Source organism: Xenopus laevis, chromosome 6L (assembly GCF_017654675.1).
Source record: "Xenopus laevis strain J_2021 chromosome 6L, Xenopus_laevis_v10.1, whole genome shotgun sequence".
In the NCBI taxonomy this organism is placed as follows: domain Eukaryota; kingdom Metazoa; phylum Chordata; class Amphibia; order Anura; family Pipidae; genus Xenopus; species Xenopus laevis.
In genome coordinates this window covers 119,351,566-119,474,986 of record NC_054381.1, presented here as the reverse complement: position 1 = coordinate 119,474,986, position 123,421 = coordinate 119,351,566, and the positions used below count along the sequence as shown (strand labels likewise).

General features: G+C 39.1%; 1 protein-coding gene across 2 annotated transcripts; it reads left to right on the top strand.

Annotated features, from left to right (window-relative positions):
- The first annotated feature begins 6,656 nt into the window (after nt 1–6,656).
- Nucleotides 6,657–75,467, top strand: garem1.L (GRB2 associated regulator of MAPK1 subtype 1 L homeolog). Of its 2 annotated transcripts, none has more exons than XM_018267965.2 (6): nt 6,657–7,148; nt 25,506–25,646; nt 49,963–50,093; nt 60,659–61,834; nt 69,050–69,216; nt 73,621–75,467. In XM_018267965.2, the coding sequence occupies exons 1-6, from the start codon at nt 7,037–7,039 to the stop codon at nt 74,528–74,530; spliced, it is 2,637 nt and encodes an 878-aa protein (XP_018123454.1). In that variant the 5' UTR covers nt 6,657–7,036; the 3' UTR covers nt 74,531–75,467. The 2 variants fall into 2 exon arrangements, with proteins under 2 accessions (XP_018123454.1, XP_018123453.1); XM_018267964.2 differs by having other exon boundaries at nt 25,503–25,646.
- The last annotated feature ends 47,954 nt before the right edge of the window (nt 75,468–123,421 follow it).

The window sequence follows — 123,421 nt, the reverse complement described above, 5'->3', positions numbered from 1 at the left end:
CCAAATGCTATGTAAGGCTACCAATTTATTGGTATGGCTAATTTTTATTACTTCTATTCATGCCCTCTCCTATTCATATTCCAGTCTCTCATTCAAATCAATGCATGGTTGCTCGGATAATTTGGACCCTAGCAACCAGATTGTTGAAACTGAAGAGCTGCTGAATAAAAAGCTAAATAACTAAAAAAATGAAAACCAATTGCAAATTGTCTCAGTATATCACTCTCTACGTAATACTAAAAGTTAATTTAAAAGTGAACAACTCCTTTAATAAATCTGTTTTACAAATAACTTTAAAATCATTACTGCACCAGCCAAGCAAGGGACACTTGGAAATAAGGTAAGATGATGCCATGGTGCTCAGTTGGTTATTTTCCTGGGCTGGTGCAGTTTTTCCTGATTACAGATCGAGGGACACACCATAGCGATTGGGGGAAGGGGCTAACATTTTGGCCCCAGTGAATCCACCATTGCTTGTTCTATAATATTTTTCTTGCAGTTGTTCATAGAACATTCACAAACATTCCGTATAATTTCATTATCTTTATAATATTTATAATTTCGCTTTAGCACTGTGGCTTGTAATGTGCCGTGCCACAAGTCTATACTTGCAACTCCTGTTTTTTTATGTCATGACCCAATGCCAACCCATTACAGATTTTCCAACAGGCTTGACCACAACAAAGCGTGAGGTAGCAGGCAGACAAGGATCACGGGAACCCCCTAGATAACATTCCACCCATAGTGTGCCATTATTTATGTTAGGGTGCCTAGGGTACTCGTATTGATATTCATTTCCCCCCTAACAAAGATGGAATGGCCTTGGAACTAAAAATTGTTACTAAAAGGCCGGATGGCTGTTGCCGACATAAATCTATACAACTGGACATGGTAGAAAGAGAGCTGGTACCACACCTGTTTATAGCAGCAGAGCTTTTATAGCAACCCTTCAATGCTGCAAAACATTTTAATTGGAGCCTTTCCCAGAGACACACTCCCCTGTGCCTGCTGAATTACAACCAGTTATATGTTTTTTTATACCCCTGGATATCAAGTGCTTTTAGTGTATGGTCCCCATTTTTAACATTCCTTAAGTCCTATTGACTAAAACAACAGTAAACCCCTCAATGTTAATTTACCCCCACCCCTATGCACAATGATCAGTAAACTAGTAATGTACGGGTTGGCCTGAATTTCACTGTGACCCATGGGTTGACTACAGGTTGGGTGGGTTTTGGATTAAATTTGGCCAACCATTGCTGGATAGGGGTGGGTGCGGATCAAGCTAAACTTGCTTTATTTCCCAGAATTCCTGCTTCCCAGTGCTCAGTAATTTACTATAACAAAAACAAGGTCACAGGCAGAGTTAATTAAATCAGCCCCCAGCACTTCAGGACACACAATAATATAATACAGTAAAGATTTATGTACGCTGCTAAAATCATGGAAATTGCAGTTGTCAATTGTTCCCTTATTGTCTGTTTGGCATATTTATTAAGGACACTGCTGCTGCCAATTGACATCCAAGCTGTATGCTTGCGCACTAGAACACAAATTATGATAACCCTCAATAAATTGTATATGTAAAATGTATTTGCAAACACATAATAAATCTCATGCTTGTACTAAATTATGTGGAAAGCTTAGCATGTGGCCTTTTCCAGATAATGGGACTTCCATAATTCCATAAGGTACAGTTACAAAAAAACATTGTTTTGATCTCAACATTCAATTACTTTATGCTCACTTCAAGCTCAAACAGTGTTTTATTATTATACAGAGAAACAAATCAGTTTTCTGGGTGATTGGATTCTGGATAACAGATCTTATAAATGTGTCCGTTCAGACCAGCCCGTCATTCTGCCAACAAGGGGGGGGGGGGTTGGCGGACGTTGGCTATGCCTAACTTGCTTCACAAGTATCCCCCCCCGGAAATAAATGGTTGAGTTCAGGGGTTGTTCACCTTTTATTTTACTGTTAGTATTATGTATAGTTGTACCCCAAAACAATTTGCAATTGGTTTGAATTTTTTATTACTTGTGGTTTTTGAGTTATTTAGCTTTTTATTCAGCAGCTCTCAATTTCAGTAATCTGGTTGCTGGGGTACAAATTACCTTAGCAACCATGCATTGATTTGAATAAGAGACCAGAATATGAAAAGCAGAGGCCCTGAATAGAAAGATGAGTAATAATATATTTTTTTTAATACGGGGCCAGTGGCCAACATTTGAAAGCTGGAGAGAATCAGAAGAAAGCAAATAATTAAAAAACTACAGAAAATAAATTGAAAAGTTGCTTGGAATTGGCAATTCTGGCTATTCTATAACCTTTAAGTAAACGTAACTATTACCACCCCTTTAACTAAGAATTTTCATTAGGACAACAGAAAATTAGACAATATGAATATGATATGATGCCTAAAATAAATCTTTGCTACATTTTTAATACAAATATAGATTCTGTTATCAATCAATCAAAATCAAAATGCTTGGGACTTCTAGGTTTTCTAAATAATGGGTCCTTCTGTAATTTGGATCACAATACCAACTATCTACTCAAACAATTATAAGTACTGGCGGTGGACATGTCTGTGAAAAATGCTAGTTCTGAGACCTTGACAATTCAGGTGCATTTAACTGAAAAGCTACCTGAGCTTTGCACTAAGGGAGAATGGAACTCTAGTTCTCCACTTTGTCTCCTGTGTGTCCATACTATTCCTCTTTCTTACAGTTCATACCTGTGCAAGTCCCCTATCAATGTGTTATATAAGTTAACTAACCTTGCTCAGGTACTCTCATCTAGGAATCTCACAAAGAACTGCCAGTCTCTTCAATACCAGATTCAGTGTCTGACAGGAGCACTTCTGTCATGTCTCAGGAATTCCAGACACTGGGAACTGATTTAAGGAAAAGTCTTTAGTAAAGTTTCATCATTTATCATCTTTTATGTAACTTTTTTTTGCTATATTACCAAACTCCAGCTGCTTTCAAGGCTAGAAACCCAATATATTGTGACTTCTCACCTTAGCTGGGCCCCTGCAGAAGTATTGGAGAATGCTAAACTATAAGGACATAATATCACATCACACCAAAGATGTCTGTCCCCAACACCTGCTGGTCACTCAATGATTCACAAGATTGGAGTTACAGAAGGCAGAAGAGTTATGTGCCCAGGGTCCTAGTGACCCCCCCCCCCAACCTTTGCATACTACCCCTGGTTCCAGCCTTGCTGTCCCCAATGTACCAGGATCCCCATAGTGTACTGCAAGGGACTTCAAAATCAAACCCTGAGCCCTACCAACTGCAGTCCCCATGTGAATTAATGGTGGAGAAACTTTGCTCTTCCAGCTTCTGCTCTTCCAGCTATGTCTGTGTAACACTTCTATTGCAGCTACTGTCTTATATGTACACTTCCTCACACTAGGGTTCAGGTTCAAAACCAGGGGTAAGACAAAAGAGACACTACCCTCTATTTACAACTGAGGTGTTGTAAATAGAGGGTGAGCAAGCAGAAAGCTTCAGTGGTGAGTGAACCAATCAGCACTTGAATCCCCTACGTTTGCTAGTAACATATTCTCATTGCATTGTCTATTGTTATAACCTGTCTGTGGTGTAGTGAGTTTAGAGGTCATTGCTGAGGTTGGTATACTAACACCATGTGCATGCACACTGGTGCAATGCAGTGCCTCCTCAGAACCAATCAGAGTGGCTTATTTTACTATATCCAAGTATACGTGGACTGGTAGGGGTCTCCCACACCCATGGATGGAGAGATCTGCTTGTATTAAAATCAGTCAACTTTATTGAAATTCTTAAACGCAATACAGTGGCTGATTTCCACACTGTACAAACAGCTCCATACCCCACTACATAGGGACCCCGAGCTCCTGGCTAGGGCGAGATGGGAGGAGGATGTAGGAGCTATCTCAGATGAGAAATGGGATTTGATCCTGAAAACCCCACTGCTGGTCTCTCTGTCGCAGAGACATAGATTAGTACAACTGTACTTCATCCACATGGCATATTTTACTAAACACAGGCTGTTTGTTATGAAAGCGGTGCCATCACCAATATGTGTTAGATGTGAGAAGGAGGTGGCCACCCTGGTACACACGATCTGGGCATGTACGGCTCTTCAACAGTACTGGCAGGAGGTGATAGCTTGGCTGAATGGTGCCATACCGGGGTGGAGTGCAGCCGGTGTAAGATCTTGTCTGTTATATCTGGACTTGGACGCTTGCTTGGACAAATACACCAGGATTTTTGTGCTAAAGGCTTTATTTCAAGCACGGAAAGTGATAACCTTGCATTGGAAGGACCCCAAACCACCATCCATTCAGGAATGGCATGTGGCTATGAACTATGTGGCCGCAATTGAAAGAGCTGCCCTGGATAAGAAAGGTCAACTGCTTAAATACATACAGATTTGGCGGCTGTGGACTGGTAGCTTGGACTGCACTGCACCCCTACAACCTGCACAAGTTTAGTAATCCTAATGTGGCACAACTACCTGGGGGTCTTCATGTTTCTTGTCCTGAGCGGGATGGGAGGCGGAGGTAACTACTGCCTATGTGATAAATGTTTTGATTGTGCCTTTTTTTCTGTTCCGTGACATGATGTTTCTAACCTTTGTCTGACACACTGTTACCATTTGATTTGCTTTCCAATAAAAACCTTTTCAAAGCAAAAAAAAAAGCAATACAGTGGGACAGGAATTTGGCTGGCTTAAAGTGTTTCATTGCAGACCTCGCCACTTCCTCAAGCTTCTAAGACCCGGGGTGCATGAGACCCCTACCAGTCAGCATATGCTTGGATGTAGTCAGGGGCGTAACTACAGAGGAAGCAGACACTGCCCAGGACTGTAGGGGACCCAGCAAGGCCTTACTTAAAGGGCATGTAAAGTCTTAAATAGAATAAGGCTAGAAATTATGTATTTTGTATACTAAATATAAACATGAACCTACTGTACCACAAGCCTAATCAAACAAATAATTTATGCTTTCAACTTTGGCCAGAGGGAGCTGTCATCTTGTAACTTTGTTAAACATCTTTGCAAGACTAAGACTGTGCACATGCTCAGTGTGGTCTGGGCTGCTTAGGGATCGTCATAAACAAAGCTGCTTGAGTTCTGCATGGCTGGGAAGTAAGGCGGGGGCTCCCCCTACTGTTCATAAGTATGATTGTTTCCCTGCTCAGCAGTTAGGGACCATCTGACAATTCCTATCCACAGCAGTAAATGAAGTGAGAATTTCACTGCCTACAGTCAGGTTTCTTATAAAAACGTAAGTAAGCCTGAATAAGGGAGCACCACCCCTAAATCAAAGAGAAACAGACAAATGGTGTGCAGGGTTATATGGATAAATAGTAGCACAAAAGAGAAAAAGATTAACCCTTAAAGTTGCACCACCCCATCTTTAAATCCGAGGACTCAAGGAACAATAAAACTTAACTTTTAATAAATAAATTAAAACCGTAAGTCCAGAGGAGCGTTTAAAATAAGGTTAGGGACAGGGAGGCAAAGAACCCGAATTCAAATGGGCAAAAAAGTACACAGCATACAGTGGGTGTTTGGGATGTCAAAGAGTAACCCACGAGCCTACAAATGTAAATACTGGTAAGTCACATACAATCATTTAACAGCCATAAGTCGGGGTAAACCTTGTATGATGGCTTTTAGGCCTTAAAATATACACATTTTTTTAATTAAAGTATATTGGAGATCGGTTTCTTTTTCATTTAAGAAAGTAAAAATGGGATTTAATTTTTTCGCCTTTACATGCCCTTTAATGAATAATTCCACTATTAGCTATTTCAGTCTTGGCATTTGACATTTACCAATATTTTGGGGCCCTAAATGAATGTTTCTGTGGGGCCCATTAACATGTAGTTATGTGAGTGGATGCAGTTATTATTATCTCCTGAGCAGGAAGGGATTGGGGTTCAATGAAGAGGTCCCAGTAGACACAAGGGTAATCTTGCAATTTGCCGTATTCATTTCTTATGACTTGACGTGTTTATTTTACTATATTAGCCACAGTAAACGAAACAAAGCTAAATTCCAGATTGGTTCCTGCGGTTTACTGCACCTCTTGTCTGTTGCTACCTATCGGGATAAATAAATGTATTTTTCCATAAGTGACACCTGTATTATAAGTAAATATGTCTGGGACTGTAGAAACCAGCTCCAATAAACAGCTCGACTTCATTAAATGTCGGGTAACAGAAGAAGTCGTGTAGCTTGTGAGCTGAGGCAATGGCAGCAGGCTGAATCATGGGGCAGATTTATTATGTGGTGTAAAAACTGGTGAATAATTTGTCACATTGCCAGGCATCGCTGTGTAAAAATTGAATAGTTTTTTATGCGCTTTTCCTTTGAGCAACTTCAGCCAGAACTTACAAAGGTCTGAGACAGTGTAAAATAAAGGCAGCAAATCTGACATTCACTTGGCATAAAATTAAACACATTTTTATAAATTCACCATTTATTTTCCACAGCTTTTTACACCGTTTTTTCTGGCGAAATTTCGTTTTATACAGCATAATAAATAGGCCCATAGAGTGTGTGTCTCGAGCTTTGCTGTCTGGCATGATACCGGCATGCGATAACTCTGTTCAGCCACACGGGGTCGCTGCAGCGCTAGACGAGCCTGTGTAACTTCTCATTCCCATGCTGGATAGCAGGAAGGCTTTTGCCCTTCCAGGCCGGTTTAGTCCGAGGAGGCGGGGTTTCCCGGGGCTGCGCAGGCGTCTCGTACACCCTGTTGATTAGTCAGAGGAGTAAGTGCTGCTATGGCGTTTTATAGTGTCGGCAGCAAGGCAGTAAGAGCGGCGAGAGAAACCCGAGCAGAAGGGAGAGAGACAAGGACCAGCGTTCCTCTGCTTCTAGCTGAGCCTTTCCCTGCGGCCGCCCTGGCTTAGGCACATGTGACCATGAGTGGCGGGGAGCGCGGGCTGCAGCAGGGAACGAGCCACACACTGGGCTGAACTCCTTCCCGGCGTTACCCGAACTGTGCAACAGCCCCCCCCGTGTGTAAAGGATGGAGCTTCCCGTCCCCTCTCTGAAGGATGTCAAGTGGAGCTCGGCCTCATTCCCATTGGACCTGCTGGTCAGCTCCTATCGGCTGCCACAGATTGCCAGGGTGGACTGCGGTAAGTTACTGGTTAGCGGCACAGCGTAGTGTTATGTCACACGACATGCCTATTGGCACAATCAATGTCAGCTGGGACACTGGCACCAAGAAGAGGCAGACTGGCAGTGAGTGAGGGTGAGTAGAGGCAGACTGGCAGTGAGTGAGGGTAGAGGCAGACTGGCAGTGAGTGAGGGTGAGTAGAGGCAGACTGGCAGTGAGTATAGAGGCAGACTGGCAGTGAGTGAGGGTGAGTAGAGGCAGACTGGCAGTGAGTGAGGGTAGAGGCAGACTGGCAGTGAGTGAGGGTGAGTAGAGGCAGACTGGCAGTGAGTGAGGGTAGAGGCAGACTGGCAGTGAGTGTAGAGGCAGACAGGCATTGAGTGAGTGTAGAGGCAGACTTGCAGTGAGTGAGGGTTGAAGCAGACTGGCAGTTAGTGAGGGTGAGTAGAGGCAGACTGGCAGTGAGTATAGAGGCAGACTGCAAGTGAGCGAGGGTAGAAGCAGACTGGCAGTGAGTGAGGGTAGAGGCAGACTGGCAGTGAGTGAGGGTAGAGGCAGACTGGCAGTGAGTGTAGAGGCAGACAGGCATTGAGTGAGTGTAGAGGCAGACAGGCATTGAGTGAGTGTAGAGGCAGACTTGCAGTGAGTGAGGGTTGAAGCAGACTGGCAGTTAGTGAGGGTGAGTAGAGGCAGATTGGCAGTGAGCGAGGGTAGAGGCAGACTGGCAGTGAGTGAGGGTAGAGGCAGACTGGCAGTGAGTGAGGTTGAGTAGAGGCAGATTGGCACACATTATGGGCAGAGGGCTGTAGCATATTTGGAATAAGGCGAGATTGAGTAGGTAGAGTGAGGGGCATTGTGACAGCAAGGGGGCATAACCAGGCAGCATTGGTCATATACTGGTTCTAGCTACTCTGCTACTGGGTATCACGAAACATGACACATAATTCATGGTGTTGGCACCAAGTGTAGAACTGGTACTCTCTCACTGACTCTGCCCTGGCAGACTGGCTGTGCAAAGCAACAGATGAAGGTGCCCTGACATAAGCCACTGATATGCACACAGACGATGCCTGTGAATTCCATCTAGGTAGCTGCCTTTTCTATTGGTCTGCCCATTGCCCTCTCCTGATCTTTGTGCCAGCTCTTAAGGTGTTTCTTTTAAGCGAGCAACCCTGTGTGAATTTGTCCAGCTTGGACTTTCCATGCTAGTATTCATGCTGATTTACTGCCTACTCCTCTTTAGCCATCAGATGAGCCAAGCCAATGTGAATGATGCTAAACAGAGCACGATTTGCCTTTGCAGTTGCCAGGGGTGCCCAACCAGCTAGCAACCAGCTGTCAAACAACAACTGCCAGCTCCTAGTGCCAGCTAGGTCTATGAGTTTTATTTCAACCACAGTTTGAGAGTTGCATATTGCTCTTCCCTGATGTTATAGCATTTTTGGAACAAAGGTGGATGCTGGGGGATGTGAGCAATCCTTTGCTTCTGGGTATCATATAACTAGTCCCATAAGGGTTTTTGTGAAGGTGACTCATGTGAGCTCAGTATGCAGATCTTTCCTACACTGCTGTGTGTATTGGCAGCACAGACCTCCTAGCTGCCATGTCTTCTCTATTAAAGGATATAGGAATACTTTTCATTTATCTGTTTTATTATATTTAAACCAGTGTTGGCCCTTGTTCTGTTGCCAAATATATCCACTTTTCATATTTTTTTTAAACTGCCATGAGTGTGTTTCCTTTAACTTGCTAAGCTTTCTTATCTCAATATCTTTACTATTTACTCCTGTCTGATCTAATTCACATGTTGGCGGAGAAAACTCATCCTTTAACATTAGCCTTAAAGGGGTTGTTGACCGTTAAATTTAATTTTTTGCATGATGTAGAAAGTCATATTTGAAATTTATTTTCATGGATTATTATTATTATTTGTGGGTTTTGAGTTATTCAGCAGCTCTCCAGTTTGCAGTTTCAGCAATCAGGTTGCTGCGGTCTAAATTATCCTAGCAACCATTTATTTATTTGAATAAGTAACTTGAATATGAATAGCAGAGGGCCTGAGTAGTAGTAAGTAGCAATAACAATAAAATGTGTAGCCTTATAGAGTATTTGTTTTTAAGATGGGGTCAGTCATCCCAATTTGAATGCTGGAAAAAGTTAGAAGAAAAAGGCAAATAATTCAGAAACTTTAAAAAAACAAATACTAATTAAAAGTTGCTTAGAAATGACTGTTCTATAACATACTAAAAGTTAACCTAAAGCTGAACCACTCTTTAAGATATCTGCAGTGACCAGAAGAATAGGTTTCATAAAGGATCTGATCACTGAAGAATGATGCTCTAGTATTTCAACTATAAAGCATAGCAGGACTGCTGCTATATAGGAAGGAAACCTAGCCATCTGAAATTCAATTAAGTATCAGTTACTGAAACTTCGTGTCCTCACAGAGCACATTTTTTGGCTGTCGGGATCAGTGACCCCCATTTGTAATCTGGAAAGAGGCAGAAGAACAGGAAAATAATTCAAAAATTATTTTTTTTTTAAAAATTTAAAACTAGTTGTAAAGTTGCAAATTAAATGTAAACTACCCCTTTATAGTGATACTGACACTAGAAGTTTTCTTTTCAAAATATTAACCTACATTAAAAGTTGCCTATAGGTCATGTTGATCATTTTTGCTGATTGTTCTGATTTTGTAAGTACTTGTTACTTGAAGTTCCTAAATCTGACAGTTTTGCCAACCTGACTGTCCCTTCTCAGCCTGTCAGTTATAGTTTCTAATACTAACGGACTCCTGCTGCACAAATGTCAGCCCCCTCATACAGGAACATAGGGGTAAGAAAGGTAAAAAGCTCCACACGTCACTGAAAGCAACCATACCTATAAATTAGGTCTAATCTCTCACTTTGTTTCTCTGAATGTAGTTATGCTTGATTCCCTCAGTATGACCTTGAGTATCTCACTTACGGCATTAGACAAGCTTTCATTATGGTATATTTCAGGGCGTTGCTAGTCATTTTTCTACAGCTAACTGAATCAGGGTTAAGTACATGTTGGGAATGGATGTATCGATTGGGTAGATAGATATTACTAGTGACTACTGAGTTGGCCTAAATTGATTTTTTCCTTTTCAGGCATTGTAGGTTGGATTGTGGAAAAAAATATAATGCCAGGAAATATAGCATTGATTAGTGGTTTCCTGTTCTTTGTATGTGCTGCAACAATTTATGGGATCAGTTTAAGCCCTTAAACTATGAAGAGGATCCTTATCCTCTGTTGCTTTTCCTACTTTGAAAAATGATATGCCCGTTCCCTGTACAGAACAAGCTGTCTTTTAATTGGGTGTAAGTAAAAGGCCGGCAACCCATCTTTTTTTTTTTCAGTATATATGCCTATAGTTGTGAAAGTAGGGAAACCATTAGGGACAAATGTAACATATGGGTCCCCTTCTAATTGCTGAACAGTGTTAATATTGTATTTCAGCTCCTCAGCAGAGAGAGGATTCCTGTTCCATCTGATGGCTGACCCATTTCTTGTTATTTTCCACTTGCACTGTTTTCCAGTCTTCACCAAAGGTGTGCTAGGCTCTGGTTATTGATTTAGTCTTGCATATGGCCATCCTCACATAAAGTTATTAGCACCATGATATGAAGTTGGAGTAGCCTAGCAAAAGACTATACGGAACGCATTTTAGGACATCCTGCGGCGAAATACCATTCCTTCCTGCGATGTCCTATGCCTTCTGAATGGCGCATTGGGTCCTTTTACCGTCACTCATCGTCCAAACCTGCAGTCACACCTCTGTCCTCTACCCTCCCTTCTCAGCCGTCAGTCATGCCAACTAGCCCTCAGCCTTCGGCCCTCAGCCCTCAGAGGGCAGCTGAAGGCCAAGGGCATAAGGCCGAGTGCATAAGGCCGAGTGCATAAGGCCGAGGGCTGAAGGCCGAGGGCTGAAGGCCGAGGGCTGAAGGCCGAGGGCTGAAGGCCGAGGGCTGAAGGCCGAGGGCGGAGTTAGCATGACTGACGGCTGAGAAGGGAGGGTAGAGGACAGAGGTATGACTGCAGGTTTGGACCATGAGTGACGGTTTTTTTATTTTTTTTAAAAAATAGGCTGATTATCCTCTAATGCTATCATCTGTAATAAGCACAATTCCGCACAAATATTTTCAAGTTTTGTGTCTGTTTAAAGTATGTTTAAAATATGTAATCTACAAAACAATTGCTACTGTGTTAAAGTGGTGCCTTGTTAACTGTAATAACACAATTACTGCTGTCAGACAGTTTGTGCATCAGTTTTATAGGTTAGTATTACTGTATTCCTAATGATATCTTTTCAGATAGATTTCTAGGAATTATTCTGCCCCTGAGACATGTTGCTATCTACTGTGCCTTCAGCCCTAATTACAATACCAGTTTGTTTATCTATCCCTTGGGTTCTGTACAAGGCGACTCCCATATGTTTTACTAGCTGCAATCTGAAGTGACACACAATTACATTGTTTTGCTCTGTATGCCTGCTTGCATTATTGACTGTGATACAGTAACCAGAAAAATTCAGCTGAGCAAAATGTTCTTGCAACAAAAATAGTTGCAATCATCACTTTTTCACCTTCAATTTGAGTGAAGATCTCTGTAAGATCACACTGTTATATTAGCCTATTAGAAGTAATATAAAACTATAGTCTGTTCTGAAAAGTGAGCATAGATTTTCCCAATAATCTTTCCTTTGATAGTATACTGTATAATCTTTTCCTAACCTGTTTGATACATACGTAGGCAATCATCAGTCAGATACCAGTTGGGAAGGAGACCTATAAGGCAGAATAAGCCTCCTGCTTGTATTTGGCCAGTTTTAAGTCACACAGACATTAGAAGTGTTAATGGACCATTTTAGTTACAAGTATTTTGTGTAAAGCAGTGTTTCTTAGCATTTGTTCTCAGGGGCCCCAAGTTATGTTGATCAGCTTTAAGATCCAACAGTTGATACATTTTATTTGCATTTCTTAATAACTGTTGAAAAGTACATGTTTTTTTTTTTTTAGTTTTTTTTTTACATTAGTTAGGGTAGAACTACACAAGCGTCTTCAACGCGATTCTGGCGGTTCCGACACGCTGCAACAAAACGCAGGCGTCAAATCGGATGCAACGGAAAATAAGGTAAGAAATTCTTTTTGCAGTGTTCATCCGACAAGTAAAGACTGTCGGATGCAGATGCAGCGTCTGCATCCGACAGTTGCGTCGTGTCTGATGAATGCTGCGACACCATCATACATTGCTATTGCTTACCTTATTTTCCGTCGCATCCGACTTGACGCCTGCGTTTTGACGCAGCGTGTCGGATTCGCCAGAATCGCATTGAAGACGCTCGTGTAGTTCTACCCTTAGGGTGATCATAGAGACCCTACCTAAACAGCATGGAGATCCATAGGTTCATAGGTTAAAGGTGGTGTCCACCAGCATGCACCATACTTCAATACTATTTGGATATTTATCTGCCGCAAACCCAATAAAAAGGTGACATCATGGAAGTATAACCATATGAATATTGGGTCCCTACAGTTATTAGCCATCCCTGGAATAAGCTGCGTAGGTGGAGCATATCTTAGACAAGTCAATTCAAGTGGGTCACGTTGTGTGGTGATAGCATGTTCTCAAAGGGGATGATTCGTGAGCAGATCAGATTACAGACAGGTGGAAATCTAGGCATGATCAGAACGTTGTACGAGGAAACTTTGCACCCAGCTGTACTGAAGTCTTGAAGGGGTTGATATCCCCCGAAACAGTATAGAACTGGACCGGGCAGTGAACAAATAGGGAACTTTGTAGTGGAAGATCTCTTTGAAAACTGTTCATTTGTATACATTGCATATGTGCTTTAAATTACATTGACTGTGCGACGGAAGGTGACGTAAAGATGGTGAACAACCTCGTTGACAATAAACAATAACAATGGGGCTCTCAACACCACTTACCTAGTTTGATTGTTCCTTGCTTAGTTCCATAGGTTAAGGTGTTGGGAGAAGGAATGGTTTTCCACAAACATAGCTGCTGCAGTGTCTCATAGCATGTACTGATAGAATAGGACTATGACCTCATAGGTGTTCTTGCAAAGCACAGTTCAGCAGGAACATCTGAGAGTATGTGGCCCTTTAAATAAAGTCCATGACTTAATCTTTTCCAGTGTGTAGCATGATGGAGTAGCTAGGATAACTGCATTTGGTATGACGGAGCTTATCTTTAAATTTGAAGCTATATAAAGGCACTTAGGAGGAAGTATCAGGCTATGCACCTGCAGTGTTGTAGAAGGTGATTGACAAAAGTGACCTAGAGCTGCTATTGAGTAACCACGTTTCAACTGAACTGGAAATCAATTACCTGTCTAGTCTACAGCCTACTGAAAATAGATGTCATGTTATTTGTAACATCAATGTTGTGGCTCAGTTTAGATATGTTTTTTAAAACCTAATAAAGCTATATCTAAATTCTGTCTAGTTTTGGTACCAGCATGGGCTTGTGCAGGTTACAGAGCATTGTATTATTACAGAGGGACACTGACTCAGCCATCAATAAAGAATGATTTATTCAAATGAAAAGCAAAGGGAAGTGGCATTGCTGGAGTTTGGAGTAGTTAGAAAGCTAGGGAGCTGCACAATTTCATAGAGACAAGCAGGCAACAGCCCTCTTCCAGGGATTAATACTAAATGGGGTCTAGAAATGTGGGGGTTTATTGAGAGGCAGTTTAGCAAAAGAATTTTCCATTGCTCTGATTCTGACCCATTGTTTGTCCCGTTTAGGATGATTATTGATCTGTATCCAGTTTTATTCACATTGGATTTCTCCAACTTACTGAAGGTTTAGAAGCACTAAGCACCATATTAAGGTGGCCATACACGGGCCGATAAAAGCTGCCGATAGACAGAGTATGGGGGCCCCCGACGGGCTTCCCCGATCGAGATCTGGCCAAAAGTCGGCCAGATCTCTATCGGATGGGGTTAAAAATCCCGTCGGATCGCGGCCGCATCTGTTCGTTGATGCGGTCCCGCGATCCGCCCGTTTGCGAACGTGAAGGATCCGATCGTTGGGCCCTAGGGCCCACGATCGGATCAGCCCGATATTGCCCACCTCAAGGTGGGCATATCGGAGGGAGATCCGCTCGTTTGGCGACATCGCCAAACGAGCGGATCTATCCGTGTATGGCCACCTTTAGTCTTGTTTTATCTTTAAGCTTCTCATAAGCTTTTAACAAACGGTTCTTTCTCAGTTTTCATTTTTCCCAGAGAATTTTATTCCTAAACGTTGTTGGTTTCTAAAACCCTTCTGGCCTTAAGACCTTTCTAAATGAATAAAGGTCCCCTCAATTGTAAGACGCTTGTTAGGGATTTACAGCTTACACCTTCAGATTAATTTCGTTGGTCCACTCGAAAATTCTTTGCCTGTTATTGATTTGTTGCAGCAATAGTAGAATGCAGCTACTTAACATTCCAGCATCCTGGTCTGACTGATAATAAGCATAACCATAAATAATGAAGTTGCACTTGTCTGTACAGAGCTGGATGTTTCACATTTCCTAATGACAGGGAAGCCCAAGCACACAATCGTTGGTTTCTATTTCACCATCCTCTATTTTCTTTTCTCTAAATACTTGCACCTCCAGCTCTGTACATTAGCCCATTGATTTTTAAATAGGCCTGTCAGTTCCCCCCTTAGATCATATGTTACAAGATGCATTAAGTTGTACCCCAGAACCTCATTAAACACTGTCAGCAGTGGAATAAGTGATGGTATTTATTTATTATATCAGCCTGAGCCTTTAGCAGACAGCAGGCTTGGAACTAGACATACAATGTAGTATAATCTATTTAAATTTGTATGCAGGGAAATAATAAGATGTGATGCAGGAACACTTGATTTTAACTTTATCACAAAGAAATTATGCAGGCACAAACCCCAGACTTGTATAATGACAATTCATAAAGAGAGATTGCAAGAGGTTGATCAAGCCAGATGAGTCTGGAAAATTTTTTTCTAAATGTAAATTATGTATCAGGAATGACATATACAGGTATAGGATCCGTTTTATGGAAACCCGTTATCCAGAAAGCTCTGAATAGACTCCCATTTTATCCAAATGATACAAAATTTTTATCCAAAGAGTATTCCCCCTTTCTCTGTAATAATAAAACAGTACCTTGTACTTGATCCTAACTAAGAGAGAATTAATCATTATTGGAGGCAAACCCAGCCTATTGGGTTTATTTAATGTTTATATGATTTTCTAAGTAGACTTACAGAGAGATCTGTTATATGGAAAACCCCAGGTCCCAAGTATTCTGGATAACCGGTCCATACCTATGCTTGTAATAGCAGTGGCGACAGTCACTTAAAAATACAAACAAACATATCTTTGATGTATCTTGTCAGTGTGGCTCACAGTCTGCATCCTTCTGCTTCAGTTCTAGACAAGTGAGCGTGTCGGCACGGTAGTGGTGTCACCCCTAGAAGACAGAGCTTTACTCCTTTGGCCAGTTTATATTTTTCCAAGGTGAAACTCTACATAATGTACTATAAATTAAAGCCTGTCATTTTATAAAAACATTCAGAAACATCAACAGGAAAAATTTTGTGATCAGCTGTTTGAAAACAAAAATTGGATTGATTGCTGTGGTTTGCGAGATTTGGAGCAAACTTTGCACATGTTACGGCATTACAAAGTCTGCGTCATTTGTATGCTGAATATCCACAAATTCCATCACAATCATAGTTGTTAATTTCCATTAACATTTTCTGAATAATGTGAGAAATATGAATGACCAGGTTTAATGTACTGTTAATGGTTATAAAGGTGTAGTGGTTGCTCACTTGTTCCAAAATGCTGCAAATGTTTTCATTTTTAAATGGCACGCTTGCCTTCCTGGTCTCAGAGCCTTTAAGTTAGCCAGATCTCTGATTGATTGCCTCCAAACCTTTACAAGGGGCAGCTGTCATAGCTGAGCTAAAAAAATTATATATGTTGAAATGTTCCATTTACTTCCTCTTTATTCTGATAACGTAAAGGATTTTAACATAACAATTCCACTTTTTTGTGTTGATGTTCCATTTTCTTCCCCTTTATCCTGATAACGTAAAGGAACATTAACACAAAAAAATTGAATTGTTAAAATATAATGTACTGTTTCCCTGCACTGGTACACCTGGTGTGTTTGCTTTTGAAACACTACTATAGTTTATATAAACAAGCTGCACTGTAGCCATGGGGGCAGCCATTCAAAGCGCATGTTATGCAGAAGATAACAGACGCACTCTGTAGAATCCCATTGTATTCTATTACAGAGCTTATCTGTTCTCTATTAAGTAGCCTGTGCCCTTTCTTCTTTTTTTAACTAGAATGGCTGTCCCCTTGGCTCCACAGCAGCCTATTTATATAGTAGTCTTTCTAAAGCAAATTCATACCTTATATTTGAATTACTTTAAAACTCTTTTTTTATTTTCGGTGTTATTGTTCCTTCAAGTAGACAGCCTATGAAACAAGCTATTGTTGTGTGGCTATGGTTTCTTAACCATGCCACTTGCTGAAGCAATTGTATTGACTTTATTACTGGAAGTATGTAGGTTGGTAATTATATTCTTGTGATATTGACTGAATTTAAAATAGATTTATGTGGTCAGTTAATTGTGCTGCAATCAGCGTTCTTTTTTCACTTGAAGTCACTTTGGGATGGTCATCGTTCTGCCACAAATCCCCTCTGCAACACACACACAACACACACACAACACACACACAACACACACACACACAACACACACACAACACACACACAACACACACACACAACACACACACAACACACACACAACACATATATATACAGGCACATACAAGAAGTGGTGTAAGGTCTATAGCTAGCATTAGATACAAAGCCATATTTTTGACTCCACTAAATGTTCTTTATATTTACCAAAATAAATGTGTTGCTAGGGACTGTTTTATTAATATTCCTTCTACTGTATATTTTACGGGAAGAATTACTCATTCCACTTGGAGTTTTTCTTCAAACTATGTGCAAAATGCTTCATGTAAGTGAATTTTTCTCAACCTCCTCCTCTAGAGTCTGGACCACAAAAACATTTCTTAATTGGAGATAAAGGTGGGTCAAATCATACCTTAAGCCTACAAAAAAAAATAATTTAAACATTCAATAATCCCAAAAGGATTGTTTTGCTTCCAATAAGGATGAATTATAGCCCAAGATCACTGTTTTATTACTACAGTGAAAAGGGAAATAGTTTTTCAAAATATGAATTACTTGATTAAAATGGAGCTTTTGGGAGATGGCTTTACTGTAATCCAGAACATTCTGGATAATGGGTATCCAGATAATGGACCTATCTATTATTTGCAGGCAAATAAATAACCAAACAGATCTATATGTACTACATAGTAAACACATGGTGCTTTGTTGTAAGAATATCCACTCCTCATAAGCACCTGATGATACAATTTTGCTGACAAAAAGGCAATTGCTACATATAACACATTTGAATTGCAGAATTGCACAAAAATGCAGGAGAATGCAAATTTGTAATTACCCTTGCTTGTTTACTTGTAGAGCTTTTTAACTTTTCCCTGTCAAACCCCATAGAAAAATGATTTCACACTGGATCTAACAGTTCCTTTAATTATGTGCATAGGTAAAAAGGCAAAGAAGTGCCTTATACAGTAGAAAATTATTATATTTCAAAAACCGCAAAAGGAAAATCCTGAATACTGCCATCTTCATCATGCAGAAATGGGACCTGTTATCCAGATCTTTCTGTAATTTGGAACTTCATAAGTCTACTAGAAAATCATGTAAACATTAAATAAACCCAGTAGGCTGGGTTTGCTTCCAATAAGGATTAATTATATCTTAGCTTGGATCAAGTACGGTACAAAGTACAGTTTTATTATTACAGAGAAAAAGAAAATTATTTAAAAAAAAAAATTGGATAAAATGGAGACTATGGGAGACAGCCTTTCTATTATTCTGAGCTTTTTGGATAACGGGTTTCCCGATAATGGATCCCATACATGTACTTAAATTTAGCATGTGCTACCCCCTTTAGTATAAATATATTATGTAAGGTGTAATAAAAGTTTAGTGCTAAAGGGCTGCCCATAATAGTTTAAAGGTGTACCTTCCGTGGTGCAGAAGTAACATTTAGCTTTATTATGAATCAAACTCTGAAATACAGAAGAATGACCAGTCAATTTTCCTGAATGTCAAGAATGTTTTCAATAAATTGACATGTTTATCGAAGCGGATACCTGCTTCCACTTTGAGCATTGGAATATGACTTTGCTCTGTGGTTTGGTAGCACACTGCTGGTATCACACATCCAAATCCTTACTCCTCAGTGCAAATGTGCCATCTGCCCCAACCTTTCTAAGGGTTGGGGCAGATGGGCAGATTTGGGGAGATTTAGTTGCCTGGTGATTAATCGCCTCTTCTGGGGGGCGACAATCTCCCCGAACTGCCTTCCATCTGCTTTCCGTCTGCAGGAATGAAGCATTCGCCTGTGCTAATGCACTCGCGGCGCTTAAATTTTTTGAAGTCGCGAGGCAGCTTCGGGCGACTTCGGAAATCGAAATGGTGCGAGTGCATTAGCGCAGGCGATTCTTCATTCAAGCAGACGGAAAGCAGTTCAGGGAGATTGTCGCCCTGCAAAAGATGTGATTAGTCGCCAGGCGACTAAATCTCCCTGAATCTGCCAGTCTGCCCCAACCCTTAAACTTTCACTGTGCACTTTAGAGGAAGCACCTTTCAGCACCTAGTCCAGATTTTCCTTTCTGAATTTGGACATTTGTAGAAAATGTCAAGTTTGGTGATTAAATTTTCTGCATTTTTTCAATGGGTAACATGGTACAACATCTTAAGACATTTGTAGAGAAATGAATTACATTTTAAAGTCATGTTTTTTAACTTATTAAAACCTCTTCGCCCTCTTTATCCAAGATACTCCTCTCCATCCTGTCTCCTGTTAGTATTTGCCTACTAATTGTATAGTTTCTTTAGCATTGACACATTCCGCAGTGTTTTACAGAGATGATACATCATTCATCTTTGTCTATGGTGCGTCCAATTTAAGTTCCTAACACATTTACACAGTTTCTGGTCAAGTTTAGCAGGAGACAGTTCTGCCTGTATGTTTTGGTGTGGGAGGAAATCTGAGTATCCGGAGAAAACCCACGCAGACACGTGGACAATGTACAAAAGAGGTTGAAACTGGAGAGTCATCATTTTAATCAACTCTTGATGTCTGCCTGTAGCAATGACTAATGCTACTAAAATTTCAATAAATTAGACTTGGAACATTGTATAGTTACTGAAAAGCAGAATCTTAAAGAGCTGTATACTCAGTTGCTCATTGGTACAGAGAGCGTGAATGTTTCGAGTTTTAATAGTGGCCTGATATTTTGGCCAATAAGACTGTAAAAATTTTAAATGTTTAGCAAGTACAAACTCAAGTAATGATTTTAAATGTCCCTCAATCTGTGGGCTCAGCCCTATGGTTTCTGTTATTCAGTGCTTGGCTCTCTGGCTGGCTTTCTGCATCTATTTTAGTGCTGCATTAGTGGCTTTGCTGTTAAATATATCACAGCGAAACACTTCCGCTTTAATTAGTTACCTAAATGATACATAATCATCACTATGGGAAAAAATAGATATCTGTGCTCGTGGCAAAGGCTGGATCTCCGTGTACTTGTTCCCGGTGGGACTGATGATGATAAGAGCTTGCAAGCTTGAATTGGAACACCATAATCTTGTATGTTTCTCTAAGCATTGCAATGCTGTTTCCTTGGCACTTTACAATATAACATTTAACTGTATGTCTGCGCCACTCCAGGGTTTTTTTTAACAACATAATCGCTTTCCCTGCAAAGTAGTTTCAGTTATTTAAAACACAAAAGAAACTAAACAGCAAAATGGCTCTAAAAGGCTATTTTCCTCATTGGAATACAAAGTTCTACACTGTACCTTTTGTCACACTGACAGTGATTATTGTGTAGGCTCTAACATTACATGTGATTACAATATTTCAGCAAGTGCTGCTGCTTAATAGCGTTGGCATTTTTGGTTATACTGACCACCAATGAGTTAAAGGAATTCATTGGCGGTCAAAAGTTTGCCCGTGTTTGTGCGATAATTAGCTCAAAATTAACAATTTACTATAATATGTTGCACACCAAAGGCCAAGGCCAACTGTTTCATGGGAGAGTTTGGATAATGGAGCATTGGGTATTTAACCCAACATTTAGTAACTTCACTGTTGGGCGGTAATGTTCCTGAAATAGTCAATTTCTCTTCATTTATGAATAAAAAAAAGAAATGAATTTGAGGGCAGAGATTGCAGGTGCTTTGTCATATATCAGTGGGCCTACTAAATGATCACCGGAAAAAAGTCCAGAATTGTTCATGTACCATTGCCCTATGAGCAACAATGGCTGCTCCCAGTAATATAAATGTGCAGATATATAAGGTTCTCTGTGTAGAAAAACATATGAATGTTATGTCTACTTTAAAGAATTACTGGTGGTTTGTTTCAGTATGGCTTATTAAAGGTCACAGACAAGGGCAAGTCATTGATTTTCTCTTGCTTCTGAGAAGGAATGGAGTAAGAAACAGGAGATGTAATTGATGGTTTGACTCTAGAGAGGGTTCAATAGCTCAGACACATGTTTTGCTGACTTCTATAGTATTTGCAGTCACATGTAACACAAGTAACACTTGCCTTACTAAGAGCCAGAACCTTTATTAAGATCCTGACAGAGGATATAGGGGAGCTGTTTTCCTCCTACAATCTCACTTAATATTTCTTTGTGTTGTTACTTTCCTTTTTTTACTTTTAGTCTATGGTAAATATTGATTCAACGCATAAGTTATTTCAGGCCATCATGTTTTCTGTTTTTACTGTCAACATGTTTATGTAAATACAGTATAAGAATAGTTTGAACCTGATTTTGCCCCAATAAGGATTAATTATATCCTAGTTGGGATGAAGTACAAGGTACTGTTTTATTATTACAGAGAGAAAATAATAAAAAATAAAAAAAAAAGGTTTAAATGGAGTCTAAGGGAGAAGGCCTTGTCATAATTTGGAGCTTTCCGGATAACGGGTCCCATAACTGTAGTAGCATCGCTGGCAGCTCACCACGAATAGGAATAAGCATACCACTTGCAATTTGGGCCAGAACCAGAACTTGGGCAAAACTCGTAAAACTGAATGTTGAGCAAGGAAAATATACCGTATGGCAAAAGTTAAAGCAAGCTTGACCAAACACCATGCCACTGGAACTTATGCATTTGGTACTATTAATTTAGCGAGTCCTTGCTAACAATATTGACCTGTAGATGTTTGCTCAGTACCTAACTGGATACTTCAGTGTGTATAATGCTATATGTAAGTTGTTGGAAATGCTTGACTGTATTCCTGTGGTCAATATGCAAAGATATTTCTACCATATAGGATAATGTGAAATATTTAACTCAAAACAGTAGCAGAAAAAAAAAATCTATAAAGTTGTGTATTTTCCTCAGAAAAGTGAAGAGGTTAGTTATATTGTAAATGAGCAGTTAATGATCTAGTACCCACCGCCCTTTATGCTTGCTTTAATTTGGTTATGTTTTAACCATCATTGCTAAGCACAAACAATTGTTACTTACAGTTAATGGCTTACCTTGACATGGCCAAAGGCATATCAGCAAGTGTCAAATTCCATTTTGTTAACGTATAAATGTTAGAAGGTGGTACAGCAGTTATGTAATATATCATGATAATAGTACCTGTACCCTCTATCCAGTTGTTACTCGTTTCAGAGCTCTTTTGTTAATAGTGTTGGTAAAAGATATATTCGTAATTTTTTATATTGGCAACAATTTTTTACTGTAGTTGCACAATTAAGTTTATTCCATAGTACCTCCTTCTGCCCATAGGATTCAAGTTATCTGTGTGTATGGATTGATTTATTATTGCAGTGAAAAATGAAATCATTTTTTTAAATTTGAATGATATGACTAAAATGGAGTCTATGGGATATGGCCTTCCCCTAATTCAGAGCTTTCTCGATAATGGCTCCTATACCTGTACTAAAATGTATTCTGGTAAAATAACGCTGCCCTGGTGGCATAAATAATTAGGTGAACTATGTGTATTTTTTATTGTTGCTTTGTTAATTAGCTCTGTGTCTGTAGCGTCCCTTGAATGTCATATTTTTAAGCTTTCTTACGCCCCGTCACCAGGCAGCATTTTCTGGAAGTATCACTAGCAAGAATGATTCATCTGCTTATTGATCCACCTTGGGCTCCTGCGAGGTTATGTGAAACGGATCTCTTTGCTTTGCACTGTTAGAATGAAATGGAGGTAGGGCCTGGAAACCGCGGTATTACGCTGACTGGCACAGAAGCAGCGTATGCTCAGAGCTAGCTGCAATTAGTCACGGAAGTCTACTTAATTATTCTCCTGTGGTACCCTGCGAATTACTTTGCTTTTAATAAATGCTAGCAATTTGGACAATTCTTTTTCTTAAATGTGCTGTCTGTAGTGTTCAAAGATTTTGTGTTGAACTCTCTTCCTGCAATGTAAAATTCCTCTTACACTGAACACCATTAAGAAATGTCAAAATAAAAAAAGTACATACAAATGAAATACCTGGGAACAGTAGGCAGTAGTGAATGGATAGTTTCTTAATGAGCAATTGAATATATTTGTTGCATACAACAAGTGAGATCAACTGAATTGGTTCAGACAAAACATAACCAAGTCCTTTGTATTAAAAAGCATAAGCAGTTGGTACGACACCTTAATGGAGGTGTGATAACCATAGTTTATATTAGACTATAACAAATACTATCATAGATTAAAATTTGAAACACCAAATTTGAGATTTGGTGTTTGGATGTAATTTCCAGTGCACGCACATTAAAATGCATTGGCACGCAATCCTTAGGACGCAAGTTTGCTACATCACTTAATACAGGCTACTGTGGGAACTCTGGTGCTACCACCTTTCTTGGGGGGTGGTAGCTCTATGGTCTTCTTGTGTCAGTAGATGCATTGTGCACAATTCCGCCTTAGAAGGTAAGGAGGATTGACGGCTGGGCTCCGAAACCCAAATGTTGTTCTGTTTAAAATCCATTTTGATATCAAATTACTCCTGTATTTTGAGATATTTTTATGTTTCATAACCAGCTTCTTTTAAGCATCATGAGACAGACTCCATTAACATTGCCCTGTGTCCTGTATTTCTTGTTACAATTTTAAATTCATTGTACCTATGATTGCAAACAGTCTAAGCCCTGAGACCACAAAGTGTCCCCAAGTCATGATGTTCTCTTTGTCATGAAGTTTTGGTGTTGGGTGTAGTGCTTTTTTTTCCTCCAAATGTAGTATTGCACATTTCTGCCATCATTCCAGAAACATTGTGGAATATCCAGGTGCTGTCCAACTTCTGTGGTACCGAGGGCCTACATAGTGGAGGCCAGTGTTGACCACTCCCTGTTTTTAAACCACACCCACTTTAAACCACACCCATGTTACCACAAGATCATGTCCACATTAATTGTGGTAACACACCAAAAAACCAAATGGTTGGTGCTCACTGCAGGGATATCACTTCTCAATCATATATGAAAAAAGTTGTCATATTTAGACATACCCTTAAATCCATATGCCTCCCCCATGGATAACACAGCACCCTCAGCACACGATTAAACACCTTAGGTGTCCCTAACAATCATTTATTTTCAAATGCTAACAAACCCCCAGAATAAATACGAGGCTTATGTTCCACAGGCAGAGCAGGGCACATGCAGACAGAGTATGTCACACACAGGCAGAGCAGGGCACACGCAGGCAGAGCAGGGCACACGCAGGCAGAGCAGGGCACACGCAGGCAGAGCAGGGCACACGCAGGCAGAGCAGGGCACACGCAGGCAGAGCAGGGCACACGCAGGCAGAGCAGGGCACACGCAGGCAGAGCAGGGCACACGCAGGCAGGGCACACGCAGGCAGAGCAGGGCACACGGAAGGCAGATCAGAGCTGAAGACAGGGAAACCTATCCGGACCTACTACAGAGATGTAGATGTACTACATACACAATGCTGGTGCCCCATTAGCATTTTGTATGTAAGGTGAACAGGTGAACAATGTGGGTAGTTTCAGACTGGGTCTCAGGTGTGAACAGTACAGGATTTTAGGGGTGTGAACAATGCAGGGAGATCACAGGTGTGAACAATACAGGGGATTAGTTTGAATTTGAGGTTTAAACAATGCAGGGGCCAGTTAATCTCTGTAGAGATACCATTTAAATTATACACATGGTAAGCAAACACAGCAGGTAGGTGGGGGCCACACAAGGGGGTTGTGGTCCGCCAGTTGGACAGCCCTGCTTTACATGTTCCTTTTTATTATTTCTATTTTCTATTAGTATTTTTACTTGTTCATTATGTTTCCTATAGAGGACTTATAAACAGTGTTGTATTCTTTTTACTTTTCAATGCATGCTGAGCACTTGAACACATGATCTTTCTAGTATGCCCTTTATAGGTGGGATAGTTGTAACCGTACTGAATTTTGTCCAGTTTTTCTTACTCTGGATTGATGAACTCAACTTTATATGTCTCTACAATTCTAGAAAAGAAAACTTTGTAATATTTTTGTATACGTTTTTTTCTAGGTCAGGATAAATTGAACCAGGAACTCCAATCTCACCTCATTTATTGAAACACCTGAAGTTATACGTATATATGTGTTTTTAAATTATTATGACCTAGCCAGTCAGACCACATTTTTATAAATAAGGGTTCACAAATACTTTCCAGCAGCGATATCTCTCTAATGTGTTGGTGATAAAACCAGATTTGTGTAAGACTTTTTGTGAATCTCTGTTGCTTATGCACCATTTATGGCATTCCCAGGCATTGACAGTTGGAGTCTACTGAAAATTGTAATGTTTGAGAGAGAGCAGAAGCGGTTAATGTTGCACATGTGCAAGGATAGGATTGATTTAGTTTAGTTCTCCCTTGTATCATGAAATATACAGATGTATATACTGCAAAGTCCCAAAGGAAAATGGATAGTCATGGAATGATTAATAAATGCTACACTTTAAGACTAGGTTCCTTACTTGAAATCTTCTCAGGTTCCATCTTGGTCTTTGCAAATATTTTTTTTTCCTACTTTTTTTTTTAAAAAAGCACTAAAAAAGGGACAAATGATAATTTAAGAATTTTGAAAGGTTTTTTTCTCTTAATATTGTACATGTGTTACTGTGGCTAAAGATCTATTAGCAAGATCTATTAGCAAGATCTATTAATGCTGTTTTTTTTTCTTCAGCAGGAGAAAACATTGAAGGCCTACGGGAGAATGACTGTCTCTTGATTCACTCCTGTCGGCAGTGGACAACCATCACTGCTCACAGTTTAGAAGAGGGACATTATGTCATTGGTCCAAAGATTGAGATTCCTGTGCATTACGGAGGTAGGATTCCATTTCTGATACTAGCATGGCATCCGATATCCCAAAGCCACTTTATGTCAAAATGCTGTTTTTGGAACATTTTTTGCACCATTCTAGGAAAGGAGTTGCACTTCAGTTGTAATCACTCTCATGAAACTTACACTTGGGCATTTGAATGTGCTCAGTCCTGTGGATTTGATCATTTGTGTACAGTCAGAATTTTTGGGCTGAAAAACACCAGTATCCTGCTGGAATATGCTAGTGAACAATGCACCCAGTGTGCAAAAAAGTGTTACTGCCCAATTGGAAGCTTTTTTGGTAGCCCCAGTACATAACCCATATGTTCACTTGTTTGTGCTGTCTGTAAAATAGCATTTGCACAAATGTACTCTGCTGTCTACTATTTCTGAATACTAATTCAAATATCTGGGACATGAATCTGTTCTGTTTAAAATACTGGAACAGCTGTGAGTCGATCTGTGGGTTGATTTGTGTGGGTTGTTAAATGCTTGTTAAGACTGGTTTGATTAGTTAATGTTGCTTAATAGGTGTTCCTTATTCAGCTGTATCCTGTTATTATATGGGAGAGGGTTGCTTAAATATGATTCTTGCAATATTTTTCCATTCATTCTACGTGTTGCGCAATATGTTTAAAGCAGAGGCGGACATTCTTAAATATTCTCCTCCAGACTGCCAACACCAGTGCTCTGAATGTCATTCTGGAAGTTATACATTGAGAAATGTGCTGTGACCATGATTTAGTCTTTGATGGGATTTGTTTATAATCAGTCCAAAACTTATTTACAAAGGTTTATTTTATTGACCTGAACTAGAGTAATTGTTGTTTCTTTGCTTTTGGGGTCAAGATTTTCGTCCTACATATCTATTCCTATATTTACAAAACAGTCCAGGAAGATTGCCACATTCAGTTAAACCAGTTTGCTCCTTTACAAACAAATTATGACAATCAGTCTGTTTGTGGGGCTCCAGAACAAGCTTATTAAATTTAAGGATGCACCAAATCCAGGATTTGGTTCAGGATTCGTCATAGATTTGTCCTTTTTAGAAGGATTTGTCCGAATCCAAGTGCCTGGCCGAACCGAATCCACAAAATTACATGGATTTTCGTCACACAATCAAGAAAGTCCAACATTTTAAGCCATGTGCTGCATGTTTGGTTCTCTTTCCCCCTAATTTACATATGCAAAATCGAGTTTGCATGTGGTTCGGTCAAATCTTTCACAAAGGATTCGGGATTCAGCCGAACAGTAGATTTGATGCATCCCTAATTAAAATAAGATCACTGTATGGTACAGTCCCATCAGAATTTATTTACCTGATCAGAAAACCAGCCTAGCTGATGCAACATTAACCAGAAAGCTCAGAATTACATGAAGGCCATCTCTCGTAGACTCAATTTTAACCAAATAATTTAAATTTGTAAACACGATTTCCTTTTTTCTCTGTAATTAAAAAAAAAAAACAGTACCTTGTACCTGATCCTAAGATCTAATTATACTTTAATGAGTTACTGGTTCCAAGTACAGTATGCCTTGAGCTCATCTGTTACTCTGCCTTTGTCCAATAAATGCTTATGTATCATGTAGAGAATAGTAGAAACAGGCACTTACAGATTAAACTGCCATCCGTTTATTCACACGACATGTTTCGCCCAAGTGATGGAAGTGATGAAAAAGGGTTTTTATGTTTCGCCCAAAAAACCCTTTTCAATTGATGAAAAAGGGTTTTTATAAGAAACATGTTGTGTGAATAAACAGATTGCAGTTTAATCTGCGAGTGCCTGTCTCTACTACTCTCTACATAAGATATAATTAAAACAATCCTACTGGGTTTAATGTTTAAATGATTTTTTAGCAGTTATAAGATCTGGTGATCCAAATTACGGAAATACCCCAGGTCCCGAGCATTCTGGATAATGGATCTTATAAGTGTATATCGAGATAGAAGTCATAAATCAGTCAGGAATAAGATGGGAAAATATCTATTTAGACTTATATCTGTAAAACACCAGTTTATTGTCCTGTAGGATAGTAGATTCGATATTAAAGAAAAGCTGAACAGTTTTTGCCATTGGATTGTCAGGGCCGGAAGGCTCCGTTTAGAGTTGCGGACCAAGGGGGAAGCTGTAGGCTCCAAAACACAGTTTGTGGTAACAAGGGATTAAGAAGAAGAGTAGTCAAATCCAGGCAAAAGGTCAGTTCAGGCAGCAAAGGTTCTTAGTTAGGATACAAGCCGAAGTCAAGATCAGGAATTACAAATAGTAGAATAACACATCCAGGAACACTATAGAGTTGAACCTATAATCGGGCAATGACTGCAGCACTCTGGCGTCCTTTTATAGGTGAGTTTTCACTGCAAAACGTGCTGACGTTGTACGTTGATGCTGCGTTTTAACGGCGGTGTCATGACACTGCGCCTGGTTTGAATCGCTGGCGTCAGACACCCACGTGGTTCCCCCTGGGCGCCGCCATCTTGGAGAGGACGCTGGCAAGGAAGGATGCGCCAGTGAGTGCTCCTTACATGGATATACTGAGAAAATTACTATGTTTTTTATTCATGAATTCAGTTGAATCAGGGCAAATTTTGTAAATATTTTGAATTGCTCAAATAATCTGAACATGCCTTTGAGCCACCATAGTCTCTCTAAAATGCCACTTTAAGCTGTTTAAAATCCTCCCTAATTCATGTTAGAAAGGAATGGCGTACAAATTTAAATGAAAAATAAAGGTGATCTTTGCTTCAAAGGATTAGTTCTCTTTCTGTAATGTATTTCTACCATGGGCATTTTCCAATAGTTTGCATAGCCCTGTTAGCAGTAGTATTTTTGCAGACAACCTCCTCTGGTCTCTAAATGCATCTACTGTGTGGATGTAAAGAACTTTTTTCACCTTAGAAGCATGACCTCGCTGTAATAAAGCTGTGCTGAGCTTAAAGATTCTCTTGCTTAGATAATGGGTAAGTGTATCTCTCCCAATTAGTCCGTAATTTCCATTTCCTGCTCTTAGAAGCCACTGTGCAGCAATAAAGTAATGACTAGTGTGGAAGAATGTATTCTTTGTGTCTAGCTATGGGCTTGAGAACACCAGAGCACATAGAATACTGGCCTAGCATAGCCATGAATTTCGTAGTGTCTACCAAAATGTAACATTACTTGTTTTAGTCAAAGTGGATGGAAAACTGCTGGGCTCTTAACAGTGGTGGAACTAGATGTTACTGGGCCCCACAGCAAATTCATTTTAGGGCCCCCAACATAAGCCAGAGGTTGTCCTTTTTTACCAATACTGTATATGTTAAAATTGCTCATTATTTAGGGCCTCATGGGCCCCATCCAGAATCCCATTATCCAAAATGCTCTGAGTTACGGGAAGGCCAACTCCCATAGACTCCATTATAAACGAATAAATACATTTTTATAATTGATTACTTTTTTCTCTGAAATAATAAAACAGTAGCATGCACTTGATCCCAACCAAGATATAAGTAAGGCGTACTGTATGCAAAACAATCCTATTTGGTTTCTTTAATATTTAAATGATTCAAATTATGAAAAGATCCCGTATCCGGAAAAAAACCCAGGTCCCGAGCATTCTGGATAACAGGTCCCATACCTGTACTGCTTTGGCTGTTGCTCCCAATGGGTCAGACTGGTGACACTCAGAAGGCCAATAATACCAGAAAATGAAATGCTATTGAGATTTTTACATTCAAATGTGCAATTGGTTTTAATTTTTCTTTATTATTTGTGGTTTTGGAATTATTAAGCATTTTATTCAGCAGCCCTACAGTTAGCAATCTGGTTTCTAGGGTCCAAATTATCCAAATTATCAACCATGCATTGAATTGAATAAAAGGCTGAAATATGAATAGGAGAGGACATGAGTAGAAAGGTAAGTAATAAAAAGTAGCAATAACAATGCATTTGTAGCCTTACAGAGCATTTGTTTTTTTAGATGGGGTCAGTTACCCCTGTTTGAAAGCTGGAAATAGTCAGAAGAAGAGGAAGGCAAATAATAAAAAAACTATAAAAATAAATTAAATAATGCAGACGAATTGAAATGTTGCTTAGAATGAGCGATTTCATAACATACTAAAAGTTAACTCAAAAGTGAACCACCCCATTAAATGGACTTTTAACCTGCTCTTTTAAAAATGTTTGTGTTTGAGACAGAAGTTGTAATAAAGTTTATATAAGCACCTTGTAGCAATGGAGACATGTCAAGCTCTAGTAGCTAAACAAATAAGCTATGTAGAATGCATTGGATTTAGTACACTTTGATATAATAGCATTCAAATGTTATTTTTGGCTCATTGCACAATATTGGATGAAAGATAAATAATTTGTGCCAAGAACATTTTGCTTGCAGATCTACAAACAATTGAAATATTATTACATTTTGATGTTACTGGCCCTTTGAAATGTTCTGCTTCCACCTACACATTCCTTTAATCCTTACATAGCCTAAAAATGAGGTTGCAAAGACGTGCCAGCCCCTATCCAGCTACTCAGTATTTACTGTATGTTTATGTGGAGCATTATTTTTGTATAGAAGCAAAGGAAGCCCTCAGAAAAATACAATTTTTATCTAGGAATGGAAAATTTGGGGCCTGAACAACCTCCAGGATTTACCTTTTGTTAATCTGCTGCTGTCTTAAATACAAAGCCAAGAATAAACAACAAGGTTTAATTTCCCTATTTAAATCTAGATCTATCTAAACAGCCATCTAGTCTTGTTTCAAACCCTCCAGTCTTAAATGCCTAAGAAACAAGAAATATGTAAATCAATTTAGAAGATGCATCAGAGTCAGTTATGTCTTTAATTCCATTCCATTCCAATTAATTTTATGGGTTTAAAACAAATGAAGTTTGACAGCAGAATATGACGAAAATGAACCCATGATGTACAAAAGCAAACTTTGTTTTCTAATTTGTTGTAAAACTGAAAACAAGCCTTTTGCTGTCATTTTTCTCAAGCAAGACATCTGCCTGTTAGTTACGTGTAAAATCCCAGCAGCCTCGGCTATGGCTTATGCTGTTTGTATCCAAATGTCAAAGATCACTGCAGCACAGCAGCTCTAAGCATGACACTGTAGAGAATGCAGTTGTGTGAAATAAGCTGTTAAAAAAACCCTGGAGAAGGAATTGGTAATGGAATTGGAATGCTTTTTGTGTTTGTTTAGCTCCTACTGCTTGGTATGGAATTTATTGAATTGCAATGATTTTCCTGAAACTGAGTGATAATTCTTTAAAATAAACCTACTGCCTAGGAAAGGATGCTGTGACTCACCACCAGGAACCCTGTAGGTAAAGCTTAGCTGTCCAGCAGAATAGCATAGTATTCATAAGGCCTATGGGACAAATAATGTATCTCTATTTGCATATTTCATCTGGTCATTAAACGTGGTTCTTCTCCTTGCCACCTGTGATTCACAAGGTCAGAACACACCTGTCACCTCATTCAACAGGTTTTATCATAAAAATGCACATTGGAGGGTTCTATTCATATCAGTGAGAGATGGCACAAAGCGGTATCAAGTATTTCTCCATGGCACAGAGCGGTATCAAGTATTTCTCCATGGCACAAAGCTGTATCAAGTATTTCTCCATGGCACAAAGCATTATCAAGTATTTCTCCATGGCGCAAAGCTGTATCAAGTATTTCTCCATATCACAAAGCTGTATCAAGTATTTGGCACAAAGCAGTATCAAGTATTTCTCCATGGCACAAAGCGGTATCAAGTATTTCTCCATGGCACAAAGCGGTATCAAGTATTTCTCCATGGCACAAAGCGGTATCAAGTATTTCTCCATGGCACAAAGCGGTATCAAGTATTTCTCCATGGCACAAAGCTGTATCAAGTATTTCTCCATGGCACAAAGCGGTATCAAGTATTTCTCCATGGCACAAAGCTGTATCAAGTATTTTTCCATGGCACAAAGCAGTTTCAATTATTTTTCCATGGCACAAAGCGGTATCAAGTATCCCACCATGGCACAAAGCAGTATCAAGTATCTCTCCATTTCACAAAGCAGTATCATGTATTTCTCCATGGCACAAAGCCCTATCAAATATCTCACCATGACACAAAGCAGTATCAAGTATCTCTCCATGGCACAAAGTGGTATCAAGTATTTATCGGACACAAAGTGGTATCAAGTATTTCTCCGCTGATGGAGAAAAGCTACTACATATGAGCTTTAGACTAATGTCACATGGCGTAGAATTTCTGCTGGGATTTTTCCACCAGAAGGGAAAACACCATGACCATAGGACAAAAATTAAAGCGTTAATCTGTTGTAAGAGATTATTTGTGACGCATTCAAGTTCTTTGGTAAAAAGCCTTCCATTAGTTTCCTCTTAAAACAAATTCCTCTCATTCATTCTACTGACTTCAATAAAAAATACTAGGCACCTGAACATCCTATTGAAGTCACAGAAAAAGCAAAAAAACAGTAGTTGGACAAGAACATTGTATTTCCAGGTAAATATGTTGTACTGTGTTAGCCAGTCACAGGGCAAAACAATAACAAAAAGGTAGTATAAAGGAAATTTGTTGGTCATTTGATCTATGGGCTGAATTTTGTAATTTTTGACAAGAACATTCTAATGGCAACAGGACTTGACAGGCGCAGTGTAACATAACAGCACTCTAGTGCCCATTCTTGGTTTCTGAGGCTGGGTTCTATCCAGCTTCCATGCAACACTAGCCAACTCTACATGCATCATTTATTATTCAGTAACAGCTGGCATCTATGGTAACCAAGCTAGGAAAAGGTTGTGCTCTGTCAGTTAATTTAAAGGATAAGGAAAGTATTTTTTTGCTTGTGGTGCCAACAGTTAGGTACCCCAAGTGATTGTACTTACCCGACACCCCAGGCCAGTGCTCCTATCAGCAGAAAACTGCACCGGCCAGGGGTTCTTCCAGCGAGTACCATGGAGCGATCCTCTTCCTTCTTCTTCTTCACTAATGGGCTTGTACATTCCATAAAACCAACATTTTTGCAGGGTTTTGTTGCACTTCAAATTTTGTAACAACATGAAAATCTTATACAAAAGTGAAAAAATATTTCTTTATGGGCCCAGCAAAGAACTGTTTTATACAGAATTTAATTTACATGTTCTTGAGCAGTAGGGCGGACTATAAACAGCCCTGTTTTCTTTATGAACAATCATTTTGGAATTTTGTTTTTGTTACATGAGTGGAATGCTGAATTCTTTGAATATTGTTGGTGATATTTAGCTAATCAAAAAGTAGGAGATTCTTAAGGTAAAACGTGTTTCCCATTTTAATATTTAAACGTTAGAATTTTACCAAACTACACTTTAATAAAGAAGCTAAATAAGAGTTGCCCAATATCTGAGCAGATGTATTTTATTAGGCTCAGGCATGTCTTGCTTCTGAACATGTATTTAATTATATTGTAAAAACATGTACAAACATATTACAATTTGCCAGATTTGAGTGTTTCTGGTAATGGTGACGTTTGATTAAAGTCGGATTAATAAGGTTCAGTATTGTTATCTTGTTAAATTTGTTCTTCAGGCCAAGTTTCAGTCTAATGAATCTGCCAGTGGTACAATAATTTGCCAATAATGTGCGTAATGACACTAAGGGAATCTTAATAAATAGCACTACAGGCCTTAATGAGTTTTTGAATTGGAAAATGATTTTGTGGGACTTGTTTTTCAAAGGAAACAAAAAAAAAAATAGAATCTGCCATTCTTTTCTGTTCAAAACACAGAGTAACTCTTTCACCGATTTTAAAGGAAATGTAACAATTGAGAATTGGTCCTATGCACGCTTGCTTAGTAATATAAACAAAACTGGAGAAGTTGCCTTTTTTCATCTGGATCTGCATTTCCTAAATATATACATAATTTCAAGAAAGCCATAAATTTCACACGATGGGGCTCTTTGCCTCAAGTTATGAATATGGGTAAAGCTGGCCATGTCCCAATGAGGGCAGGCAGTTTGGCTGATTTCGACCACACTGACGTGGTCTTATGAGGTATGCCAGGTCAAAGGTTGGTTTTGGTCACAGATGACCCATTCTTTTTAAAAATGTTATTTTGCATCATGTTGGTGTGTGCTGATGAGGAAATTGAAGAGGTAATTCACTTTTAGTATGATTTAGAAAGTGATGTTCTAAAACAATTTGCAATTCATCTTTATTTTGTGTGTTTGTGTTTTTTTAACTATTTAGCCGTTTGTTCACCAGCTATCCAGTTTTGAATTCCTGCAGCTATCTTGTTTCTAGGGGCCAATTTATCCTACTAACCAATCGGTAGTTTGAATGGAATACTCAAATAGAAGGTTAAGTATAAATATAGTATTTGGTTTTATGAGAATAAAACTCCTCCAGTTGGTAAGTTGCTAAGAGTAGGACATTCTGTTACATATTAAACTAAAAGTTTACCCGAAGGCCAAGTGCTTTTAAACAGGTCATGGAAATCCATGGTGATGTCTAATATCCTTATAAAAGTATAAGATACGTTATCCGGAAACCCGTTAGCCAGAAAGAGCTGAATTATGGGAAGGTCGTCTGCCATAGACTCCATTTTAATTAAATAATTAAAAATTTTAAAACCTATTTCCTTTTTCTTTGTAATAACAAAACAGTGCATTGTAATTTATCCCAACAAATACATAATCAATCCTTATTGGTGGGAAAACAATTATATCAGGTTTATTCAATATTTAAATGTTCTTTTAGCAGACTTAATATAGGGAGATCCAAGTTACAAAAAAGGCCCCTTATCTGTCCCAAGCATTCTGGATAACAGGTACTTTACAAGAAGGGGATACATTATTTGTTATAATACACAAGTTTCAGTAAATAATGTAACACAAATTACTAGGGAGGCACCGAATCCACTATTTTGGATTCAACTGAACCCCTGAATCCTTCGCTAAAGATTCGGCCGAATACCGAACCAAATCCTAATTTGCATATGCAAATTAAGAGTGGGAAGGGGAAAATGTTTTTACTTCTTTGTTTTGTGACCCAAAGTCATGCGCTTTCCCTCCCCGTCCCTAATTTGCATATGCAAATTAGGATCCGATTCGGGCAGTGCAGAGTGATTTGCCCGAATCCGAATCCTACTGAAAAAGGCCGAATTGCGAACCGTTTCCTGGATTCGGTGCATATCTACAAATTACACCACTGAATGTTGATTATAACACATCACAAAGCACCATTTATAAGCAAATATTTTACAGGATATTCATGGCTCTTGTGTATTATATTAAAGATCCTCAGAAGAGGGACCAGTGCTCCAAATTTGTCCAACTAAGCAACTGTATCAAATCTCACTGAGCTTGCATTGTTTTGCTCTACATCGGGACTCTTACATATTATATATCTGTATAAGCCTTCTGTAAATAATAGTCATTTTCAACGAATCATTTGATTGAAAGGCATAGTAAGTGAAAGTATTGATAGCTGGAAACTGCTATAAATAGTCACAGGACTTTCAAGGGAATGCACACAATAGAATGGCATGACATTGTTTTGATCTTTATTAGCATGTTAATTGTGTCAGTTTGTTAGCGGTATCTATAATATTTAAGACTACTAAAACTATATCACGGCCATTAATCACCACCTGGGCTATTAGAGTGGCAAAGAAGATATATATGTTGTTAAGACATCAAAAAGTGTTTTACAGAGTAAGTGAACTAAAGGTTATTTTTTTTTGCACTTTGCACATTTTATTGCATTTCCCACATAATGTACTGTGCATGCACATCTTCTGAGTTTACTGCCACCTCCAAAGCTGCTGGCCAGTGGAAGTCCAGTCAATTTGGTGTGATTGCAAAAGCATGCATTTGACCAGAGCAGAGATATTTATGTTAAAGCAAGCGATTTTAGTTGATTCAAGAAAGGATTTTGAGCAAGAACACATTTTACAAGTGTTAGTGTAGACATGGGGCCAATTTCTATTTTTGGGACTTAAAGCATTTGCAGCATTGTGTGCAACACCAGGTTGTAAATTGCATGTATACTATTGCTTTTTCTTCTCTCTGAATTTAAGAGCGAGCAGGTTTTCTTCGAAGAGCAAAATCAATAATAGGAGTTAAAGCCAAACTGGAATATGATATTAAATGCAAGTTCAGCTCGAGTAAATCTTTTCCAAGTAGCTTATAAATTGTTAATAAATTGCCGGATAAGCAACTTAATAGTTTCTTTCCTTTTTCTTTGGCTTGGTTATTTGCTTGGTTTTATAAGACCAACAATATTTAAAGAGAACTGGGTGGATTATTAAAGGGCAATGTGCAATTAGCCGAGTCTGTGGAGTGGAGTTGGAGCTAATAATGTTACCAGTCCTAGAGCAACCTCCAGAATGGTCAACTGTGTGTGTGTGTCAAACACCCAAACAGTGCAAGATAAAAGTGGTAGAAAGGATTATTGCAGAGCATTCACGCTTCTCTATTTTAATACCCAGCATTGACCTGGTGGCGATTCCAGATTTATATTTTAGGCATTCCCCATCCGGCCCAAGAGCCCCACTGGAATTATATTTAGTATCTTGTAATTAAAAAGTTGGTGTAGTGGAGAATGGACCTCTTCATAGAAAGTGATACAGAGCGCTGTTATATTGGTTTAAGGTTGAATAAAATATGTGGTGTTTTGTACCCATCTGTCCCCTTGGAAGCACTAGCAAAATATTACTCTGTTACTCGCATATTCCTTGTTCCCCTTCAGGGGAGTGCATGTGCGTGCACTTTGAATTTGTGAAAGGGATACCTGTATTTGGGGTTTCCCAAATGAACACTAATATGTTCAGTCTTTTAACAAACACAGTTTCACAAATAAAAGCATATTACACATTTTCCTATTAGAATAAGCAGGAATAGTTATTTGTTACTACTGAGGTATTGTGTATCTGTTATATGAAATTAAAGCAGGAGTAGTTATTAATCATTATGATAGCGGCATTGTGTATCTTTTATATGAAATAAATCATTATGAATTTTGCATATGGACATCTAGAAAGAAGAGTTATTGTCAGTTGCTTAATTCAGTGTATTTACTATTTTTTGGATGGGTAACTGTGGGTGGTGTTTATAATTGCATTCTTTTTCTTCAGTTTGTGAAAGGGTTTGTCCCACAAATATTTGCAGAGATCTTACAAAATAAAATGATCATGGATTTTGTAGATCTTCGTATACTGAACTAGTTATTTGCTGGGAGTGGGAGCTTGCAGTTTCCTAATCAAACTGTTGGCTATTAGTTGTACTTTACAACTCCTAGGAAGCTGAAGGTGCGACACCCAACTATTACCAGCTTTGCTAGAAGAAGAATCAAAAGGGTGCATGTAATAACCTGACTGTAGGTGAAATGAGTCACATGATTGATGGTACCTCAATTATCCATTCATTTTAGAAATTGGAGCTAATTGTTGGGTTGCCTGACAACCTTAAACCAAAATAAAGCCTGGAAAATCTTTATTTCTGCTGCAATTCCTTTGTGTAAGCTTGATTCAGAAAGAACTCTAATTAAACTAATGCCACAAATTGCTGAGCTTTGTAGTTCCGATGGGTTCTTCAACTTGGGAAGTCATTGGACTTTTGTTTTCATTGCTTTATGCTCGGCGCATACTGGATCATGAACTGCAGTGACTTCCAGTGAAGGGCCCCTTTTCTGTGCAATTACAGCAATACTGCCAAAAAAATTTGATTGTAATTTTTTTTTGAGAAAGTCATACATTTTGTTAGCCAATTTTTGAGAATGTATGTTTCCTGATACAAAATTCACTAATTTGCTTATAACACAAAAGGATAAATTACCATGTATTAAAAAGATTTATCTAAAACTCTCCTTTCTTTTTAGGGCAGTGCTAGCTGAAGATACCAGATTGCTCTGACCCCCTTTGTGAATTGTTTTTTCCGCTACCTGTAGTTTTGTTTTTAATGAATCACCTCCAAGTCCTATATCAGTTTGTTAAAAGTCTAGAATAGACCAGACTTTATAAGAGCCCTCATTTATGGAGTTACTGACTAATTATTTTACTACCTTTGACTCCCTAGTAGCATTATATGTTTTGGTTATTTTGAGTAAAGCTTTTTTTTATTTAAGTACTTTGTACTTTTTTACAAATATCCATGTTTGTTGATTGATCTTAAATCCACCCCTCATACATGTTATAGCACAAGTGACAAACACTATAAATTTCTTATAGAAATGCTGACTCTTGTTTGTTTTTGACACTACAACTGTGTTTCTATTTATTTTCCTGTTTTTTGCAAGTGTTTGTTAGAAATGAGTGATTAACACCTACAACTGTAATAGACGCAAACAGAGAAATCCTTGTTCTTCACTTCCTATGTCAATTGTTCATTGTGGAATCCCGCTGTAAGCCTTCTGTTCCTACGCTTGCTCTCCTCTCTGAGGAATTAATATTTCGCTCAAATTTCTTGTGTTGTTACTGAACCATTCTGTACATTTTATTTTCATTAATGAGCATTGCCTATGCCCAAGTGATAATGCCACCTGAAAATGACTAATATTTGGTGGACTTGATGTATTGACTCTGTATTATTGAGTTTCCTCTGGTGGTAAGTAACTTTCTGGTGTTAGCTTCTCTTATGGCCTCAGAGCCGCCATTATCCTCCATTCATGTTATTAATAGGACAAAGAAAGATAAAGATATGGTAAGGTTGGTAATTATTTACAGTGGCATCGCTACATCCCAAATTCACTTAAACATACTGTATGCCAGTGGTAGTGAGCTATGAGGCAGCACTCTGCTTAAAAATCTTCCATGAAATTAAACTGTACGAATGCTAAAGGAAAACAACAAACCCCAAAACCCACTGTGCACATCCTCTCTGAATATTTTATAAGTCTGTCTTCCTAACCGTTCAAACACTCAAGTTGGTTATGTGTGTATCTCCTTTAGGCAAGAGAAAGCTCTGCTCTCGGTTAGACATATCCATAGAAAACTGTTTTCAGCTGTTGCCTAAACTCTCCCTAAGCTCTTTTACAGGCTTGCTTTTGAAATGAATGAGTGGCAGTCCTCTGTGGCCTTTAAATTCTCTCCACCCACTAAAAAATTTCTTATGTTTTCAGAATCTTGGCTGCCGCATGCCAGCTGTATTTCCTATGTGCAGCCTCAAAGTCTGCAAAATAACTTACACCTTATTTCATTTCTCCTGTGCATCTGTAATCCTTAGCTCAGAAGCCCCAACTGCGTCACTTAATCGACTTCACAAAACATCCTTTAGCTCGACGAGATACCACGATTCATATTAGTTTTGATTAGGGATCTTAGCTAAATTCATGAAAGTGACATCTATTGGATGAATGGTGGCTTGCTTATGATATGGATTGAATTATTTTCCAATAAAAACATAAAAATTACAGGTATCTGCTCTGTTATCTAGAAACTCAGAATCACAGGGAAGGCCAACGCCAACTTCCAATTGACTCCATTTTCAAACCTCCCAACTGTCTCATTTTTCTCAGGACAGTCCCAGTTTCTTCCTGAAATGTCCAGAGCTTCTCTTTGATCTTCTGCACTGACGCCAGAAAAAGATACAACGTTTTGAAAACTTAATTAAATAAGAGGCTTTTGGCAGAGAGCCCAGAATACTCAGCACCTGCAGTTAGATACATTTGTAGCTATTTAAAGTAAGCAAAGATACAATTGTAACTATTTAAGATAAGCAATCTTTTGGGAGAACTGAGACTTAAAGTTGTTCACCTTTCAAACATTTTTTTCAATTCATTTTTTTTTAGATTGTTCACCAGAAATAAATACTTTTTTCAATTACTTTTCACTTTTTATTTTTAACTGTTTTTCTAAAATCTAAGTTTAAATTTGAATGTTCCTGTCTCTGATGTTTCAATCTGGCAGCTCAGTAATTCAGGTGCAGACTCTAAACCAGTGGCCCCCAACCTTTTTTTACCCGTGAGCCACATTCAAAAATAAAAAGAGTTGCGGAGCAACACAGGCATGCAAAATGTTCCAGGGGTACCAAATAAGGGCTGTGGTTGGCAATTTGGTGGCCCCTGTGTGTACTGGCAGACTACAAGATGCTCTGTTTGGCAGTACACCTGGTTTTCATGCAGCCAAAAGTTGACTCCAAGCCAGGAATTCAAAAATAATCACCTGCTTTGAGGCCACTGGGAGCAATATCCAAGGGGTTGGGGAGCAACATGTTGCTCAAGGGCTACTGCTTGGGTGATCACTGCTATAAACTGTTACAATTTTGCAACATTGAGTTGATACATTTCTAAGCAGCATCTCTGGAGTTTTAGCAACTATTGTATTAAGTCTAACAGCTGTCTAATGAAATCTAGAGATTCTGCTCAGCAGCGACAAAGATAAAAAATGTATCCGCTAAATGTATCCATTTAGAACAGTTTACAGGGTCGGCGACCCCCCTCCCCTCCCCCTCTAAGGTGAAATATAACACTTTATACTTCAATATTAGAAAAACTGTCACACATAGAAAATAGAAAAAGACGTTATTTCTGGTGATCTATCTGAAAACAACTAGTTGTTTGAAGGTGAACCACCCTTTTAAAGGGAAATTCACTTTCATTAGCAAAATGTAATAACACATAAAACATGACCCTAAACCCCCCAGAAATGTGTTCAGACTTTCCATGGCCTGCCAAATTTTGTCAAATTACTTTAGGTATTTAGGTGATATTGGCACAACATGGGCGTGGTCAAAAAATGTTGTCCCTCTTTCTGATTTTAAAATGTTGTAAGGTATGCATTTTATTTGATCAAATAATTCAAAAACATCTCCTTTTTCTCTGTAATATTAAAACAGTACCTGCTTTTAGTGCTTCTTGCAGAGGCAAATCTCAACAACAAAGATGGAATAACTGGTTCCCAATGGCATCTATGTGCTGAGCATAAGCTGCTCTACCTGTATAAAACCCAAAACACCTTTGAAGTATAATTTTGATTATGAAGTACGCATGTGTATTTGCCTTTTCCATAGACTTTCCTTCCAGATTATTCCTGGGGATTTGTAACCATGATTTGTCTTGGGGAAAGAAGTATTAACACATCTTTAAATGTAACATTAATAATTTTTCAGCATCCACCCTCCATAGCAAAAAAAAAAAACAATGAGGGAAATTTAATTTTAGGGGTCTTTTGGGACACAGAAAAAAATTATCTGGTCACACATTTTTTCAGCTTTTACCATACAAAAGGGAATTTGTTTTTGGTTGTGTGATTTTTTTTTTTTTATTTTTTTTTTATTTCCTCACTGTTCTGGCCATAAAGTTTCACCGCACACACCAACTTACTTAATACACATGAAACCATTCACTGATCCACTTCCTTATTGAGCATTATTTCTGTGGCCTTGACCATGTTCCATGTTAAACAGGCGGAGGTGCAAGTGTAGGATGTTGGAATCAAATGTTCCATTTGAATAAGCGCAGTTGTATAAACAGAAATTCCTCTGGAATTCACTATTGATGGAGTTAACAGAACTTTGGTTGTGCATTAGCGTCCACGAGGGATTGAAGAATGAAATTCTTTTCTGTAAAAGCTTTGCATATATAAATGGGAGCGTATCCATTTAACATCTTAAGTACATAAAATATGAATTACTTGCATCCCTGTATGGATTAATGTATAGAATTCAGTTATTCAATGCTATAGCTTAGTTTCTCCGCATATTTAATCCTTTATGTTTACTAAATAGTTTGTTATTCGCAGTTTCGTAGAAAAATGGAGAATATAGTCACGGCCTGAGAATGAACTGATGAAGAAGACTTCAGTATTTTAGCCTAGTTAAAGGAAGAGTAAAACCAGTTTTTGTTTTTTTTTACGGGAGAGCCCCTGTACAAAACAAGTGCATCGCCAAACTCCATAAAGAGACATCCACTCCCCACTTACCTGTGCGTGAAATACAGGGTTGCACAGCAGGGATGAATATTGTTAGAGTTACCACCTTTTCTGGAAAAAATACTGGCCTTCCTATATATTTATCTTTTTTACCTATTAATAACATTGGGATGAGCCATAATTTTTACCGGCCAGATGGCAACCCTGATTGTATCCTCTTTACTAGGCCTCAAGACTGTACTGTAATTAGGGTTGCCAACTTCTGTCGTGGAACTTCTTTCGGGGGTTGGGGGCGGCAGAGCCTCGATGGGCTGTTCATGACGTCTGAGGTGGAGCTGATGATGTGATGATTGGCTGATCACCATGTCAATCATAGGAAATCCTGCCCGGGTTTCCTAATATGGAAAAGGCAGGCAGTTTTTACCCAAACTGCTCTTCAAAAAACTTGGCTTTCCGGGTCAAAACCAGACAGGTGACAACCCAAAATAGACCCTGGCATTTTAATTGCCTAGAGGCCCAAACAGCCCCCCATCAGCCCACTAAATGTCTATGTCATCTTATAGCAGCCTATCTGGCATTTGCCAGATTTTTCAGATTGCCAGTCCGACCTGCTAGGCCTAATTAATCTAAGAAAAGGCTAGTACACCTTTTACACTACTGACCGTTTTCTTTTGAGTTGCTAAGGCATGACATTTTGCCAGTTTAATTGGGCACCTGCTGTGTTGTCCGGTATTATTAGACTGAAAAGCTTCCAACGTGAATTCATCACAAAACAAAAAATATACATGAATTAATGGGAAGGGAGGGCTAAGTGATCATAAATCATAGCCTAAGCTTGGGTTGACATCAGAGAATGTTAAAAATAGAAATTTAGGTAGGAGGAGTATTTTATCTGACTGTTTTCTGAAAGTGCACATAATGGATGCTGTTAAAGGCTATCTGATGTGCTTTTCTTGATGGCTTTTGCTGTGCATCCTGTGACATCATAATGTTCTTATTAGGTGAGATAAATATATATAAAAATAAATATATACGAAGGCCGGTATTTTTTTTTTCCAGAATAAAAAACCCTAGAAGTGCTGCCTAACTCTAACTTTGGTGATGGAATGCATGGTCTGGAAATTATTTGATTTTCTGCCGATGGTTCAGATAGTATTTCTGTAACAGCGAAAAATTCCCCACCCTTGTACAACACATGACAGCCGAACACCTGGAAATCAGGTTGAAAATGAGATCTTAAAGTTATTGTTTTGTTCTATTCCTCCGTACCCTTTTTTGGCAGGTCGCAACGGCGAGTGGGTGTTCATGTGTGGGTGTTCAGAGCAGTTCTGCCAGAGATCAGTTGTCAAGAGGCAATGATATCCAGCAGCGTAATGATTCTGTAATGCGTCTTACTCCAGTACTGTACGTCATTATGGCATTTATGTTTAGTATGGTATAATTGAAGGTTAGACATCCAGGAAAGAGTGTTAAGTTAGATTATGTTCTTTTCTAAACCAAAACAATAAACTGAATTGCCCCCCACCCAAATGCCGCTATTAAGTTTGTGATACTGATGGAAAAAAGCATTATGTGTTGCCTAGACTCTTACTGAAATGTTTTTTGCGATACAGGTACTTGGAATTCATTACAATACAACTGGCTAAATAGGACCATATGCACATTTAGGGTTTGGTCCAATTTTTAATTACAGATTCTGAAAAAGATGTTGGTGAAACAAAGAATCTCTCTTGAAAAAATTAATCTAAAAATGTTTTTGAACATATTCTGCCTTTTAAATAAAATGGCCAGTGGAGGAAACAGCACAATGGGATACCACACCATTTTAATTCTGTGGTCCTCTTAGGAACAACTGTGACAGTTAAAACACCCTTTTCCACTGGAAGCATCATAGGAAATCTATGGGATTTGTACAGTCCATTTCCATTCAGCAAGGATCAGTAAGAAATAAAAAAATCATGCTCCCTGAGAGGTCTGAAGTGATCAAAAACAACCATATGTCATGACCAAAGAGTCTACTGCTGAGATTAGATCATTTTCGTAGATATGGAGGTTCCCACATATCAATTTTTAGTTCAGAATAACCTTGTAGCAAAAATACACAATTACAAATAAATTGTCTTTACTTTACTCTAAAAATATTTGACTTCCTATTACTTAAAGAACATGAACAATTACAAGAACATGTGCACAGTCTCACATTTTTCATGCATTCTTTGCAATTAACAATAGTACAAGGAATGCATGAAATGTGCAAAGCGTTACATATGCGGTTCTTGAAATGATTCTAAATATCACGATGACTAAATCTCATTGATAAATGCTGTATTGCATTGTTCAGAGATAAAATGACCGAGCAATATTTAGCAACAGAATTGGTGTATTAATCAAGGTGTGCGTCTGAAATCTTTTCATACAACCCTGTTGTCCCAGTGCATATCACACCCTTTGGTGCCAAAGATCAGATTTAGCTTGTTAATATAACTATAACTAAGGAATATATGGGTGAGTGCCGATTTATACCTTTTGGTTAAAAAATATCTGTCAGGTTTAGCATATAACTTCTACCTAACTTGAAATCAGCAAATTTAAAACTTGAGTTGTCTCCAGTTTCCTTCAGAATTGAAAAAAAATAACTTTCAGATTTCAGAATAGCAGTTTGACCAGTCTCTGAATCAATATGCCACCAATTTCTTGAATTGAATGTATCTGCAAGTATACTTCCAAGAAAATGTAAAAAATAAATAAATCACTCAGCCTTAAATAGTTATATACACAATTTACATTGCAATTTGTCATACAACTGATTTACAGTATAGACCTATATATCTGTTTATTCATTCTGAATTACTTTTAAATATTTTACTATTTAAATAGTAGGAAGGGAGAAGGAAGCATAACATTTTAGAATGCTTTTGCAATGTATAATTTCGTATAGAAGGACCATAAGAAGGACAAAAATTATCAAAATGCAGTGGGGTGGAGTGATGGGGTGGTTGGGAATGAGGGTACTAGAGGTAAAGTGTAGTTTTAGGAAAGAACAGTGATTGGTGCCAGTGTATGGTACATGTTGAAAGTCTGTGCAAGGGTTTAAAGATTGTGTGTCTTCTCAATTGTTAGAACTATTCTTGTAGACTGTTGTATTGTAAGATTATGCAGCACATAGTTCACAAGCACACCTGGGCCCCTAATAAAGTACTTCTGCCTGGTGCATGGGCCTGAAGAAGGACGGAGCACCCCAAAACATTGTTGATTCTGGAGTGACTAAATAACCACAAGGGGCTTGTCCCCTGTTTGCATTGCCTTTGAGTATCAGTACCTGTTTCTTTGTAAGATTATGTACTCTGAACTCTGTCCGGGGTTGGACTGGCCCACCGAAAAATCCTGGTGCTAAACATAGGGTTACACACGGATATACAATTTTGGTAGTAGAGAAATTGTTGATGAGTTTAAAACTAACTACTGTACTTCTTGAAAGTCATTGGGCAGATTTACTAAAGGGCGAAGTAGCTAACGCTAGCGTAATTTTGCCAGAAATCCCATCTGCAGGGACATCACCAATTGACAAACAGGTGTAGACGACAAGTCGCTAGCATTCGTTCACACTCTATCATCAGGTAACTTTGCGCTCTGGCAAATCATTGTTACTCCGCAAATTCAGTAAAGTGCAAATGTTACCAGTTAACTTTGCCGCCTCAGACCAATCAAACTGCTAAAATGAAGCTACAGCTTCCTAAATCCTATGTCCGTTACATCATATCCTGTCTGCCGGAAATGCATTAAAGTTGTAAAAACGCTGGCGACTTGTCCTTTTTTTAAGTGGGATTGCCTGCAAAAGTCCTAACTATTAAACTTTTTTGGGTTAACATTTTCTCCAGACATTTGAGAGGTATGGAACATTTATTTTAGTGTGGGCTCATGTGTAGGGCATTAGTGGATCTCTTCAGTCGTTATTCAGGTTCCTTGGACATTTGTAATAAAAAGTGTCCACTTCAAGCATTTGCACCAACATCTCTAATAAAGACTTTAATGTACCTGTCCTGTTCTAAATTGACCTAAGAGTAAGAGGACTAACGAAGATTTAATAGCATAATTTCGCTCACACTGCTGAAATAACGCTAGCGAAAAATTGCCAGCGTTCGGCAACTTTGCACTTTACTGAATTAGCATAGTAGTAACGTATTTTCACCTGGTGAAGTGTGGCAAAGCGTTCGCTGGCAAAAATTCGCCCTTTAGTGAATCTGCACCATTGATTGTGGTATATGGTGTCAAAAGCAGTTGAGCAACCAAATAGTAATATCTTTATAAATATGCCCCAAAGTGCCTGTGCATGTGTGAAAGAAAAAAGAGAATCTTTCCATTGCAACTGAGGTCCCAGGCACCATCAAAACCCCTTTAGCGGTAGAATATAGAAGGTGTGCGAAACCTACCACAGGTCAATAAATTCAATCCTTTCTATTGATTTACTAGTCTACTGTATATTTATAAATATTCAACCACAGTTGCCTTGCTTTTTGTTTGCCTTGCATTCATTCTGTGAATAACAAGTTGTGTAACTCTAGGCCGTGTCAATCAGTGGCTACTAAAGCAAATAAAGTTCTGTCTTGCATAAAATAGGTCAGTAACTCAAGGGATAAAACATCATTTGCCTGTTTATAGGTCCCTGAAAAGGCCTCACCTTGAGTATGCAGTGCAGTTTTGGGCTCCAGTTTTTAAGAATGATATAAATGAGCTGGAGAGAGTGCAGATCCGTGCAACTAAACTGGTAAAAGGGGATGGGTCGATCTATGAGGGTAGACTGTCAAGTTTGGGGTTGTTTTCTCTTGAAAAAAAAATGTTCATTTTAGAGTGGTCCTAATAGGTTTCCCGGTCTCTGTTGTATTCTGCCATCCCTGTGTGTACCATACTCTGCCTGCCCTATGCTCCCTGTGTGTGCCATACTCTGCCTGCCCTATGCTCCCTGTGTGTGCCATACTCTGCCTTCCCTATGCTCCCTGTGTGTGCCATACTCTGCCTGCCCTATGCTCCCTGTGTGTGCCATACTCTGCCTGCCCTATGCTCCCTGTGTGTGCCATACTCTGCCTGCCCTATGCTCCCTGTGTGTGCCATACTCTGCCTTCCCTATGCTCCCTGTGTGTGCCATACTCTGCCTGCCCTATGCTCCCTGTGTGTGCCATACTCTGCCTTCCCTATGCTCCCTGTGTGTGCCATACTCTGCCTTCCCTATGCTCCCTGTGTGTGCCATACTCTGCCTGCCCTATGCTCCCTGTGTGTGCCATACTCTGCCTTCCCTATGCTCCCTGTGTGTGCCATACTCTGACTGCCCTATGCTCCCTGTGTGTGCCATACTCTGCCTGCCCTATGCTCCCTGTGTGTGCCATACTCTGCCTGCCCTATGCTCCCTGTGTGTACCATACTCTGCCTTATCTATGTTCCCTTGTGTGCCATACTCTGCCTTCCCTATGCTCCCTGTGTGTGCCAGTTATATATATATATATATATATATATGTGTGTGTGTGCACTGGGGTTCCTTTTGGAGGGGTTAATCTTGATGGACTTTGGTAATTTTTCAACCCAAATTAACGATGTGATTATACAACTTTACATCGGGAGTAGGCAATGGTTGTGCCTAACCCATCAATAGATATTTTAATCCATAATGCTGTTTGGTTTGCTTATTGTTAGTTGGGGTTATTTTATACATCCTCTGTTGTGGTACAATAAAATGTGATCTATATAGTGCCCCCAGTGTCCAGATTAGCATGTAAAAATACTAAAATCCTTGCTTGGATTTAGCAAGTAATAACATTTCAACAAAATTGCAATTAATTTACTGATAGTGACAAAGCTGCACAGTCCTATTTGTCTTGCTTGATGTTCTGCATTAGTTATTATCAGCAATCCTCTTGTCTGTACATTGTGCACTTGCATTAACAGCAGTTTTCTTACCTTATTGTATAAAACTGATCTTATGTATATATTCTTATGTATATATTCTTTCTACCCTATAGCTGCTTTTTGCATTTCTGCCCTGTGAAAGCACCGCATAAAGGTCTCTACCCTTTTTTGGAATAGTCTTGAGCAGGAATTTTTCATCGCATCTGAGGAAAATGTGCATTCCTTAGAGAAAGCGTTTCCCGCATGTGCTCACTGACTAACAGTTGTGAGATTTCACTAACCGGCCAGCTGCTTAATGACAATACAGCTTCCTCCCACTCAAACCCTTCCACAGTAACACATCAGAACAGATGCTGTCAGACGTTACCATGTCAGAGCTCTGGCAAGCCATCCAGCTACTTGTCTCTTATTCCTCCTCTTCATGCATTCCCATCACTTATTTTCAGACTGACATAAGGGAGTCTCTCCAGTTTGGGATTTTAAAGATACAGGAATGGTTCAAAATCTTAACTTCAGTTAGGGTTAACTCTAATAAATAAATAGAATTATCACTTTATTTTTCTACACACTGAATAGAGAGCTACAGCACATTTGGCCCCTAAATCTTGATAGTAATTAACTTTTGTACAGGTATGGGACCTGCTATCCAGAATGCTCAGGGCCTGGGTTTTTCCAGATAATGGATCTCCATACCTTGTCTACTAAAAAAATCATTTAAACATTAAATAAACACAGTAGGATTGTTTTCCCTTTTCTGGAACCCTCCTCAGCCTCTTGGAAGCCTACATCAGCAACAGACTTATTATTACAGAGAAAAAGGAAATAACTTTTACCAATTTGAATTATTTGATTAAAATAGAGTTTATGGGAAACAGCCTTCTCGTAATTCATAGTTTTCTGGTTAAGGGTTTTGCAGATAATGGATCCCATACCTGTAGTTATAAACAGAGGAAGAATGAAGGGCCCTCACAAGTAGCTGGGAAAAACCATTCCTTTATTTAATTTACACATGGAACAAAAACTTAAACAAGCTTAAACAAGAATATGAGGGACAGATAATTTTGCTGTCTGCATATGCTTTCCGGCGCAATAGAGCATTTTTAATTTTCATAATAGTGAGTACTTATAAGCAGCAGTTAGGCTATTTTGTTCTCTTAACACCAACACCGTAACTGTATTTTATCTCATTGTACTTCCAGGGCCAATCACTCGGAACACTGTTACCTTCATTAACGCAAAACTTATGTGTCTCATTTTGCTAGTTGACCATGAGTCTAGAGAAGGAGATAAGTGGAACCATTTATTATTAATGCATATATATATATATATATATATATATATATATATATATATATATAGGATCTCACCTGTGGGCTCCCGCAATTAGATCAGGCGGCACTCTGGATAAAATTAGACGTTTATTGCAAAAATAGGGTTAACAGCATCGCTTTATGCGTCTTTTAACATATGTTGCCAGGATTAGATTAGATCCAAATGAAAGCTGGGTGGATGCACAGTCTTGAGCAAAATATGTTCTTGCAGAATTTTAATTAAACCCAAATGTGGAAAAAAATTGTGTTCACAGGCCCACAGAATTGGTTAGATTTAAATGTGTTTTATATTCCTCAGTGCTTGCTGACCGTACATCCAGAAGTCCTTACTAATGTTCTGCATGGTTGACAGCCTAATACTGCAGGGATCTCTTCTGGAACCCTCCTCAGTCATCTTCTTGGAAGCCTACATAAGCAAAAATCCTCATACCTTAAGTCTACTAGAAAATCAAGTAAACATTAAATAAACCCAATAGGCTGGTTTTACTTCCAATAAGGATTAATCATATTGCAGTGGGGATCATGTACAAGGTACTGTTTTATTATTACAGAGAAAAAGTAAATCATTTTTTAAAATTTGGATTTTTTTCAGGAGTCTATGAGTCTATGGGTTACTATATAGAGATAGATAGATAGATAGATATACATACACATACCATGCACAATAAATGATTTTTTGATACACGCTGGATGGCGACTGCTGTGAGTGCTTTCGTGGACTGCTATAACATTTTTTGGTTATATATATATATATATATATATATATATATATATATATATATATATATATATATATATATATATATATATATATATATATATATATATATAAAAAGCCAATATGGTAAACCAGTGATTAGTACTGAGATCCTAGGTTCCGTTTCAGACAGGGCGCTGGCTTTGTATGTTCTCTTCCTGATTTCTAGGCATGTTAATTGGCTCCTGATTAAATTGACATGTAGATTGTAAGCTCCATTGGGGCAGGGACTGATGTGAACAATGAATAATCTTTGTAAAGTGCTGCGGAATATGTCAGCACCAAATAAAAAAAAGATAACTGGATCTGCTTTCATGGCAGCTTCATCAAATGTGTTTGTGATACTCTAAATTAATTTGGCTGTGGTTTCTGAAAATATGTTTATGCCACTTGAATTTAGGCAATTCTTGATTCAGTGGAAATAATTAACCAAGTGAAGAGACTTTTGAACAGTGACAGATGTCCTGCATGCCTGTCTTACTCAACTTCTGTTTATCTTCTGTTTTCAGGGCAGTTTAAGCTGCTGGAACAGGACCGGGATATAAAGGAACCAGTACAGTATTTTAACAGCGTGGAGGAGGTGGCAAAAGCATTTCCTGAGAGGGTTTACGTCATGGAGGAAATAACATTTAATGTTAAGGTAGCCCAAAGAGCAAATATTTATCTCCATTGCAATAATTATCTGTACATTTTTATTGGAACCTTTACACAGACTGCTGCCATTTTTAACATTAATGCTCACTGAAATAATTGCCTATAGCATTCTCCAGCTGCCGGGCATATTGTGAACAGCTTCCTGGTTACGTTTTTTTATGTTCATCTTGCAAAAATTATCTTTTCCCCAAAAATGTTGTATTTTAAACAAATTACAATTGACATTTTTTACTCTTTTTATCTCAGATCTCCTTTTTATCTCGGGTCTCCTGTACTGGCCTGGAGGTTTAATAATCCTCAGCCGGAGAAGGCCGCTGTTATAAAGTTGTCCTTAAAGGGATCCTGTCATCGGAAAACATGTTTTTTTCAAAACGCATCAGTTAATAGTGCTACTCCAGCAGAATTCTGCACTGATATCCATTTCTGAAAAGAGCAAACAGATTTTTTATATTCAATTTTGAAATCTGACATGGGGCTAGACATTATTCAATTTCCCAGCTGCTCCCAGCATGTGACTTGTGCCTGCACTTTAGGAGAGAAATGCTTTCTGGCAGGCTGCTGTTTTTCCTTCTCAATGTAATTGAATGTGTCTCAGTGGGACATGGGTTTTTACTATTGAGTGCTGTTCTTAGATCTACCAGGCAGCTGTTATCATGTGTTAGGGAGCTGCTATCTGGTTACCTTCCCATTGTTCTTTTGTTTGGCTGCTGGGGGGGGAAAGGGAGGGGGGTGATATCACTCTAACTTGCAGTACAGCAGTAAAGAGTGATTGAAGTTTATCAGAGCACAAGTCACATGACTTGGGGCAGCTGGGAAATTGACAATATATCTAGTCCCATGTCAGATTTCAAAATTAAATATAAAAAAATCTATTTGCTCTTTTGAGAAATGGATTCAGTGCAGAATTCTGCTGGAGCAGCACTATTAACTGATTCATTTTGAAAAATTTTTTTTTCCCATGACAGTATCCCTTTAAAGTGAAATATATTAATGGCACTTGTGTCCAGGACACATTTAGCCAAAATGCTTGGCCAGCAATTCATGTGAGGGGTCCACACAGGAGGCAATTTCCACAAACCAGTATGGGATCACTGCAAATCCTATTATGTCTGTCTGGGGAGGCAGACATTGTATAAACCTTTTGTTACCCAAGTGTTAAAGCAGAAACTGGACTCTTTTATATTGAGAAATATTAAAATACTTCTATGCAGATGGCCAGTTTTAAAGGAGAAGGAAAGGTTAAAACTAAGTAAGCCTTATGAGAAAGGTCCACCTAAATATACCAGTAAACCCTCAAATTAATGCTGATCTGAGTCCTCTGTCAAAAGAAACACAGCATTTCTTTCCTTCTGTTGTGTACACATGGGCTTCTGTATCAGACTTCCTGTTTTCAGTTTAAACCTCCTTGTCCAGGGCGTGAGCATGCTCAGTTTGCTACTCTTCCCCCACTCCCTTCTCTGCTGTAATCTGAGCCCAGAGCTTTAAAGGACCAGTAACATCAAATTTTTTTTTTCAAAAATTCGTTACACAACGAAAAAATAACACCAACACAAATTAAAATTTAAAATAACAAAGCCTTTCTTAAGAAATAACTTACAGAAACTCCACTTCCTGTCCTCTGCAGAAACGGCGAAAGGGCGACCATCCTTCCTGCAGCGCTCGATTTGTCCTCCCTGGTTAGCTCCAATATTCTACTGACAGCGTGTGAAGCGAGGTGAAGCGAGTTGAAGCTGCGGATCAAGACCCTGCGGGACCAACACATGAAGCCCTTGCTGCTGTAGGAGTGTAGGAGTAGACTGGCCGTAAGTCTTCCCCTGTCCTTTGCCTCGCACTGAGCTGTGGAGATACCGAGCCTCAGCTGCCTGTGGAGGGAGAACCGCTTGCTCCCAGGAAACTGCCTGCATCTTAGGCTGCCTGCACCAGTTGATTTCCCACACTCCTACAGCAGCAAGGGCTTCATGTGTCGGTCCCGCAGGGTCTTGATCCGCAGCTTCAACTCGCTTCACCGCGCTTCACACGCTGTCAGTAGAATGTTGGAGCTAACCAGGGAGGACAAATCGAGCGCTGCAGGAAGAATGGTCGCCCTTTCGCCGTTTCTGCAGAGGACAGGAAGTGGAGTTTCTGTAAGTTATTTCTTAATAAAGGCTTTGTTATTTTAAATTTTAATTTGTGTTGGTGTTATTTTTTCGTTGTGTACTAACGAATTTTCGAGAAAAAAAAATTGATGTTACTGGTCCTTTAAGTGAGCAGGGAGATACTCAGGCAGGAAGTGATGTCACACCAAGCTAATACTGCAGCTGCTAACGTAAACAAAGAGAGAGCTTCAAAGGCTTTTTACTCGGGTATGGTAAAACATTCTACAGAATAAATATAGCATTCTAGCTTGCAGCTAATCTATGGGCAATAAAATGCCTCCGTAGCTTTCCTTCTCCTTTAAAAACCCTGTGTTAATTCAAGGGATAAAGATTATTAGATTAAATGCATAACATTTTGAACCATCCCAGTATGTTTGGGACAGTGGCGGCTATGTTTAAATTAAGCTACTGGTATATATTAAAATATAATATAAAACATTGTTCAAAACCTAAAACCAACATGTCTTTGTGTCTTTATTATGTCTAATCTTGATGGGGGCCTCAAGCTGCTTCTTCAGTGTTTTCTTTTAATGTTTTCTGCATTTCTTTTGAACTGAAACATCCGTACATTCATTATGTAAAACATCAAAAATTCATGTGGGTAGGCAGAAGCTGATATTTTTATTAACTTGTGCGTGGGAAGTAGTTAGAGACACAGATGTACAGGTAACTTTGCGACTGCAGGAATTTGGCCACAAAAATGTTATGCTAAATGAATACTGCTTTTACATTTCTCTGTAGCTTAAGAGACTTCAGTTTCTCTGGCACAGACTTTCCAATAGGAAAGGGTAGGGTAGGAAATGTTGGCTGTACAGCTCTAGTGGCCAGTGGGAGTTGCAGTTTGGCAGCTACTAGGCTGCTAAGAAATAATGTCCTTATAATAATATCCTTATAAGGGATTTTTTTATTCAATATATATTTATTTATTTCAAATATATTATTATAATAGTATAACCGTTATAATAACCATAAAATAAGCACTATTAGAATATTGTTGACCCGTCCAATCAGGTTTTTGCATGCATGAACTTAACCTACAAACATTGCATAAAGTGTGTACACAGGTATGGGATCTGTTATCTGGAAACCCCATAGAGTCCATTTTAATCAAGTATTCAGAAATGTTATACTTTTTCTCTGCAATCATGAAATAGTACCTTGTTATTGATTCTAACTAAGATATAATTAATCCTTATTGGGGGCAAAACAATCCTATTGGGGTTTATTTAACATTTACATGTTTATTACAGATCCCTTATCTGTATACAGTGTAACAAATCTAATTGTATCCAATTCACATCTCTTTTCATTGTATAAGTGAAAAGATCCAAAAACCTATTATTAAAGGCCAGAGAACATCATTAAAGGAGAAGGTGCCCTTAGTTTAGAGGGAGTTGTTGAATTCCTATTCATCTCTGGGCAATAATCTGTGCAAGAAAATGATCTCACAAGCACATTCCCTGTCCAGTATATTTTTGACCTCTGCATATTTAAAAATGAGTTTTAGGTTACAAATGTGTGTAAACACCTACAGGGAATAAAATGATTGATAACACATGGGGCTGGGGAATGCACATTGCTCATTTGTGTGGGTGTTGAGGGTTCATGTAGCATTTTGTGTTCCGAGAATAAAACAATGAACGCTGTTAATTATTCTTCAAATTTGATCAAGACATAGGGGAAAATGGTTAATATGCTTAGCCTGTTAATATTTTACACTATTCGGTACAAATAGCAAGGGGCACATAACCAGCCACCAGGAGGAATGCTTGAATTGAATAATTGACCAGATTTATGTTTAGCCGTAGTGAATGGCTTGGCAAATGGCTCCAACTCTTACAGAACTACATTTATGTTCCATAATTTTGCCTGTCCACCCCCCCTTTTTTTTTTTTAAAAAAAAAAAAAAAGTGGAATTTCATAGTTATTGCCTTATATTGTTCTTGTCTACAAACGTTGTATGTTCTCCTTACCCTTCAATGCTGACCTTCATATGGTCTTGCTCATTGATATCTTTCATTTACTATTGATTTCGGAGACCCATTTGTGTGGGCTGTAGTGTGATCAGAGCAAACTGAAAACTAGCTGCTAGATGTTTTTGGGTCACCAGACAATGTGCAAAATGCCAGACGATTATTTATACATAGCTTACCAATATATGAATTAGCAAAGTTTATAGTTAGACATGGGGACCCCTTGTTTTGCCAGGAGACAAATTTCCCCTGCAATTCAGTAGTGCCACATGCAGCTGTTTTTTTAATCTGAATGGTTTTGGAAGCTATAGGGTAGAACTTTTGATATGAAGCATAACAAAAGTGGTGTAAAGGTGATGGTTTTGAAACAAAAAATGTTCCAGAAATGGAGATCCAAGGAGACAAGGAAAGGTCCAATCAGTGGGGGTGCCAAATGTTAGTGAACCCCCGAAGGATTGTAATCACTTACCTGATACCATTGTCCAGTGCTCCTGTTAGCAGAAAACTGGAGTGGACCAGTGTAAATGTGAGCAAGTGATCCTCTTCCTGCTTCTGTCATCACACTGCTTGTACATGTACGGGCAATACAGTGTAAAGCTGAACTGTAATGAAGAAGCCTTTTCAATCTACTGTGCATGTGTCGGCCTCGGGATTTTGAAGACAGTAAGAGGACTGCTCTCTCGCAAGTACCTCAAGGTCAGTACAGTTTTCTGCTAATAGGATCACTGGCTTGGGGTATCAGGTAAGTTATTACAATTCTTGGGGGGGGGGGACATTTGGCACCCACATCAATTTTCCTTCTACTTTAAAATGGATAAAACAATCCCATTAATCTTAGAGATTTTGTTGTATAGGAGCAGCCCAGGTGGTTTTAATCAGACTGTAATAAAATTAACGATTTCAAGTCTATTTATTATGTTTAGTTTTTTTTTTAATTCTTTTATTACCGATGTATTTGCTCCCTTCATTGTAATAAGTGATTCCTTAGGCGTTGGTGATTAGTGAGTAGTACTATGTGTCTTCTTGGGAGGGTCTCCAAGCTTTTACTTTAAAAGGGTTGTTCACCTTTGAGTTAACTTTTTTTATGATGTAGAGCAGAGGTCCCCAACCAGTAGCTCGTGAGCAACATGTTGCTCTCCTACCCCTTGGATGTTGCTCCCAGTGGCCTCAAAGCAGGGGCTTATTTTTTAAATCTCAGGCTTGGAGGCAGGTTTTGGCTGTATAAAACCAGGTGTACTGCCAAGCAGAGCCTCAATGTAGGATGGTAATCCACATAGAGGCTCCAAATTGGCCAATCACAGTACTTATTTGGCACCCCAAAAACATTTTTCATGTTAGTGTTGCTCCCAAACTCCTTTTACTTCTGAATGTTTCTCATGGATTCAAAAGGTTTCGATCCCTGATGTAGAGAGTGATAGTCTGAGACAATTTGCAATTGGTTTTCATTTTTTATTTGTGGTCTTTTTATTCAGCAGATCTCGAGTTTGCAATTTTGGCCATTTGTTTTCTAGGCTCCAAATTACCCTAGCAACCATGCATTGACTTGAATAAGAGACTAGAATATGAATAGAAGAGGTCTGAATAGAAATATGGGAAATAAAATGTAGCAGCAGCAATACATTTGTAGCCTTACAGAGGATTTCTTTTTAGATGGGGTCAGTGACCCCCCTCCCATTTGAAAGCTGAAAAGAGTCAGAAGAAGAAGGCAAATAATTTAAAAAAATGTCAACAAATAAATAATAAAGACCAATTGAAAGGTTTCTTCAAATTAGACATTCTAGGGCATACTAAAAGTTAACACACACAGATTGTGTGGCAGTGTCAGCCAAGATGGGCGCAAAAGTGCTGGAAGACCAGGAGAGGTTTTATAGTATACAGAGTTGCTCCTGTAAGGCGCATTTAAACACAGGTTTGAGCGCAAATGAAAGCATTTTCTAATTGATTCCATTATAATCTGCCTGGTTGTACTCATGAGCGTTCTTAGTTGAGTTTTACTCAATTTGCATTTTATTGCGTTTGTTGCATTTTCTGCAGTAGACGGGCGTTCTCTATCATTAGAACAGAAGATTATGTTTGGAACAAAAACAAAAAACATTTAAATGCAATATATGCATTTTAATGCTAAACATTTTAATGACCGTACGTTACTCTGAAAGAGTGGCTGAAGACTAAGTAAGTAGGGCACCCCCATATCACTAGACTACTAAGAGCTGAGCATTTATTGTGTGTGTGCATTGTGACTGTAGCTTTGTTTGTGGCTGGTTTCCTTGTATGGACTGTAATGTAATAAGTACACTGCACACCCCATCCTTGTATGGACTGCCACTGTAGAACTCATTCATGTCAACTAAAAACTATCATCGCACACATGTGACTGTTGAAAACATACTGCAGACGTGCCTCTGGTTTCATTGGGTGTGAATTACTTTGCACTGATCTGTACAGCTGTAAAATATTTGCTGCCGGACTGAGCTGAGACCACCAGATTAGGATCCACTTCAACTAGTCCAAAACGAAATCACTGAGCATGTTATGACCAGTGGGGTGCAGGTGGTTCAGTAATGAATTCATTGTAACCATTCAGCAGTTGCCTTCCTGGTCTAATTCAGTTACAAAAATGAAAGCAAACATGTTATTGGTTACTGTACATTGCTGCACTGCTGTATATGTTGTCCCATTTATTTCATGGCTATAAAGGTTTTTGAGAAGGCCAAATTGGCCTATATCTGAATTATTAATTGTTGAGTTTCTCCATACAATATTCCAAGGTAAAGTCTCCTAATTCCTCGAGCAGCTGTTTTTAGACACTTTTTACTGAGTATTGGCATTGTTTGTGGCTCAAAGCAGTAGCCAAGCAAGCACTAGGAAAGAAGCAATATTGATTTATTGATGTAGCCAATTAGCCAAGCTGAATAAAATCTTGGATGAGAATAAAGCACCTCCAATACATTTCTAATGATTAAAGCAGCTCCATTCATTTTATTAGTTTAAGACAAAATAAAAAGGTTAAATGTCACCAGATTTTCCTCTGACGTCAAGCAGGATCGCTCCCATGGAAACTGACTTTCGGTAAACTTTCTCATTCATAACAAGGTAATCGGAGTAGAAAACATCCTTGTTAATTCTTGCCAGAGTGAAATTGCATCCACAATATGCATACTGGTTGTCACAGATACCATAAACAATTATTAGTAAGATTCTGCGTGTAATTTCTGGTTTGGGAGAAAAAAAAGATAATTAGAATGTACTACATTTATTTCTTAACGACTCGTTTCTCGCTATGTGCAAAAATAACACTATCATTAATAGGAGCTTCTGGAAGGGAAGAACATGGGTTGCATTCAGTCCCCTTAATCCCAGACAGTGCCCTTTCATAAATATATTAAAGCATAGTGGGAAAGTCTATTAGGAAAAAAACAGATACGGTGAAGGATATGGAGCATTATGCATAAAAAGTTGCCTTATTTCACACAGCCCACAACCCTACAGCTGGCGCTTGTCAAATCCGACAGTCACCACCTACCACATAATTGACCCCTTCTTCTGACATCAGACCACCTTTATTATCATGACTCCTCCCACTAACATCATCCCTCTGCTCCCTTCAGTTTTATGTGCCCACCACCTGTCCAGTTTCTCAAACAGCAAAACGTGGCTTCCATACCCTCTTCAGACCCCTCAATATTACTATACTATGCTATGCATCAATAATTTAACTAAAAACTAACTTCAATAATTGCACCATACTTAGTTATAGGATGCCAAAATTGTAATTTCCTATTTACTAACTGTAAATTGAATAAAATATTCAATTTACTAACTGTAAATTGAATATTTTATTGGCCAGTTTTTTTGCCAATAAAATAAGGGAAAGGTTAATGTAACAAACCATCAAGAGGTGAGGCTACCGCATCTGAATTGTAAGAATGCAAATCCCCTAATCAACTTTGCAAGAAAAATATTTAATGTTGAAAGAGCCGTGGGACTCTTTAGACTTTTGATATGTGAGTTTACAAAATATGCAAGAACTGGTTAAGAAATGTGTCTAATTATTTAGGGACAGCTAAATTAAAATTAGTTCCTGGCAGGTCCAGACTGGGTTTCAAAATAGGCCCTGGTATTTCGAATATACGATGCCTCACCAGCCCACTAAATAGTGTCATCTTACAGCAGCCCCTCTGGCATTTGCCCAGTCTGGGCCTGGTTGCCAGTGGGGCATAGGGAGAAGGCACAAGTAACAAATAACTAGGCTATAAAAGCTTAAATGTTGTGCAATCCAAAACTGTCACCTGAGGGTCCTACATATAGAAGGTCGTTAAGTGGAAAAATCCTTGAAAAGCATAGAACTTTTTTTTTTTTTCCACTAAAGAACACAATTCCCCATATGTAATAAAAGGGACTATGTTTGCCCAGGTTCAGTAACCCATAAAAAAAACAAAAAGGTGTTTGTTTTAAACATGTGACCAGTAAATGCCACCTGCTGATTGGTTGGCTTATGTATTGTTCCCAGGAAGTAGGTATAGTGCTGACATTATTTTCTATTAATACTGCCTGTCTGTTTTTTTTTTTCAAGAAACTGATTTATTATGCCAAAAAGCCATAGTAAAAGAGCCATTGTTTCCTCTATTAGATTTGCTTTTAACACTGCCAGGCCAATAGGTGCTAATCTGCTAGGCTAATGTTGTTCATAAAATGTTGATTGTTTCCTGGATTCATGTGAAGGAAGTGATTAGTGCTATTAAGATATCACAGAATGTGTGAAGTTTCCTTTCAGGAAACAAGAAAACACTAATCAAACTGCCAGTGTTTGGAAATACTAGCACTGAGTTCTGTTCCCTCCAAGTCTCTTGTTAGTTAGCAGCCATTGAGTTGGAAAGAATAGGGCGTTCTGCAATATACTAACCCATGTATGTGCTAAAAGGCACAAAGTATGCCCAAGTGCAATAACCAATAGATGTTTTCATTTACTAGGAAATGCAGTCTGATCTTTGGCTGATGTAGGAAATAAGAATTTACCCAACTTTGGTCCATTTGTTACATAATCCCCTAAGGGCAGTGGAACACGGCAAGATTTCTCACCCATCCATTTTTTCCTCTGGAGGAAACTTCGGGCAATTTAGCGATCTATTACCGGCAATGGAGAGGCATTTTCGGGAGATTTGTCGCCTGCTATCGTGTCCAAAAAAATTGCAGTTGACAAATCTTCCCATGTGCCACTGCCCGAAAAGTCAATTTATAGGTCAACTTCCTCTTTGCAAATAAAAAGATAATGGCCTTAATAAACTGGGCCCAACATCTATGTACACTAAAATGAGTAGTGCTGTGTTGTCTTTTGTTTTGTGTACACTACTTTCCTGGCATTGACACTGATAAAGTTTGCTAGGCTTCTGGTTTTGCTCTTGAGTTTTAATACCTAGTTCTGCAGAAAGTTTTTTTCCATTCTTAACGTCTTTTTAAAGCTTATATCACTAGCAGGTACTCATCTGTTCCAGAAAATATGCATTGCCGTCTGTGCATTTCACTCGTGGCATAAATATAGAATTAACTGACAAGAGCAACTTCTGATTAAAGGGCCAGCAACACCAATCACTGAAAGTACTTAATAGATTATTTCTGTAACTCCAGCTTTATACAAGAAAGTAGGGATGTGTCAAATCCATCATTTTTTGATTTGGTTGGATGCCCAGTCTGAATGCATGTGAACTTTATTTTTTATTGCCGCACCAATACATCACGACCTGTCGTTTCAAGGAGATCAAAATAATTTAATTCTGAAAACATCCACTGAGATTCGAATAAAGCTAAATTCACAGATCATAGGTTTCTGTGTCTATGTAAATACTGTAGCACTCTCTGTGGTACAATGCCAGACTCAATAGCTAAATACATTTCTCACAAGGTCACAGATATTTTCCTTTTTCTATGTGTAATGATTTTGGTACAACAATGCAAAGCCTCTCAGCCTTCTTGATGAGTGTTGTTGCCTCTATCCTACCCAGATTTCTTTCTTTAATCGTATATAATGGTGGCTGCTTCTTAACCTTGAGGTCTGTACAGAGTAAACATTGCATGGCTGCCGATTTATACATGGCATTAAACTTTGCAACCTTGTGTTTGTATTGAATAATAATATGCTATCGTAATGGAAGTCGCATATGAATAGATGCTCAGTGTTATGAATAGATAATGAGTGTTTGTAAGATTATTGAAGGGGAAATGATTGTAAATCACAGAGTGTGCACTTTTCATGTAGTAATTCTTTTGTTATGTGACTATTACCATCAGTGTGTGATTTATCTTTACCGATGAAACACATAGATAGCATTACCCGCATTGTAATGCTCTGTTACTGTGATGCTAATGATGGTTCTACTTGCTTTCATTAACCAGCACACTGGGAAAGGCGATTATCTAAATATCAAGATGTTTTCTTTCTGTTCCAGGTGGCATCAGGAGAGAGCAATGAAGATACTGAAGTGTACAATATCACACTCTGCACTGGGGATGAACTAACATTAATGGGGCAGGCGGAAATTCTTTATGCAAAAACATCCAAGGAAAAGTCGCGCCTCAATACCATTTTTAAGAAGATCGGAAAGCTGAACTCAATCGGCAAACTCGGCAAAGGCAAAATGCCCTGCCTCATATGCATGAACCATAGAACTAACGAAAGCATCAGCCTTCCATTCCAGTGCAAGGGGAGGTTCAGCACCCGCAGCCCTCTGGAGATTCAGATGCAAGAAGGAGAACACACAATACGCAATATCGTGGAGAAAACGAGATTGCCCGTAAATGTAACTGTGCCTAGCCCACCTCCTAGAAATCCCTACGACGTTCATTTCATACGCGAAGGGCATCGATACAAATTCGTCAACATCCAGACCAAGACCGTTGTTGTCTGCTGCGTGTTACAAGCTAATAAAATTATTCCCATGCATTTTCCATTGCATCTATCAGTCCCTAAGTTTAGCCTTCCAGAAAATCTGGTAAAGGGAGAAATGTGGCAGGACTCTGCAGTGCAGCACTGGTACAATAAATGCCAGGAACAATTTGATATAGAAGAATACTCTCGGGGAGTAAGGGATGTAAAAGCAGACTGGAACGAAGAATGCAAAAGCCCCAAAAAGAGTTGGTGTTCTGGTCACAGCCATATACCAAACTCCCTCAGTCACGCCCGGGATGAACTGACACAATCATTCCACAGACTTTCAGTTTGTGTCTATGGAAACAATCTTCATGGGAACAGTGAGGTGAACCTGCACGGTTGCAGAGATCTTTGCGGGGACTGGGCTGTTTTTCCTCAAGATTCTCCACAGTATCAGGACTCATGTGACAGTGGAAGTGATTACCTTTTCCCTGAAACCAGTGAAGAACTGACAAGTCTACCAGCCAAGCCAGAACTTCCTTATGAGGAATTATGGTTGGAACAAGGATCAAGTAAAAGGAGCGGGCAGCCTCTCACACGATCACAAAGTGAGAAGAACAAATGTGATTCATTCAGAGGTTCACTTCCCTCTCGATGTGGCACGTCATCTCTTCCCTCTCCCGGATCTCTACTGACAACTAAGAGTTTGGATGTCTCCTTACCTCCACCTCCTGTGCCTCCAAAATCTGAAGCTGTAAGTCCATTTTTATTTGTTTCTTTACAATCTGCATAAACATATTTATATATTAAAGTCATAATGACTTTGTTCATTCATTTAAAAAAATCCCTTCTACTGCTCATATGCCCCTGTTCCAGCATATATTATATCAGGCTCTTCAATTTTAAGCAGTAACTGTGCAGCCATTATTTTGAACTATTGATGCAAAGTCACAATAGGATGGAACAGCTGTTTAAACAGTACCTTCAATATACTGTATCAGCTCTTTGCAGCAATAGAAAAAGAGATTCCAGTGTGGGAAGGTACATGGAGCCAAGGGAGGAAAAGAGATTAAAAACATATGCTAAGATCTTCTAAAATGTTAAAGCAATTCTGTTGTGATTTTTATGGTGTAGTTTTATTTTTAAATTACACTGTTTGCATTACAAATAATTCACTCTACCATATAAAATTGTATTCCTAAACCAACATATATATTTATAGCTCTAATATTGGTGTGTAGGCACCCATCTCAGGACTTTGTGACTGATCCTGTGCTTTTAGAAAGAGTTTCTCCTACTCGCGGTGGGACTTGATTTGCTATTATCTAAACCTAGTAACGCCCGGTGTCAGGAAGTTGTTATCATCCTGTTACTCTCCCATTGTTTTGATAGGCTATTAGGGGGGAAAGGGAGAGGGGTTATATCGCTCCAACTTGCAGCAAAACAGTAAAGAGTGATTGAAGCTTATCAGAGAACAAGTCGCATGACAGAGGGTGCCTTATAAATTAGCAATATGTCTACCCCATGTTAATTTCAAAATGAAATATAACAAAAATCTGTTTGCTCCTTTGTAAAATGGATTTCAGCGCAGAATTCTGCTTCAGCAGCCCCATTAACTAATGCGCTTTGAAAAAATGGGTTTCCGTGACAGATATGGGATGGTATAATTTAACTTCATACTTTTAGTATGATGCATATTGTGAGACACTTTGCAATTGGTCTTGATTTTATTTTTATTATGGTTTTTTGAATTATTTAGCTTTTTGTTCAGCTGTTCTCTAGTTTGGCATTTCAGCAGCGATCTGGTTTCTTGAAGTCAATTTAACCTAGCAACCAGGTATTTGATTGAACGAGAGATTGGGAAATGAAAAGCAGGGGGGCTGAATATTAATCTAAGTAATACAAAGTTTCAATAACAATAAAATTGTAGCCTCATAGAGCAATATGCTTGTGGCTGAAGGGGCCAGTGACCCCCCATGTGAAAGCTGAAAAGTGTTAGAAGACAAAAGCAAATAATTCAAAAACTATAAAGGATAACAAATGAAAACATGCTAGGTGAATTACCTCTTTAAAAGTTTTTTATGTTGTTTAAGGCTTCCTGAACATTGTTCAAGGCTGCTATGGTGCTGTCTACAGAAAAATAGCAACACAGAGTACAGACAGCTTCTTAATTTGTAGTGATCAGGCATATGCAAAACAAGATACCAATTCTGCTTGTGACATTTTTAAAGGGGTTCCAAAAATGTATTTAAAGTTTAAGGTTCAAACAGAAGAATACCATTATTGGTGCAAAGTCAGTGTGTATTCTTTAGTACCGTTTGAGCTGTTTGCAGCAGTGCAAAGCTTGATACCTTTAAAACCATATGTTTCATCGAGTTAAAGGGGCAGTATAACTGTCAGTGGCGTAACTAGAGTGCACCAGGCCTCCTGGAAAATAATCTTCAGAGGGGCCTGGCGCATTCTGATCCCCATCCTCTGCCCCACAGGTCATGCCTCCAGCCCACCCTTATCACACCCTGAATCCACCCACCCCACCCACTCCCACCCCACTTGCTTCCCCCTTCCTCGCCAGAGAGAGTGGCTGTGGAGGAGGGTTTTTTTAAAATTAGCTATAGAGGAAACAGACCCTTCCTCTATAGTTACGCCACTGATACCTGTATATACTTGTCCTTAACAGAAGCAAAATCAAATGAATAAATAGGACTTGTGTTAAAACTCTATTCTCCCTATCCTTTGAATATGTTCAGTGCTAGCCCTACTCATTGAGCTAGTGTTTTAAAAGGGTGTGTGCTGCCCCTGCAGACCTGCTATAATAACTCACTTTCTGGAATGTATAATTTGATTGACTTATGCAAGGCTTTCCTGGTAACACATATTTGACCCATTTTTCTTAAAGTAAACCTGTTCTTCTGGTGCAGAATGCAGAAAGAGTAGCCTGATGAATTATGAAAGCTTTTTAAGTTTTTTAGCCTGACAAATTATGACTGCTTTTTTAGTCTTGAAGCTGTTTTCCTGGAGAGCTTAGGTGGAGGCTCAGAAAATGATATTTTCTATGGGGGTCTGTTTGTTGCACTAACCCAACACCTGTAACTCCTCGTTGTCTCATGCCTAATCCTATTCTCCCAGTGAGAGCTTTGTACTCCTTTAAAGGAGAACTATCGCAAAAATGAAATTTAAAATAAGTTTCGTCATACTGAAATAAGAAACTTTTTAAATACAATCAGTGAAATATTCTGTATCATTTCTGAAATAATCAAGTTTATCTTCTCTAGCCCTCTCTCAGCATCTGTTTCTCTTCATTTTCTTCAAGCAGTAGTTGGGTGTCAGATAATCATTGACAGTTAGATCCAATTGGGGGGCTCCTTTTGCCTAAAAGATATATTAGAGCTCACTCTATTAAAATCACCAGAAATCCTGTCTCTCTACATGCAAAATTTGTGCAAAAGGCCGTTATTTTGTTTGTACTGCAATCAGTTATTTGAGTGAGCTCTAATAAATCTGCTAGGAAAGGAAGCCCCCCTATAAGATATATTGGACCTAACTGTCAATGAATATCTGACACACAACTCCTGCATGATGACAGAAGGAGAAGAAACAGATGCAGAGAGAGCAATAGTGAAGATAAACCTAATTATATCAGAAATTATGCAGAATTGTTAATTGATTGTATTTAGAAACTTTCTTATTTCAGTATGATGAAGCTTATATAAAATGTTTCATTTTCGTGATAGTTCCCCTTTAAGCACAGTTGTATTTAAACATCCTCAGACATGAGAACACAAGCTACTCTGTACAGCCCATTTAATAACACATGCTAAAGCTGTTGCACTTTTGATAGCAAAAATACCATGTCCCTAATGGGTGAGGAGTTGAGACTTGCTTTCCTAACATTAAATGGGGAGTGGATGAGGAATGATGTGACTGCTATACTGGCAGTGTAGTGGTGTAATTAAAATTCTAGCAAACTTTGGTATAGCACGGGTGGATCAGCTTGGATACAGGAATGCACCAGTTCGAAATGATCCTCGAAAGGATAACTGATGAGCTGTATGGGCTTGTTTGCTGTTGAGCTGTTTTAAAGGACCAAAGTTACATCAATTTTTAAAAATGTCAGTCTGCTTGCAGTTTCACTCTTGCTTAAGTATCCATTCTTTACTGGCTGCCAAACAATAACCTTCAAATTAATGTGGATACTATCTTCTTTACTCTGGTCCAAAGTGCTCAGATTTGCTCTGGCACTTTGACCTATTTCAACCTAACTCCAGACCATCTGGACATGTTTGTCACCTTAAAGGGGAACTATCGGGAACATGAAAATGTAATATTAACTTCAGTGTACTGAAATAAGAAACTTTCTAAATGCAACCAATTAAAAATTCTTTACCGTTTCTGAAATATCAATCAAGTTTATCTTCACTATTCCTCTCTCAGCATTCTCTTCATTCTGTCTTCATGCAGGAGTTTGGTGTCAGACATTCATTGACAGTTAGATCCAATATATCTTATAGGGGGGCTCCTTTTGCCTAGAAGATGTATTAGAGCTCACTCTATTAAAATCTCCAGACATCATGTCTCTCTACATGCAGGATTTGTGCAAAAGGCAGTTATTTTGTTATATTTTGTTTGTACTGGAATCAGTTATTTGAGTGAGCTCTAATTCATCTGCTGGGAAAGGGAGCCCTTTATAAGTTATATATGTTATAAAATGTCCTATTCCTAGCAATTGTTTATTTTATTTATTTATTCATGATTTTTTAACGATTTACCTCTCTTGAGCTTTCAAAGGAGGTCACTGACCCCATCAGCTAAAAACTATTGCTTTGTAAGGTGGCAAATTGTATCGTTATTGTTGCTTTTTATTACTTATCTGTCTATGCAGGCCCTCCTCTCTTTCCATCTCCTTTTCTACTGCATGGTTGCTAGGGCAAACTGCACCGTAGCAACCAGATAGCTGCTAAAATACCAAACTGGAGAGCTGCTGAACAAAAAGCTAAATAACTGAAAAAATATATAAAAATATATAAATATAAATATAAATTAAATATAAATTATAAAATTAAGTTGCCGATAGTCTTACAATATCAGCATCTACATCATACTAAAAGTTAATTGAAAGGTAACTTTAACTCTTATGTTTGCAGCCTCTTTTATAAGACAAACAGATTTCTGGATGTTGTACGTTCTAACCATTTAGAGTGAGAGATTGGCAATGTGTTGACTGAGTACATTGAGATAATTCTGTTCCAGGACCTGCAGTGGAAGGACAAATATTTTATCACCTATAGACGCAATGAATTCAGTCTTTTCATTACGAGTAGGATACATTTCTGTGGAGTGTAGGAAATATAAGAATTTGATTACAGGGGATTTTAATACTGCGTTCTGCGCCCACCTCCTACACACGTCAAGCATAATCGGCAAAACACCCACACCTGCTTATGGAGCATGTCTTGGAGACGGGTAAAGAGCCATATCGGCACTGTTGTCAGACGCACGATCCTTCTGTTGATAACGTCTGTCTGATCCAGACTAATAATGTCAGTCTCGAATCGCGTGCGGAGTGTCAAACAAGGCAATTCACAGGGTATTTCTTTGTTGTTGTTGTGAGTAGATCTGTATTTTTTAAGCAAAGCTTATATTTTCCTTTGAAAGGAGAACTAAAGCTTAAATAATAATTTTTTTTCAGAAAGAACCAGCACTTTAGGATGGAACTACTTTCTGGAAGGCTGTTGTTTCTCCTACTCAATGTAACTTAATGTGTCACAGTGGGACCTGGATTTTACTATTGAGTGCTGTTCTTAGATCTACCAGGCAGCTGTTATCTTGTGTTAGGGAGATGCTGTCTGGTTACCTTCCCATTGTTCTGTTCTTAGGCTACTGGGGGGGGGAGGAAGGGAGTGATATGACTCCAACTTGCAGTACAGCAGTAAAGAGTGACTGAAGTTTATCAGAGCACAAGTCACATGACCGGGGGCTCCTGGGAAACTGGCAATATGTCTAGCCCCATGTCAGATTTCAAAATGAAATATAAAAAAAATCAATTTGTTCTTTTGAGAATTGCACTATTGACGTTGTGAAAAAATAATTTTTAACTAAAGAAGTAACTTGAAATGCTGTTCATTGTGTTTTGGGCTTCTATACCAGCCCAAGGCAACCACAGCCCTTTAGCAGTAAAGATCTGTCTCTCCAAAGATGCCCCAGTAGCTCCCCATCTTCTTTTCTGCTAATTCACTGCACATGATCTGTGCTGCTGTCACTTACTGAGCTTAGGGACCTACTCACAATATACAGTACACATAGAATAGAAATGTTGTAATATAGAGTTGATTAGTAATTAATACAGATAATTACTACATGGCAACACAAAAACCAGTACATGTAGCACCAGAATTTAATAATCTGCCCTGTAGCATCATCTTATATTACAGACCAACCTCATTTTCTGCTGGATAATTAGTGACAAGCTTAGCTTCTCAACTGCTGCTCAGAGCCCACTGAGCATGTGAGTGTCGCAGACACTTTCCAAGATGGTGACTCCCCTGTGACAAGTTTGAAGTTCTGGATCATTGCTGCTATTGACAAGCTGAAACTTTAGGCTGGTGCAATAAGTTCTGTATATGAAATATGGCATTTAGTTTAGTATTCAGCAGCTCTCCAGCAGTCTGGTTGCTAGGGTTGAAGTTACCCTAGCAACCATGCATTGATTTGACTGGAATTTGAATAGGGGAGGGCCCCTTTGAATAGGGGAGGGCAATTACTATTGCTGTAATAAAAGGCAGCAATAACAATAAATAACAAAGTAACAAAATCAGTGGTATAACGAGATGCAAATTATTTTGGGGCCCCCAACATATCCAGAGGTTGTCCTGTTTTACAAATATATGTTGAAATTGCTTTTAACATAGTCCCTCCTGGGACCCCTGCAGCCGCAGGGTCTGCTTCCTCTGTAGTTACACCCCCCAAACAAAATAAGTTATGGCTGAGTAGCAAAAGTATTCCAATAGGCAGCAGCGAGAGCATTAACAGCAAGAAAACATTAGTTTGACCCCCCTACCATTCTGCAACCCTAGCAAAGCTGCTTGTGTCTTATTTGTGCCGTCAGCACTAGATGCATTAAAGTGTGTATTATTTTACTTCCAGTGTGGGGTTCTTGTATTACCAAACACAGAGGTCACACATCTGACTTGCTTAGTGACAGAGGAAGAAATAGACAATATATGTAATGTAGAGAAACCTGTCTGGTGTCTATGTCTCTGCCGCTCTACTACTCCTACTAAATTACATTTCATACACTTGCACCTGCTCATTATTGACTACTAATGGTGTAAAATAGGTTCAGTATTTTATTGTAGAAAGCATATCCTTTATCCCCTGCTTCGGTTTTGCTGTTTCTTATCTCTCTCCTGCTTGTGTATCGTGCCGTCCTACGTAATGCTCCCTTTGCTCTGCCAGCCATACAATACAGGACAATTTATTGGACCTAAAACACCCCATGAGAGAATTGTTTTCTGATGATTTTAATATTTTGAGAATTTGGCCAGTTTATAAAGGAGAAGGAAAGTCGCCCAATTATAAAGAAAAAGCAAAGGCAACAAACATTTTGGAATACCAAAAGTTAGACACCCCCAAGTAAATGTAATTTCTTACCTGATACCCTGGGCCAGTGCTCCTGTTAGCTGAAAACCGCTGGGAGTGCCTTACATTTATCACCCAAAAGTGGTTGTTGCCTTTGCTTTTTCTTTAATTGGGTATATTTTCTACAATAGAGAGAGAAGATTGGGAACTATCCAGAGAGACGAAGGGCATCAAGAAGCGTATTCTTGGTATAAGACCCTGAACAAATATAATTTCACATATTCTTGTTGTACAGGGAACAAACCTGGACTTTTTTTTCTTCTCTACTGAAATTCCTATGAATTGTTTCACCGCATTGGTAGCATAATTATAAGATAAGTGTGTTTAATTCTAGGTAAAAGAAGAATGCAGACTTCTGAATGCTCCGCCTGTGCCTCCACGCACTTCCAAACCGTCTTCCCCCACCCCATCTGTTTCACCAACGTCTGGAAAAATTGCACGACAGCAAACAAGATCCCCCAGCCCTACCCTTTCTTACTATTCATCAGGGCTGCATAGACTGTAAGTATAAAGGTTGTCCATTGTAGGTTTCATTGGGAGTATGTTTATGAAAGAGTAAAGTCAGAGATCGCCACAGTCCTCTAGAGTGAAATGCCGCCACTCTCCATTTATTTCTATGGGATTTTGAAAGGCGTATTTATCAAAGCATGAACTTTCACTTTCTCCCATTGATAAATACTCTTAAAAATCCCATAGAGATGAATGGAGAGTGGCGCAATTTCACTCTAGAAGACTGTGGTGATCGCTGACGTCACTCTTTGATGAATATACCCCATTGTGTTTTCTGTTGCTGAAATAGACGTGCAATACTTGCCATAAGCTGCTGAAACTCAAGTGCCAAAACTTAAAGGGGTGGTTCACCTTCAAACAACTAGTTGTTTTCAGATACATCACCAGAAATAACTACTTTTTCCAATTACTTTCTATTTTCTAAGTCATCGTTTTTCTAATAAAGTACAAAGTGTAATTTTCCACCTTCTAAAATAGCTCTGGGAGGGGGGGGTCGCCGACCATGTAAACTGTTCTATAAATGGATACATTTAGTTGATACATTTCTTAACTTTGTCCCTGCTGAGCAGAATCCCTGAGTTTCATTAAAGGCAGCTGTTAGAGTTGATACAATAGTCGCTAATACTCCAGAGATGCTGCTGAGAAATGTATCAACTCAATGTTGCAAAATTGTAACAGTTTAGGGTCTGCACCTGAATTACTGAGCTGCCAGACTCAAACACCAGAGACAGGGACAAGTCAACTTTAAACTGGACACTACATTGTTCTTTGTAAATGGCCAGTTATCAGTGTTACTTCTTTCTGACTGACCAGTGGTTGACCAAGTTGACTTTTGGTTGGGCAACACCCATTATGAATATCCCCATAAACCACAGAAATGCCTATTCAAACTGGGGGTTCATTGCTGCTATGCCTTAAAGGAACAGTTCAGTGTAAACATAAAAACTGGATAAATAGGGTGTGCAAAATAAAAAAATGTTTCTAATACAGTTAGTTAGCCAAAAATGTAATGTATAAAGACTGGAGTGACTGGAATCGCCAGAACACTACTTCCTGCTTTTCAGCTCTCGAACTCTGAGTTAGTCAGCGACTTGAATGGGGGCCACATGGGACATAACTGTGCAATTGATACACAGCATTCAGCTCAGATTCAAAAGCAACAGTTATGACCCATATGACCCCTCCCTCAAGTCACTGATTGGTTACTGCCTGGTAACCAATCAGTGGAAACCAAGAGAGCTGAAAAGCAGGAAGTAGTGTTCTGGCTATTATGTTACACATCCAGTCACTCCAGCCTTTATACATTACATTTTTACCTAACTAACTATTAGAATTTTTTTATTTTGCACAGCCTATCTATTTATCCAGTTTTTATTTTTATACTGAACTGTTTCTTTAAACAACAACACTCTCATCCTGTACTTGGTATGGGACCTGTTTTATCCAGAATGCTTGGGCCCTGGGGTTTTCTGAGATTTGGATTTCCGTGCCTTAGGTCTATTAAAAAATAATTTAAACATTGATTAAACCTAATAGGATGGTTTTGCCTCCAATAAGGATTAATTATATCTTCATTGAGATCAAGTACAAGCCACTGTTTTATTATTACAGAGAAAAGGGAAATCATTTTTAAAAATGTGAATTATTCGATTAAAACAGAGTCTATGGAAGATGTCCTTCCTGTAAGTCTGCACTTTCTGGATAATGGGTTTCCAGATGACGGATCCTATACCTATAGTAGTAATTGTTATGTAATATTACCGCCACCCTGACCCGTTTTGGTGTAGATTGTTATACTGCTCTTGGTTTGAAGCCAGAAAAAGAATGGCCTTGGTTCATGTGATGAGATTTGGACAGTAGAGCTGCGTTTGGATCTCTTTGCTTTATTTATTCACCATATTGGCTGCTGAATCAGTAGACTCAAAGGGGGTCATTTATCAACACTGGGCAAATTTGCCCATGGGCAGTAACCCATGGCAACCAACCAGATTGCTGCATTCAATGTTCTACTTACTGCTGGTTTCAAAAAGCTTTTTACTGATTGGTTGCTATAGGTAACTGCCCTTAGGCAAATTTACCCAGTGTTGATAAATGAGCCCCTGTGTGTTCTAATGTACTACCTGCATGAGGCTTAAAATTCAGAGCCATTGCTAATACTTCTACTAGGTGGATTAGCGATGCAGCGGTAATTAGAGTTTTATTAGGCACAGAACCTATCCACTGCATTAAAGTGCAATAAGCAGACCACTGTGGGAAGACATTTAGGGTGCCGGAAGCTCCAGAATTTCCTAGGGCAATATCTGTGTACAATTTAGTACAACTACAGTTGTGGCTGCATTTGTAAATGGCCCATAAAACAGGGCTTCTGACACTTTATACTTGTTAATGGGGAAGCGTCGCCCCCCCCCCCAAGCTTTAGAGTGCTGCTGCTTTTGCTCCTAATGGCTTTATTACCATGGTAACGTAAGCGCAGCTACATTTGTGTGGCTACCCCACACACCATCTGTATATGGCTTGCAGATATTTCTTAATTGCAACAATAACACAACAAGAAATATTAAAGGAGTCCGATTTCAAAAATCCCCAAATGAGGTTGCACCTAATAATACTTTATTAAATGATTGATAATTTGCATCCGTTTGTTTAGCCTTTGCTGCAGCTTAGTAAATTGTAGCGCACATCTATGGACTCCTGCAGCGAATCCCAAAGCTTTATACTTATAGGAAAGCCATTTTGACAAGACATCCAAGAGCCTATAAAAAACACTGCAGGAAGCAAATACGTTTCATTGAAGGTTTGTGATTCTGCCATATCATAAATAGATAATTAATCATGTCAGCTAACAAATGAAATACATACAGTCTGCTAATAAGTTCTCATCTAGACAAATGAATGTGGGCAGCCAACACCAATATGATTTTGACCTTTCCAGCTCTGAAGAAACCACAGATAATCGCAGAGCCAAAACAGTCCAAGGCTCTAAATATTTAAATTGTTTCTTTGTAAATACAACCTGTGTTTGCTGTTAAGGAGACGTCATATAGCATTTCCTTATGTGACATTCACTCTAGGATCCATTATCCGGAAACCCTGTTACCCGAATTACGGAAAGGCTGTCTCCCATAGACTCAATTTTATCCAAATAATCCACATTTTTAAAAATTATTTCCTTTTTCTCTGTAATAATAAAACAGTAGCTTGTACTTGATCCCAACTAAGATATAATTAATCCTTATTGGAAGCAAAACCAGCCTATTGGGTTTATTTAATGTTTACATGATTTTATGGTAGACTTAAGGTGTGAAGTTCCAAATTATGGAGAGATCCGTTATCCAGAAAACCCGGGTCCGCAGCATTCTGGCTAACAGGTCCAATATCTATATGAACAATATTGTTACTCTGATATACTTGAGAGTATGGCGGTTGTGAGTCAGCTCAGCGTGAAGAGGATTTAAGACACGTTCACATAATACTATAACATGAAATTGTACTTATACAGACAATGAAAGTCTTCGACTTCTCTGTTTAGTGCAAGAAACATCAAACACTATAAATATTTTTTAAAATAGTAGTTCAGTAAAACCCCCATTGATTGAATTCAGTGTTGAATAAGGGGGTCTATTGCCATTAAGTTCTTGGACTTTAAGAGGATATGTTGCTATTCTAATCACTTCAGAAAAATGTAGTTTGTTTAATAAATCTGTTTCACAATTTTTTTTTATTTAACAAGGTTTTATTTAACAAGTCCTTTAACCTAACTTTTTTATGGCTGAAAACAACTAGGGATGCACCAAATCCAGGATTCGGTTCAGGATTCGGCCTTTTTCAGCAGGATTCGGATTCCGCCGAATCCTTCTTCCCGGCCTTACCGAATCCAGATTTGCATATGCAAATTTGGGTTGAGGAGGGAAATTGCATGACTTTTTGACACAAAACAAGGAAGTAAAAAAATTTTCCCCTTCTCACCCCTTATTTGCATATGCAAATTAGGATTCGGTTCGGTATTCTGCCGAATCTTTCACGAAGGATTCAGGGGTTCGGCCGAATCCAAAATAATGGATTCGGTGCATCCCTAAAAACAACACATTTATGCTGAGAGTCGTTGACAGGTTTCACTAGTTTTAACTGGTGGATTCCATTGCTTGGCCCAGCAATGTGCACTTCTATTCCGATAAACATGCTCCTAAACCATTTACGTCTCGTTAAAAATATGTATTCTATTTGTGAAAAAGAATAGTTTAGTTTGGGTGTTTATATCAGGAAATTTTGCAGTTTTATTATCATGCTGAATGAAGTGAAAACCCATAAAAAAAGCTTATTTTTTTTCTCTCTGTGCCTAGATTTATAAGCCTACGTGCTAGTCGTATTCATAAACTTGAATTTGTGTTTTTTCAGAGGCATCACAGAGAGTGAAACGACCAACTCCTCGGATAATTCTCAAGTTTCCTGCTATCCATGTAACTGGATGAAAAATGAAAGCGCTGATCTTGAAAGCAATTTGACTTGTGGGAGCACGTCATCTGAAGCCCTTCCTTCCCGACTGTCCTGGCCAAACCGATATTGTGGCGGGGCGGAAGGCCTTAACGTGAACGATCTGCACATGGATCAGTGCCGCAGTTATTATAGCTATCCTCGGCAAAAGACACCAGGAACACCAAAGAAAAACTCTCCAGCTCCGTTTGACTTTGGCGGCTGTGGTTCTTTTACGGAGTGCAACCAGGTGGCACAGGGCGACTTCTCCGACATTGTACCGGGCTGTCCAAAGTCTGCAAGCTACTCACTAGAAAGTTCCACCGATAGAAAGTTATCTGACAATAGCACCAAGCAAAGTTTATCATGTCCCGCCTTACCACCTCGTGCACCAAAACCCAACGAAGGAAACGCTCTCTTGGAACCCTTGTCCCTGCCTATGAAAATCGATGGAGCCGAAGAAGAAATCCAGACTTGTTCTCCAGACTTCTCAGAAGAACATTATCTCGCTAAAAAGGGGGTTCAGGATATTTTCTCAATTTCCTACCCATTCTCGTCACCGCTTCACATGCAGCTAGCACCAAGGTCTTGCGGGGATGGTTCTCCTTGGCAGCCACCGACTGATCTTTCAGGACTGTCCGTTGAAGAGGTGTCCAAATCCCTTCGATTCATCGGTTTGTCGGAGGACGTGGTGTCCTTCTTTGTTTCCGAAAAAATTGACGGGAATTTACTTGTCCAGCTAACGGAAGAAATACTCTCGGAGGACTTTAAGTTAAGCAAGCTACAGGTTAAAAAATTATTACAGTTTATTAACGGCTGGCGACCGAAGATGTAGTAATTGGGAGTACTGCAAAGGGTACTGATCAAAGCTAAATAGCACTTGTCAAAGTGCCGGTGTTATTTGTACAATCTGCAAATGTTTTGCACTAAGAAATAGTCCGGACTGTGTATTATCCTACAAAAGAAGAAATACTTACTATGCAGTGAATGGTACGAGTGGATGAATCAATTAGTACTGTATCTCAATGCAAACATTTTAAGACAACACTCACAGTGTGCCTTGGGCATCACTGAATACTAAGCAGCTGCTACAATATTTTAAGTTAAAGGGAAAAAGCATTTATAAGCTTCGTATAAACCTGTAATGGACATTAGGAGCCAAAGCTTAAAAGATATAGTCAGGTATAACGACTTGGCCACAATGGTAGTCGGCTTAGTATGTTTTCCTCTAATGGGCCATAATGGAGCACTTGATATTCATTATCCAAAATGGGTGACTTATTTCTAATTATACAGATTTAGAGAATTATAATCCAGATTTTATTATCCGTAGTTCCCGTGGCAGAATTCTGCATATAGATCCTGTTCTTAAACCTTTTACTTAAAAGCTCACAGTCTGTACTTGTCCTGAACCAAAAGTCCCAGCCAAGTCTCCCATTGGCCAGTCCTGAGGGGATAATGAAGGCACAATAGAGAGTGACATTACTTCTAGAAGTAGCATCTGAAGAATGTAAGTGCTGCAGTGACCCATGCAAACGTGGGTTTTTATTTTTTGGCCCCATTAGGTTTCAGGTATATTCGTTACTGATGAAGTGCAGTTTTAACATAGCGTTCCTTATCATTATTTTTATGTTTATAATGTAACGTAAAGACACAGAACAAAACCACTACCTGAGATGTAGTAACTCTTATTGTGGTACAGCAACGTCATTGGGAAACAATGTCTTCTTGTATATATAAATGTGTATAATATATAAACTTATTTTCACTCAGTAAACTTCTGTGTCGTCTTCTTCCCAAAATGTTTGAAAAGTAAAAGAGTGATGGGACTTGCTCCGAAATGTTGATTTTACTTGACATCAGATTTAAAGGACAAGGCAACCCAATAAAGATAGAGCAGCAAAGTAATTGGCAGCGCTGCTGATTCTTCTTAATCCTGCACAATTTCACAGTAGCCCAGTCATCCATGGTAAAATATCTACTACAGGTATGGGACCTGTTATCCGGAATGCTCAGGACTTAGTGTTTTCCAGATAATGGATCTTTCTGTAATTTGGCTCTCCATACCTTGTCTACTAACAATGAAACAAAGATTTAAACATTAAGTAAACCCAACGAGATTGTTTTACCTCCAGTAAGGATTAATTATATCTTAATTAGGAATAAGTCTTATTATTACAGAGGAAAAAGGAAATCATTAAAATGTGATTATTATTATTTTGATAAAATCGAGTGTTGGAGACAGCCTTTCCATAAATAGGAGATTTCTGGATAACTGATCCCATACCTGTACTTGGGTGCATCATAATGCAGCATAATGCTGCACTCTAAAGACAAAGGGGCAGATTTATTAAAGGTCGAGTTGTATTTAACCTGAGTTTTCGAGGGGATTTTTCAGTCGAACCTCGAATTTTCAGGTTAAAAAAAAAACTTCAATTTTTCAAGAGTTCTTTACCCCGACGCTGGAAATAGCTAGATATGTATTTGGGGATGGGGGGGATGGGACAAAATGCTGCTGAACATTTGCTTTCAGCCACAGTGATGTGGGGACCATACTAATGTAAACGTGGAGGGAAGTTCCATTCAAACTATAGAGCAGGGCCTGTTGATATTCTTGTTAGATGATCCCTGAAGTAAAATAGTAAATAGCTTTGCCCGGAACAATATGCGACAAACCGGCTTGTACAGTCTGAGACTCTTTCAAACACAATCACGCCCAGCGCAGGCAGCTTCTTACTGACATTCTCTTTGCTTTTTTAGATCACTGGTTTCGGCACATTCAGAAAATGGCTTTATGGCTTCCCCTGTAGCGCCTCTGTATCCTTATATCTGTGTAATGGAAATAATATTAAGAGATGCATTGAATGTTATTTCCCGCTTGCTGTGCGACTTATTCTAGTGGTTACCCCCTCCCAGGTCCGGACTGAGAATGAAAATAGGCCCTGGCATTTCAGGCACACAGAGGCCCATTCAGCCCTCATCAGCCCACTAAATAGTGACTTTCTATGGCACCTTATACCAGCCCCTCTGGCATTTGCCAGAACCTACAGATTGCCAGTCCGGGCCTGCCCCCTCCTGCTTTTTGTTGTTCCCTCCCCTTAAAGGCACAGTTCACCTTAAAATGAATGTTTAGCACAATGTAGTACTTTCCAGCCTTATGCTATAAAGGAATTTATATTTTACTTCCACTACCACTCCCTTGGTGCCTCACAATCCGGTTCAGGTGCTGGGCATCAGGTACAAGCTAAATGTACGGTATTTTGTCCCATTTAACATATAGGGCTGCTGTATGATTTCCTTGTATGTCAGCCCTATGTCCCAGAACGCTACTGCAGCACAGTATAACAAGGGAGATGTCATTTTAGTAAAATTCACAATTTCTTTCGGGTGTGAAGTCTCCCTCCACAGGGTGCCATGTTTCTGATGTTCTGTGGTTAGTTTGGGAAGGATATGGCAGTAACCCAATCCCAGTAAAGTGCTGTCAGAACCTCAGCAGATCCCTGCAATTGTTGTGGTCCCAAGAGCTACAAGTCCCAGTGAGGCACTGACTGATACGTTTCTGCGTATATTCAAGAAAAACACTTTTATACAATGTTTAAGGGGCCCAGTAGATTCTAATTCTTCCACTGCTAACCCACCATGGTCCTGTCCTCTCAGTGTTGAGTCTGACTTGGCAGCAGCGCTTTTTTCATTGTATCTTAGCGTCTGTATCGAGAAGCAAGAAGTGCAAGAACAGTGCTGGGCTCAGGGTCCTCTGCTCCAGCACAGTGTAGTTCCTTTCAAAAAGCACTTTCTCCCTAATTTAAATACATGCTGAAATCATCTCCCTTAAATAGAAATGCATATGTGAATACTGGCGCCAAACTGCATAAACAGAAGCGCCACCTGCTGGCAAGCCAAAGAAAGTGCTTTGTGTGCAGCCTTCAATCTAGAGATCAGGCTACAGGGAGTACAGAATTGCCATCTTGTGGCAAAAATGTAAACTGTACGTGAAGATCAAATAAGGGATAAGATAAGGGATCTGACTGACGTTGGCATACTTTGTAAAGTGAAGCCTTAGATGTATACACAAATACCATACTTTGTGATAGTCAGGGAGACAGGTTAACACCTGCGGGTTCTTTCTCCTTGACGTCTCCTGTGTTGATTGGCCGATTCAAACTACTACCATTGGTCCTGCAGCTACTAATACAGGTGTGCTACCAGCTCAACGCATGCCTTTGATAAAGCCCTCAAGTGGCTGGTGAAACACGTCAGGCGCACTTTAGGGAGGACATCAGATAGGGACTTAGCATAAGGGCAAACAACTCACATGCGGATTGGAAGCAAACTCACTGTGGGTGAAGGGGTTGGTGGTTCTATTGGATCCGAGGGTCAGCACTATCGGTACATACATCGGCTTAGGTGTGCCTGAGGCACAGTATACTTCACACGATAGGCAGTTCCAACAACGGCCTTGTGTCACCGGTATAACTCACATAAGTGCCTCTACCTAACCACTGTACAGGAGGGATCTCTAAGTGGGTGAAGGGGTTGGCATTTGAAGTGGAATTGTTTGGGTGACTTTTGTCAATCAGCGTTCCCGCTACTAACCTATATTTTAGTCTTTGCACACTGGACATTTGTTTTAATGTATTATTAGAAGTTATTTTTATTTAATGATTACGCATGAGCTTTCAGGTGTAAGGGTGCAGCTATATGGGTCAGTTCTTTTTCTTTTCTGATACACAAATGTAAATTGCAGTCTGACATTAAAGTCCTTGGTATTGGCTGGATTTTTACTTATTCAATGTATTGGGGCCAGAGGCAAAACTTCACTTTTGTATAAAAGATAGTGGAAAGAAAAAAAGAAGTGAGGTGCACACTAGAAAAAGCAATAGATACAATCAGACATTCTGTACATATAGAGAGGAGCCCTGAATGGCATTGAATTTCTCTAGACAGCCTCTCACCAAATAAGTCCATTCTGACTAGGGAGTGGCCATTTACCACTTTTCCTCCAGAATTATAGTGGGAAGGGGAGGCAAGTGATTTCCAATGCATTAATGACTTTTTTGTGGTAATACAGTAACTGTAAGTAGCACATCCTAGAGTGTGGCTTAAGTTGCAGGGCACCTGTTATTTTATTCCTAGCTGGCAGTTAGGGGAGTGAATACTTGGGAAAGCCAGATTCTCCTCTAAGAATTGCAAACCTAGAACCTCTGAATTACTGGACCGGACTAGAAGACATGGAGCAGAGAGCCCATCTCATCCCTACATTCAAGACATTGGTGATATGGTGTTAAATACATTCTATTCAAAAACTTCATATATACTGTATATATCTCATGTATGTACAGTTTAAAGGGGAAGGAAACCTAGTCGGCGCAAACCCCCAACCCCCCTCCCGTTTGTTGCCCCCCCTCCCTCCTCCCCCCTGGCCTACCCGTCCCGCTAGGCAAATGCCCCTAACTTGTTACTTACCCTTCTGCGCAGGTCCAGTCCAGGGAGTTCACCGACGACATCTTCTTCCACGCGATCTTCTTCCTGCTGTGAATGGCGTTTTGGCGCATGCGCAGTAGGAGCATTTCGCCGGTACGGATCTACTGCGCATGCGCCAAAAGTCACACGCATGCGCATTAGATCGTACCGGCGAAATGATCCTACTGCACATGCGCCGTTCACAGCAGGAAGAAGATCGCGTGGAAGAAGATGTCGTCGGTGAACTCCCTGGACTGGACCTGCGCAGAAGGGTAAGTAACAAGTTAGGGGCATTTGCCCAGCGGGACGGGTAGGCCAGGGGGGAGGAGGGAGGGGGGGCAACAAACGGGAGGGGGGTGGGGGGTTTGCGCCGACTAGGTTTCCTTCCCCTTTAAGAGCATCCTTCCATTCTCCCCACACCTGGGATGTCTCTCTGCCACTTAATCCTGATTCTCTAGTAGTGGACAGGACCAGGAGCGTGCCCATAAAACTGGCAAAAGATGCAACTAGGTCGGCCTGCACATCACTATTCTCTAGGGGTCAGGGCCCAGTTGTAGATATTATTGTGTACAAACAAGACAGGGGTTTCACCAAGTCCAGTCTATTCAGGTAGAGTCCAAGGTTGTTTCAACCTGATTGGTGTGCCCTCCATTTAACTATACTTTTATAAACAACGTGAGACAGTTGATGCCAGAATAAAGATAGACAATGGTTTTATGGTTAATCTGTAAACAACACACCTTTATTAACAAGATAAATGCAGTTTTTTCATCCCAAGGAAGGTGAAAAACCTCATAGAAGCTTAGACCAATCTGCTTCATTACAGTGAAATATTTCTTCCAGATTCCTTAATGGCAATCGGATTGCTCCCAGGATCAATTTGCCCCCTGGCAGACTACAGACCCCTGCAGCTGAACAGATGCAATGAAAAGGAATGCAGCGTCCGCTAAAAAAACAGTTAAAAGATGTTTCTGTATATTAAAACATATTATTAACTAGTGACAGATGGACAGTAAAGATATTTAGATCAACACAAATGTAACAAAAGATAAAAATATGAAACAGTATGAGAACAAGTCACTTCTGGGGAAGTTGTACAAAACTCCAGCTATTTTTAAATGTGTTTGAAACCACCACCAGGGGGAAGTCTGTGCCAAGTCTCCTGCTGGGATAGTCACTGGCATACTTGGCAACTCAATTGTCATCTGTAGCTTTAAGATAACACTGAGCAAAAAGCAGCCCATGGCCATAGGGATGAAACTCATACTTTGTCATGGTCACTGCTGTGATGCTTCTATCCACTGTAACTGCATGGGCTGGGTGGTGGTGTAGTTATAGGAACACCCCCCCCCCCGGCACTAATATGGGACCAGTGTTCAAGGAAAGTGGATGCTCGAGGGTGAAAGTCTAGTGTCTGCATGAGGAACTAATCCAAATAAGACATGGATTCTGGTTTGTTATAATCTTCTCCAAACAGCCATAAAAAACTCTTCTCCTTGGATATATCTTGGTGGCCACATACTAACAAGTAGCCCCCCATTGCCTTAACAATGGTAGCTTTTAGAAGATTTAAAGACTTCCTGGTTGTACTGAGGTCTTCCTGGTTTGTTAGCAAATATGAAGGTGGAGTAAGTGCTTTTCCAGCCCTTTATTAAACAAGTAACATTAAAGGGATACTGTCATGGGAAAAAAAAATATTTTCAAAATGAATGGATTTCAGTGCAGAATTCTGCTGGAGCAGCTCTATTAACTGATTCATTTTGAAAAAAAGTTTTTTTCCCATGACAGTATCCCTTTAATGTCTGTACTACTCAAAGATCTCAAGGGCAAAAGCCATGTTATTAAAAGTATTTCACTGGTCATGTGCAGGTGCTGGGCATGCGGATACTTGATCCGCTTTTACCTATATCTCCTCATTTTTTACAATTAGAAATATCCATTGCTGTGTCTCTCTTGCTTCCTCTCTTTCAAACTGTATTTATGTAACTGTCACATTTGACTGATGCTGCAATGTAATTCCATCTCCAGCATTCTCTCCCCCCTGGTGGGACAGGTAAGTCATGTAAACAACTCTAGGGCGATTTTCCACCGTTGTCCTGTAGAACTCAATTTGTTACTCACTTATCATGGCAACTGTAATGAAGAGTCACGTGTGCCTGTCACTAATATATATATATATATATATATATATATATATATATATATATATATATATATATATATATATATATATATATATAAATACATTTCTCGCTCTAAAGGAACAAATTGGTAGAGCAATAGCAACGTTTTCTATTTGGTTTTTTGCTGTTTCCCTAACACACACTAATGTCAGATAATAAAAGAAAAATAATAGTTAAAGGTTCTCTTAGGTATCCATGTAACTACAGGAGAGTCTAATAGTCACGTTTTTATACATCTGTCACCTTATATTATTGTTTAGGAAAGCTAAATGTGCCATAGGTAGATTACCAACTGATAGGCCTGAATTCTTAAATTCTGAGCCCTGACCGGCCAGGTTTTATATGATTACTAATTGTTTATAAAAGAGTTAATAAATTCTCTATAATAATATAATAACTGGGTCTCATCATACCTTTTAAATTATTTATTCTAGGTTTTTGGGATTAAAAGGTGTATTAAAGACTGGTTTGGAATAATTACCTTTCCCATAATGCCACATTATTTTATAACTTCACAGCAGTTCAGAGCCAGCACTTTGTGACATCCCTGTGGATACAGTGCACCACATTGATAGATGCACCCTCAGGGGCAAATTCACTAAAGGACGAAGCGCCTAACGCTAGTGTTAATTCGCTAGCGTAGTGCATTTTCGTTAATTCGCCGTTTCACTAACGGACACTGGCGTAAATTCGCTAGTGTTACTTCGCACCCTTACGCCTGGCGAATTTGCGCAATGGACGTAATTATGCAAATTCACTGACGTGCGCATTTTTCTGAACGCTACCTTTTACGGTAGACTTCCTTCGCCACCTCAGACCAGGCAAAGTGCAATAGATTAGTTAGGGATTGCTTCAAAAAAAGTTGACATTTTTTCAAAGTCCCAAAAAACGCTGGCGTCTTTTACTTTTTTTTATGGGTGATAGGCTGAAAAAGATCAAAAATTTTTTTGGGGCTCCCCTCCTTCCCCCCCTACATTTCCTAACTCATGGCACCTTAACTATACAGTGGGCACATGTGTACGGCAAAATAAACATTTTATTTGATGTTTTGAAGGTTTCCCAGGCTTGTGTAGTGCTGCTACGTATACTTCCATTGTAAATTCAATTTGGTGCCCAGCAACTAGAAAACAAGGAAGTGTAGGCATTTAAAGCCATAGGGGAGTGTTAACCCTACATCCCTACATCTATAACACAAATGTATCCTTATATTTTACAATAAAGAATTCTTTATTACCTATATCCCTAAATTCCTTGGTCTTTGCGGAACTTGCTGCATGTGAACAGCACCTAACAATTAATCTACAAATATGCTTAGCCTTTGAGCTCCAACAGGGGAGGCAGGCCTCTTTAATCTAAAGACGTATAGCCATTAATTACTGGTAACTGGAATGGAAATGATGAATACACTATATAAGTACATAGAAGAACATTTCAAAATATTATTTTCCTCACGTTTGTACATCTCTTTTGCTATCTTACTTTTATTCTGTAACCCTTGTTTATAAAATGATTGTAATATTCTTGTCATAAATTTATGTAAAAATGCTGCATAATTTATTGCTGTTGTATAAACAATGATGATAAAACCCAAAGTAATGTGCTTATATAGTGGAAACACCTTACTTGTAAATAACTATTGAGGCTGTGGATATAAACTCAGTGTTACATATTCTATGATTCATTGATATAAATATGTCTGTTCTCTATTGATTTACAGATTCCTTGGTTAGACCCAAAGTGATGAGCAGTGACCATTATTGTCCAGCAACTACAAAAAAAAATCTTGAATGACCTTACATCCCTAGAAGCATTTCATTCCAGCTCCATTTATGATACAAAGGCAAAATTAACACATTTTTATGCTAAATATCTTTAAGTAAAGTTTCTGTAAAACCTAGTGGCACAGCTAATGTTGCCTGTTGACCCATCATTTTTGATATATTTGTGTTTATATGAGTGGGGGCAGCCACAATTGCTCTTAGGTTGAGCTTGAATGCTTGCCTGGGAGAATGTCTCACATTGCAGCACTATTTTAGGTAAGTCTAATAATATTTCTATTATTTTCTAAATCAGTAATTACCCAGTATTATACTCCTATGTTTTTTAGGATAAGGAAAACAACCCACTGGAAACAGAATATGGACTGAGCACTTACAAGGACCACCAAACATTGAGTATCCAAGAAATGCCAGAAAAGGCGCCAGCTGGGCAGCTTCCTCGTTCTGTTGACTTTATTGCTGATGATCTAGTACATAAATTGTAAGCAGATAATAGAAATATACAGTTACCTGCCTCCCAACCTTCAGGTATCACTAGGGTTGCCACCCAGTCGGTTATTTGTCAGCATAGCTGGTAAAACTAATTATTTTATTTCCAGGAGATATTTGAACATTTAAGCAAATTGCTGGCACCCAGTATTCATGGCCACAAGTACATAAAAAGGCCATTTTGTGTATACTTCTTGGAGAGTAGAAGAGACGGTTCTTGACAATGGCTCATGCATAAGTGGAGATATTAATAGTCTCTTAATAGGCAACAATTTAAACATGTATCCTGTACTAGCTTTGCCATGCCATCTATTGTCATATGGTAATATCGACAACTCTCACTCGCATGGGTCAGATATTGGTGATACTTTAAAACCACAATACAACATGGGCAGCACTTTTTCAGACATAGTCGGATGTTTGAGTACAAAGACCACCTGAAGCACTGATTCATATGCACATTAGATCTATTTTCAGAAATCTAAATTTGTGTTTAGTGAATTTGGTACTTTGATATTGAACATTTTCATTCATGGGGAAGTGAAGTGTTGATGTACATATTTTGGCTCTAATGTAAAAAGGAACCTGTTTAACCTTCTAGCCTGGCCTCGGATCTTGGCCTGATGGCAGTGTATATGTTCATATTTAGCCATTAGGTGGCACTGTTTGATAGCAAGGAGAATTTTGCCTTATGAAAATAAATGTTTCTTTTCAATGGATTTGGATTTACAATACTAGACACGAGGCTGCACCAAGCTTTTCAACCTGTCCTCACAGCAGCACGGGCGACATTAACATTTTAACAAAATATAATACATAATATATAATTTGTTTAACATATTTACTTAATTATTCATATTGAGAGGATATATATATATATATATATATATATATATATATATATATATATATATATATATATATATATATATATATATATATATATATCTGCCTTTGACTCACAGGGACTGTTAACTTAGGCTCATAGTCATAACTATTACCTTGTCCCTCTAAAATACCTCTGCTTTCCATGGTGGGTGGTAAACATATACTCTGTAAAGCAGAGAGACTTGAATGTGGAACAAGTCAGGGAGTGGTGGGGAAAATGGTCCCTGCCACAAATGCATAGTAATATTAGCTTCAGTATACTGAAATAAGAAACTTTGTGTATACAATCAATTAAATATTCTGTACCGTTTCTGAAACAATCAAGTTTATATTCACTATCCCTCTCTCAGCATCTGTTTCTATTCATTCTGTCTTCATGCAGCAGTTGGGTGTCAGATAATCATTGACAGTTAGATCCAATATATCTTATAGGGGGGGCTTCCTTTCCTATCAGATGTATTAGAGCTCACTCTGATAACTGATAACAGTATAAACAAAAATAACTGCCTTTCGCACAAATCCTGCATGTAGAAAGACAGGATGTTTGGTGATTTTAATACAGTGAGCTCTAATATATCTTCTAGGTAAAAAGGAGTCCCCCAAAAGATATATTGGATCTAACTGTCAATGATTATCTGACACCCAACTGCTGCATGAAGACAGACTGAAGAGAAACAGATGATGAGAGAGGAATAGTGAAAATAAACTTGATTATTTCCGAAATTATGCAGAATATTTCATTGATTGTATTTAGAAAGTTTCTTTTTTCAGTATGATGAAGCTTATATTCAATTTTAGTTTTCACGATAGTTCCCCTTTAATTAAAACAGTCCAAAAGTAACTTTTTAATGCACTTTCCATTTTTAGAGGTATGTACTGCATATGGCTCAGTCTGACTTCCGATTGAGTGAGTGGGTTTGATACTCATTGAACAGTTTTATAAAGTTCTGGAGACCCAAGTAGAGTAAAAACTAGCTCTTCCTTTAAAACAGCTACAATACTAAACAGGAGTAACTGCTATGTCTGCTACTGTTTCATATTGTTGACAGGCAAAAAACTTTTACATAAAATATTTTTTTTTTCTTTGGACAGTATAATATCCCTTTAACCTAGAGAGTCTCTTTTATATGAATGTATAATGATAAGCTAATTTCCATAAAAGTTATAATTCTCTACAACCTTATTTCTTCCACATATGTAACATTATTGCTTTTAGTTTATTGCATTTTTGTTTTTCTCCACCAAAAATAAATGAACAAGTTGTTTATTTTATTCCAGCATGTTTTATAAAGCCAGGGTAATGCCCTGCTTTCCCCTTTCCTTAGCATGCAGTTTATTCAGAAGTATATTCATGTTGCTAAACTGATTAAACCAGTCCTGACTTCTGAGTAAATAGTTTGATTTTCATCTGAATGAATAACAGGAGGCATTGGATAATATGCAGATTAACAATCTGTTGTTCTTCCCAAGACCATCTCCCAAAAGACATGATGCCTACCCACCACCACATACAGTACATTTCTAGCTCTGTAAATGGCTTTTCAGGTTAATCTTATTCATGTCATATGGATTATACCAAGCCACTGCATGCTCTCCTGAGGAAGCTTGGTGAGTGAGTTCCCAATATATAAATAGAAGGCATATGATTCAGTTGTAATGTACAATCACAGTCTGCTTTATTTTTGTGTTAGGCGTTATTAATAAAGGTAAATAATGATTAAAATAAGTTCAAGAAAATAAGTAACAATAAAAGAAAAACACTGGCTTTATTTTATAGTTTTCCTATATGGCTTGAGGATATCTTCTAGTGTGATAGCTGGTTGATTTCCCAAATCATTATTTTTTGCAGACAGTAAGAGGATTGCTGCTGAATATCTTGCTGTAGTAATTTTTTTCTTGATTATTTCACAAAATTCTAATGCTTTTAAGACACATATTGCTGAAGAGAAAAACATATACACATATTAAGTTTTGTCACTGCTGCTGAGTTCCATAAATATGCTTATTTTGATTCTTTACCCCTCTCCAGTCTGGTGGGTGTGCCATTGAATATGGCTGTTACTGTTCCACCCTACGGTACCCATACATGTGCCTTTAAATGCTGCTGACTCAGTACTTCCAAAATCAGTTGTTCAGCTTAAACACAGAGAACTTTGTGTAATGTTACACTTCTGTGTAATGGTTCTCTTGTATGAATATGTTGTTTATCATGGAGATACACTGGTATATTTCCACCCTTGTACTCTCCCTGCAATGTATATAGCCCACTCTGCTTAGTCTGAGTCAAATGTTACTTTATCAAACTGGGCAACTATATACATATGAAGAGAAAAAATTCACTTTTGCCTCCAGTGAGGTTTCATGGCCTATTACATTTTGTTCTATATGATACTGTACCTGCAGTTGCATACTTACATTTTCAGTAGTTTCAGCTTTTCCAGTGCTTGCTAGTTGCTTCTTGTGTTTCTTCTTCAAGCAAAATACACTTGTGAGTGTGATAATCAGCATTACAGCAAATATAGTCACTGAAGAGGAGACTGCTATCACAAGTGTGTTTTGGCTTGAGACTTTCCTTTCTCACTTTCCTTTCTCCTTTCTCCAACATACCACCAGTCTTTAGTAACCTTGCACCTAAGCAAACAGAAACACCCACAGTAAGCGCAATCTGTAAAACATTTGGTAGATTGCAATGTGAGATTCAATACAAATGAATCAGGGATTGTGTGCAACAGCTGTACTGAGGTCTTGTCAAAGAAACTGTTCAGCAGCAAATGCAAACCCACTAATTTAGGTTAAAAAAAAGTTCAATACCAACATCGACCCCAACTTATTCCCTCCCACCCCTCTGGTCTGGGTGGACTCGTTCAAATACCTTGGCATTGTGGTACATAGGAAGTTAGACGCCTTTATACCTTCTAATCTTGAGCCAATCCTCTCCACTATGAAAGACAAACTGAAAGTATGGGCTAATCTACCCATTTCCATATGGGGCAGGATCAATCTTCTAAAAATGATATTTCTCCCCAAGTTCCTTTACATATTCCATAATTCCCCTGTTCCCATCCCCCGTTCCTTCTTTACCTCTATTGATATGGCCCAAACAGTGTTTCTCTGGGCTAACAAGCCTCCCAGGTTTGCTAGAGCCAAACTGCGGGCTCCTGTTAGCGAAGGGGGATTGGGCCTCCCACATTGGTACTTTTGCTCACTGGCAGCCCAGATTTACTATATACATTGGTGGCTTAATCCGGATCCATATAATCCGAACTTTCCACTACAGGCCACTTTGGCAAGCTCAATAGAGTCACTCTCTTATATCCCATTTCGCAAATCCTCCGATTTTTACACAACCCACCCAGTTATACTCACTCCATACAAAGCGTGGGTGGCAGCGCTTAAAGTTTGCGATCTAGCACTACCCCTCCTGTCGCCTCATCTACCCCTATGGGGAAATTCCTTCCTCCCACATCTGCAACATATAGCAGAGTACAAAATATGGCCACAATGGGGCCTACGTACACTAGGGGACTTGGTTAAGGATGGAATGATATGCCCCAGGACCGAAATTAAACATGTCCAAACCCAGGAATCTCTCCCATGGTTCTCCTATTTCCAGCTTAGACAGGCCACCAATGCTCAATTTCAAGGGAACGCTATGAACCTTACAACATCCAAGATAGAATCAGCCCTGAGAGCCCCTACCACCAAGAAACTTGTTACCAGGCTGTACTCGCTTCTCCTAGCTACTATTAAGCCTCCATTTCACGCAGCGGGTGCAGCCTGGAGCAGAGACATCCCAGGGTTGGAGGATGGGGACTGGGAGGAGGCAACTGATAGGGCCTATGACTATCTCGTCTCGACCAGAGATAGATTGATTCAGTTCAAGATCCTATATAGACTCCACTTAACTCCAAATAGGCTGTTTCGTATGAACAGACTCGACTCACCACAGTGTCCTAAGTGTAGGGCCTCAGAGGCGTCGTACCTACACCTCATCTGGTCATGCCCCCGAATCCAAGCCTTCTGGTCTCAGGTTCTCAACTATATTCAGGATAAAACGACACTACCCAACCTGATAACACCTCAGGTGTGCATTCTTGGTGTAGTAGATGAGGTAACCCCAAGGGCGGCCATGAGAATTCTTTTTCGTACATTACTGTTCTATGCCAGGAAATGAATTCTCCTGAATTGGATGTCCCCCCAACCACCCACATTTAATGGCTGGTTGAACTTGCTACAAACAACACTCCCCCTAATACAACTCACCTACACTGCAAGAGGATGCCCTCAGAAATATGATCTGGTGTGGCGGGACTGGCTGGAGGCCACTGAGGAGCCTTAATGTTAGAGATGGCAAGATATCAATGGCATTTATATCTATATCACCTACTTAAGTGCCCTAGGGGCAATAGATCCAGAATTGTACCCGAATTAAAGTATATACCAACGTACAGGATTCAAATATTTCAAATGCTGATATACTGTGTGATATGTTTACAATAAGATGGAACCATGCATAATACAATATTTGTTTGTTTGTTTATTGTTTGAAAATGCAAAATAAAAACCTTTTTAAAAAAAAAGTTCAATATTTTTATTTCAATGAAACCTGCCTGCTTCTAAATGATCCATAAGAAGGCAAAAAACTGAGGTCTCTGCAATTTGCCTCAGACAAGAAAAAACTCTTGAACAAAACATAAGGATTGCACACTCAATTATAAAAAGTCAAAAATGTATTTCATCAAAACACTCACATATCAGCAATTGGCCCAGTGATCGTCCCTACGCGTTTCGACCACAAGAGTGCTCTTCATCAGGGGAAAAATCCAAAAAGTACAAAAAAAGGTAAGGCAGGAATGGAATTTGCCCCTGAACGCGTAGGGCCATTCACTGCGCCAATTGCTGATATGTGAGTGTTTTGATGAAATACATTTTTGACTTTTTATAATTGAGTGTGCAATCCTTATGTTTTGGATTTATGTAGAAGGAGGATTAATTTGGGCCATCTTTTTTCTTTGAAATGCACTGACTGACAGATTTAAACTCATAAAAACTAGAAACCAACCAATTTTATCTAGTAAGATTTTACATTATAGCACGGAAGCTCTGATTTATGAGTATCCCTTCAAATCTTTTTCTAAATTTGGTTGATGACACTGTGAGACAGACAAGTTTATCCAACCAAAGTCACGAGGTCTAGTTAGTCTATTTTGCCAGGTTCTGCCTGGCAAATTAATAACATGAAGCTACATCCTCAACATTATTATATCAGTGACATCATATCCTGTACTCCAAAAAAGTTTAACAAAAAAGACAAAAAGCTGGCATTTTTTCAAATTTAATGTGGAATTATGTTTACAAGTTGTCATTTTTAAACATGTATTATTTACATTTTGCAGACATTTGAAATTCATGCCAAATTTGTTTTAAGATGGGCTTGTGGCCTAGGATAATAAAGGATCTCTATTGTCTTTATTTTGCTTCCTTGGACATTTCTAGTAGCTACTTCCAGCAATTTCACCAACATCACTAATAAATCCATATATATGACCTTTATATACCCACTGAATTTAAATTGACATAAGTATAAGTAAGTTAACAAAATTTTGCTGGGAAGAAAGTAAAGCTAGAAAATTTGCTAAGAAATTCTGCCACTAACGATTATCCCTGACGAAAGTACGCCATTATTTTTTTGCAGAGCTGAAACTGCACATTTTGATGAATACGCATATTCGTCATGAAATAGCGTCTGACGTACTTGTGTATATTAACTGCTTCTGAAGCAAAAATTTTCACGTAAGTAAATCTACCCTTATGTGTAGTTGTAGCCATCTGCAAGTTTCTGAGCTATTGCAAATCAAGGTTCTTCAGGACCATGAATAGATTCCATTCTCACAATAGATTTGGATTGTGATAGTGCAGAGGATATGTATAGCTAGAAATTACTATTTTTCTAGCCGTGTTAGGTCCTATTTCTCATCTCCTTTCTGGTAATCATGCAGCCATAATTGAGACTGTTGATCAGAAGTGAGAAGATATGCTAGATATTCAAACATGTATTTGCCCAGACAGCTTTTACTGATCTTGCAAATTACTGAAAACAGGGGATCCACAGGCTGTCTGTACTCCTTGTATATATCTCCTGTGTGTAGAGTCTAACAAGCTGCCCTGTTATTCATCCAATTCAATATCCAACTACATAAAGTAAGTCCATTTTAACTCAAATGTTTAATGATGAAATAGGTTCTTACCTGCACACAGGTGTCCTATTCTCAAGGACACATATTCCATCATTTTTACACCCATAATCTTCACATTCTTTATGAACTTCTGTAGGCTGTGTGTTGGTGGGGATAGGAGTTGGCTGAGATGCATTTAGATGTGAAATATCTAATTAAAAAGGGGGGGGGATACATAATACCACCAAGTTTATATACATTTCAGTCACCATAAATAAAAAGCAACACATAAAACGAGAGAATATGTATAGTTATAGTAGGTTGTTCTTTTACAAGTATCCATGCAGAATGATGTTTCACACCCATTAGCATGGCATTCCAAGCTTAAAAGACCTTTATTTTCTAAATAACAAATGTGTAAAACATGGGTCTATCATTACTAGATGAGATCCTATGATTACGGCTGAATTTTATTGGAAACGTTGTTCCAAAATAAAAGCTGGCCATAGATATCATGATCCATTTGTTTGACTAAGTTATTTTGGTGTTATATTCTGGCTGATCTGAATGTCTGGATCACACAATGGTAACTGTGCAAGTCATTAAAGAGATACTGACGTCAGAAAATAACCTTTTTTATTATCTATCATAACATTGTCTTTGAATGCTATCTATAATTTTGCCATAAAAGTATTTGCCTGATGCTTTTACATTACCTTTATTACTACCCTGTTCCTTTATGAGGGGGCTGACATATTTGTGCAACAGGAGTCCGTTAGCATTAGAAACTCTAACTGACAAGTTAAGAAGGGACAGTCAGGTTGGCAAAACAGTCATGTTGGCAAAACAGTCAGGTTTAGAAACTTCTAGTAACAATTACAAAACAAATCAGCGAAAAACAATCAACACGACCTATAACTTTTTTTTTTTTAAATGTAGTTTTTTATTGAGTTTCAAAAGAAAACAATACACATAAATGCAATAAAGGAAAGTAAATTAAAATAGAAAAGCATAGTATAGAGGAAAGAATAGAGGGGGGGTATGGGGGGGGGTATGCGTTCCTAGGACACCTGAAGCTGAGGATCAACGTAAACCAGCCTATGTCTGACAGAGGACCATTTCTCCCAATTCCTATAAAATTTCGCTGCACTAAACGTAAACACGACCTATAACTTTTAATGTAGATTAATATTTTGAAAAGAAAATTTTTTGTGTCAGTATCACTTTAATGTCCTACAATTACAGCTGGTGTGATTAAAGGAGAACCAAATCCCCCATGGTGAGAAGTCCCCACTGGCCCCCCTCCCTGCCTATCCCTGTGTTACCCCAGAATTGTGTCCCCTGTAGGATTACTGACTGCAAATGCAGAGTGAGCACAGAGGAGCTCACAGACGGCATCTTCCGGCGATTCGATAATCTTTGGGTCTTCTTCCAGCGTTTCGTCAGTTTCTGTCACTTCCAGCGCATGCGCAGCTGTAACGAGCCAGAAACTGCTCCAATTGCACATTCGCAGATACGCCACTCACTTTACGAGGATTAGCGAAGCGCCGAAGATGGCAGGGACCCTAGCCAGCCCACTCCTAGAGCTTCTAGCCTCCTGACTAACCTTGATTAATATATATTGTAATTCTCAATAACCAAGCCGGGGACCCACCTTCTAATATGGAGGTACCACACTTCCTGGAGTGGGTCAGTTCTTAATGGTAACCTTTATTTATTATGTACACCACTTCAAGAAAATGTATGAATAAAATTGACTTACCCTTTAGAGATACCAGAATATAGACATCTCCACCCTTTAAAAAGTCTCTGCTGTGATGTTTGTCAAGCCTAAAATATTGTCCCGATCCAGGCCCCAGAAAGAATTGGGTTCCATTAGGGAATGTGGTGGGATTTCCAATATTTGCTGGTTTGTCCCACAATAAGACACCATTACCTAAAATAAACATTTGCCAGTGAAGCATTGTGTGCACATACAATTGCTATGAGTGATCCTATTGCTATGAGTGATTCTATTGTATTATCCATGTAACTATATGTATACTGTTTGTAAAACTTTTGTTTTCATATACAAAAGCTCATGTGACCTAACATATATGGTTAGTTTGTGTGCACCATGAATCATAGGATCCCAGGGGCAGCATTTAATTATTTTAAGGATTACTCAGTGGCATGTTATACTAAAAATGTATATTATTATGAAAATGGTTTATTTACATGAAGCAGGGTTTTACGTATGAGCTGTTTTATGCAATATATGTTTATTGAAACCTTTGTGGGTATAGTTTTCCTTTAAAGCTCAAATAGGGGCCACAGTGAATTATATTTTTTGCCACATGGCACTGCTGGAATGTATTTTTCCTAATAGATATAAAGGTATAACTTACTTGACACCTGTGTAGGATCTATTGTGATGCTTCTCTGATTTGACATGCGCTTTCGGATATCCGGATTCTGATCCATAAACTCCATAGTTGCCTGTTTTAAAGAGCATGGCCATTGCAGTGTATCATCATTTGCTCCAGATATCAGATGGAAATTTATTCTAAGATTATATGGATTGTCAGCTGGATCATTAAGTATGGCTTGTACTAGATATGCATAACCATCCTGGGAATAAAATGGGGGACTGAAAAGTTTTCCATTCTCTTTTAGGGACTCATTCATAAAATTTCTGATGTGCCATATAGAGTGAGGGCAGACAGCTTCAGACAAGTTTATGTCATCTATGGCAAACCCTCCGTTGCTCGGTCCATTTCCTTTAACCCCCTCAAACACAACACGGAATTTGTTCTTTACATTTAAAGAAACATGATGGAGCTGCCAATATTCTGACGGATTTCCTGAAAAAAACATTTCACAATCATGGAGTTTAGTTGCCATTTTATCAACTTTAGCATTAGCATTTCTTAAAAGGAGAACTAACCCCCCCCCAATGAGAGAGTTCCCATCCACTAGCCCCCAATCACCCCCTCCATGCTGCCTCCCCACATAGTCCACTATTTAGAAAAGTGATGAATATCATAAATGTTTGTCCACAGAAACAGGGTCGCTCCTGAGAACCTTGCCTCAAGGGGCGGCAAAAAACCGCCTCTTGTAACTTTAAGAACCAAATTTCCGGGTTATAAACCGGAAAAATGACTCTGCTAGTGCAGAAAGCGCAATTGCACTTAATGCAATAGCGATGCTGCCATCTGCAGCCCCAGAATCGCCGCTGCACAGAAATAAGAATTAGGCAAACAATTACCTTTGGTGTTGTGACAAGGAACACAGTCAGGACCACCAGGCCCAGATTTGTGGAAAGACCACAAAAGCCGGGCCTAAGAAGGCAGAATTTCAGAGGTGGCATGTCACCCAGCCACATTGCAATGGGTTCAGAAGCACCATCACACAAGGAGGAGGCCTTGCCTTCTGCATCATAGGTGTCTCCACCACTAACAGTTTATTGTCTGGATTAAATCCAGTATTCAATCTACAATTAAGCACTCTGAAAAACCACATAAGAGAAATAGACTCACCCAACCACTCGAATCAGACTTATCTGCTTTTGAGTGTAATACTGTAGGAGACTCAGAGTTAGGATAATTATCTGACACATCCTCTTCAAGGATCAAAAAATACTCTATCAACCAAGATGTGGCCAAGCCCCTATTAAAAGACATGCTAGCCACACTTGAGATCAAAGATGAGCTTATCACTACTGCCAAAGTGGACAGAGTACTGGGGACAACCCAGAAAGACTAGAACAGTCCCAGTACTTAAGTCAATATATCAGCTGGTCTAGCCGGAACAGTGCAACGATGGTGGCAAAAACTGGCAAGGCACCTACCCACTTCTCAACAGTTCTTACTGATGAAGATAGACAGACTCAAGTCAAAGCATTTGCCTTTTAAGTGGAGTCCATGGACGTCATCAGGCTGGCGGCTAAATCTAGTGTCAACACGGTACTTGCTAAAAGAGCTGTATGGCTCCGATACTGGTGAAGGGACACTGTGTCCAAGAACTTTATTTTTATTTCGTTTTGAAAATTATTCCATTAAAGGAGACATTTCATATAACCTTCATATTCAGATATATTACTCATCTTTCCTAAAAACATGTAATATTGCAGAAAGAAAAATGTTTTGAAAGCATTTTACCTACTAAAACTGTCAATATATCAGCTCTGCAGAGAGATCTTTACAGGTCAGAAGCTAGGCTGAAATGAAGAATAGGAATGTCTCTTCAATCTCCCACAGGAAGTGGTCACAGCACTGACTGACAGGCTGAACTCTGCAGTGAAACCCCTCCCGCACTCTGTCCTGTGTGTCCCAGCCTGCACATAGTTGTCTTCTGCTGCTGTCTGATCATTCACTTAAAACTATATATCTTAAATGTGCAACATAAAGCAACAGATGTGAAGGTTAATACAAACTTTAATTGTAATGTAAAAGTAATATTTTCTTTAATTTGTCTTGGTGGTTTTATTTCGTTAGTATACTAACTCATTTTTAATGCACATTGCCACAGTGTGTTCTATTTACACAGAACCAAACACTCAGACAAATTGCTCATTACATACAGTTGAGCAAGGGCTCCCTGGTCTCAAACAGGACTATAGCAAGATGGTTAGTTAAGACTATTAATGCTGACAGATTACGCTACCGTTTCCGGTAAAAGCCCACTCTACCAGAGGCATGAGTAGTGATGAGCATACTTTTTCACCAAGTTTTGCCTCAAAAAATGATGTCCATAGACTAATGGGTGAAAAAATGTGTTGCGCAATTTGTTGCACGTCTAAAAAAGAACTTGGCGCCCATAGGCCAATGCATTTTGGCAAATTTTCACAGTTTAGCAAATGTTTGGGGAAGCGAAACAGGTCAGATTCGCCCATTAGTAGCCATGAGTACTTCATGGGCATTAGCTAACTCAGTTACCCCAGAACAGATCTGCAAGGCAACTACATGGACCTCACTATACACTTTCGTCAAATTCTATAGACTACAGGTTTTCCACTTGGCCCCGCAGCCTTTGGACGTAAAGTCCTACAGACTGTTAGGGCTACAGATTGATAGTAGGGATGGGCGAAATTTTTTCACCTTGTTTCGCCACAAAAATGACGCCCATAGGCTTGGTGTTGTGCGTCAAAAAAAAGACGCGCGTCAAAACAATTTCACCGCGTGATAAAATTTTTTGACGCCTATAGACTTTAATGGGCGTCGGCGACATTTCGCCGTCGGCGAATTTTTGGAGAAACAAAACGGGTCAAATTCGCCCTTCCCTAATTGATAGAGCTGTTCGGCCCTAATATGATGAAACAACTTGGACGTTCCCCTACAGTCTGCACTGACAGGAAGGCCCACCTTAGAGAAAAGGGGATTTTGGACTTACTGGAAAATCCTTTTCTCGAAGGCCCAGACTGTCAGTGCAATTAGTCTCACACTAATGCGATAGGTTACTTAGTTCAATTTAACCGTAGTTTGTTCTATCTGTTGTCTTGTGCCTCCATCTCAGACAGTGTGCTACAAAAGGGCCCCCACAATCAAATACAATATTTAATGTGAACTTTCTCTCTCTTATCACCATGTGTCGCTATAACTTTTCTCAGGGATGAAACTAGGGGCAGCTGCCTTGTTCCTCATTCAATCTGTTCAGGCACCTTACACAGGCTTTGCAGAAAACTCTGTCACACGTGGGTAAGACAGTGAACCAGAGCACAGGCACACACAGAAACTGGTCTTGTAAAGAATAACTTTTACTAAGGGTTAAAACAGCAATATATAACAGCACACTACAAAATGGTGGTTTAGTCTTTCACAAACTCTGAGTACAGGAAGAAGAGAACATGTGACCAGCTGCTGTCCCTAGCTTAAAGGGTTGTTCACCTTTAAAATAACTTTTTAGCCTCCTAGACCTTATTTGGAGACAATTGGTAAAATCTATGTTTTTTTCTGGGAAAAATAAAAAAAAATAAATCGATCAAATGCACTATTACTTCGATTCGTATGATTAGAATTCGGCCTGAATACGGACCTATTGGACTAAAAATTTTTTTTACTTAATTTTGGTTGGTCTTTTTGAATTTCGAATTTCGAAGTTTTTTAAATTCGAAATTAAACCCTTGATAAATATGCCCCTTAGTATGATATAGAGAGTGATATGCTGAGACAATTGGCAATTGGTTTTCATTTTTTTATTATTTGTGTTTTTTATGTTATTTAGCAGCTCTTCAATTTACATTTTAATCAATCTGGTAGCTAGTGTCCAAATTACCCTAGCAACCATGCATTGATTTGAATAAGAGGCAGGAATATGAATAGGAGAGGGGCTGAATAGAAAGAAAGTAAAAAAAGTAGCAATAACAATACATTTGTAGCCTTACAGAGCATTTGCTTTTTAGAAGGGGTCAGCGACACCCATTTTCAAAGAATCAGCAGAAAAGGGCAAATAATTAAAAAACTATAAAAAATAAAAAATGAAAACCAATTGAAAAGTTGCTTAGAATTGGTCATTCTATAACATACTAAAAGTTACCTTAAAGGTCTGGGAAGTGTGATGACGGGGGGTGATGAGAGAGGTGGGGTCCAAGCAGGGCCGGAACTAGGGGTAGGCAGAGAAGGCACGTGCCTAGGGTGCAAAGCTGAGGGGGCGCCAGGCACGTATCTGCTCTGTCGCCTACCCCATGTCCGGTCCTGTGTCTCCCTGACTGGCGCTGGTAATTTCTGTTTCAAATGCGCTTGCGCGCATGCACGTAGTTTCGCGCGTGCGTGCTGGCGCGTAGTTTCGCGCATGCGCGCTGGTGCGTAGTTTCCCGCATGCGCGATTGAGCGCACACTAAGCCGCGCCGTGCCCGGCCAGGTTGCCTAGGGCGCCTGGCCGGGTTGGCCCGGCTCTGGGTCCAAGCCTTGGACACATTAAGCTTTTGGCCTGGTAATGATCTTACTCTTTTGACTACTAGCACATCACATCCTCCTGTACAGCCTCATATTTGATATTCTTTCCCCAATGCATGCTGTTGCTGTTTGGTATTATGGTGAATAGTTGCTTTTGAGGGTAGGGGAAGTAAATCATCATCCATTAACAATTTTTAATGCAATAGCACACAGGACTACTTTGTGAACTTTAAGTGGGTAATTTTAAAGTCCAAATGCCAAAAACTCGAATTGAAAAAAATCGAATTTTTAGTGAAAAAAAATCGAATTTTTAGTGAAAAAAATACTCAAAGTTTTCAGAATTTATCAAACCCCCAGGGGATTAAAAGTCTGAATAAAAAAAGAACTCCAACTGAGACTTGCCAAGTTCACAGAGAAGTCAATGGGAGAAGTCCCGAAGATATCCTGATCTGTGCTGGGTTTTGTGCAATAATGTGAAGATTTTGTGGTTTTGGGCAATAATCAGAAAAAAGAAAACGGAACATCTGAAAAAAAATTTCATGGTTTTATCAAGTTTTTTCCTGCAAAGGAAATTTGGACTTTTTAACTAAAAATTATCCGAAATTCTGGGTTTTTGATAAATAAAGCCCCCGTATCATGTTTTTCAGTAGCTTTAAAATGTAGAACCAATGTAAATTACATGACACGCGCTTGAATCAGTGTTTATAAGATAATAGTAGCCTGAAGAACATCAGTGCACAAATGTTGACATGATCCTTCGAATTTAGAAAAGTTTGCTAGAATAGATATGTTGCATTTAAAGGAGAACTAAACCCTAAAAATGATTATGGCTAAAACTTCCATGTTTTATTTACTGAACTTATTGCACCAGCCTAAAGTTTCAGCTTGTCTATAGCAGCAATGATCCAGGACTTCAAACTTGTCACAGGGGGTCACCATCTTGGAAAGTGTCTGTGACACTCACATGCTCAGTGGGCTCTGAGCAGCTGTTCAGAAGCTAAGCTTAGGGGTCATTGCAAACTATCAAGCAGAAAATGAGGTTTGTCTGTAATATAAGCTGATGCTACAAGGCTGATTATTAAATTCTCATGCTAATTGCACTGGTTTCTGTGCTGCCATGTAGTTATTATCTGTATTAATTACTAATCAGCCTTATACTGTAACATTTATACTCTATGTGTACTGTATATTGTGAGTGGGTCCCTAAGCTCAGTAAGTGACAGCAGCACAGAGCATGTGCAGTGAATCAGCAGAAAAGAAGATGAGGAGCTACTGGGGCATCTTTGGAGGTTACAGATCTTTACTGCTAAGGGGCTGTGGTTGCCTTGGGCTGGTGCAGAAGCCCAAAACATAATGTACAACATTTCTAGCCTACTTCTTTAGTTTAACTTTCCTTGTCCTTTAAACATATATATTGCCTTTAAACCATAGGACTCATTTATGAACAGCAAGTTCAGCTGTGGAATTTTTGCCACAGTCCTTGTCTGAATCATCACCATTCATTAACTGTACTTGCATTTAAAGATAATCCTTGCAGTGCGTCTGTTATCACAATCAAACCCAGGAGCCACTACCTATTAGATGGGTTCCCACAGCAGCCTGCAGCACTTGACTAAGCAAATGTGTGTCAAAACAATTTGGCGCATATGTTATTTTGATGCCAAAGGCTGGAAATTATACCAACCAGACCAACTTTTCAGCAATTGTATCCAATTTGCACCACAGTGGAGAAACGTCTGCATTGTGGGTAAGAAAACATAGCCATTTGCTTTCACTATAGCATTTTGCACACTGCACTTCAATTAGTGATTGAGCCCTTATGTGTTTTTTGTACATACAAATTAATTAATTTACATTTCTTACCCTTAATGCTGGTGATGAATGTCAGAGTGCCGTTGGGAGAGGCTTCTGTGTATTCTCTAATCCAGATATTCAGTGCATCATTCTCATTTCCATTGTAATAATAGAAAAACTCCAGACATTGATCTCCCCCTTTTGGATAGAATAGTCTGCTTTCCAGCACAGCCTTTTCCCCAGCATTCCCTGTACTGGTGCTGAAGTGCATGTAATAACCGCTGTCTGGAAAACCAAAAGGAATATGATGATAACCTTACAGATGCAACAGAAAGAAGATCTGCTGAGAGAAATGGGTAATAGTTATTTAATTTTGATGTCTGCCAAATTACAAAATATCATGGGTTTTAACTGTGGAGGAAGTAAACCCTGTGATTGTTGAAGGGCCCATGCAGTTTCATAAAAATTGTCTTATTTCCAAAGTATGGGGGTCCTAAAATATTTATGACTTAAGATGTACTTATATTTCATGCCAGAGTGCCAAAAACCAAAATAAAAGATAAATGATCCTCTACCTGTGCAGGTCCCTAGGTGAGTATGATCATTACTGGGCCCAGCAGCGCTATGAAGAACACAATTCCAGTCACCATTATCTCCTGTACCTTGTATCATGCCACAGATATTATTGACCTCAAAGGTACATGTGTCCATAAAGGTAATGCTGGAGGCTAGGTGTTAAAAAGGAGAAAAAAAGGTAACATCAGTGTACAACCGTATTCTAATAGATAAACATGCATATAAACAACTTATTTCAATATCTGCTTGCCTTTTATATATACATTTAATAGTACTTAGTATATGCTCATATCAGATATTATTAATATATATATAAATAAAAGGGGAGATGGATAGAAACTGAAATAACAATACAATTAGTTGTATATAAATTGTGAAATATTCCTTGCAAAACTGGTCTGACAAGATGCAGATGGAGTCAGAGTATTGCTTATGTGACATTTAATTATGTATTTGCAATAGTTGCCATTTGACCTTGTGTCCCATCATTTACAGCAAGGTAGACTGAATGATCTACTATTGTTTGGTCAAGACAAGTTATATCATGTGCAGGGAAACCTGCAATACTACCCATGCCATCTGGGTTTTGTAAGCAATAGGGAATTACACATTTTTCATCTGATACAGTTTCACCGAGAAGTTTGAGTTTTCACCAAAATGGTGAAAATTGTCTCCAATCTGCACTAAAATTTCACCATGTGCTTTGTTTAATCCGGGAAACAAAATTATGAAAGCTAGAAAAAAACATTCATTGGCTCTAATGCATTTGGCACTAAAAAAAAGGCCCATTGACGTTCATGGATTGGAATTTCGTCATTTTTCTAATTTTCACAACCTCCCAGCTGGCAAAGACCATTCTCTTTCCTTGCTGCATGGAGGAAAAAAATAAATTTTTGTTGGGTTTTTAATTCCTTCCTTGGCCCAGGTCTGTTAGTGAGGTCAAACTGTTTATAATACTCAACTAAATAATTATACTATGCCACAAACAAACAAAGAGTCTTGATCAGTTGTTTGGCAAACTGTGGCAGTAAAAGGTTTGTAGTACAAAACTCACAGCATTTGTATAATCGATTCAGTTTCTCAAGATCATAGTCGCTAAAATTCATCCCCTGTCCAATCACATCATTGAAAGCAGGATCCTTAGTGACAATGGTTGGTTCCGTTCCATTCCGGAAATCTGTTGTTTTATAGTGCATGAGAGAAGTGTAGTCATATGGCACATTCAAAGAGTCTGTATCATTATGCATATTGAAGTTGTGCTCCTCTCCTATGAAAGGCAAATAATATACAAATTCAGTTTCTCTCTGATTTAGTAAGTTTAAACTAAAGTTTCAAGTTAGTTGGGTTGCAAATTATTAATTGTAAGATTAAAGAGAAATATTTACAATCCCAGACGACCACTACCGATATAAGAATGAAAAGTTTCAAACATGACAACCCTAACTTTATGCACAGTGACAGAGTGCCTGTGCCTTAACAAATTGCCACTTTAAACTCTAGTGCCTTAGTATTTATGATATCTGCCACTTAAAATGTTAACCTTATGGATTTTTTTACACAAGGAAATAAACAAAAATATTCCAGATGAATATACAGCGATACTAAATAATTTTATATATGAACACAGATGTACTGAGCAAACTTGACTGGTCACCACTGTAACGGTAAATTTAGATCAACTTTAGATCAACTCAAATTACAGTTGCACTATAACTTTCTAAATAGCAAAACAAGTGCTTTTCTGTGATATGGACAATATTTCCTTGTAAAGTGATTGTGCTTTGCAATACCCAGACTTTTATGTTTACCACAAAAATAATAGTCTAAACATTTGTTTGTTTTTTTTATTTAGAAACAACAATATTCCTTTATTAGCTTGAGCCACAGTTGGAGTGGATTATACAATGCTGATATTGCTGTTTGATGATACTGAGATGGATTTGACACAGCAAGTGTGAAATAAATGTCCTTTGCAATCAGTGGTTACTCATTGACTACGGAAACTTGATTTTAAGCTTGGTGTAATGATCAGACACTGAAGTGAAACAATTGGATGGGAGCCTGTACGGTGGGGAACCCACGGTACAGAACCAAGTCTTCGAGTAATGTGAAGTAAATATACTAGTCAGACACAGATGGAATTGGCAGGCATAAACTAAGTCCAGTGATCAGGCCAAAGGTTGGGTCAGGCAGCAGGAAAACAGAGTCCAAGAAAAGTTTGCAATCAGGAAATCAAATAGGACAGGCAAGAAGGGGACAGGAGCACAGGAACAAGGCTGGGCATCACAGAACAAGGGATTGGAGACCTACTTGTGTTTTCAGATTTTAATAAGTTCTAATTTTTATAAATCTGCCTTCCTGCCTCAGAAGAATGGATAAAAAAAGCAACAGTGTCAAGGCTAGTTCTCCTAAAGTGCAGCTGTAGGACAAGACAGTTAAGCTGGCCATAGATGTAAAGATCTTTTCGTTATCGCGAGGCCACGGTTATCTCAAAACGATCGTTTAAATGTATGGTCCCCATAGACGCAAAGATTTTTCTTTGGGGAATGACCGATGTTAGCGAATTACGACCAATCCATCAAATTATCATGAAGTTAATGGGAATCAAACGATCGTACATCTTACGATTTTTTGTCTGTCCCAGTACAATTTATCTATGTTTGCAGGGCCAAGAAGGCAGCTACCCTCACAGTTTTCCTGGCAATATCGCCTGAAATGGTCTTTTCAGTTGATGGACAAATCGTACATTTAAACAATCGTTTTGAGATAACTATTGTCTCACGATAACGAAAAGATCGATCAAAGATCGAACAAGTGAGGGTTGTTCTTACGCTCTGCCTAGGAGTAATCAGCGTGTCAGTGCTTCAATCCTCATCAGGGTTACCGCAATCCCTATGACGAACCTTATAGTAGTAATCAGAGGAGAGCACTTCAGGAGCAATTCTTTTAAAGATCTTTACATCTATGGACAGCTTTAGACTTGTGTAGCCATGAAGCCTTTAGCTGGCCATACAAGGGCAGATTTTGCCACCCTGCGAATGATTTTCAAATCGAAGACCAACCGAAATTAAATCGAAGGGGTTTTTTTTGGCCGAATAGGTCCGTATTCAATCGAATTTGAATCGTACGAATCAAAGTAATAGCACATTCAATAGAATTGGAATCAAAGTTTTTCCCAAAAAAAACCCCCATAGGCTAAAACAACAGTCAGGTTTTAGATGGTGAATGTTCGAAGTCGAAATTTCTAAAGAGACAGTACATGATAAATTTTCGATATTCTAATTTTTAAATTTTTCTCAAATTCAAATCGAATTTGGACTATTCCCTATTAGAAGTACACAAAAAAAAGCATTAAAAATACTGAAAAAGGGCGATTGAAAAGGTGTAAATCAGTGATGGGCGAATTTGCGCCGTTTCGCTTTGCTGAAAAAGCGGCGAAAAATTCGCGAAACTGCACCGGCGTCTTGTTTTTGACGCTGGCGCCCGTTTTTGACGCCGGCGCCCGTTTTTTCACCGCGAATCCGCCCATCACTAGTGGAAATCCATTCTTTTAAAACTAATAACTTGTAACAGGACAGCCTGTAACTAGTAGTCTCCCTCCACAAGGTGGAAATCCATTCTTTTAAAACTAATAACTTGTAACAGGACAGCCTGTAACTAGTAGTCTCCCTCCACAAGGTGGAAATCCATTCTTTTAAAACTAATAACTTGTAACAGGGCAGCCTGTAACTAGTAGACTTCCTCCACAGGGAAGATTGTTTTGTAGGCAAATTAACATTATCATTTTATGGTATAACTAACGTTCACAGCAGGAAGCCGCTGTAACGCGAGTAACGCGAGGAAGCCCAGGGAAAAAGCCACAAATACTTGAACCAGGCATGGTGAAATATACAGGATTTGATGGAACTGAAGCAAAACAGGAACAGGTCAAAAATAAAGTCTTAACCAGGAAGGCAATGAAAAGCTGGAACAAAAACACAGGAACAAGATTCAGGAACTTGGAACAAGGAATATCCAGGAACAAGATTCAGGAACAAACAAATTACATGATGGGGCAGCTGTTTTGGGAGAGAAGATGGCTAGAGGGTTGAAGGAGATTTTAAACTAGGTGTGGGGGGGAGGGTTCAGTAAAAGATTCAGTGGTAGACAGGTTAGATGAGATAGTGGGCAAAGAAAGGGAAAATGGGGGAGGAGATTTGGCTGGGGATACTGTTAAGGATAGGGAGGACCACATGTCATATGTTCAATATGGTGCCAGTATTAAATGTATGTTTACAAATGCAAGAAGTCTGACTGGTAAAATGGGAGAGCTGGAGCTGCTGGTGATGGAAGGAAAATATGATGTGATTGGTGTGGCCGAAACATGGCTGAATGAGTCGCATGACTGGGCAGTAAATATCAGTGGCTATACTCTGTTTCGGAGGGACAGAGGCAATAGAAAGGGAGATGGGGTATGTCTGTATGTTAGGCAGGATTTAAAAGCTCATATAAAGGAGGAGGTTATGTTAGAAAATGAGGGGGCAGAAGTCGTATGGGTGGAGTTTTTCACCAATTGTAAAGAATCCAGCAAATTAATTGTAGGCGTATGCTATAGACCCCCTAATGTAAGTGAGGAGGAAGAGACAAAGCTCCTAATGCAAATAGAAAAGGATGCTAGTTTAGGTAAAGTAATGATAATGGGGGATTTTAATTACCCAGATATTGACTGGAGCAACGGTACTGCCAGATCAGTTAATGGGAACAAGTTTATAAACTTATTGCACGACAATTTTTTAGCACAGGTTGTTGAGGAGCCTACCAGAAAAAATGCTATTCTTGATTTAGTGATCTCAAATGACCCAGAACTTATAGCAAATGTGCAAGTCATTGAACCCCTGGGTAATAGTGACCATAAGGTTATATCTTTTAATGTCTGGTGCAAAAAACAAAAATATACTGGGGCAACAAAAACCATGAATTTTGCAAAAGCTAATTTTAGTGCCTTGAGGGCTGCCCTACAGAGCATTGATTGGGGCATTAGGTTTTCAGCTAAAATCACAGAACAGAAATGGTTGTCCTTTAAAATGATATTAAATCATTACTGTTCTCAATTTATTCCCTTAAGGACTAAACGTAGAAGCTCTAAGAATCATCCTGTGTGGCTTAATACAGAAGTAAAGAAGTTAATGGGAAAGAAGAGAAAGGCATTTAAAAACTACAAATCTGTAGGGACAGAAGCTGCATTTAATGAATATAAACACTGTAATAAATGTTGTAAATCAGCAATCCGGAAGGCTAAGAAAAGAAATGAAGAGTTAATTGCGGTGGAGGTGAAAACTAACCCTAAAAAGTTTTTTAAATATATTAATAGTAAAAAGATGCAGGTTGAGAGTGTTGCTCCATTAAATAATGGTACCAGTATGGTTGTAACAGATACAGAAAAGGCAAATGTGTTAAATCAGTTCTTTTCTTCAGTGTATACAATAGAGGAGTCTGGGTTCACAGGCTCACTTAATAACTGCACGAATGGTTCAGCTCAATCTAGTCAGTGGCTGACACAGGATATGATTCAAAAAGCTTTAACCCTTTGCCTGCCAAGCACGTACGGCGTACGTGCTGGCAGGCAAATGCTCAGGCTGCCAAGAACGTACATTGTACGTTCTTTAGCAGCTGAGCGCTCTCTCTGCTTCGGCGGCTTTTGCCGCCTCCGCAGAGAGTGGGGAGAGAAGACAGCCCCCTAGGCAACGAGGCTGGGGGGCTGTCAAGTCGGATCTGCGACTCGATTGTCGCAGATCCGACTTCAAAGTAGCAGACGCATCGCATGGAGCGTCTGCTACTACACTCACCTTCTTCCTGCCTGCAGAGCCGCCCACGCACTTCCTGCTGCGCAGCAACTCTGCAGACACGCTGCCAGGACTCCTCCAAAGAAGACAGCGATTCTCCTGCTCCAAAAACGGTAAGTGCACGTTTTTTTACACACTTACCTGCACCTACACATACTTACAGTACATTTATGCATTTTAGTAAAGATTGGAATTTTTTTAAATTTTTTTTTTTTAATTTTAGCACACTTGGTCCCTTTTGTACAGTTATTTACACTTATTTACACTTATTTACATGTATTTGCACACTCAGATAACTTTTATTAGTGCACAAATATGTATACACAAACAGGTGTTTTTTTTTTTTTTTACGAATTCATTATACTGTTATCTTTTGTTTTTTTTGCCTAAAAACGTGTTATTTTGGCAGCGTGACTATTGGATAATCGATTTCGGCCACTAATTACGCTGTCAGAACAATTATTTTGTTATTTCATTGATTTACGCTATTTTTGTGGTTTTATTGCAATTTTATCCCTGCATTATTGTTCCCTATGTATCTTTAGTATCGTTTTGCTGTTTGGTGCTTTGGTATAGAAAGATAGATTTTACTTAGTTTGATCCGCCAAAATATGTGCTTTCCAAAAATATATGGGTTTCTGGGGTCTTTTTACAGTTTGGGGGTCTTACGGCACATAACGTACAGTTAGGGTTCTCTTTTCTGCAGCTTAGTTGGCTAGCGTGAAAATTCATAGTTACGTTTTTCATTTGGGGTCCATACACAACACATACTTTGGTAAATCTATACATATTGGGCATCAAACTATTTATTAGACCTCTGACGTCCATATTTAGAGAGATTTTTCTTTGTACGTAAAACATTGTGTCCGATAAATGCGGCAAACTGCAACATTTTTAGGCGATTTTCAGAAATGTTGTAAAAACCTATATGTTTAGAAAAGCTTTGCAGTTTGGTAGTTTCGTGTAGAAAGACGTCGTTATCTTTGTTGGAATCGGCAGAATGTGTACTTTCCAAAAATGTATGGTTTTGGGGGGTCATTGCTGTTAGGAGGGTCTTGAGGCAAATAATATGAAGTCAAGGGTCTATGTTCACAGAAGGCGAATGGGCAGCGGAGAAAACTCATATTCACTATTTTTATTTGGGGTCCGCACATGCCAGCTGCCTTGGTATATCTATGCATATTGGGCATCAAACTGTTCAGTAGACCCTTGGCATCAATATTTATGGTGTTTTACAATTGTATGTAAGAAATTGGGTGAGATAAATGCGGCCAATTGCAATATTTTTAGGCGATTTTCAGAAATGTAAAAACAGTTGCTTTTATCGCCAAATTTAGGAAAGGCTTGCGACTTGGTACTTTGGAGTACAAAGACATGCATACCCAATTTGGATTCGCAGGAATGTGTACTTTCCAAAAATATATGGTTTTATGGGGTGAACGCACTTTTTTCTACCTTTGCCCCCCCCAAAACAATGTAAATGTGTTGATTTTGCAGTACCTGAAATGACAGACCATATGGGGGTCTTTGTTTTGGGGCCCCTATACGCCACGTGCTTGGGTACACCTATACATATTGGGCATCAAACTGTTCAGAGGACCCCAGGCTTTCATATTTGGGGTGATTTGTCTTGATACCTAAAAGTATGTGGGTAATACAATGCTGCAGGGTCGAAATTTTGAAGTCATTTTTGGAAATGTCCCCAAAATCACCAAATTTAGGAATGGTTTGCGGCTTGGTACTTTGGAGTACAAAGACATGCATACCCAATTTAGATCCGTGGGAATGTGTACTTTCCGAAAATATATGGTTTTCTGGGGTGAACTTACTTTTTTCTACATTTTCCCCCCTCAAAACAATGTAAATGTGTTGATTTTGCAGTACCTGAAATGACAGACCATATGGGGGTCTTCGTTTTGGGGCCCCTATACGCCACGTGCTTGGGTACACCTATACATATTGGGCATCAAACTGTTCAGAGGACCCCAGGCTTTCATATTTGGGGTGATTTGTCTTGATACCTAAAAGTATGTGGGTAATACGATGCTGCAGGGTCGAAATTTTGAAGTCATTTTTGGAAATGTCCCCAAAATCACCAAATTTAGGAATGGTTTGCGGCTTGGTACTTTGGAGTACAAAGACATGCATACCCAATTTAGATCCGTGGGAATGTGTACTTTCCGAAAATATATGGTTTTCTGGGGTGAACTTACTTTTTTCTACATTTGCCCCCTCAAAACAATGTAAATGTGTTGATTTTGCAGTACCTGAAATGACAGACCATATGGGGGTCTTCGTTTTGGGGCCCCTATACGCCACGTGCTTGGGTACACCTATACATATTGGGCATCAAACTGTTCAGAGGACCCCAGGCTTTCATATTTGGGGTGATTTGTCTTGATACCTAAAAGTATGTGGGTAATACGATGCTGCAGGGTCGAAATTTTGAAGTCATTTTTGGAAATGTCCCCAAAATCACCAAATTTAGGAATGGTTTGCGGCTTGGTACTTTGTAGTAGAAAGACATGCATACCCAATTTAGATTCGTGGGAATGTGTACTTTCCGAAAATATATGGTTTTCTGGGGTGAACTTACTTTTTGCTACCTTTGCCCCCCCCCAAAACGATGTAAATGTGTTGATTTTGCAGTACCTGAAATGACAGAACATACAAGGGGGGGTCTTCCTTTTAGGGCCCCTATATGCCACGTGCTTGGGTACACCTATACATATTGGGCATCAAACTGTTCAGAGGACCCTAGGCTTTCATATTTGGGATGATTTCTCTTGATACCTAAAAGTATGTGGGTAATACGATGCTGCAGAGTAGATATTTTGAGGTGATTTTTGGAAATGTCACCTAAATCACCAAATTTAGGAATGATTTGCGGCTTGGTACTTTGGCGTAGAAAGACATGCATACCCAATTTGGATTCGTTGGAATGTGTACTTTCCGAAAATATATGGTTTTCTGGGGTGAACTTACTGTTTTCTACTTTTGCCCCCCCCAAATCGATGTAAATGTGTTGATTTTGCAGTACCTGAAATGACAGACTATATGGGGGTCTTCATTTTAGGGCCCCTATATGCCACATGCTTGGGTACACCTATACATATTGGGCATCAAACTGTTCAGAGGACCCTAGGCTTTCATATTTGGGGTGATTTGTCTTGATACCTAAAAGTATGTGTGTAATACGATGCTGCAGGGTAGATATTTTGAGGTGATTTTTGGAAATGTCACCAAAATCACCAAATTTAGGAATGATTTGCGGCTTGGTACTTTGGCGTAGAAAGACATGCATACCCAATTTGAATTCGTGGGAATGTGTACTTTCCGAAAATATATGGTTTTCTGGGGTGAACTTACTGTTTTCTACTTTTGCCCCCCCAAAACAATGTAAATGTGTTGATTTTGCAGTACCTGAAATGTCAGACTATATGGGGGTCTTCCTTTTAGGGCCCCTATATGCCACATGCTTGGGTACACCTATACATATTGGGCATCAAACTGTTCAGAGGACCCCAGGCTTTCATATTTGGGGTGATTTGTCTTGATACCTAAAAGTATGTGGGTAATACGATGCTGCAGGGTCGAAATTTTGAAGTCATTTTTGGAAATGTCCCCAAAATCACCAAATTTAGGAATGGTTTGCGGCTTGGTACTTTGGAGTACAAAGACATGCATACCCAATTTAGATCCGTGGGAATGTGTACTTTCCGAAAATATATGGTTTTCTGGGGTGAACTTACTTTTTTCTACATTTGCCCCCCTCAAAACAATGTAAATGTGTTGATTTTGCAGTACCTGAAATGACAGACCATATGGGGGTCTTCGTTTTGGGGCCCCTATACGCCACGTGCTTGGGTACACCTATACATATTGGGCATCAAACTGTTCAGAGGACCCCAGGCTTTCATATTTGGGGTGATTTGTCTTGATACCTAAAAGTATGTGGGTAATACGATGCTGCAGGGTCGAAATTTTGAAGTCATTTTTGGAAATGTCCCCAAAATCACCAAATTTAGGAATGATTTGCGGCTTGGTACTTTGGCGTAGAAAGACATGCATACCCAATTTAGATTCAGGGGAATGTGTACTTTCCGAAAATATATGGTTTTCTGGGGTGAACGTACTGTTTTCTACCTTTGCCGCCCCCCAAAACGATGTAAATGTGTTGATTTTGCAGTATCTGAAATTACAGAACAAACGGGGGGTCTTCCTTTTGGGGCCTCCTATGCCACGTGCTTGGGTACATCTATTCATATTGGGCATCAAACTGTTCAGTGGACCCAGGATTTTATATTTGGGGTGTTTTACATTGATACCTAATGATGTGTGGGAGATATGTTGCTGTAGAGTGGAAGCTTTGAGGTCATTTTTCAAAAAATTCACCAATTTCTATAAAACACTATAACTTTAGGAAACAATTGCAACTTGGTGGTTTGGAGTACAAAGATATTTCTACCCATTTTTGATTCACCAGAATCTGTTCTTTCTAGTAATGGGTAGTTTTCTTGGGTAAACCTACTGTTAGTGGAATGTTTGGCCTTGAAATCAAAAGTATGCCGTTTGGGGAGTGTTGCTTTGGAAATTTGGTTGTGTACTGCTTGTAGATTTTGAGCTATACAAGTGAGAAATCTCCATAAAACTATATATATTTGGTATTGTCGCGTTCAGGAGACATAGACCTTTCTAAATCAGCTGTGTTCTCGTACGTAAAATGAATGATGTTTCTGATATATGTGATTGTTCTTCGTGCAACATGATTTTTTTCATTTTATTTGACACTTAGAATCCAATATTTTTTTAGAGAAGTAGAATTACACCAAAATTCTTGCATATTGTGAAAGTTCAGGTTGTCCTGAAAAAAACAATATATTGTTTTCCTGGGTTAACTAAAAGACCACCCCAGGAAAGGCCCTTAAAGTGAAAGAGTGCAAAATATCTAAAAACTGCTTGGCAGTAGATGTTCGCATCTAGGACAAAACGGCTGGCAGGGAAAGGGTTAATACAAATTAATGTAAACAAGGCTCCAGGGCCTGATGGTGTACACCCCTTGGGTTCTAAGAGAGCTTAGTTCAGTTTTAGACCAGCCCTTATTTCTGATTTTCTCAGATTCACTGTCATCTGGTATGGTGCCTATGGATTGGAGAAAAGCTGATGTTATTCCAATATTTAAAAAGGGATTACGATCTCAGCCTGGCAATTATAGGCCAGCAAGATTGACATCTGTGGTGGGCAAATTATTTGAAGGCTTGTTAAGGGATCACATTCAAAATTTTGTCCTAATGAATGGCATTATGAGCAACAATCAGCATGGCTTTATGAAGGATAGGTCATGTCAGACAAATTTGATTGCATTTTATGATGTGGTAAGTAAGATTCTGGATAGTGGGGGGGCAGTAGATGTGATCTATTTGGATTTTGCCAAAGCGTTTGATACTGTGCCCCACAAACGACTGCTTTCTAAACTAAGGTCTGTTGGGCTTAATGAAGTCGTTTGCACGTGGATAGGAAACTGGCTACAGGATCGGGTACAGAGGGTGGTTGTTAATGGGACATTCTCTACTTGGAGTAAGTTTCTTAGTGGGGTCCCCCAGGGCTCAGTATTGGGTCCACTTTTATTTAACTTGTTCATTAATGACTTAGGGGAGGGTGTTGTAAGTAATGTATCAGTGTTTGCAGATGACACAAAATTATCCAGCCCAATTAATTCCATCCAGGATGTGGCATCCTTGCAACATGATCTTGACAAACTGGCAATCTGGGCAGCTAAGTGGCAAATGAGATTCAATGTTGATAAATGTAAAGTCATGCACCTGGGATGTAAAAATATCCAAGCCACTTATACCATTAATGGGACTGCACTAGGCAAATCCATTATGGAAAAGGACCTTGGAGTCCTTGTAGATGATAAACTTGGCTGTAGCAAGCAATGCCAGTCAGCAGCATCAAGGGCAAATAAGGTCTTGAGCTGTATTAAAAGGGGCATAGAGTCACGGGAGGAGGGGTCATTCTTCCACTGTATAGAGCACTTGTAAGGCCCCATCTAGAATATGCCGTACAGTTTTGGTCTCCATCACTCAAACAGGACATTATTGTATTAGAGAGGGTACAGAGAAGGGCAACTAAGCTGGTAAAAGGTATTGAAAATCTTAGCTATGAGGAAAGACTGGCCAAATTGGAGATGTTCACGCTGGAGAAGAGGCGCTTAAGGGGTGATATGATGACTATGTATAAATATATAAGGGGATCATATAATAATCTCTCTAATGCTTTATTTACCAGTAGGTCTTTCCAGCTGACACGAGGTCACCCATTCCGATTAGAAGAAAAGAGGTTCCGCCTAAATATTCGGAAAGGGGTTTTTTACAGTGAGAGCTGTGAAGATGTGGAATTCTCTCCCTGAATCAGTTGTACAGGCTGATACATTAGATAGCTTTAAGAAGGGGTTGGATGGCTTTTTAGCAAGTAAGGGAATACAGGGTAGGGATGTCGCGGACTGTTCGCCCGCGAACTAATTCGCGCGAACATCGACTGTTCGCGTCCGCCGAATGTTCGCGAACGTCGCGCGACGTTCGCCAATTTGGGTTCGCCTTAGCTGGCGCTTATTTTTGACCTCTCACCCCAGACCAGCAGATACATGGCAGCCAATCAGGAAGCTCTCCCTCCTGGACCACCCCCACACCCCCTGGACTACTCCCCTTCCATATATAAACTGAAGCCCTGCAGCGTTTTTTCATTCTGCCTGTGTGTGCTTGGAAGAGCTAGTGTAGGGAGAGAGCTGTTTAGTGATTTGAGGGACAGTTGATAGTAACTTTGCTGGCTAGTAATCTACTTGATACTGCTCTGTATTGTAGGGACAGAACTCTGCAGGGATTTGAGGGACATTTTAGGTTAGGTAGCTTTGCTGGCTAGTAATCTACCTTCTACTGCAGTGCTCTGTATGTAGCTGCTGTGGGCACTGCTTCTGATCTCATCTGCTGACTGCTGCCTGTAACCCAATAGTCCTTGTAAGGACTGCTTTTATTTTCTTTTTTGTTTTTTTACTTTGCTACTATAAGAGCCCAGTGCTATTAGTCTAGCTGTGTTGGGGAGTGGGACTGGTGTGCTGCTCCTCCTAGTAGTTCACCACTACCAGCACCAACCAGAGTCAAAATTGTTACAAAGTATCTTATTTGCACCTGTTAGCTGTTCTGAGCTCTCTGCCAAAAGCTAATTAAGTTAGAAACTGTTTTTTTTTCTGGCTGTTCAGTGCAGAGAAAAGAGGGACTGGTGTGCTGCTCCTCCTAGTAGTTCACCACCACCAGCACCAACCAGAGTCAAAATTGTTACAAAGTATCTTATTTGCACCTGTTAGCTGTTCTGAGCTCTCTGCCAAAAGCCAATTAAGTTAGAAACTGGTTTTTTTCTGGCTGTTCAGTGCAGAGAAAAGAGGGACTTTCCAGTACAAAAGAGGGACAGGGGGTTGAGTGGTCAAAAGAGGGACAGTTGGGAGGTATGCAAGTGCCGCCTAGCTGTGTGAGCTTTTTCACATTCTGTCTAAATAACAATAATAATTCCGTGTCCGTAAACATCACCTGAGTGATGTTTTTACAGCAGCAATAATATATTCCGTATCCACTACTGTATACGTTGCCCTTGCAGGCATTGTTTGCACAGTCTTTAACCAAGTGCCACCTAGCTGTGTGAGCTTTTTCACATTCCGTGTCCAGAAACATCACCTGAGTGACGTAGTGTGATTTCTGCCCTTTACAGCACAAAACGCAGCGCTGTGTCAACAATGTATTTTTCAGATACATTTTTGCCCTTGATCCCCCTCTGGCATGCCACTGTCCAGGTCGTTGCACCCTTTAAACAACTTTAAAATAATTTTTCTGGCCAGAAATGTCTTTTCTAGCTTTTAAAATTCGCCTTCCCATTGAAGTCTATGGGGTTCGCGACGTTCGCGAACCGTTCGCATTTTTGACGCAAGTTCGCGAATATGTTCGCGAACATTTTTTCTGACGTTCGCTACATCCCTAATACAGGGTTATGGGAAATAGCTCATAGTCCAAGTTGATCCAGGGACTAGTCCGATTGCCATTTTGGAGTCAGGAAGGAATTTTTCCCCCTCTAAGGCAAATTGGAGAGGCTTCAGATGGGTTTTTTCCCTTCCTCTGGATCAGATAGGTAGTTAATAAAAAATAAAAAAATAAAAAGGTTGAACTCGATGGACGTGTCTTTTTTCAACCTTACTTACTATGTTACTATGTTACATTTAGATAAAAAAAAACCAAACACATTCAATGACTCAGCCCTGAGCAAGGCTCAGGGTGTGGTTTATAAAGGGCAATTGATTAGGGAATAGGAGACACATGAAGGTAAACAAGGTGGGTGGAAAACATACTGTGAACAGGCAGATAAACAAAAACATAAAACACAAGAGCCCCCAGTGGCTCATGAGGCAAATGCACTGACTGTGCACTGAAAGTCCAGTAACCCCAAGTGTTCAAATCCCTGATGGTCCCTTACATTACCCCCCTTGAGGATTGACCACCAGGCGATCCCAAAGTCGGAGTCCCCATCTTTTTAGTGAAATTACAGGGACCCAAAATGGAGGCATCAACAGGAACCACCGGCACGGAAATTGGCATGAAGGCTGGAAGCCGGCACAGGAGCACGGACTGGCTGGGAGGCCGGCACAGGAGCACGGACTGGCTGGGAAGCCGGCACAGGAGCACGGACTGGCTGGGAAGCCATCACAGGAACTGAAGCAGATTGCAAGCATGGAACAGACATGGGAACTGAAGCAGAGTTTTGCTGAACTCCATCTAGCCTGTCAAAAAGAAAATGCAGACTTTGAATCATATACTGTAGTCCTGCTTTCTCTCACGTACCTCTATGCGAAGAAGGAGGGTAGAGATTAGCATCAACAGAGCGGTAGTATCCTGACCTATGGCCTCATCTTCCCCATCCCAAGGGAGTTGCAGGTCAACAACGGGACTTGAAGGCATGGAGGCAGTAACGTAAATTGGTGGGGGCGGGCCCTGGTGCGAGCCGTGCAGACGGGCCCGCCCCCACCCTCATGTGCGCTATTTTTCTGTGCCGCTGCAGCCGACTCCAGCCGGCTGCATCGCGCATGATATTCCGGGGGGGCCCTGCTGAGGTGCGGGCCCTGGCCCATTTGCACCCCCTGCTCCCCCGGTAGTTACGCCCCTGCATGGAGGGCTTACCCAAAGGCTGCTTGCAGTTTGGCGGAGTCATTCTGTAAGGTTTACAACTGGGAAACCGTTGTAACCAAGGATATCCACTCCATTGGGAGTGGATATGGTGGGAGCCCAGGGGTGTAGCCATAGGTGATTGGAGGCAAAGACATGATGAAAGTAAATAGTCGATTCAATGGCAGCCAGAACACAGAGAAAAAAAAGGCAGGAACAGGCAAAAAGGCTAATCAGGGTATCCACAAGGTGAGGGAAAAAATGGGGAACACAGGAACAAAAGGTACTCACTCAGGAACAAGTACAAGGTATACAAAGACAAGGTTTCCAGGTAACAGGATTCAGATAACATTCAGGAACACAAGAGTCAAGAACACAAGAGTCAGGAACACAAGAGTCAGGAACACAAGAATTAAATTTGTAATACCCTTCAAAAAGAGCCCTCGGCCTGCCCCTAATCCCCTGTAACTTACCTTTTTTCCACAGTCTTTGGTTCTCCGCGATGTGGCCCGCCCCTTTTGACATCACGGCCCGCGCCTTTTGACGTCACTGCCCGCCCCTTTTGTTTAAATAAAGTAGTAAAAGAACAGATCAGCTGATGTACTACCTCTGACAGCAATCGTACGATAGTTATGTCTGATAAAGCTAGTGACAATCTCCCACTGAAAATCGTACGATCGGCAATACATGCAGAGATATTATCAGCAGGCGACAGAAATTTTCTAACCTGTCTGATCGACCAAACGAACGATCTCCGTCGGACGAAAAATGTCGGGACTCTCCCCACGCGGTCCGAAAATCGTACGAATCCACGTTTCGTATGATCGGATAATTGCATCTATGGCCAGCTTAAAAGGAGGAAGTTTGTACAATTGTACAACATAAAAAAAATTATTTAAGCACAGAAGCTTTGAAACAGATAAAATGGTTATCACTGTTATGTGTTTACAGGTTATATCAGTTTATATTACAGACTGAATGAGAAAAACCAAGCATTTTGACAATATTGTGTTTGTACTTCGGTTATGTCAGCACAATGTATTCTTACATTTCTTTTTTTTCTCAGCCTCTTCCAGATAATGCAGGTATGTTGATATATTTTTATATACTTTTTCTGACTGAACTCTACTGCTACAGCCCCAGTTTTAACAAAGTTACTACTGAAGTTCATCTTAGTTAAGTTTGATGGAAAAAAAGACCACATTCCTTATAGTTCACATTATAATGTATTTTATAATTAATATATTAATAAAATATATATATAAATGCCCTATACTCCATACTTACCCCTCGGCACAGATTCTTCCAGCGGAGTTCCACGCATCCATCTTCCACATCCTCAGTAAGCTGACTGGGAGATTGGAATTTCTGCGCATGCTCAGTTGGAGCAGTTTGCCGGTTTACGACAACTGCGCATGTGTGCAATTACATGGAAATTGCCAATCTCCCAGTCAGCTTACCAAGGATGCAGAACATGGATGCATAGAACTCTGGGTTACTCATCAGTTAAAGGACCAGTAACATCAAAAAATTTAATTTTTTTAAAGTAATAAAAATATAATGCAGAGTTGCCCTGCACTGGTAAGACTGCTGTGTTTGCCATGGGGGCAGCGATTCAAATTTCGTATGGTTTTTTTGGCTACTTCGACCATCGAATTGGCTACTTCAACCTTCGACTTCAACTTCAATTCAAACGTTTTGAACTAAAAATCGTTCGACTATTCGACCATTCGATAGTTGAAGTACTGTCTCTTTAAAAAAAACTTCAACCCCCTACTTCGCCACCTAAAACCTACCAAACCTCAATGTTAGCCTATGGGGAAGGTCCCCATAGGCTTTCTAAGCTTTTATTGATTGAAGGAATTTCGTTCGATCGATGGATTAAAATCCTTTTTTCCCTTCGATTGAACGAATTGCGGTAAATCCTTCGACTTCGATATTCGAAGTCAAAGGATTTAACTTCGACAGTCGAATATCGAGGGTTAATTAACCCTCGATATTCAACCCTATGTAAATGTGCTCCCTAGTATGTCTAGTCATGGGTTTTCCAGGGGGGGGGAGCAAGGAGGCAAAGGAATTGCACAAATTACTTGTACCAATATTTTGGTTTCAGAATCTACAAAGCTTTTCTATAATATATAAAGTAGTACAAATTGCATATGTATAGCATTCTTATTCTGTTACTGACATGTGGGTGGGTGGCCTAATCAGGCTTAGATATGCTCATTTAGTGACCCCTCCAAGCGAGCGGATATTGCAGTGCAGTGTCGGACTGGCCCACAGGGATACCAGGAAAACTCCCGGTGGGCCCAGGTGTCAGTGGGCCTCTTGCTTCAATCCATTTAGCCTATTTCATGGTCATTCCCTATTTCTTTATGGTAACATAGAGGCTTTATAATGGAAGAATAGAGTATAATATGTAGAGTAAAGATACTGGAAGAATAAAGAGTTTGAGTGAGGAGAGGAGGTATGATAATTTGGAAAGTGGGCCCTCAGCCTAAGGTTTTCTGGTGGGCCCATGCCGTGCCAGTCCGACACTGTTGCAGTGTATGGCCAGCTTAATTGTATTCAGTTGTGCATTCACAGGATTTGCAGAAGAAACCACACATTATTTTGAATTCTTTCATAGCTGTCAATAATTTAAAGAGTATTTGTTTTCAAAACCCCAGCCTAGTAAGGGTCAAGGGTGTCTGCTCTCTTGATTTACATTTTGACTTTTTGCTCTTTCACAAAGCTAGCCAGCATTATACCTACACACACATTATTCTGTGCAAATGCAGTGATCTTCAAATCAGTACCTTTGGCATATACATTTAGCAAGGTGAGTTAGTCCATCGGATTAAATAGCCAATTTGTTAGTCTGTGCATAACCAAAGCCGTGCCTTACATTCAAGAGAAATAAAAATGTTTATGTGGACTGAGAGTGGACAAACTGATGTAACTTTTTAAAATAACATCAGCAGGAAGACGTGTACAACAAATGTCCTTTACTTTGGCTGCCAACAACCTACTTTCTAGGTGGTTGGCAAAGGGGTTAACATAATGACAAGAGTGTAGAATTTATGTTTATGCATTCTGTTAACTAGGGGAAAGCTGTGGTGTGGTGGTTTAGAAGGCAAAGGGTAAAACATAAGATCATCCAAATAGAAGGCATGATAGTACAGTACTTGCATTGTGGGGAGGAATAGGCAAAGGTGGGCTTAAAGCAGAAACAGAGAGGTAGAAGAAGGACATGAGCAGGAGAAGGGCCGAGGTTCAAATATATAGTGAATAAAGTACCCCCTCTTGTAAATTATAAGGATATTATAAGTTGCGGAGGAGTTTCATGACCATATAAAAGCACGAGGCTGAAGTCCGAGTGTTTTTATACAGGTCATGGAACTCCGAGGTAACTTATAATATCCTCATATTTTGCAACTGGGGGTACTTTATTTATTATAATACACAAGTCTCAGTGAGTCATGTGACAGAAATGACATCAGAACTCACCGTTTATAAGGATATAATTTACAAGTTATTCATTGCTTTTGTGTGTTATATATATATATATATATATATATATATATATATATATATATATATATATATATATATATATATATATATATATATATATATATATATCTAGGCAATATTACTAGTGTAAAGAAAGAAAAACACTGTAATATATATATTATAAATCTAATAAATATTATAGATATTTATAGCTATACAAATATACAGAGCAGTGAGGAGACATAGGGGTATTAGAAAGTGAGAGGTGATTTCGGAGTAAATCATGAGAGTGAAAATATCAGTTATAAATATGAGAAGTGAATAGAGTTAAAAGATTCAATGAGGCAGTGGGACAAGGAACTAAAGGGTCAATCTGCTTTGTGGCAAATGCCTTGGAGAGAATGGCTGTAGGCAACTAACAACCAACTTGCACCTATAATATTTAATAATGTGAAAATGAGTATTTACACAGCTATGTATACAGAAGTTCATTTATACTCTCTATCACACACACACACTTTGTCACATGCCCACCTGCTCTGATTTTCTTCTCCCTCACACAGAGGAGGAACAGGAAGTTTACTGAGGGAAGGGGTGGGGCTAAGACAGAACTGCATCAGAAAACGCAGCAAACGTATCTGAATAACTTTGGGATGGTCCATTTTTGAAGAGGTGCAATCCCAAGATTTTTGAAGAGGTGCAATCCCAAGGATTTAAGCCTTGCTTAAACTTTTGGCAGCTCTTTAATGGAAATCTTAAACGGATACTGTCATGAATCATTTAATAGTGCTGCTCCAGCAGAATTCTGCACTGAAATCCATTTCTCAAAAGAGCAAACAGATTTTTTTATATTCAATTTTGAAATCTGACATGGGGCTAGACATTTTGTCAATTTCCCAACTGCCCCCAGTCGTGTGACTTGTGTTCTGATAAACTTCAATCGCTCTTTACTGCTGTACTGCAAGTTGGAGTGATATCACCCCCTCCCCCCCCCCCAAGGAAGTGCAATGTTTGTGCTACATCACAAACACACAGGTGTAACTGTGACCGTATGCACAGTTAAGATACTGTATGTAATGTTTTCGGGGCCGATTTCATTGTGCTTATTTTATGAAAGAATGGTAAAATAAAATTCCTAGAAAACATGTTCTGGTGTTGTACAAAAAGTGAATGATATGCGCAGCAAAAGACTAATCTTAATTATTACTTTAGGTTTCCACTTAACATTATTTTAGACATTCCTAACTAAGCTAAAACAAACAGGAATATTTGAATTTATCAGCACAAAAAGCTTTGGTTCATTGGTTTTTGACAGTGCCGGTCACAGAATATTTTCAAATAAATATTCACTTGAAGTCCTGGTTTACTCTTAGTTAACCTATTGCTTACAAAATATTTTAAAATATACTTACAATTCCTATGACAATGTGCAGTCAAAGAAGAATGAGAGGTAAAACCATTGGCTTCATGCTGGGTCAGCTACTGGTGCTAAATGTGTTGTATACTATGAAATTCTAAGTTTTATATTTTACTATCAGTAGGTTTCTGTATAAATGTTAATAAAATAACTTTTTATTACTCCCAAGCCCTTTTTTTATTTATATAAATCCATAGCAACCAATTTTATTTTATTTGTTTCCTGGTATTTCTATAGCGCCAACAAATTTCCACAGCACTTTACAGAGATTTTTTTGAGTGTGGGAATATGTGGTAGAAACCCATGAAGACACAGGGAAAACATACACATGGTTTTCTGGATAACTGATCTTTCTGTAATTTGAATCTCCATACTTTAGGTCTACTAAAAAACATTTGTTTTGCCTCCAATAAGGATTAATTATATTTTAGTTGGAAATCAGAAAAAAGGTGATACCTTGTTAAATAAATTTATCCTGCGGTAGAAGCGGAGGTCTGACCTTAGTCAGTACAAGTTAATGATTTAAAAGAGAAAAAAGTACCCCACTAGCTTCAAAACTCGCTCAGCAGTCTCTAGTAGTTTAAACCTACCTAATTAAAGTCTCAGTTGCATACAATTTTACTAATTACTTTAATATAAATCCCAAAAAAAGTGCTTGTGCTATGATAAAACTGATTAAAATCCAATGATTATGAATTCATTAAATAATTGTGATACAGTTCATTCTATTATATATACATGGGTTAAGAAAATTAGGTACACATATACCCTCTCCACTACTTTGAAAACCCAATTGACTTAAATATAAAAAGTTTAAGGTTAAAAAGGACTCAGAATGCCGACGCGCGTTTCGCAATACTGGCTTTGTCAAGGCGTAATGAGAAAGCTCCCCTGCCGTCGGGTTTAAAACACTTCCGTATGGTGCGTCACTTTGAGGAGTTATCGCGAGACTTTGCCTGTCCTCGCCCACATACGTCTTAGCTTGTGCGGGCAAGATAGTGAAAAAAGCGTATCATAGAGCACTAGTCACTGATAGAAGTCAGCTCTTAGTAACCAAAGAAAAAACACAGGAACCAAATAATGTGGTTAGATTCATAACCACTTATAATGCTGACAGCTCACAGATACAAACCATTTTGGACAAACATTGGCCCATATTATTGGAAGACGACACCCTTGGAATGATACTACAGAAAAGAGCATCAATATGTTATAAGAGGAGTCTGAACTTGAGGGACCTAATCACTAGGAGTCACTTTCAGACCTCACGTAACAGCAAGCACAAAAATTGTGGCTGCTTTCCCTGCGGTGACTGCAATGTGTGCATCAAGATGCGAAAAATCACTAACTTTGAAGATCGATTTGGCAATAATCATAAAGTGAACAATTATATAAATTGTCGAACTCAAGGTGTAATATACTGTATTGAATGTCCCTGTAATAAGAGGTATATAGGGATGACTACACAAATGCTAAAAACAAGAATGCAGCAGCATTGCAGTACGATTAGAACAGCAGGAAATGAGAATAAGAATGATAAAACAATTTCCACAGTAGCTCAACATTTTAAAAAATCACACAATAAAGATCCCTCTACAATAAAATTCTGGGCATTGGAAAAAGTTGAATTAGGAATACGCAGAGGAAATATGGAACAAGCCCTGTTGAAACGAGAGAGTTATTGGATCTTTAGAATGAACACAGTGTCCCCGAAGGGAATAAATAAGAACAATTTATTTACATCCTTTATTTAAAATCATATTAGTTTATTCACCTTAGTACCGAAATTGAGAAAAGAAACTTGATCTATTTATTTAGCCAATTTTAAAGAAACATGATTAATGTATAAATAAATAAAAATACAAAACATATTTTTAATTCATGTTTTAATAAATAATTAATAAATACGTTTTTTTAATTTAATATATATACACAGTAAAAATCTGCTGATGGTTAAATTAATTGATCCACTTCATGTAGAAAGTTCCCCAACTGTTTAAGAATCATGACCGTATTAATAAAATGTATGGAGAAGTGTCAGACGGCAGTTGCACCGTTATAGATTCCCCGTGTCGGATAATAGCGTGAAGCTATCTGGTTGCCAGGACGACGCGCACAAGCTAAGACGTATGTGGGCGAGGACAGGCAAAGTCTCGCGATAACTCCTCAAAGTGACGCACCATACGGAAGTGTTTTAAACCCGACGGCAGGGGAGCTTTCTCATTACGCCTTGACAAAGCCAGTATTGCGAAACGCGCGTCGGCGTTCTGAGTCCTTTTTAACCTTAAACTTTTTATATTTAAGTCAATTGGGTTTTCAAAGTAGTGGAGGGGGTGGGGAGGTTGCAAACCTCAACCAGTGCTCGGTTCTTTGCTAATCTATCTGATACTAAAGCTCACAAGAGCCCGTGGATTTGTGTTTTTTTTAGGCCTATATTGTTTTCTTCCAGTCTAGGACTAGATTAAAATTTGAGACCACAGTCCCGGGTAGTCTGCCTCCTTTGACTTTGTGGTGTCCCAGGGATAGAAATAATTAGGTAGTAGATTTGGGACAACTCCACCTCCTCCTCTTTTCCATTTCTGACTTATTTTCTGAACCTCAGCATTGTGTGTTTTTTTAATATTTATCCTATTTATTGCGGTCTCTATTTAATCAATTCTCTCAACTTTAATTTATTGCTAAGCACTTCGAGCACTTTCAATTTTATGAATTTTTGGTCAGTCCGGATGAAATAGTTTTTCATTAATTGTTAAGCACTTGCACTTTAAAGTTTTCTAACTTAAAGTGATTGGTGGGGGTAACTATTAACTATTATATATCCTGTAGTAAAAGGATATACACTATCGTGGAATAAGAATTGGCTACAGCTAAGGGTATATGTGTACCTAATTTTCTTAACCCCTGTATATATAATAAAATGAACTGTATCACAATTATTTAATGAATTCATAATCATTGGATTTTAATCAGTTTTATCATAGCACAAGCACTTTTTTTGGGATTTATATTAAAGTAATTAGTAAAATTGTATGCAACTGAGACTTTAATTAGGTAGGTTTAAACTACTAGAGACTGCTGAGCGAGTTTTGAAGCTAGTGGGGTACTTTTTTCTCTTTTAAATTATATTTTAGTTGGGATCAAGTACAAGATACTGTTTTATTATTACATAGAAAAAGGAAAAATGTTGAATTTTTTGCTTAATATGGGCTATTTGGATTATTTGCTTTGAGAATAACAAAGTTTCTGGATAATGGATCCCATACCAACAGGGGTGTTTTAGGCCCTAATGCTGTCCTGAGATGGCTGCAGCAATGCCCCCCCCAAACCTCTGATCTTTACTTGGAGCTAGGCAAGAGAGAATGCATTACTAGTGCAAAGAGCATAATTGCACTCTCTTCACAAGAAGAGCCAAAATTCTGATTTATAGATTTAAATTTCAGCTCTTGCAGTTACCAGAAGTCCTTTTTTGACTCCTGGTAATTTGGGGACTGCTTATCTCAACTTATCTGATGGTGGCAGCTCCCCTGCATTCCAGTACACAGTCATATGAAAAAGTTTGGGAATAACTCTCAG

Coding starts and splice junctions, on each gene's coding strand:
- garem1.L (XM_018267964.2), top strand. CDS start 7,037: ATGGAGCTTCCCGTCCCCTCTCTGAAGGATGTCAAGTGGAGCTCGGCC. Junction 7,149..25,502: donor GATTGCCAGGGTGGACTGCG/GTAAGTTACTGG, acceptor TTTTTTCTTCAG/CAGGAGAAAACATTGAAGGC. Junction 61,835..69,049: donor TGCCTCCAAAATCTGAAGCT/GTAAGTCCATTT, acceptor GTTTAATTCTAG/GTAAAAGAAGAATGCAGACT.